At 37.6% G+C, this 144,179-nt stretch overlaps 2 protein-coding genes and 1 non-coding gene across 4 annotated transcripts; 2 read left to right on the forward strand and 1 right to left on the reverse strand.

Moving 5' to 3' along the window:
* Nucleotides 1-367: 367 nt before the first annotated feature.
* On the forward strand, nt 368-63,884 carry MED23 (mediator complex subunit 23). Of its 2 annotated transcripts, XM_049785251.1 has the most exons (30): nt 368-462; nt 575-606; nt 1,401-1,488; nt 13,323-13,447; nt 14,987-15,098; nt 16,982-17,080; nt 19,350-19,451; nt 19,850-19,919; nt 22,181-22,293; nt 24,235-24,330; nt 24,898-24,915; nt 30,181-30,381; nt 32,650-32,793; nt 35,165-35,310; nt 36,489-36,734; nt 38,397-38,539; nt 39,410-39,584; nt 42,330-42,493; nt 43,622-43,746; nt 46,087-46,292; nt 46,389-46,569; nt 47,565-47,735; nt 48,249-48,465; nt 54,525-54,761; nt 55,860-56,025; nt 57,324-57,396; nt 58,743-58,957; nt 60,271-60,391; nt 61,325-61,456; nt 63,685-63,884. In XM_049785251.1, exons 1-30 carry the CDS (start codon nt 424-426, stop codon nt 63,850-63,852), a joined length of 4,125 nt encoding a protein of 1,374 aa, XP_049641208.1. In that variant the 5' UTR covers nt 368-423; the 3' UTR covers nt 63,853-63,884. The 2 variants fall into 2 exon arrangements, with proteins under 2 accessions (XP_049641208.1, XP_049641209.1); XM_049785252.1 differs by lacking the exon at nt 24,898-24,915.
* A 31,616-nt stretch (nt 63,885-95,500) lies between these two features.
* ARG1 (arginase 1) lies at nt 95,501-113,150 on the reverse strand. The gene is made up of 8 exons (XM_049785216.1): nt 113,006-113,150; nt 106,750-106,822; nt 103,949-104,123; nt 101,317-101,476; nt 98,932-99,026; nt 96,921-97,025; nt 96,591-96,727; nt 95,501-95,894 (listed from the first exon to the last, which is right to left on the reverse strand). Exons 1-8 carry the CDS (start codon nt 113,060-113,062, stop codon nt 95,728-95,730), a joined length of 969 nt encoding a protein of 322 aa, XP_049641173.1. The 5' UTR covers nt 113,063-113,150; the 3' UTR covers nt 95,501-95,727.
* LOC126024833 (small nucleolar RNA SNORA51) lies at nt 110,870-111,002 on the forward strand. Its single transcript, XR_007500933.1, has one exon. It is a non-coding gene; the product is annotated as a small nucleolar RNA SNORA51 (small nucleolar RNA).
* Nucleotides 113,151-144,179: the final 31,029 nt, after the last annotated feature.

The following is a 144,179-nucleotide window of genomic DNA, read 5'->3' on the forward strand; positions in this document are numbered from 1 at the left end:
TGACGCTGCCGGAGGGGCCGAAGCACTTGCAGCGGGTTGGCCACGCGTCGGCGCTGCGGGTTACTTTTCCTCCGCGTGTGCACTGGGCCGGCCTGGAAGGGCGGGCGGGCGGCAGCGACTCCTCGCCGCCGCCAGGCGCCGCTGTGCGTGAGTCGCCGGCTCCTGCCGCTCGGGCGGAACCATCGGCTCCGGCTTGGTTTCCGCGGGGATTCAAAAGCAGCCGGCCCGGCCTGCCGCCTTCCGCCCGCCCGGGAGTCGCCGGCCGAGGGTGCGTCGCGTCGCGTCGCGTTGCGTTGCGGGGCGCGGCCGGGCCGGCGCTTCCTGCGGCGTCGCCGCCTCAGTCTTCCCCCTGACCGGAGGAGCCGGAGCCGGGCCGCCAGCGGGACGCAGCCGGACGCCGGCGGGAGGCACGGGCCAGGGCCGATGGAGACCCAGCTGCAGAGCATCTTCGAGGAGGTGGTGGTGAGTGGCGCCGCCGGTCGCCTCTGCCGGAGGCGGCGGACTCGCCCGGTGTCTTTGCGCCCCCCGAGCCTGCGAGGCCCCCGCGTGACCTGCCCCTCTCGCTCTTTTGCAGAAGACGGAGATCATCGAAGAGGCCTTCCCGGGGTACGGACCGGCCCTGAGCCAGGCGCGCGAGCGTGGGATGCTAGCACCTGTCTTTCTTCTTCCTTCCTTGCTCCCTTCCTTCCTTCCTTCCTTCCTTCCTTCCTTCCTTCCTTCCTTCCTTCCTTCCTTCCATCCTTTTTCTTCTCTTTCTTTCTCCTTTCTTTTCTTCCTCCTTTCTTCTTTCTTTCTTCTTTCTTCCTCCTTTCCTTTTTCTTCCTTCCTTTTTCTTCTCCCTCCTTCTTTCTTCTTTTTCTTTTTTCTTTCTTCCTTTCTTCTTCCTTTCTTCTTTCTTTCTTTCTTTCTTTCTTTCTTTCTTTCTTTCTTTCTTTCTTTCTTTCTTTCTCTCCTTTCCTTTCTTTTTCTTTCTTTCTTCCTTCCTTTCTTTTTCTTTCTTCCTTCCTTCCTTTCTTTTTCTTCTTTCTTTCTCTCTCTCTCTCTCTTTCTTTCTTTCTTTCTTTCTTTCTTTCTTTCTTTCTTTCTTTCTTTCTTTCTTTCTCTCTCTTTCTTCTTTTCTTTTTTTTTTTTTCTTTTCTTCTTTCTTTTTTGGGTCACACCCGCCAGCGCTCAGGAGTTCCTCCTGGCTCTATGCTTAGAAATGGCTCCTGGCTGTCTCTATGGGATGCCAGGATTCGAACCGCCGTCCTTTTCATATAAGGCAAATGCCCTTACTCCATGCTATCTCTCTGGCCTGGCATCTTTATTTCTACTTATGTTGACTCACCTTTCCAAAACCAGTGGTAAAGGGTGCAGCTGTTTTTGTTTGTTTGTTTGTTTGTCTATCTGTTTGCTTTTAGCATGTTTATGGACACTCCTGAAGATGAGAAAACGAAGCTGGTTAGCTGTTTGAGCGCCTTCAGACAATTTTGGAGTGGCCTTTCTCAGGTGTGTACTATGGGTGAATAACGTGTCCAGTTTATGGTTTTGACTCCACCCCCCCCCCTTTTTTTTTTGGTTTTTGGGTCATACCTGGCTGTGTTCAGGGTTTCTCCTGGCTCCACGCTCAGAAATCGCCCCTGGCAGGCTCGGGGAACCCGATGGGATCCCGAGATTCGAACCGCTGTCCTTCTGCATGCAAGGCAAACGCTCTACCTTCATGTGATCTCTCCGGCTCCTGACTCCCCCGTTTTTAAATGCATCTACTTAGATCTTGCTGTTTAGGCTTTCTAAAAAGGGAAAGTCAGAGAAGTAAAATCGTCATCCTTTCTTATTTCTCTTCTGGTTTCTATTTGTTTCCATTTGTATATTCCTAGCGAACAACCTGTATTGAGAAGCCAACTGAATGACACTATTGTATGATATTTTGTAAAAAGCTCTTCCCTCCTTTAGGTAAAATAAAATGGTCGATTTGTTTTTGTTTTTGATCTATACCCCGCTGTGTTCAGGATCTACTCCTGGCTCCGTGCTCAGAGGACCATTTCCTAAGTTAAGGATCAGAGACACAATCAGCTGCTTAAGTTAGGCCCTGATTCCTGTGTTCTCTCTCCAGTGCCTTACCATATTTTTATCCTATTCTGACTTACTAGGTACACTTAAATCACAATTAGTCATTAAAATTTCACTTATATACTCAAAGGAACTGACAGCATTTATTAAAAGATATATGATACAATAAAGATATATATATATATATATATATATATATATATGCTGCATAAGAATATAAAGATACTATACCAAGATTAAGGACAGAAAGTGGGGCCGGGTAGGTGGCGCTGGAGGTAAGGTGTCTGCCTTGCAAGCGCTAGCCAAGGAAGGACCACGGTTCGATCCCCCGGCGTCCCATATGGTCCCCCCAAGCCAGGGGCGATTTCTGAGCACATAGCCAGGAGTAACCCCTGAGCGTCAAAAGGGTGTGGCCCAAAAAAAAAAAAAAAAAAAGGACAGAAAGTAAAACAACATCAAAGAACATTTGCCAGGAAAGTGTCCATGAAAAACATGATCTTTAAGTATTTCAAGTTCCAGTAGAATATATTTTCTTCCTGTGTTAATGGATAAGAAAATCAGAACTACTTATAGTTTAGTCATTGCTTATACTTGCTCATCAGATATGGATTCCATAGTGGTGACACATTTTTACAAAGATCTTTTTTAATAACAGGTAATATATGTAATTGTAATGTTCACAATTCAAAAGATACAAAATATGGTCTTTTTTTTTTTTTTTTTTGGTTTTTGGGCCACACCCGGCAGTGCTCAGGGGTTACTCCTGGCTATCTGCTCAGAAATAGCTCCTGGCAGGCACAGGGGACCATATGGGACACCGGGATTCGAACCAACCACCTTTGGTCCTGGATCGGCTGCTTGCAAGGCAAACGCCGCTGTGCTATCTCTCCGGGCCCACAAAATATGGTCTTAATGAATAGTCTACCTTCTCTCACTCCACTACCCCCCCCTTTATTCTGTTACAACCAATATCTATAATTTATGTTTTCTGCAGTGGTACTTTTTTCACATGAATTACTTGTTTTTGGACCATACCCTGCAGTGCTCAGAGCTTACTCCTGCCTCAGGACTCTGGGACCAACCCTGACGGTGCTCAGGGAACCATAGGTGGTGCCAGGTTTCGATTTTGGCTGGGGGAAAGGGAAGTGTTGGCTCCATTCAAGAAAAGCACCTTAAGCCCTAAACTACTATCTTCTTAGCCCGCATATGAGTTTGTTGTTTTGTTTTTTATAATTTTTATCGAGACAATTTTGAATTCCAAGTCTTTCACAGTTGTATTTCAGGTAAATAGTGACAGTGAATTAGGGCTATTCCCACCAATAGTTTGACCTTACTCGCCATAGTTTCCAGCATGCATCCCATGCAACCACCTTTAACCCCCTGGAGTGCTAGTGTCACAGGTCCCTTTTCTGGATAGCTTGTTGTGGTTTGGGTGTCTTGATTCTATTGTGGTTTGGGTATTTAGGTTTGACCATTATTTTTTTTTATTTTATTATCTTTATTTAAGCATCATGATTACAAATATGATTGTAGTTGTATGATTTCAAATGTGTAAAGAGCACCCCCTTCACCAGTGCAACGTTCCCACCACCAATGTCCCAAATCTCCCACCTCCCCCCCCCCCCACCGCCTGTACTCGAGGCAGGCTTTCCACTTCCCTCATTCATTCACATTGCTAGGATAGTTCTCAATGTAGTTATTTCTCTACACAGGGGTCTCGAACTCAATTTAACTGGGGGCTGCAGGAGGCAAAGTTGGGGTGAGGCAAGGGATTTGGCTTATCAAATATTCGCAATAAAATATCACATAGTAAGAAAAAAATCGCATTAAACATAAGCATACCCCGAACCGAACTGCTCGAGGTATGCGAATGTTTAATGCAATTATTTTCTTACTAATGTGATTTTTATTGCGATTATTCAGTAAGCAAATAATCGCGAATACTGCGATATTTGAAGGCCAGCTGCGGGCCACAAAATGTTTTACTGAGGGCCGCAAACGGCCTGCAGGCTGCGAGTTTGAGACCCCTGTTCTAACAGCACTCATTCTTTGTGGTGAGCTTGATGTCCTGTGGTGGACCTTCCAGCCCTCCTCTCTTTTGTCTCTTGAGAATTATTGCAAAAATGTCTTTCATTTTTCTTAAAACCCATAGATGAATGAGACTATTCTCTGTCTATCTCTCTCCCTCTGACTTATTTCACTTAGCATAATAGATTCCATGTACATCCATGTATAGGAAAATTTCATGACTTCATCTCTCCTGATGGCTGCATAATATTCCATTGTATATATGTGTATATGTTTCTTTTTTTTTTTTTTTTTTTTTTTTTTTTTGGTTTTTGGGCCACACCCGTTTGATGCTCAGGGGTTACTCCTGGCTATGTGCTCAGAAATCGCCCCTGGCTTGGGGGGACCATATGGGACGCCGGGGGATCGAACCGAGGTCGTTCCTTGGCTAGCGCTTGCAAGGCAGTCACCTTACCTCCAGCGCCACCTACCCGGCCCCGTGTATATGTTTCTTTTCACTTAATGCTCCTGAGACCACTTGTCCCTTGGGTACCATCCACTTTATTTTTTTTTCTCAGTTTGTAGGAAGACATAGAAATATGAGGCAGAACAAGATGATTTATGTTCTATGGTTCTGTAAAAAAAAGGAGTGGGCAGAAGGTCCCTGTCTAGAAGCTATAAATATAAATAAAATTAAAAGGAAAGAAAGAAAGAAAAAGAAGAAAAATATAAAATAAAAAATTTAAAATGGATGGGCGATGTCGCAAGTTTGGAGTTTTTGTTTGTTTGTTTCCATGGGTGCTGTAAATATTGGGGAAAATGAAAAGAAAATTCCCTTGGCCTAAGCGATACAGAGTGTCTCTACTCTTGAAGCATACTGTCATGAGACCAAATAGAAGCTCCTGACATGTTAGTTGTCAAACCCTAAGAACTTTCTTTTTTTTTTTTTTTTTTTTGGTTTTTGGTTTTTGGGCCACACCCGGCGGTGCTCAGGGGTTACTCCTGGCTGTCTATTCAGAAATAGCTCCTGGCAAGCACAGGGGACCATATGGGACACTGGGATTTGAACCAACCAACTTTGGTCCTGGATCAGCTGCTTGCAAGGCAAACGCCTCTGTGCTATCTCTCCGGGCCCGTAAGAACTTTCTTTATGGTGCCAGGAAATGTTCTGCTCAGACGCAGTTGTCAAAGTCAGTCCTCTGTAATTTCACCAGGTCCTTGGAAGAAGCCTAGAATAGAGTCTTCCTTTATGATCCTAGGAAAAGTTCTGCTCAGTTGTACTTGTTGCAGTCAGTCTTCTGTATTTAGTGATCTTGGTTTTTGCACAGATCCTAGGACTTCTGATTTCATATCACCATGTGATGAGGTAGCGCAACCTGCCCTTAAGTCAAGTTTGTTGCTGTATCTTTGTCATCAGGATGTCATATGAGTTACTTTTATACAACAATCATGAATTATCTATACAATCCTTAGTCTTGCCTTAGCCCCAATATATTCTGAAAATAAGCTATTATTAATCAACTTTTTACTTTTTTTTTTTTTGGTTTTTGGGTCACACCTGGCAGTGCTCAGGGGTTATTCCTGGCTCCAGGCTCAGAAATTGCTCCTGGCAGGCACAAGGGACCATATGGGGCGCCGGGATTCGAACCGATGACCTCCTGCATGAAAGGCAAACGCCTTACCTCCATGCTATCTCTCCGGCCCCTACTTTTTTTTTTCTTATTGCAGAATACTAGTCTGTTTCTTTGAACATTTCTTTTTTTGTGTGTGTGTTTTTTTTGGGTCACACCCGGCAGTGCTCAGGGGTTACTCCTGGCTCCATGCTCAGAAATTGCTCCTGGCAGGCACGGGGGACCATATGGGACGCCGGGATTCGAACCGATGACCTTCTACATGAAAAGCAAACGCCTTACCTCCATGCTATCTCTCCGGCCCGAACATTTCTTTTTTAACAAGTTTTCTACAGACTTACATCTATTGTGTATGGAACACATAAAAAAAGTCCTGGGTAAAATGTTTGTGTCAAAAGGTATAGTTATTTGTAATATTAATAGAAAAAGTCTAATAGCTTTCCAGAAAAGTCACCAATTTTTGCTTCTTTGGGAATATATACCGTACTTTTCATATGATAAGACGCACATTTTCCCCCCAAAAGATGTTAGAAAATGTTTTTGCATCTCATGGAGTGAATGCTGCTTGGAGCTGAAGCCTGAATATTTAAAAAAATTTTTTGTTTTGTTTTGTTTTCTGATGTAAAAAATATGTTAGCTAAATGTGTTTAACCAGCTGTGCGCCAGCGTGTTGTAAATATACTTTGGTCTCTCAGGCTGGTTGTTCCCAGCTACTGTCTCTTGACAACGTCTTGCTTTACACCATTTTCTTTAGAATATTTCTTTTTTTTGTTTGTTTTGGATATTATTTATTTTTTTTATTTAAACAACTTTATTACATACATGATTGTGTTTGGGTTTCAGTCATATAAAGAACGCCACCCATCACCAGTGCAACATTCCTATCACCAATGTCCCAAATCTCCCTCCTCCCCACCCAACCCCTGCCTGTACTCTAGACAGGCTTTCTATTTCCCTTGTACATTCTCTTTATTAGGATAGTTCAAAACGTAGTTATTTCTCTAACTAAACTTATCCCTGTTTGTGGTAAGTTTCATGAGGTGAGCTGTATCTTCCACCTCTTTTCTCTTTTGTGACTGAAAGTTATTGCAAGAATGTCTTTCATTTTTCTTAAAACACATAGATGAGTGAGACCATTCTGTATCTTTCTCTCTCTCTCTGACTTATTTCACTCAGCATAATAGATTCCATGTACATCCATGTATAAGAAAATTTCATGACTTCATCTCTCCTGACAGCTGCATAATATTCCATTGTGTATATGTACCACAGTTTCTTTAGCCATTCATCTGTTGAAGAGTATCTTGGCTGTTCCCAGAGTCTTGCTATGGTAAATAGTGCTGCAATGAATATAGGTGTAAGGAAAGGATTTTTGTATTGTATTTTTGTGTTCCTAGGTATATTCCTTAGGAGTGGTATAGCTGAGTCATATGGGAGCTCGATTTCCAGTTTTTGGAGGAATCTCCATATCGCTTTCCATAAAGGTTGAACTAGACGGCATTCCTACCAGCAGTGAATAAGAGTTCCTTTCTCTCCACATCCCCAACAACACTGCTTGTTCTCATTCTTTGTGAAGTGTGCCAATCTGGGGTGTGAGGTGGTACCTCATAGTTGTTTTGATTTGCATCTTCCTGATGATTAGAGATGTGGAGCATTTTTTCATGTGTCTTTTGGCCATTTGTATTTCTTCTTTGTCAAAGTGTCTGTTCATTTCTTCTCCCCATTTTTTGATGGGATTAGATGATTTTTTCTTGTAAATTTCTGTCAGTGCCTTGTATATTTTGGATATTAGCTCCTTGTCTGATGGGTATTGGGTGAATAGTTTCTCCCACTCAGTGGTGGGCTCTTGTATCCTGGGCGCTATTTCTTTTGAGGTGCAGAAGCTTCTCAGTTTAATATATTTCCATCTGTTAATCTCTGCTTTCACTTGCTTGGAGAGTACAGTTTTCTCTTTGAAGATGCCTTTAGTCTCAATGTCCTGGAGTGTTTTACCTACGTGTTGTTCTATGTATCTTATGGTTTCGGGTATGATATCAAGGTCTTTCATCCATTTGGATTTTACCTTCGTACATGATGTTAGCTGGGGGTCTAAGTTCAATTTTTTGCAAGTGGCTATCCAGTTGTGCCAACACCACTTGTTAAAGAGACTTTCTTTGCTCCATTTAGGATTTCTTGCTCCTTTATCAATAATTAGGTGATTGTATGTCTGGGGAACATTCTCTGAGTAGTCAAGCCTATTCCACTGATCTGAGGGCCTGTCTTTATTCCAATACAATCAGTTTTGATAACTATTGTTTTGTAGTACAGTTTATAGCTGGGGAAAGTAATTCCTCCCATATTCTTTTTCCCAACGATTGCTTTAGCTATTCTAGGGTGCTTATTGTTCCAAATTAATTTCACTTCTATGAAGAATGTCATGGGTATACTTAGAGGGATCGCATTAAATCTGTACAATACTTTGGGGAGTATTGCCATTTTGATGATGTTAATCCTGCCAATCCATGAGCAGGGTATGTGTTTCCATTTCCGTGTTTCCTCTTATTTTTTGGAGCAGAGTTTTATAGTTTTCTTTGTATAAGTCCTTCACGTCTTTATATTTGAGTTTGTGTGGCACTATTGTGAATGGGGTTGTTTTCTTAATGTCCATTTCTTCCTTATTACTATTGGTGTATAGAAAGGCCATTGATTTTTGTGTGTTAATTTTGTAGCCTGCCACCTTGCTATGTGAATCTATTCTTTCTAGAAGATTTTTCATAGAGACTTTGGGGTTTTCTAGGTAGAGTATCGTGTCATCTGCAAACAGCAAGGGCTTGACTTCTTCCTTTCCTATCTGGATTCCCTTGATATCTTTTTCTTGCCTAATCGCTATAGCAAGTACTTCCAGTGCTATGTTGAATAGAAATGGTGAGAGAGGACAGCCTTGTCTTGTGCCAAAATTTAGAGGAAAGGCTTTCAGTTTTTTTCCATTAAGGACAATATTTGCCTCTGGCTTGTGGTAGATGGCCTTAACTATATTGAGAAAGGTCCCTTCCATTCCCATCTTGCTGAGAGTTTTGATCAAGAATGGGTGTTGGACCTTATCAAATGCTTTCTCTGTGTCTATTGATATGATCATGTAATTTTTATTTTTCTCGTTGATGTTGTGTATTATGTTGATAGATTTACGGATGTTAAACCATCCTTGCATTCCTGGGATGAAACCTATTTGATTCTAGTGGATAATCTTCTTAATGAGGCACTGAATCCTATTTGCCAGGATTTTGTTGAGGATCTTTGCATCTGCATTCATCAGCAATATTGGACTGTCATTTTCTTTTTTCGTAGCATCTCTATCTGGTTTATGTATCAAGGTGATGTTGGCTTCATAAAAGCGATTTGGAAGTGTTTCTGTTTGTTCAATTTCATGAAAGAGTCTTGCCAGGATTGGTAGTAGTTCCTCTTGGAAAGTTTGAAAGAATTCATTAGTGAATCCATCTGGGCCTGGGCTTTTGTTTTTGGGCAGACATTTGATTACCATTTTAATTTCATCAATAGTGATGTGGGTGTTTAAATATATTCCATCCTCTTCCTTCAACTGTGGTAGATTATAAGAGTCCAAGAATTTATCCTTTTCTTCCAGGTTCTCATTGTTAGTGGCAGAGTTTCTCAAAGTAGTTTCTGATTACCCTTTGAATCTCTGCCATATCAATAGTGATCTCTCCTTTTTCATTCCTTTTTTTTTTTTTTTTTTTTTTTTGGGTTTTTGGGCCACACCCGGTAACGCTCAGGGGTTACTCCTGGCTATGTGCTCAGAAGTTGCTCCTGGCTTGGGGGACCATATGGGACACCGGGGGATCGAACCGCAGTCCGTCCAAGGCTAGCGCAGGCAAGGCAGGCACCTTACCTTCAGCGCCACCGCCCGGCCCTCCTTTTTCATTCCTAATACGAGTTATCAAGTTTCTCTCTCTCTCTTTCTTTTTTAGTTTTGCCAGTGGTCTATTAATTTTGTTTATTTTTTCAAAGAACCAACTTCTGCTTTCGTTAATCTTTCGGATTGTTTTTTGGGTTTCCACTTCATTGATTTCTGCTCTCAGCTTTGTTATTTCCTACTGTCTCCCTATTTTGGGGTCCTTTTGTTGAGCACTTTCTAATTATGAGCTGCATCATTAAGCTATTCAGGTATGCCCCTTTTTCTTTCCTGATGTGTGCTTGCAAAGCTATAAATTTTCCTCTCAGTACTGCTTTTGCTGTGTCCCATAAGTTCTGATGGTTTGTTTCTTTATTGTCATTTGTTTCCAGGAACCTTTCGATTTCCTCCTTGATTTCGATTCGGACCCACTGGTTATTCAGTATGAGGCTGTTTAACTTCCAGGTGGTAAAGTTTTTCTTCTGTGTCCCTTTAAAATTCACAAATAATTTCAGAGCCTTTTGGTCAGCGAACGTAGCCTGCAATATTTCTATCCTCTTGATATTATGGAGGTATGTTTTATGTGCCAGCATGTAGTCTATCCTGGAGAATGTCCCATGTACATTGGAGAAGAATGTGTATCCAGGTTTCTGGGAATGGAGTGTCCTATATATATTCACTAGGCCTCTTTCTTCCATTTCTCTCCTCAGGTCTAGTATATTCTTGCTAAGTTTCAGTCTGGTTGACCTATCCAGTGTTGACAAAGCTGTGTTGAGGTCCCCCACAATTATTGTGTTGTTATTGATATTATTTTTCAGAATTGTCAACAATTGTATTAAATATTTTGCTGGCCCCTCATTTGGTGCATATATGTTTAGGAGAGTTATTTTTTCCTGCTCTACATATCCCTTGATTAATATAAAATGTCCATCTTTGTCCCTTTCAACCTTCCTGATTATAAAGTTTGCATCATCTGATATTAATATGGCCACTCCAGCTTTTTTATGGGTGTTGTTTGCTTGGATAATTTTCCTCCAGCCTTTTATTTTGAGTCTATGTTCTGACTATTCAGGTGCATTTCTTGTAGGCAGCAGAAGGTTGGATTGAGTTTTTTGATCCATTTAGCCACTCTGTCTCTTAACTGGTGCATTTAGTCCATTGACATTGAGAGAAAGAATTGTCCTGGGATTTAATGCCATCTTTATATCGAAATTTGTTGTGTCTTTTGGTTAGTCCTGTCTTAAATTAGGTCTTTCAGTTTTTCTCTTAAGACTGTTTTTGAGTCTGTAAAGTTTCTGAGCTATTTTTTTGTCTGTGAAACTATGTATTCTTCCGTCAAACCAGAAAGTAAGTATTGCTGGGTACAGTATTCTAGGTGAAGCATTCATTTCATTCAGTCTTGTCACAATATCCCACCACTGCTTTCTGGCCTTGAGTGTTTCTGGTGACAGGTCTGCTGTAAATCTCAAGGATGCTCCCTTGAATGTAATTTCCCTTTTTGATCTTGCTGTTTTCAGAATTCTATCTCTATCTGTGGAATTCGTCATTGTGACTTGGGGTGGTTTTTCTGGGGTCTCTTTTGGTTGGTACTCTTCGAGTATGCAGGATTTGATCACATATATTCTTTAGCTCTGGAAATTTCTCTTTAATGATGTTCTTGACTGTTGTTTCTTCCTGGAGATTTTCTTCCTGGGTCTCTGGGACTCCAATGATTCTTAAGTTGTTTCTGTTCAGCTTATCATAGACTTCTATTTTCATTTGTTCCCATTCTTTGACTAATTTTTCCATTGTCTGTTCATTTGCTTTAAGTTTTTTTTCTAATCTCTCCCGCTGTATGGAATTGTTATTTATCTCCTCTTCCACAGCACCAATTCTATTCTCAGCTTCTCTTACCCTGTCCCAGAGCTTATCTATTTTGTCAATCACTTCGTTTACTGAATTTTTCAGGCCTGTTAGTTGACATGTTATTTCAGTTTGGAATTTTGTGATTTCTGTCTTCATATTTTCTTGGTTCTTGTTAATGTTCTGTTCAACTCGATCCATGGTTTCTTTGAGTTCTTTGAGCATCTTCCATATTGCTTGTCTAAAGTCCTTATCTGAGAGGTTGATTAGTTGGTTGGTCATTATCTGGTCATCAGAATTGTCATCTTCATTCTTTTTTTTGGTTTGTTTTTTGGGCCACACCCGGTAACGCTCAGGGGTTACTCCTGGCTATGCGCTCAGAAGTTGCTCCTGGCTTGGGGGACCATATGGACACCGGGGGATCGAACAGCGGTCTGTCCAAGGCTAGCGCAGGCAAGGCAGGCACCTTACCTTTAGCGCCACCGCCCGGCCCCACATCTTCATTCTTTATGTCTGATGCTAGCCTGCGTTGTTTCCCCATTGTCACACTTGTATTGTGGGTTTTCTGTGTGTTTTGCTGGTATTCATTGGCTAAATGATGTAAGCAGCCACACTCCTCTGGCTCCACCCTATCTGGGTGGTGGTCTTGCCTGCAAGGGAGGGGAGTCCTCCTTAGATGAAGCCTCTCACAGGATCAAATCTTAGGCCCGAGCACACAGCAGAGAAGACAGTCCCGGAGAGAAATGCTGGGCTTCAGTGAACCAGCACAGTTCTTAGTGTGATTTTCCTTCTTGTTGCGATGGTGTTCTTTCCTTAGAAAGAGCACATGGCCGCGTAGTGAAGCGGAGCCTCTTTTTGGCCCACTCTCAAGAGTTTCACGTGACAGGACAGGAGACAGACACACACAGGCAGCACTCACAATTTTTTACAGTCGGGCCCCACTTGGCAGGCGTAGTTTCATAGATTTTCCCAGCCTCAGAATATTTCTTTTCTTCTTTTTGTTATCTAAGAAGTATGCGTGTCTTATGGTCAGTGCATCTTATAGAGTGAAAAATACAGTATTCCATAGAGCCCCACAAAGAAAATTAGGTATAAGCTCAGAAAGAAAGTAGGTTATTTTGAATCAGCATTATATATACAACACTGGAAGTGTGTATGAAGGACAGTGACAGTAGAGGATCATGTTATATAGGCTTTTCTTGAGGGTATCCAAACTTTGATATAGGCACTGCATTTTGGTATTATATTCAAAGTTATGAATGTCAAGAAATTTTATATATCATTGAATTCAAACTTAGATATTTGATTTGCAAGTTTACTGCCTGCAGGATTCATTCCAGCTCTCATGCTATAGTTTCATGAGGCTGATATTGATTTTTTAACCCAATATTGATTTTTTTAACATCGCAGTGACAGGAACACTTATTTCTACTAATAATCCATAGCTTTGTAAACCATGCTACTAAAATAAAGTTTTAAAAATCCATATTAGGATTTTCTCTTAATTGCATCTTTTGTGTTTTGTTCTGTTTTGTATACTTGGGAGTTACATGTAGCACAGTGCTGAAGAACCTGCTGTGCCAGATCAAACCTGGACCTCCTGCATGCCTACTTGAAAAGCATCATTCAGCCCACTGAACTATATTGAGTGGCTAATTGTGAATATATTGACAAAATCTCCTTGTTGTAATACAGTTGGAGGGAGTTTAATTTATAATTGTAAAACTTAAGACTTTAGCATTACTGAAATACTAAGTTGGAATATTTTTGTCTGTTTATTCAAAAATTGTTTTTGATCAATGAATGGATTATCTCATTGTTTCAGTGTATACCCAGGTGTTGTATTGACTATTTGTTAAATACAAAATACAGCTTTAGACTGAACATGGCATGTTCTTCTTTTCCAGGAATCTCATGAACAGTGCATTCAGTGGATTGTTAAGTTCATTCATGGCCAGCATAGTCCTAAAAGGATTTCTTTTCTTTATGATTGTTTAGCAATGGCAGTTGAGACTGGTCTTCTCCCACCTAGGTATGAGCAAAACACGGACTTTGATTTTAATGCATGTTTGGAATTGTTTAATATTTCCATAAATGCGGGTTCAGCGTGATAGCACAATGGTAGGGTATTTGTCTTGCATGCAACCAACACAGGATGGACCCCAGTTCAATTGCCGGCATCCCAGCCTGCCAGGATGATTTCTAAGCATAAAGCCAGGAGTAACCTCTGAGTGCCGCCAGGTGTGACCCAAAATTTAAAAAAAAAAAAAAAAAAAAGGATTGCTATAATGAATATGGAATGAACAAGGAGTTGGGTATAAGTCTTAATTCTTTTAATTTCTAGGTTGCGGTAGTCCTATACAATAGTATACTTAGAGGCTTAGAATCATTCATGCTTTTGCCTTTTAGTCAAGAGGCTACTGTTACCTGTGATCATTAATTAATCTTCGTTGTACACAGTGAATTGCCTGCTTGGTGGCCTGGGTAATCACCATCTTATTAAAAACATTTTTTTGTGGGTAGTTGTCAGACCTGGTAATGCTCGGGGCTTACACCTGACTCTGCTCAGTGATCACCTGGCAGTACTAACAGCACAAGATATGGTGCTGGGGATTAAACCAGGGTGTGCCTGTTGTTCAAAGCAAACACCACTTTGTTCTTTGTACGACCTCTCTGCCCCCCCCCTTTTTTTTTCTCCTCTATGTACTTCATGATTCTGGTGGCTGACTGGGTTTAAAATGCAGGCTTTTTTCTCAGGGTCTCATGAGATAGCCAGAATCTAGGAGGCACTATAATCATCACAAAGACTTCCATTCATTATCTGTTGGCTGAGACCTACAGTTATCTGGAATCTCAGCTGGAGCAATCTGCTGGAATTTCATATGCCCTTTCCATGTAGTTGGACCTTTGCATTTCATAGTAGAGCTTTGGAAATGAGGGCTAGCAGCACCGTTGAGAGTCTGCCTGGAAAGTCTTCTAGAGAGTCTTGGGCTCTAAATCTAGAGTCCTAGATTTAGGAACAGGATGTAGACTCCTCCCATCTCCACGGGGAAAGTACTGCTATCATACTTTGGAAGAGATGTAGGATCAAAAATCTTTTTTGCAACTATCTTAGAAATACAATTTGCCACAAGCTGAGAGATACTGAACATTTTTAAGATTTTTGGGAGGAGTGGCTGGTTTGGGGCACATCTAGAGGTGCTCAGGGCTTACTCCTGGCTCTGCACTCAGGAATTACTGCTGACGGTGCTCTGGGGAAATAATCCAGGTTGGCTAGAACCCTTACTGTACGTTTCTGAGGGAGATGGTAACCTTTTAAATAATAGTGTTTGGTAGATTTCCTTTTCCTAGTAAAAATATAACATAATGAACATTACCTAATTCTACTTTGTGTTTAATCATTAACAGAAGTAAAAATTGTAATACTGTTCACTTTTTAAGTGTGCTCAAGTGATGATTTTTTAATGGAAATTTCTATGGCAAAATATTCCAAAGTATACAGACCTTGTCTATAAAAACTTGCAAAATTCTAAATTGCAAACAATAACCGAATTGTTACCCTTTTTTCTAGGATGGTGTGTGAATCCTTGATAAACTCTGACACTCTTGAATGGGAAAGAACACAGCTTTGGGCCTTAACATTTAAACTAGTACGGAAAATAATTGGGGGAGTGGATTACAAGGTATTATTTTTAAATTTATGAAAAGACATCAACTTCTAGCATGATTAATTTTCTAATATTAGTGTCCTATTTGCAGATGTGAGAAAAAAGAGCAAGCATTCACAAAAAATTGGGTAGTTTCTTTTATTTTATAAAATAAAAAATTGCTCAGTAAGTCCCAGAGTTTCTTTGCTACCCATTCTTAAAAATGCCATGTGGGTAATACATGGGGATTTCACTAAGCAAATTGGGTTCCTTTGTGCCACATACAGAATTTAAAGTGTTGGAGACCATTTAATTGACAGAGCACAGATCAGTGGTGTGTAGAATTGAGAATTAAGTATCAGGATAATGAGAAAAGGCTCTGCTTCATCTCTACCTTTGGACTTGGGTCCTGTTTTTTACTTTTATGTTAGACTCTTTGCTCTTAACCAATGGGAATACTATATATTTTTTGTGTGTCGTTATGCACAAAGCTCATGATCTCCATAGTTGCAAAGGCCATCTTGCTTTAGTCAGTCACTTTTGTTACTGTCTCTTTTGGAAGAATTTTTAAAATGAGTACTAAAGTTATGATTGTGTTTGTCTAATATGACTTTGTTTAGTAGATACTGACCTACAGGATGTGAATAGTGTGTTAACAAAAAATTTAAATATTTTCTGATTATTTTCCATAGATTAATAAAAATTTTACCTCTTGTTGAAAATGTTTTTGTTTTCATACATACTTTTTTGGTTTGGTTTGGTTTTGGTTTCTGGGCTACACCCAGTGATGCTCAGGGGTTACTCCTGGTTATGCACTCAGAAAACGCTCCTGGCTTGGAGGACCATAAGGACCCGGGGATAGAACCTAGGTCCTGGATCAGCCATGTGCAAGACAAGAGCCCTATCACTGCGCTATCGCTCGGGCCCCTGTTTTCATACATACTTTTAGTCTTTTTTTGTTTGTTTTTTTTCTTTTGGGTGGAGAGGGGGCACACCAAGCAGCTCTCAGGCGTTACTCCTGACTTAGGGCTTAAAAATCATTCCTGGCAGGTTTGGAGGACCACTGGGATGCCAGGGATCAAACGTTGGTTGCTGGCATGCAAGGCAAACGCTCTACCTGCTGTTCAATCACTCCAACCCTTAGTCTTTCTTTTTTAAAAGATGGAACACAAAAGTTAGATTAGACATACCAAAGGGAACAGGATGAGGGCATTCTTCTCTAAAGCTTAAGACAGTGTCTTTGTTTTCAGGGTATTTTCAAGTTCTGTTCAAATACTTTTCTATTCATAAGCACAAATTAAAGTACCATAGTTACAAAATTGTTCATTATTGGGTTCAGTCATACAATGTACACCATCCTTCACCAATGCACCAGTGCACTCTTCCTTTTACCAATGTCTTCCGTTTCCTTCCCACCTTTCATCCCCACCTCCTGCCTGTCTCGAGGGTAGAAATTTTGCTTCTCTCTCTGTGTCTCTCCATCTCTATCTCTCTGTCTCTCCTCTCTCTCTCTCTCTCTCTTGGATGCCATTTTCTTCCCTTTCAGCATTGAGTTCTTGTCCAGAGTGATGAGTTCCAACTATTATCCTAGTGGACCCTTCTCTACTCTTAACTACACTCACCACTCTTTGTAGCAAGCTTCCTACACTGGTCTGGACCTCCTGACCCTTATCTCTATTGTCTCTGGATATTATTACCATACTCTTTGTTTTTCTTAAGACATTTTTTTGGATTCCATTTGGAATTGAGAGTTCTCTTGAGCTAAATGTGAGGGACTTACCGCTGATTAAGAAAAAAATAAATGCTGTGAGGTCAGTGTTTTTTCTAAGTATGTGATCTTGAAAATTTTATGTTTTGATTAGCACAGAGAACTTAGTTTTAATCTATTTTGTTGTTTTTGTTGTTATTATTATAATCAGGGTGTTCGAGATCTCTTAAAAGTGATTTTGGAGAAAATTTTGACAATACCCAATACAGTAAGTTCAGCAGTTGTACAGCAGCTTCTGGCAGCAAGAGAGGTAATTTAAACATGTTTATAGTTCACTGTATAAACTCAAAATTGTCTAATTTTAAAGTTCTATGCTTTTATTAATTTATTTATTTTGGGTTTGGGACTATATCTGGCAACCAGGGATTATTCCTGGTTCTGTGTTCAGAAATCTCTCCTGGCATGTTCAGGACACCATACAGATGCCTGGGTCAGCTGCATGCAAGGCAAATGTCGTACTGCTGTACTGTCACCCCAGCCCCCATATAGTTCTGTGTTTTTAAAATTTGTAGAAACCTATAGAATGTTCTATTTTTTTTTGCTTCCACAAAATATCTTCTATGTTAAAAGATACTATTTTATTTTTATACTTATTGTGTTTTAAAAAGAAATTTTAGTCCACGTTTTTAATGACGAGAACAAGATAGATAGTAAAATAGATAGATATTGATGTTTTTGGGTGGTGGAAGAGGGGTGTTTGCCTTTCTTAGGTGTGCTTAAAGCTTGCTCTGGACTCTGCTTTGTTCAAAACTGCTAGTGCTTGGGGGAGCATATCAGTGCCAGGAGTTGAACCAAGGTTAAACCAGACTTAGCCTCATACAAGGGAAGCGCCTCACCCTCTGTATTTTCTACCTCTTCAACCACTAAAGTTTTTCCAACCACTAAACAACACCTATCAACCTATAGGCCTCAAAAGATCATTCTGTTTGTTTACCAGTGTTGTAAGAATTATTAGTCTTTAGTCTTTACTCACCTGTTTATCTCTACTTATTTAAAACAGCATTCTTCAGTCTTTTTTATACCAGCAACTGACTTCACTGCAAAACCAGTCAGAACTAAGGCTATAAGCCAGTACTTTTCAACCTTTCAGTCTTATACCTGCAGGTTAGCTCTGGTCAGCTTCGCTCTGATTTAAAGCATTCTTAAATATTATTTATAGTAGCAATAGCTCATTGTTGTTTTTTTTTTTTTGTAGGGATTCTTCACTTATAAATAATAACTTTATTTTTAAGCCCAGTGAATCATGAAATAGTGATGGTCTGTGTGTGTGTGTGTGTGTGTGTGTGTGTGTGTGTGTGTTTATTTAATTTGGGGGCCAGATTAGCAGTGTTCAAAATTTAATTCATAGCTCTATGCTAAGGGATCACTCCTGGTGATGCTTAGAGACCATCTAGGATGCTGGGAATCAAACTCAGCTTGGCCACATGCAAGGCAATAGTCCTATCCACTGACTGGACTATCCCTCTGACTCCTGGAATACATTTATTTTTGAATATTTTTACTTTTGTATTCTTGATGTATTAAACTTACTGGTTTAAGAATGTATCTCAGGGGCCGGAAAGGTGGCGCTAGAGGTAAGGTGTCTGCCTTGCAAGCGCTAGCCAAGGAAAGGACCACGGTTCGATCCCCGGTGTCCCATATGGTCCCCCCAAGCCAGGGGCAATTTCTGAGCGCGTAGCCAGGAGTAACCCCTGAGCATCTAACGGGTGTGGCCCAAAAAACCAAAAAAAAAAAAAAAAAAAAAAGAATGTATCTCAGCAGCCAATCCAGGACCAAAGGCAGTTGGATCGAATCCTGGTGTCCCATATGGTCCCCCGTGCCTGCCAGGAGCTATTTCTGAGCAGACAGCCAGGAGTAACCCCTGAGCACTGCCGGGTGTGGCCCAAAAAACAAACAAACAAACAAACAAAAAAAGAAAGTATCTCAATAACTAGATAACATTTTGCATGCATGAGACCCTTGGTTTTATTCTCAGTACTCAAAAAAAAAAAAAAAGGAAATAGGGGCCAGGAAGATAGTACAAGGGTGAAGGTGCCCTGACTTGGATTCGATGTTTGTCACCACATAGCCTTCAAGAGCATCATCAGATGCAGTCCTGATGTTCCCCAGCACTGCAGGGGTAGCTTGAGTAATGCCCAGTACCACAGGAACCAAGGAATTTTGTATCCTCAGACCCTAGAAATGAATAGCTTTGGATTGAGTGTCTTTGAGTAGGGCCTTTGGGTTCCTTGAATACTGCTTGGGAGATCTCAAGTTCCCAAATAGAATAAATAAATAGATAAGGAATTTATGTGTGGGTCTAGTCAAGAACAGTAGTGTTGAGGCTAGAGAGATAGGATAAGCAGGTATGTCTCTTACTTTGCATGTAGCCTATAGAATATGTTCTTATGCACTGTACATGGTTCTACAAGCACACCATAGGAGTGATGACATGGTCCAGAGTGAAGTATAAACCCTGAGTACAGTTGGGTGTGACTCAAAAAAAATTATCATAATAACATTGCCTTTTTGTTCCTTAGGTTATAGCATATATTTTGGAAAGAAATGCCTGTTTATTACCGGCCTATTTTGCAGTCACAGAGATCAGGAAATTATATCCTGAGGGGAAGCTTCCACATTGGGTATATATTATATTTTTAAAAGTTGTACATAGAAATTTTGCTTTAAAAAATAGTCATATTAATCATATTTTGAATGGTTGTTTTTAAGGGATCTTATATTTAGATAGTATGTTTTATGTTAGTATGATATATTCTGCTTTCTTGTTGAGACAGTTAACATATATGCATATAAAATTAAATAATAGCTCCATCAAATATCTGAGAATGTGGTAGTATTCGGGACAAATGACTTATAGTAATTGTTTCAAAGCCAACAAAGCTGAACTAACTTTCATATAACTGTTGTGTGCCATGCTTTGTACTAAACTTTCCTATTTATATAAATTGAGCATTACATTCAGAGAAATCTTGATTTTATCTTTTTTCTTAATTTGGCTTTATTTTATGTTTGTTCTCAGCTACTTGGGAACCTGGTATCAGACTTTGTGGATACCTTCAGACCTACAGCAAGGATAAATTCTATTTGTGGTAAGATTATAATGTAGAATATACAAAGCTGTATATAATTTTTTTTGTTATTTCACTGTTGAATTACATTGAAGGATATTTTTTAATGTCATGGTGGCTTGTCATTTTAGTAATTCTTAGTATGTTAGTAATACTTCTTTCTAAGTTATTTTTGCACTGAATGAAAAATGACTGACTGAACTGAATTGGATCTAAGATTTAAATAAAACCACTCTAGAGATGTTTCCTTGTGTTTAGAGGGAACTTGTGCTGACTTACTTTTATTTTTGAAGGAAAAGAGGGTAAGCCGTACCCAACTATGCCCAAAGTTTATTCCTGGCTTTGTGCCCAGGGATCACCCTAGCCAGACTGCTTAAGGGAGTACATATGGTGCCAGGTTGTGGACTAGGTCTACCACGTACATGCAAACAAAGTGCCTTAAACCTGTACTACCTCCCTAGTGCTAGATAAAACTTTAATTTTAGTTATTTTTTTAAATTTTAGGCAGAGTGATTTGCAATATTTTAATGATAGGATTTTATGCATACAGTGTTCTACACCTCTACCAGAGTGTCCTCCCTAGAGGGAACTTTTACTATGGTTCATAAAACATGGAATCTAACAACAAAAGAAAATATCAGTGAACTGTATCTCTCTGGCCATTAATAGACAAACTAACAGCAAGTAGGCTGTTTGCCTTGCATGTGACTGACTGTTTTTTTGGTGGGGAGAGTGTAAAGATTTTCTTTTTGGGCCACACCTACTGATGCTTAGAGTTTACTCCTAGATATGCACTCAGGAATCACTCCTCGCACTGCTGGGTGGGGGGACCATATGGGAAACCAGAGACTGAACTTTGGACAGCCAGGTGCATGCTAAGCACCCTATCTGCTGTACTTTTGCTGTGCTCCCCCCACACACACACACACTCATACAACTCCCCTAGGACCGTTTTGATTCCCAGAATCCTATATGACTGACCCAAGCCCACTAGGATTAATTCCTGAGTGCAGAGCCAGTGATTCTTGAGCACTGCTGAGCATTGTCCCAAAACAAACAAACACCTAAAAATAAACTTGATATTTGGTTATTTTCCTGTGAGTGATTTCTAAAAATCATAGTGACCTCAGAGCTATCTGGAAATAGGGACCATTATTTATGTGCTAAAATACTAAACACTTCCTACGAGCCAGGTGCTGTTCTAGAACAAGCGCATAAAACAGAAGCAGCATTTAGACAGATGCTTTTCTGATAGCCTGTGCAACTAAATAGACATTGGTATCATTCACTGATTTTGGATGTGGTACAGGTTTGAGAAGAATGACAATGATTTCAATTTAAAATATGTGAATGGAAGGCAAATGGGTTGGAAGGGGCATTGGTGAAGAGAAAGTGGACATTGGTAAAGGAATTGATATTGAAACATATACCTGAAATCCAGTCATGAATAATTTGAAATTTTATGGTGACTAAGCAAAAATAATTACATAGACTACATTTTAAAAATACTATGTTTAGCTTAGGCAACAGGAAGATAGTACAGTAGGTAAGACACTGCCTTGCACATGGTCAACCTGGATTTGATTCTCAACACCCTATACGGTCTCCTAACCCCACCAGGATTGATCCCTGAGCACAGAGGTAGGAGTCAGCCCTAAGCACAGATGTGTAGGGCTCAAGTCCTTCCCTCCCCCAAAACATCTATTGTGTGTTTACATATATGTGAGTATATGTATGCACATAGATTTACATATATATATATATATATATACACACATGTATAGCTTAATAGCCAAGTTCTTATATTTGGCTATTGAATATGAATTTGTGATTATATGCTGTGTTTAAGGACTCTAGAAAAATTCTCCAGCAAGTTATATTGACTCTAGACTAGAGAGAGGTCTGTAAACTTTTTCTCTGAAGGACCATAGGCAATGTGAGCCATTCGACTTCTTGCTGCCCTTCCCTATCTCAGGGCAGAGGCTGGGTTGTGTCTGTGATTCTTATAAAGACAGACGTGATCTACATTTGGTCCGTGGATTATTGATTTCTGACCTCTAGTGTACGTAGATGGTTGGATAAAAGCAGTCGGTATTAAGTTATTTCTAACTATCTCATCTAAAACAAATTAAAATGCCCAAACTTCTGACTAAAATATTTTTAAAAATCAGTGCTTGATCAGCATTGGATGTTCATTAAATATTTGCACACTGAATGGACAACCAGGCAATTTTATGCTCAGATTTACTAAAGACAGCTTTTAATTTTTGCAATCCATATAGGCCGCTGCAGTCTTCTGCCAGTCGTAAATAACTCAGGTGCTATATGTAATTCATGGAAGTTGGATCCTGCTACTCTTCGTTTTCCATTGAAAGGCCTTTTGCCATATGATAAGGTATGTTTGAAATACAGTGGAACTTTTTAACAGTCTTTAGCTTAATCTTATAATGTGTTTACTAAATTTTCTCAGCTAAAGAAATAAATATTTTATGAAAGATGGATTATGGTTTACCATGTGATTCCATTATACTCATTGGGCCACATCTGGGCAAAGTACTTGGGAGTTAGAAAGCTGAACCTTTCAATGTGTTCTTCATTTTTTACTCTTCCTTTACAAAGCAAGGCCTAAGGGGCCAGAGCTATAGCGCAGTGGTAGGGTGTTTGCGTTGCATGTGGCTGACCCAGGATGAACCTGGGTTCCAGTCTCAGCATCCTATATGGTCCCCCAAGCCAGGAGCAATTTCTGAGCACATAGCAGGAGTAATCCCTGAACATCACCAGGTGTAGCCCAAACACAAAACAAAACAAAACAAAAAAGCAAGGCCTAATGTGCATTTACAATGCCCTTCATATTTGAAATGTGTTTATCCATTTTGCTCTGTTTTTTAAGTGGAGCTGAAGATTTACTAAAGTGGAGCCAAAGGGTTAGCTTAATGGGTTGAGCATATGCTTTACATATTAGAAGTCTGGGTTGGACTCTAGATGCTCTTGGGCACTACCAGGAATGACTCCCAAGCACTGAAACAGGAATAACAACTTGGCACCACCAGGTGTTGCCCCCAAACCACCTCTCTAACTCACAGAAGAAAGCAAATTTACAAAGGAAAACCACTTCAAACATCAATAAAATGAAATGTCTATTAGATGTAAATCCTCAAGTAAATCAAGTAGATTTGTTTCAAATATCTTGGAGTTTGGAGACTTAGCAGAATATGGGGAAGCCTACATATTTTTCATGTCAAAAAAAAAATAGTTGGGGCTGGAGAGATAGAGGGATACTTGCCTTATACATGGCAGACCTAGGTTCAATCCCTGGCATCCCAGAGTCCACCAAGCATCAGATAGTAAAATTTAGATATGTAAAAAGTAAGCTAAGTGGAATTTTAGTCAGTATGACAGTGATGATTCAAAATGAAGCTTATTGATTTCATGCTGGGCACTATTATAAAACTATTTTGTCTTTATCTCCATTATACAGATGTTGAAATTGAGACATGCAGTGGAATAGTAACTAAGTCCTTGTATTGAGGAAGCAGTAGATAATTGATTCTATAAACTTTTTTTTTTTTTTTTTTTTTTTGGCTTTCTTGGGTCACACACAGCAGCGCTCAGGGGTTACTCCTGATTCTGAGCTCAGAAGTTGCTCCTGGCAGGAGTGGGACCATATGGGATGCCAGGATTCAGACCACCATCTGTTCGAATCAGCTGCGTACTAGGCAAACACCCTACGGCTGTCTATCTCTTCGGTCCTAAATCCTATAGTTTTATAACTTTGTTCTCTTAAGGTTTTTGAGTAGTGTTTATATTTACACTTGTATAAAAGGGCCTGGAAACTCCTTCCTTTCATATTTCTTTGATTATTTGTTTTGTTTGTCACATCTGGCAATGCTCAGAAGTTACTCCTGGCTCCTGATACTCCTGATACTCAGGAATCACTTCTGGCAGGTTTAGGGTCCCATTTGGGATGCGGGGATCAAACCTAGGTCTGCTGCATCTAAGGCAAACACTTTACCCACTATACTATCACTCTAGTCCTGATTACATTTCTGAGCAAAAAAAATTCTTTTCTTGAAATAATGATTAAGTCATTTCTCATTTATCAACTCTGTATGATCTTGGGAAAGTCCTTTCACCTTGGTTATATTGTTTATCAAATGAGGGGTGGGAACGAATTAATTGTAAGCACTAAATTCCTATGATTTTTTTTCCCACTAGATACTGCCTACTTGTGAAGGTAACAGTGCTTTTAGAGGATTGTTTTAATCCCAATTTCAAATGATTTGAATTAGCATTTACTTTGATCTTGAAGCAATAATTTTCTTTATTTTCTTTAAAGGATCTGTTTGAACCACAGACTGCTTTGTTGAGATATGTATTGGAGCAGCCTTATTCCAGGGATATGGTCTGCAATATGCTAGGTTTAAATAAGCAGGTACTGTACTGTGCTGGAAATCTAGTCAATTCCGCATAGAATCTGCACTATTCTCTTCTCTTTCCTTTGCTGTAGCTAATTGAGCAAAACAGTTCAGAACTCTTTGGTGACTTTTTTTTAATGTATGATCAACTTAAACAGTGTATTTCTATCATTGATATATATATTGCTTTAAAATGTTTAAAGAGGAGATATTTAAAAGGTTATTTTGCATTGCTTTTTTTTCTATAAGGCCAGTTTCAAGTTTACCTTTTGCCAGAGAAACCTACACATGACTTAACCATTATTACTACTTTTTTTATTTTTGGGGTCTTTTTTTTAACCCTTAGTATTTTCAGCATGGCTTCCTTGCTGATTTTCTTTTTCCTTTCTTTTCCTTTTTTTTTTTTTTACTTAAAAGGGTTTTTTTTGGTGTATGTTTGATTTCAATGGTTTAACATGTGGGTGGGTTTGTGCTGACTCTGGGTTCCTTGAGGCTGGCCTCATAGTCACTGTTTTGTCTTTTCTTTTTTCTTCCTTTATTTTTGTTCTGTCCTGTCTTGTCCTGCCCATCCTCCAATGCTCTAGACCTTGAACATTGCTCAGGTATGTTCACAACCTTACTGTTGTATTGTGACTAACGATACGCTGGCCGCTTTGTAGCCACTGATTCCATTTAGAGAATACATGTATGGTCGGGGCTTGAAATTGGCAGGACCATGCTGAGACCAAGGCCACTAAAACTGATTTCTTCTTGGGATATGAGAGTTATTTTTGGTGGATTTTTTTGTTTTTTATTTTCGGTGTTTGTTTTTCTATTCTTGAAAAAGCAAAACAAAATGAAAAGACAACACCTAGCACACGCTAAAACCTGTCATGTTTGGATGGGTTTTTTTTCCCTTCCCACTCCATTTTACTCTTTTTCATACTGTGGGCTAATAGTCTAGCCTGGTAGAATTTTCCAAACTGGAAAGATTTGTGGTGGCCCTTATCTTTCCAGACTATTAAAAAAAAAATAACATCATTAAAAATATTTTATGTTGCTTTGCCTTAAAACAGACAAATGAAAAAAACAGAAAGAAAGAGAGAGAGATGAGAGGGAAAAGGCACTTTACTTGAAATATGCTACTTTTAAAGCTGGAGTGGTAAGCTTTGTACAGGGAAGGTATTTTTGGAAACATGGGGATTGACTGAGAAATGTCATACTCTTAGGTGACCCCACGCCTCCTTGACAAACACCCTTCTTTGTGTCCATCTTTGCCAGAAGTATCTCCTCCTGGAGTGAGCCCTCTCAGTTGAAGTTCACTTACACAGTGAGAGTAAAGATGCTCTGGCCACTTTATGAACCAACTCTTACATAGTCCCAAGTCTGTTCAGGACTTTTCACCTTTGAGATTTTAAGCAAAATAATGGTTCCAATTATTTTTATTAAAACAATTTTTAAGCCCATTATTAAAAATAGACCAGTTTTTTGTTGTTGCTGCTATTTTCTTGTTTTTTATTTTTGCTTTTGTTTTTTAATTATAAAAAGATGTTCTTGCCCAGTTAACATAAAATAGCGTTACTGTTTGCAATACCATAGTGAAGGTTGTGCCAGTGCTTCCATTTATAAAGCCCTATTTTTAAGGACATATAGCTTGGCCATAAAACTTGCTCAGTGTTGAAACTTTGCATGCCAGATCTCACCCTAATAGTAGTATCTCTTATTATTTTAAATTCTTCCTTCTGAAAAATTTACCAAATTTCCTTATTTAGACAAACCTCATATGTGAAACAAATTGCTTCACATTTTCAGTATCAGACAGTTACTTCCATAATTTGTCAATTTTACATCTTTGTGCAAACTCATTTATTCTGATCTGCTTCCACTTGAGTTAGAGGTAAGTATCCAATTGAAGGAATGTTTCCTGCTATATCTTAAAACTAATTTTTACAAAACACTTTAAGTCATATGTGACTCCATTTTTTCCCCCTCAGTTTTGTGCTTAGTGATTTGAGCTGCATGCCCCCTCCCCCAGATACCCATAGCTGTTATTTAACTATTTCTTTGGGGGCCCAGCTCTTCTCAAACTAGAAATTGGCCAGAAACTTTTAAAGGAATCTATTTCTGATCTGATCTTTTTAGTAACAAGTTTCAACCTAAAGAAAAGTTTATGACTAAGACATAAATCCATAAAAAATAAAGTTTATAATGGAAATGCTGACAGAACATTATTAGTTTTGGTCCCACTGTAGTGTAAGCATTGTCAAAAAATCACAACTCATCAGTAATTGTTTTGGTAGACAATTTTGTAGTGAATGAACCTGCAGATGGAAAATACATACCGAATTGATTTGAACTTTAATTTTGCCACCTGAAAGCAGAGTAGAAAATGAGAACAGTGAATATGAGAAGCATATAATTAAAAATAGGCAAGTTTTCCTGTCAAAGCTTTTATCACTACAGAACTATCTCCTGCACTATACTTTCTTATCTTTTCTCTAGCAATGCAATAAAGCTTGACCTTTAAGAGCTGTTCATTTTGCTCTTTCCAGTAGGAATTGGGCTACTTTTTACATTAAAAGTAGTTGCATTCATTAGGTCATCAATAACTCAGTTCTGTGACCAGCAAGGGGAGAGTATTCATAGTTTGTGTGTTTACTGAGATTTTATGTTCCTTATACTGAATAAGAGTATTACAGAGCAGATACACTACTCAAGCTCATGTGTAGTGCTGTTTAAAATCTGACAACCCCGAGACACCAAAGTACTGATCACTCAGGTTTTCTTTGAAATATATCATTGAGAATGGTATTAAGTGACATATGGCCCCGTTATTGTTTGCAGAGAATATTATAAGTGATGTACAAGGACATTTTCCTCCAACTTTTCCTGAGTAGGTATTACTTTAAAATTGATTTCTAGTATTGAAATGATGGCTTAAAATTGTCTTAAGTCCACAGAAATACTGATGCTGCAATTTATGTTAGTACTGGAGCTGTTAAATTAAAAATGTCAGGAGCCACTTAACATAGGATGTGTGTGACTAAGACTGGAAAGTATTATTTACCATTTGACATAATAGAGGAAGCAAGCAGGGACTTGCTTACTTACTGTAAATAAAGGCTATTCTTGTGCCATATTTCCAACTTTTAGTAAATGAGGTTCCTTACAATTTAGCTATTGTGGAGAAACTGGAATTAATAAAATAATTTAGATACTCTTGCTAAACAGGTTTTGACTAAGCATGCATATAGATATATGTAAACTAATTCACCCTGTATGCCTGTACTTGAAGTCTTAAACTTGAACAAGTTTTCATAAACTAAGTTGTGAATAATCCCTGATATAGCATCCATTGATTTACACAATTATCATAACCTAGTGCTTGATAATTAACCTCATTCATGCGTCATGAAGCTGCTTTATAAAATATTACTTGTTCTACTATGTAAAATTATGTAATAAAAAGTCTTAATGTGCTTATCTTTCTAGAAATTGCATACAAAAACAAAATTTGCTTTAAAGTAGCTTGTAACACAGATCATGTTATATTTCTGGCTTATTTTTTTTACTGTTAACATTGGAATATAAAGAAAGCAACATGATTAAGTTACCATAAATTTGATTTGAGAAAAATCTGAGTTTAAAACACTGGGAAATATAGAATTGATTCTGGTAAATGTTAGGCTGCCCTCCAACACCAGGCACTAGTAGAATACTTAATAGAAAATTTAGGGTAATCTTGAATCATAATAATTATTGGAAAATAATTAATGTCGATTTTAATTCTTAGTCAAATGTTAAATATTTTGGCTTCCTTCATTAAATCATTAACTGTGTGATAAACGTCACACCTCTCAAAATCTTTAGAGAGATTGCTCAGTAGACTGAATTTATGCTCTGCATGTAGGAGACCTGGGTTTGGTCCTCAGCATTGCACAATTCCCCCTCCCAACAGTCCCAGGGTAACCTCTGAAGTTTCAGAGCTGGGAGTACCTCCCGAGCACTGCTGGGTATGGCCATTCTCCCTCTACTCTCCCGACAAATTTTAAAAACTAATAGCTAATACAGAAAAGGAAACTAGCGTGAATCAGGTGCTAAAAACCAATTTTATTTAGTTTGTTCTTTTTACCTGAAGCATATTGTTGCATCAATATGGATGGAGGAATAGACAACAAATTGGTTAGTTTCTAAACTAGATACATTCCCATCACTCAAAAAAAAAAAAAAAAAAAAGATTCCTACTGGAAATCCTGGCTTTACTTCTTTTCACAAATTTTTCTGACTCTTGTCTACTTTTAATGAACTCACTCTAAATTTGTGTTGTCTGGCACATTCCTTAGGTTGTTGGTGGTTGGCAGAACTAGTGAATTTCAAGCCCTGTACACAGTAGTTTTGCATGCTGATTTAAGAAATAGTTTGTAGTGTTGTCTGTTGCACTTTGCTCTGCTTCATAATGGTAATTACATTTGGAGGAAAAGTACTCTAGTCTCAACTGGTGGTGTTAACATTTGCTATTGTAAACCTGTAATGTGGTTGAACTGTGATCATGGCATTGTGTTCTTTGGGGAAAAATTAAATAACCATTGATGCTTTACTGTTTTGGATAGATGTTTGTTCTTTTTGCATGCATTAAGAAAGTACAGCAATTTTGGAGCTTTACAAGTATGGAGCTGGCAAGAGCATGCAAAAAGGGGGATGCTATTCATTCTGTTTTGTTTTTTTTTTTCCAAACTCGTCCCCATTTTGCACATTCCCTAAATTTAAAGAAATCATATCCCTTTTTCATGGCAAAATACTGACAATCGCATATAAAGACTAGTAGGAAAGCAGATAAATTAGAAATTTGCTAGAAAGGCTTCTAACTGCCTGGCTACTACAGCATATAATATTTTATAAAGGAAACAAAAATGACTTAAATATGGCTTAATGTTTTTTTTTTTTGGAGATAGTCTTGGTTTTGAAATCACTTTAAAAAGTATTAATATTTTTGCCTCTAGAAAGGGAAGCTGCATTTTCATCTTTAGTGTTTAAATTCAATTCTTTTTCTTGTTTTTGATTTTAAAATAGTCTAATTTAAAATTAAAGCTGCATTATGTTTGGCTTCTAAGTGGGGATAACCTAGATTAATGTTGAGATTTTTTTTTTTTGGTGGAGGAATTTTCCACTTCAGTATCAATAGATTAATATCATGTTGCGAAACAGTAATCTGGCAACTATTTGTTTAATACATCTATATATTTATTAATTGTAACCTTGAGAAGTTGATAGCAGCACAAAGAGGTAACATGCTGCTTTATTTTCCCCTACCATGCTTTTGGAATCCTGGAAATCAGGATTTTATATTTTGTTAGATTTTAAAATTCATGCCTGTAATCCTTATTTCACATGCCTTTTGAAATATATTTTTTCCAAGAGATAAATAGCAAAAAAGAGATAAAATAGCAAAATCTCTTCATTGCCCTTTGTCTATCTGAAGCTATGAAATCAGTAGTGAAAATTATCAGTGAATAAGAATTCATGTGATACTGAAATAATTTTTGGGAGGTAGGGGTCACACCCAGCAGCGCTCAGGGGCTACTCCTGGCTCTATGCTCAGAAATCACCCCCGGCAGGCTCGGGGACCATATGGGATGCCAGGATTCAAACCACCATCCTTCTGCATGCAAGGCAAATGCCTTACCTCCATGCTATTTCTACGGCCCCTGAAATAAATTTTTTGTTATAACATGATGGAGCTTTAATTTACTGAATCTAACCTTAACTTTCTAAGTTCAACTTCATTCCATGCTTTTCAGCCTCTTGTTATAATTAATGCCCATTAACTAGTAATTCCTGAAACTAACTGGGAGGCTTTTGGAATACTGTATTTAATCTCTGTCCCACAGCACAAACAGCGCTGTCCTGTGCTGGAGGACCAGCTGGTGGATCTGGTGGTTTACGCCATGGAGCGATCTGAGACCGAAGAAAAATTTGATGATGGGGGAACAAGTCAACTACTGTGGCAGCATCTCTCAAGTCAGCTCATTTTCTTTGTGCTTTTCCAGTTTGCCAGTTTTCCACATATGGTTCTTTCTCTTCATCAGAAGGTATGTGCTTAGTTAGTATGTTTTACACTAGTGTGGACATTACATGGTAATTTTAACCAAAGGATAAAGTCCAAAATTTAATTTTTCCCCTTAATATTTGGTTTCTTAAATTGTAATTCTCCTGTTACTTTCTTATAAAAGTTAAATGTAGTCATTCTTTCCACAAATCATCATGCCAGGAGATATGAGATTACATCAAAATTAGGCACTCGCTAAATACTGTACTAATAGAAGGCTATAAGTATAAATTTGATAATAGCTGAATGATGGAAATGTTTCCTTGCAAACCGGAAAAATAGTACCTGCACAGACATTAGAAATGCTTTATCAGGGCCCGGAGAGATAGCACAGCGGCGTTTGCCTTGCAAGCAGCCGATCCAGGACCAAAGATGGTTGGTTCGAATCCCGGTGTCCCATATGGTCCCCCGTGCCTGCCAGGAGCTATTTCTGAGCAGACAGCCAGGAGTAACCCCTGAGCACCGCCGGGTGTGGCCCAAAAACCAAAACAAACAAACAAACAAACAAAAAAGAAATGCTTTATCAAAGAAATTTTGGAAGTTCCAAAAAGAAAAGATAGAAAAATATTTCCATAGCACTAAGTTCATTTGGAAAAGAATTGAGTTTGTGAGAAATGACTAGAAAAATATGCAGGAGAAACCGAGATGGCAAAATAATGAAGGCTGGAAGGTGGGAGCTTTAAACTGTCCTTTGTTTAAAGTCTTTAGTGGGTGGCTGGAGAGAAAGCATGGAGATAAGGTGTTTGCCATTCATGCAGAAGGTCAGTGGTTCGAATCCTGGCATCCCATATGGTCCCCTGAGCACTGCCGGGTGTGACCCCAAAAACCAAAAAAAAAAAAAAAAAAGTTTGAATAGGAGCTATATACCAAGTGGCTTTTGGGGCTGGCGTGGTGGTGCTAGAGGTAAGGTGTCTGCCTTGCCAGCACGGTTCTATCCTCCGGCGTTCCATATGGTCCCCCAAGCCAGGAGCGACTTCTGAGCGCATAGTCAGGAGTAACCCCTTAGCATTACCGAGTGTGGCCAAAAATAAACCAAAAAAATTAAGTCTTTAGGTTTTCTTTGAGGGGCATATGAGTATGGTAATACATCAGCATTTACAAGCTTGGAAAATTATGGTAATTGCCAGCTTATAGGGTGGTGGAGATAAAGGTGAATGGCTGCCAAATCAGAGGCAAGGAAATTAACAGGGGACATCATGCATATAACCAGGCAAGAGATACTAAAGACCTAACCCAAGACGAAGAAGAGGGGTTAAATACAGGTATAGTGAGAGGACTTGGTAAGAATAGGAAACGGAGAAAGTAATAAAAAGCTAGGATCTTGCACCAGTTTCTGTTTTGGCAGCATATGGGAAGGTAAAGACAATCCAAACGTGCACTGTGAATGCATGTTTGTGGGACGAGTTGGTTTTGAAGATATTGAATGGGAATAAGCTTAATAATATCTTTAGATTAATGAAATTATCAATATCTTTCTAACATCTCTATAATACGGATTTGAGGAAAGATTTCTTTTTATAAAAGTTGTTAAAGATGATACTACGCACCTCCATTATTAGTTTCTGTTATAATCTGCAGGAAATGCCTGAATGTGTTTGATGAGAATCAATTCTTAGGAACCACAAATAACTTAAAAAAATCCCTTAGGTATTGTAAAGCGTTTTTGATGTTTTAATGTACTAATTATCCCATAATGAACTTTCTTGCATAATTGGTAATTTTCCTAATGCTCCAAAACATTTAACTATTAAATGCATAGATTTTCTGGATTTGTTTGTTTGTTTTTATTTGTGTGTGGGGTGATGGGGTCAGACAAAAATACATATATATTGTAAAAAAAATAATATATTTTATTTGCAGGTGGGAAGTGCTCTGGTATTTCTCAGCCCAACAGTGTGGACCTGACAGCTTGATGCCTAGTGGTGCCAAGACCCACTAGGGCCTTCCCAACAGCTCTTGGGGGTTACCAGAGCCAGTAGTACTTGGGAAGGGAGAAGCACTATGAGATACTGTTGATCTTGCCACCTCAGGCACACCAGACATTTTCTCTATCCTTTTGAACTATCCAACACTAAAATAATTTAAAGGATTTTTCATAATGGCTTGAAATGGCTGAGTAATTAAGGCATGCCAAAAGTAGAGGCTAACTTTTTAAGAGGAGAACCTTCCTGTACTTTTTGTTTTACTCCTACTACATGTTTCTCTTTAGAAAGCCAAGTAGATGAGCTTAAAATGTAAACATTTTTTACAGTTAGCTGGGCGAGGACTGATTAAAGGCAGAGATCATCTGATGTGGGTCCTCCTGCAATTTATTTCTGGAAGTATTCAGAAAAATGCACTAGCTGATTTTCTCCCTGTTATGAAGCTCTTTGACCTTCTATATCCAGAAAAAGAAGTAAGTTTTACTAAATAGTTAAGACTTGATGATTCAACTGAGTTTCTTTCTTTGTTAGTGTGATTTTGCAAAACGGACACTAAGTTTGTTTGGAAAGCTGAATGTTTGTCCTAATTCAGTGATTAACCGTGATCATAGGATGAACATTGGATCTCTTGACATGTTTTACTCATATGGAAAATGAAATTAAACTAGATCATAATCCTTATTACAACATCAGTTTGTGGACAGGTGCTGGTCTGCAATATAGAAAGGTCGGAAACCTTGTTAATGCCTTGTTGTTAACTGCTGGTCCATTACCCACTGTATAGGACAGTTGCCAGTCTGCAGGTATTGTTTTGCGTACATCTGACCCACGTTCAATGCCATGTAATATATTCCTTGATCCCCACCAGGAGTGATACCTCGGCAGTCGGATGTGACCCAAAATCTTCAAAAAAAGGTTGAAGAACACTGAATTAGATTTTAGGATTTATCATAAATCATGTCCACATAAATACATAATAAATACATAAATACATGTCCAGTATTAAGTAGACCTTGTCTTATATTCTAAGTAGATGCACTGATGCTATTTTAAAGTACATAAACATCACTGAATGACCAGATAACATCAGTGATTTTTTTTGTTTTGTTTTGTTTTGATTTTTGGAGGGGGCACACCTGGTGATGCTCAGGGGTTCCTCCTGTATCTGTGCTCTGAAATTGCTCCTGGCTTGGAGGACCATAAGGGATTCCAGGGGATCAAACCTTGGTTTGTCCTGGGTGAACCACATGCAAGGCAAATGCCCTAGTGCTGCGCCATCGCTCTGACCTAACATCAGTGTTTTATTCTTTGTTTGCAGTTGAGTTTATTTCAGTTTTTCCTTAACAAGGTTTTTGAATATTGTACTATATATGGGTAATTGCCATTTTATTATATAATTTGTAATTATAATATAATAATTTAAAAATAGAATTTATAATTACAAAAGTATAGGAAAATTAATTATCATGTATCTATCCCAAAGACATATTTTTTATTTCATCTTTCCTCTGATTTCATTTACTATGAGACAGATTTTTCTTACCCTTTGGCTTTTGGGACACACTCAATGGTGCTCAGAACTTTACTCTTTGCTCTGTGCACAGGAATCACTCCTGGCCGAACTTAGGAACCAGATGTGTTGCCAGAGATTGAACGCAGGTTGGCTATGTGTGAGGCAAGCTCTCTAACCCTACCTGCTGCACTATCTGGCTGGCCCTCAATACTGGGCTGTTAAGGCAAATTTCAACAGGCATGCTATTTCACCATCAATATACATGTTTGATGGTATAAATTTAGATGTATTACCAGTAATTTTGTGTTCTTCTAAAGTGTGTTTACAGTATCTTTTCAGAATGATGTATTTGTTTATTTTTGGTTTGGGGCCACATCCTTAACTATTGCAGGGCTTACTCCTGGTTCTGTGCTCAGGAATTACTCCTGGCAGGCTTGGAGGGCCATATAGGATGATGAAAATTGAATCTGGGTCAGCTGTGTGCAAGGTAAATGCCCTATCAACTGTACTATTACTCTAGCCTTGTCATGTGTTAAACTTTTGAAGACTAAAAGTTTAAATTGATCTTTGTTTTCACATGTTCTCTAGTAGTTAACAAAAAGTGGTTAAGACTCTGAGTACCTTCCATTCTTCCTTCCTTCCTTCCTCCTTCCTGCCATTCTTTCTTCTTTCCTTCCTCTCTTTCCTCTTTCCTTTCCTCTTACTACTCCTTTCTTCCTTCATTTTTAGTTCCTCCCTTTTCCTTTCTTCCTCATTTTCTTTCTCCTTTTTTCCCTCCCTCCCTCCTTCTTTCCCTCCCTGGCAGTGCTCAGGGCTTACTTTCTTGCACTCAGGAATTACTCCTGGTGGTGCTCAGAGGACCCTATGAGATGTTCGAACCTAACCCAACTATTGGCCATGTGCAAACCAAGTTCTCTACCCACTGTACTCTCTCTGGCCCCCAATATTATTTTCTTGACAAATAAAACAATTTTGTAATAGTTTGAATTTTTATTGGTGCCACTAATTTATTTTGTTGAATAGCTATTGCAGTTAAACCTAATAGATTATATTTTAAAGAGGTATTAAAAATGAATTACTTGGCCAGAGCGGTGGCACGGAGTGGTAAGGTGTCTGCCTTGCCGGTGCTAGCCTAGGATGGACTGTGGTTCGATCCTGCAGCGTCCCATATGGTCCTCCAAGCCAGGAGTGATTTCTGAGTGCATAGCCAGGAGTAACCTCTGAGCATCACTGGGCATGGCCCCAAAAAAACAAAACAAAACAGAAAAATTACTAAAATGCATTTATACTTAGTTCTTACAATGTCCAAATCATTCTTTTATTTTTTTTAGTTTATCCCAGTTCCAGATATTAACAAACCCCAGTCAACTCATGCATTTGCAATGACATGCATTTGGATTCATCTCAATAGAAAAGCCCAAAATGACAACTCTAAGCTACAGATTCCAATACCCCATTCCCTAAAACTTCACCATGAGTAAGTTATTTCTAACTTGACAGTTAATTTTTTGATATAAGAAATGGTAGTTTATAGTATAATTTAGTCTTGCTTGAATTTAATATTCCCATGTTCTCTAAAGATAGGGTGAGTTATTGAGTATTTTATTTTCTAGTGAAATACTAAGTATTTTATTTTCTACATCAGAAAATAACTGGAAATTAAGTAACTTTGATTATAGGTATGTAAAGATATACAGAGATTATTTGTATGATTTTTAAATCTAATCTTTGCTTTTTCATTTTTCCTCCTAATTTAAGGTTCTGCATTTTTTAAAATATGTAGAACTATTTTCAACTCTCTTAAGCAATTGAGATCTGAGCATGCTCTAAGACCTGTCACTCCTAGAGATGCCAAGATTTGGCTGAGCTCATCTGGTTGGATATTCTTTTATTTCATTTTCAAAGCTGGGATTTCTCAAAGAAGATAACTTTTTTAGATGGGACTGTACTTCCCACCTTGAGCTTCTAAAAAGGGCCACTAAATTTTTTCAAAGGAGACCATAATATAGAAAATCTTCACATTTAATTTGACTTCTTTTTTTTTTTTTTTTTTTTTTTTTGGTTTTTGTTTTTTGGGCCACACCTGGCGGTGCTCAGGGGTTACTCCTGGCTGTCTGCTCAGAAATAGCTCCTGGCAGGCACAGGGGACCATATGGGACACTGGGATTCGAACCAACTACCTTTGGTCCTGGATTGGCTGCTTGCAAGGCAAACATCACTGTGCTATCTCTCCGGGCCCTAATTTGACTTCTTATGAGGCATACCTTGACTGTCTTTTCACAATGTCTTTTATAATAAAGCCATATTATAAATATAAATAAATAATATATATAATATAAATAATCATATAAAGATTAAGTAGAGATACAGTTCATTGGTTTGTAAGTTATTTCATTATCTTAGTTTAGTTCTTTCTATTAAATATATACTTGATTCTTATTCTTAACTTAAAAATTACTTAAGTATCTTAAAAAATGCTGCTTACTTAAACTTTTATGTGTTTCTACTCTTCACCTTAAGCAGCAGCTTAACATCTGTAAAAGTAAAAACATAATAGTCAGTATAGAGTCAAACTTTTAAAAATGAAGCTTCATTTGTAGAAATTATTTCAATTTTTCTATTATTTAAAACTTTTTCTGTTAAATGTAATTTTAGGTTCCTGCAGCAGAGTCTGAGAAATAAAAGTCTACAGATGAATGACTATAAGATAGCCCTGCTTTGTAATGCATACTCGACAAATTCAGAATGTTTTACTTTACCCATGGGAGTTTTGGTAGAAACTATCTATGGAAATGGGATTATGAGGATACCTCTTCCTGGAACTAGCTGTTTAGCTTCAAGCTCTATTACACCCTTACCAATGAACCTCCTGGATTCATTGACAGTTCATGCCAAAATGAGGTAGGTATTAATGATCTAATCTCCTGTCAAGAAATTGGTATCAGTAGAGTACAAACTTGATTTTATACTTATATGATCAGTGCATTTTCAATTGTTTTCAGTTGCAGTCGAGGCAAATGAAATAATTATTAAATGATTAAAATAATGTTAATATTTTTTTTTGGTACAAAGTTACTGCATATTCACTTCTGCCAAAGCATTATAAATCCTCTACCCCACCATTCCTTTCATTTGTTTGTTTGGGTCACACCCAGTTGTTCTCAAACCAGGCATTTCTCAGGACATACTTCAGACTCTGACCAGGGATCACTCCTGTCAGGTTTAGAAGACCATATGAGATCCTGGGGATCAAACTCAGGTTGACTTTGTGCAAGGCAAGCACAGTACTTGCTGTGTGATCACTCCAGGCCCCAATAGTATTTATTTTTGGTATTCTCATATAAAAAAATAATAAACCTAATGAAAAAGTTGCCATAATTTCTTTTATATGGAATTAGCATTGTTTCAGAAAATATATTGAAATTTTTTCTATGTATATGTATAAATATATGAATTTATGGACTTTAATGCCCCCTCCTTAAATAACTCTTACTGTATTGTGATTTTATTAACAACATTTTCATCATAATGTATCAAGAATCTTTTTAGGTTTAGTGTTTTTTAAGGATATTTTTATAATCATATCTTTATGGCTGTCCTTGCATATATCTATAATAAATGTGTTAGATATAAAATTGCTGACTTTTAAGAATATGAAAAATCTTAATCCCTTTATTACATTGCTTACATATTAGTATAAATTTAGAGCTGGGCTCTATTATTTCTAAAATAAAAATAGATGCTGTTGAGTATGATTCTAGAACCTTAAACCCCTCTCCAATCACCCCCCCCAAACCTCTGCTAATGATTCCTAGTGCTCTCTGAAGGGGACTCAATTAATAGTATACATGGAAGTACAGTCTGTGGAAGGTATAGAGACCGGCAGGAACATGCAGAGCTCATCTCTCTGTGCTGAGCTAATTTATTTAGCTGATTTTATTATTGTAAGAATGCATGCGAGTATAATGGATTTTTTTTGAGAAGGGATACACATTCAAGCCCCTATTTCCTGTCATGTTGACTTAATTATTGACAGACTTTAGATGCTGTGTTCACTGTAGAAAATGCATCTAACTGTTCTAAAGTAGGCTGTCCAGGTAATGCATCAATTCTAGGAAAATTACAGTCTATTTCAAAAGGTGAACAATTTGGAAGAGTTCAGTATGTGCTTATCTACATTTGAGACAGGATGGAGGACATCTCCCTTAGAAAATATTATCAGCGACTTATTAAGTGATTTATTGACAAAGGTTATCTGATTTCTCAAATGGTTATAGTTAACTATTTGAAAAAGGAAAATAGGATTAAACTATTCATGCATGTTCTTATGAGCTGTGAAAAACTCCAAAAGAGTTGTTTTCCTGTGAGTAGAATGATCCTGATACACATTGAGAGACCTATGGAAACCAGAATTGATCTCACATTGCACAGTGCCCTGCACAATTTAAATGACTAAAATAAATCTTTTCCCTTCTTTAAGTTTACATGCTTAATTTGCCTATAAGGAATTGGTCTCTAGGATAAGAAATACAATTTTTTTCATTTCTTTCTGTTTTTCCTCAGCCTTATTCATAGCATTGCAACCAGAGTAATAAAACTTGCTCATGCAAAGTCCAGTGTGGCCTTGGCTCCAGCACTGGTGGAAACATACAGCCGTTTATTGGTGTATATGGAAATAGAATCTCTGGGCATCAAAGGATTTATCAGTAAGACAACCTCTGACCTTTATAACCACTAACTCATATTTCAATTCAACAGATACTCTTTTAGATAATAGGGATTCAGTATTATATAGAAGTCTTTGCTATCCAAAAGATAACATATTAATGAGAGAGTCAAAAAAAATAGTAAAGAGATGAAATAGGGTGGTATGTCTTAGAGGGAAAAACAAAGGCAAAAAAAAAAAAAAAACCAGGATAGAAACATCACGGGAGTGAATTACATTTTTTTTTAAGTAAAACATTTAGAAAAGAGTATTGAACAGGTGCTTGGCCAATGGTGAACAAGACAGACCACAGTTCGTGACTTTATGCAGAATTGCATTCTGCTCCCATTCACCTCTATGGTTCTACATCTTGTGCTTGTTTGCCCTTGGCAAGAGTGAGTAAGTACCATGTCTGACTGGCAGTATGAAAGTATCTGGCAGTATCAAAATGGTAGGAACATTGAAAAGTGAGGGCTGTCTATTGTACTGGCATTTTAACTAAAATGTAAATTTTTTCTTAAAATTAAATTAGAGGGCTGAAGTGGTAGTAGAGTAGGGAGGGGAGCTCTTGTACATGGCTGACCTGGGTTTGGTCCCCCACATTTCATATGATCCCGTGAGCCTGCCAGGAGTGATCCTTGCATGCAGAACAAGGAGTAAGCCCTGAGCACTGCTGAAAGTGGCAAACAACAACAAAGAAAAACTAAAGCAGAAAGTATGGGAAATATGTGTGAATGAATGTCTGCACTCATATATTTGTATATTTATGTTAATGATCAAAACATTAAATAGATCTTATACAACTTTTCTTTAAATATTTTTAATGCATAACACTTAGTAATCAGTGCCATAAATTGTCTTGTTCCTCAAGGTCAGCTTCTGCCAACGGTTTTTAAGTCCCATGCCTGGGGGATCTTACACACACTTCTTGAAATGTTCAGCTACCGGATGCACCACATTCAGCCCCATTACAGAGTTCAGCTCCTCAGTCATCTGCACACTTTGGCTGCAGTTGCACAAACCAACCAGAACCAGCTCCATCTCTGGTAATCTTACTAAAGACTATCTTTAAGATTTGTTTTGGAGGTTTATACCTAGGCGATGCTTAGGTTTACTTATGGCTTGGTGCTCAGTAATCACTCAGGGACCATATGTGGTGCCCTGCCCACCAGACTATCGTTTTTGACCTTCAGTCTTTCTTTAAGATTTATCAGAAACAGCTTAGTATAAAATTCTAGAAGAAAAGTCTTGCTTGGGTTAAAACCAGGGCACAGGGATTGTAGAGCCTGCCATTTTTACCCCTTATTGCACCAATATAATATGGCATCATTCATTTTTGCATTGGCACACTAAAGTGGGGAAATTTATTTATAGAAACAAGCTCTTATCTACCAGGGATAAGAACCCATAAATTATTTATTTATTATTTTTTAATACTTTTATATTGAGACCAATGTGAATTACAAGTCTTTCACGGTTATATTTAAGGTACATAGTGACAGTGAATCAGGGCAATTCCCACCATCCCACCACCAATGTTGACCTCCCTCCGCCCCTGTTCCCAGCATGCATCTCATACATCTACCATTAGCCTACTGGACTGCTAGTGTAGCAAGTCCCATTTGTGTATAGCCTGTTGTAGTTTGGATCTCTTGATTCTGTTGTCGCTGACTATGGGTTGGCTATTTAAGTCTGATAATTTTTTTTTATTTGCACTCAATGTTCTGGAGACTGCTTACCCCTGGTACCATCCTTTTTTTTTTTCTTCCTTCCTCTTTTTTTCTCAATTTAAGAGGCAGAACAAATGATTCATGATCTACAATCTGTTACAAAAAGAAAAGAAAAGAGAAGGAACCCCTATCTCAAAGCTCTAAATATGAATTTAAAAAAAGAAAGAAAAAGAAAAGCCCAAACAAAGCAAAACAAAACAAAAACACAAGAAAACAAAACAAAAACAAACCACAGCAATGAAAGGAAGGGGGACTGGTGTGGCAAATTTTGTTTGTTGGTTTATAGTTGTTTTGTTTTGTTGCATAGGCCGAGTAAGAACTAGAGAAATTAGAAAGGAAATTCCCTTGGCCTAAGAGATACAGGGTTTCTCCACTTTTGAAGCATACTGTCATGTGATCAACTACAGGCTCGGGCATGTTCATTGTCGAACCCCCCCCCCCCCCAGTCTTTTTATGGTGCCAGGAAACATTCTGCTCAGTTGTGGTTGTCAAAGTAAATCCTCTATAATTAGAGATTTTTGTTTTTTTGCAGATCCTAGGTCAAAGTCAAGGATAAAGTCTTTCTTTATGATTCATAAGTTTTGCTCAGTCCTGGATGTTATAGTCAGTTTTCTGTAATTAGTGATCTTGGTTTTTGCACAGATCGAAGGACAGAATGTCTTCTGATTTCACCTTACTGTTAGATGATAAGATAGGGCAACCTGCCCTTATATCAGCTTGTTTCTGTTTCCTTTTTGTCAGAATGTCGTATGATCTAGCTTGGTGCAAGTTGGTGCCAGAGCAGTATAGAGACTCCCCCAAGGGGGCGAATTTCTGGTGCTGTTACAGGGGGTTGTGCCAGTTCTAAAAGTTGGGACCTGGGTTTCGTGGATCGATAGTCATGAGTGATCAAGTGAGGTCTAATTCGAGTACCCATGACTTATGTTCTGAGTGGAAGGCACCCCTTTATAATAGAATTTATGGGTTCTTATCCCTAGTAGATAGGAACTTGATTCTATATATAAGATTTCTCCATTTTAGTGTGCCTATGCAAAAGGGAATATATTATATTGTTGGTGCATTTAGGAAGAACCCATAAATTTTATAATACAGGAGCCCCTCACACCTTGAACATTTGTCATGGGAACTCAACTTAGACCTCATGTGTTTGGACATCAACCATCCAATCCTGAACCCCAGATTCTAAGTTTAGAACTGACAGTTCTCTGCAACAGCACCAAGAATCAAACACTCTAGGACCAACTTGCTCCAGGCTAGGTGCATACAATATTCTGACAGAGGAAACAGCAACAACTTGATATTATTCAGTTGTGATGGAACTTTCCTACTAGGGTCTTTTCATTCCAACATTGAAGGATTAGTGTCCATGTTTTCAAAAGCTGTTTATTATGATGGTTGAGTCTGCCTAGGACTCTTCAAGTCTTTTTAAGACTTTTCAAGTTTGTAAAACTGCGCAATAGTTTTTACTATAAAATTTAGCACCTCAAATTTTTAAACCAAATTAAGCAAATCATTTCATTTTTTTGGAATGCTCAGCACTTCCTCCTGTCTCTGTGCTCAGATATCACTCCTGGCTGTGTTTGGGACTGTATATGGTGCCAAGAATTGAATCTGTCTGTCACATGCAAGGCGAATACCCAACTCCCTATACTATCCAGCCCCCAAAGTTTATTTTGAATCAAAAACAGCAGCTCATAGTGTGCCTATTTTTTATTTAATTGTTATTAGTCTTCTGGTTTGTTAAATAAAAAGTATATCAAACATGTGAAGAATGGCCATGATTCAGCTTTAGTAACCCAGACCCTTAGATTTGATATTTTTGATAAATTTTCAAATGCAGGTGAAGCTTCCTCTGTGTACACCTCAATCCCATTTCCCTCCTATGTTTCTAGATAGTGGTGAATGAGCCACATTTGGTCTTAATCATTCTTAATTACACTTTTATGGAATGTTTTTATGTCAATTTTGTTTTATAAACTTTCAAAATACTAAATCTAGTCATTCTAAAATTTTGTATGCAGTTTTCATGTTTTCTTTTGTTTCTTTTGTGTCACCTTTCAGTGTTGAGAGCACTGCTCTCAGGCTTATAACAGCATTAGGTAGCTCGGAAGTGCAGCCACAGTTCACACGCTTTCTTAGTGATCCGAAAACAGTGCTGTCAGCAGAATCTGAAGAACTGAATCGAGCCTTGATATTGACCTTAGCTAGAGCAACTCATGTAACAGGTATGTCATTCTCCACTAACAGGAAAGACAAATGTGTTTAAGTGTGCTGGGTTACTACTGATTAAAGGTGTAACATGTCAAGAAGATACTTTGACATTTTTTAAATATATTTTGATTTCTTTGCCACCTTGTTTAAAATACATTCTTCGCTGTAATATCACTTTTACTGGCTTTACCACCAACCTATATCTAGAGAGATTGAGATGATTGTTAGATCTAAAATAGACAATTTTAGATTTTAAGTTATTTTATACATACCGTATTTGCCAGCGTATAAGACGACTCCCTAATTTTGCAGTTAAAACATAGGTTTAGGCCTATATTCGCTGTATCAGACAGAACGTTCCTGTGCTGCAGCTGTATGTATCACAGTGAGCCAATCACAACAAGCAAAGGTCCAAAGGTTCTGCTGTAATAGACTTCCACTCTGGCTCTGGCCAATCTGAGCAGGCTTTTTACGGTGTAGATTCGGGTCCAAAACATTGTCTAATTTGTGGGCCGGGCGGTGGCGCTAAAGGTAAGGTGCCTGCCTTGCCTGCGCTAGCCTTGGACGGACCGAGGTTCGATCCCCCGGTGTCCCATATGGTCCCCCAAGCCAGGAGCAACTTCTGAGCGCATAGCCAGGAGTAACCCCTGAGCGTTACCGGGTGTGGCCCAAAAACAAAAACAAAAAAAAAACAAAACAAAACCAAAACATTGTCTAATTTGCATGCATAAAAGCCTGCGTGGATTGGCTGAGTCAGAGAGGCGGTCCGAGCAGCCTTGCAGTGATTGGTGAAGGATCAAGTTGGAAATTCTGTTTTGTGGCAATATTCAGACAATTTTCGTTTAGCGGCATATTAAAACATTTTTCGGGATATACTCGGCGTATAAGACGACCCCGATTTTCGGCTGACCTTTTTTTGTTTTAAAAGTCGTCTTATACACCGGAAAATATGGTACTAATAATTACTAACTCATGTTAGCATAACTTGTTTTTATGGAAAATAAATCCTTATTCTCTGATACAAACTTTTAGCAAGTAGTTAGTTACTTTACAAGTTATTCCTCTTTAATCATTGATGTAAAGGAAGATTGCTGAATTTTTTTTTTTGCTCTGCATTTAATATGTTCATCTGTTTTGTTCAGACTTTTTTACAGGCTCTGATTCCATTCAGGGAACTTGGTGTAAAGACATTCTTCAGACCATCATGAGTTTTACTCCTCATAATTGGGCTTCCCACACCCTTAGCTGTTTCCCAGGTCCCCTGCAGGTAATTTGGTATTGAATATGTATGAGAATCTTTCCAATTACTTTGTTAATTGAGTCTATCTTCTCAAACTGGGTCATAATCTTATATGAGATTATATTACTGAATGTTGGGTCATTTTAATATAAATGTATTTATGACTTAATGTAGGCATTTGGTTTGTATACTTATTTTATATCCCTAGGGATTGCATAAAAACATTTCAGGCAAAAGGCATTTGCAAGTGGAAACAATTTAAGGAACCCTGCTCAAGAGTAGTAAGTCTCAGTGTCACCGAGGGACGCAGTTACTTCATGCCATTAGGGGACACTTTTTATTTATTTATTTTTATTAATTAAATAAATGGGGCCGGAGAGATATCATGGAATGTTTGCCTTGGCATGCAGAAGGTCGGTGGTTTGAATCCCGGCATCCCATACGGACCCCTGAGCCTGCCAGGAGCAATTTCTGAGCATATAGCCAGGAGGAACCCCTGAGCTCAGCCGGGTGTGACCCAAAAACCAAAATAATAATAATAATAATTTCTTTATTTAAACTCTGTGATTACAAACATAATTGTAGTTGGGTTTCAGTCGTAACAAGAACACCTCTCTTCACCCGTGCACCCTTCACATCACCAATAACCCCATCTCTTCCCTCCCTACCCACGGCCTGTATTCGAAACAGGCTTTCTACATCCCTCACTTACTAACATTGTTAGAATAGTTCTCAGCTTAGTTATTTCTCTAACTGCTCTCACCACTCTTTGTGGTGAACTTCATATCATGAGCCAGTCTTTCTGGCCCTCATCTCTGGGAATTAATTCAATGTCATTACTTTTTCTTAAAACCCATAGATGAGTGATTTTTTTAACCTGAAAAGGAAATGGTAAACCAAGTAACCTTGCTTGATAACCTCTGCAAGAGTTAGTTTTGGTGTTTTCTGAAATTAGGTTCCTTTTTAATTTTTTTTTTAATTTAGTTTATTCATCTCATCTTTTTTTGTTGTAGTGATTGCTACACAGTTGCCATGTTGGGTCATACATTTACTGTGGTGCCGGGAATCAGTTTGAGTTCATCTGGGGTGGTGTTAAGTCTTGAACTTAGTTTTGCATGCTTGTAAGCAGGCACTTTGCCACTGAACATCACTTTTTTTTTTTAATTATTTTGCTCTTCCTTCTAATTGAACTTGATATATTTCAAGCATTCAATTAAGGCTTCATCTAAATATATACTTTATAGTTTTGAATCTTGTGAGATTTTACACATTCCCTGGAAAAAATACTTTCATCAAACCGAAGTAGAGGAAAATGTAATTTATTGGAATAACAGATTGAGTATATACAAAGACACTGTATTTATCTGATATTTTTTAATTTACAGAGAAAAACTATACTCTTGGCTTACAATATTGAAAAACTATTTGTCTTTTAGACAAATTTTAGGCATAATAGCATCTGTCTTATCTGTCTTGTCTGATTTTTTTTTCTATCTTTCTTTCTGGCTCACACCCAGCAGTTCTTTGAGCTTACTCCTGACTCTGTGTCAGCTGTGAGTAAGGCAGATGCCATATTCTATACTGTTGTTTTAGCTCCTGTCTTCTAGAACTTCTAATGGGGTTAGAGTAGCAGTGCTCAAACGAGTGGTGTTTTAGTTACAAGGTCTTGCAAGGCCCCAGTAGCAGTTGCTTCAGTAAGTCAGGAATAGTTCCTAGAATTTTCCTTCCTTCATGGGTGCCAGGTGATTTTGATGCTCCTAGTTTTAGGTCTATAATCTGAAAGCCATTGAGCTAGTATAACAGAGCTTCTTTGTGCAGATGCTAAAGTATACATATATGCCTCTATCTCTTTATTTTCTCTCCACATGAATAAAAGTGTCAACAAATGATTATGCTCAAGGCTTACTTCTGTTTCTATGATCAGGGCTTGTGGTCATATAAACTACAGAGTATTGAATCCAGATCAGCCACGTACAAGTTAGCACCTTACTATCCCTCTGCCCCTAACTTGGGATTTCTATTTAAGAAATCTAGAGAAGGAATCAGAGACATATTAAAGTCAATTTGAATATTTTCCAAACTGAGAAATTCAGGTCTTGATTACTGAGATGCTTGAACTCTCGAGCAGAGATTTTCAATCTTTTTATTACATAAGAACCTGGCACCTGTTTGCAGATTGACCATTGTCATTTAAGGGGCAGTAGCTTTTTTGCAGTCCAACAAGACATTTCTTAGACCATCTCTGAAGCTTTAGTTCCTTAAGTGCTTTAGTGACATAGTTAAATATAGAACTAGTTTTGTAAGTCTAATACCAGTGTTCTTTTAATTACAACCATCAAAATTTACTTTTTTTTTTTTCAATTTTAGGCTTTCTTTAGACAAAATAATGTACCTCAGGAAAGTCGTTTCAATCTGAAAAAGAATGTGGAAGAAGAGTACAGGAAGTGGAAATCAATGACTGTTGAAAATGATATTATTACCCACTTTTCTACACAACGTTCTCCTCCTCTCTTTCTCTGTCTTCTCTGGAAAATGCTCTTGGAAACAGATCATATTAATCAGATTGGCTATAGGTAAGCCAAAAGCTAGATTTGTGTTTCATTAAGCAAATCTTTATGTCCATAGAGCACTCAAATAACAACATTTATTTTTTAAATTCTGCATTTTAGAGTATTAGAGAGAATTGGAGCAAGAGCCTTGGTAGCTCATGTGAGAACATTTGCAGATTTTCTGGTGTATGAGTTTTCAACATCAGCCGGGGGTCAACAACTCAACAAATGCATTGAAATTCTTAATGACATGGTATGGAAATACAATATTGTTACATTGGACAGACTAATTCTCTGCCTGGTAAGAATATTATATAACATAATAATAAGAATATTTTATAACATAATACGTATAACATTTTGTAATATAACTTCAAATTCTTTTTTGTTTAGCTCAAACTTGTATTTTATAAATCTTTAATATTGACCTTTTAATCTTTAATATTGTCCTAATGATTAACTGAAGGTATACTATCCTTAAGCATTTTGTTGCTTTTCTTAAAGAACTAGATATGTTCCAATTTATTTATACATTTAAGGATATATTGAATATCTGCCATGTTCTCTGTACTGCTGTTGGTAAAGAAACAAAAAAGACATGACTGTTCCCTTGTGGTACTCAAAGTACGACCCATTCTCAAAGTTTTCTGTAATGGCAGGGAGTAGTAAAAAGTTAATGCATTACAGAGTGCTGATTATTTCTGTAACTCGGATAGTCACAGCTGAAACTGAATTTTTGGATATTGGCAATATCCAATATTGCCCAAGTATATCTTTTTCCTGACTTTAATGTTTGCTTCCAGAAAAAAATTTAGAAAAGATACTGAAGTAGGCTAGAAAAATGCTGTCTTTCAAAAATAATATACTAATGATATTTGAGGTTCCTTAGTTTAAATTAATATTAGCTATGGAGCATAGATATAAAGGTGTTTGAAACAAATAGGAAAAATAAGGTAAATCTTTATATTAATTAAAAGAATAAAATAGCGCAGAAAAATATTGACAGGTAACAATTAGAGATGATATTACATGATGATGAATTGTGAAGGATGACTTAAATTTCAGAAAGTGGAGATGACTTTTCTTAAGTTAGTAGGAATGGTGAGCCAACATTAGCAAGAAGAGTCAGACATGTATGAAATTCTGAACTGCTGCTTTAAGGCAGACAAGACATATTTGGAAACTCATAAGTTAATATTTTACTATATAAAAATCTAGGCTTTCAAGTTATAAAGCCATGCTTTTGCAAAATTGAATAATTTCATTTAATTTTTGTTTGTTTTTGCTTGTACAAAGGCTATGCGTAGCCATGAAGGAAATGAAGCCCAGGTTTGTTACTTCATAATTCAGTTGCTGTTACTCAAACCAAATGACTTTAGAAATCGAGTTAGTGACTTTGTAAAGGAAAATTCCCCAGAACACTGGCTACAGAACGACTGGCACACCAAGCATATGAATTACCACAAGGTACTTTGAAAGCTTTGTATTTAGCTAATTAATTTGACTATTTTTCTATGATTCTACTGTTTTTCTCTTCAATCTGTAAAGAAGTCGATTAGTTCTCTGAACGCCTTTAAAGTTCTAGGATAGCTAAAACGATTTAGTAGTTTGGATTCTTACAATTTAAAATGATGTTATTAATAATATATTTTTGGCTACTATTTTCATCGAATTGTAAACTAGATTTCATTGCATGGTTTTATGTTCTTCTAAAAATGATTTTTATATAGTTATTATTTATGTAAAATTAAGAGATACTCTTGTGCTGGAGCGGGGGCGCAGCAGTAGGGCATTTGCCTTGCACGTGGCTGACCTAGGATAGACCGTGGTTTGGTCTCCCGGCATCCCGTATGGTCCTCCAAGCCAGGAACAATTTCTGGGTGCAGAGCCAAGAGTAACCCGTGAGCATCACCGGGTGTGGCTCAAACCCCCCCCCCTAAAGATATATTCTAAATATTTACCATATCCTCACTTCCACAGAAATATCCAGAGAAGCTTTATTTTGAAGGCCTGGCAGAACAGGTTGAACCTCCTGTGCCAATCCAATCCCCCTATCTACCCATCTACTTTGGAAATGTATGTCTTCGATTCCTTCCTGTATTTGATATAGTTATACACAGATTTTTAGAGTTGCTTCCAGTATCCAAATCATTGGAAACTCTACTAGATCATCTCGGAGGCTTATATAAATTTCATGGTGAGTTTCTCTTTCAAATTTTAATAACATTTAATAACTACTGAATAACAAAAGTAAGCTGAGTATGACTATAGTAGTGGTGATGGTTATAAAAGTTGTATTATAGATGTTTAAAGGGAGGTGCTCAGGGATTATGCCACGAAGTATAAAATCAGTTTTAAAAACTAGGAATAGGCAGATCATAACAGGTATATTAAGAGTGAAAGATGTCATCACAGCAGCTACTTCATTTAATACACAGTTGTGATTGAGTTTGAAATGAATACAAAGGAGAAAGGTATAAGGCCAGAATAGACTAATTCTCTTACAAATGAATTCTCTTACAAATGGAATCATTTGATGGGTTTCATGGATGGGTAGGATTTGAATTACATTGTACGGTATTTGCATAAACAGGAAGAAGGCATACTAAAATGAGGCCTTCCTTTGGTAAATTTGGGAGGAATTAAAAACAAGGTATTTGAAAAACAATTATCTCGTTGGAATAAATTGAGAATATATATTTTTATCTGATGTTCAGAACATATTGATCATTGATTAAAAAGTTTTGATTTTACAACTGACATAATGAAGAATCAGAAGTTCATTAATGTCAGTGTGGAAAAGCATTATTTTAGAAATATGGATTCAGCTGTACTTGAGAATGTGTTCGATGGAAGAAGCTATTTCATAGATTGGTGACCAAAAGTTCTAATATTTGATTTGTATTGTGACATTGGAAATTAAGAAGTGGCACATAGGGAGTAGGAAGAAAGATTTATTTAGCTGGTTAAGGGGAAAGTACTGAAAGAAAAATTAAAAGCAACTGATCTAAGATGTCTTTCTCCAAAGCCAAGATCTACTTGCATTGTACACTTTAGAATGAGTAAGGTATCAGTGTGAGTATTCTCTTAAAAACATTTTTTATGCAAGATTACGTAAGATATTCAGGTAAGACTATGGAATCACTGTTCTTCAGTTTCTATTTCTTTTTCTGTAGGCAACCATTCTTTTAAGTTTCTGTTCTATCCTTCTCTAGATATATTTAATGTATTCTGATTATTTCTCTGTGAAAACATAATCTTTTATATTATAAGATAATATATTTATATAATATCTTAATAATAATATAATATGTTATAATATATTAATATCTTATATTATAAAATATTGATGTATAATATGATATAATTATTTTATATTTATATATAATAATATTAAATTATTATAAATTATTGTTTGTATTATAAATTTAATGAATATCATATTATATATTTACATATATTTATATATGAATATTTAAGATATTATTTTGTATAAACTCAAATAGTAATCTCATATGGACTATGATTTCTTTAGCTATTTCTTTGCTTTTGATCATTTTTAAAAATAATATCTTTATTTAAGCACCATGATTACAAACATGATTGTTGGGTTTCAGTCATAAAAAGAACAACCCCTACCCCAGGCTTTCCCCAACCTCCACCCTGCTCAAGAGGGAGGGTCTGGGGGGTGGTATTTTCTTCTCCTGAGAGCCGGGAGCTTTTGCCAGCATGGGGAATGGCAGACCTCCATACCAAAAGCCTTTTTACTAAGTTTAGGGGGACTTCAGGGCTTGGGCCACCCCAGCAGCCTTCCATCTTTTTTCTTCCAGATTCCAGGGCTATCCCTGGATGCACATACCCAGGGGGCCATCGAGGTAGGTTCCAGGGAGGAGTTTAAAAGAGACCCTGGGTTTTCCCCAACCCTCACACAGCACAAGAGGGGCTGGCTTCGGGAAGTCTCAGACAACTTTTCTTACCACCAGGGTCCATTCTGAAACCAAGCAGTTGTTGTTGCTGAGTCGTATGGATGTTAAGAGAACTTTCTTTGGAGTAAGTCAATGCCAGGGTAGCGATAGGGTCTTCCCTGGTAGAGGTTTGCTTTCTGGTAATGTTATAGACATCACCAGTGTCCATTCTGAAAAGTATAGATAATTAATTAGGATATCATTGGGTTTAATCTGTTTGCCATATACTGAACTTCTATGCTGGGCTGGAGAGATAGAATGGAGGAAGGCATTTGCCTTGCATGCAGAAGGACGGTGGTTCGAATCCCAGCATCCCATATGGTCCCTCGAGCCTGCCAGGAGCGATTTCTGAGTGTAGAGCTAGGAGTAACCCCTGAGTGCTTCCAGGTGTGAGCCCAAAACCAAAAAAAAAAAAAAAAAAGAAACCAGAATGTCTATGCTGTACACTTTCCTTATCCAATCTTGGCTCACCACCCAGAAGCTTACTTTTAGTCCTTTACTTCCTCACCCTCACCGCCTATCATCCCACATTTAACCATTTATACCCTCAGTTCTTGGCTCCTCACAAAGTATAGTATTATCCCCACTCAAGACAGCTTCAAACCAGCTCTCAAAGTGAAAGAATAGACTCTCAGCCTGAGAAGAAACCAATATTCTGTTCCTATTTATCTGCTCTCAGTGGCCTCCTGTTCTCCACCTTCCTTCACTGTGTAACTGTGGTTGTTTCCATACTATGTTTATGAGAAGTCCCCACTCAGACATTCCTGATATGGGACTGCTGAGAGTCGTTTTGCAAACTCTAGAAGGCCAAATCACAGACCAAAGTGGTGTCCTGAATTCAACACCCTCCCCCAACTATTTCTAATGATATAAAAAGGTCATGTTTAGCTCCTTTGAATATCTTAGATGTATTCCCTTAACCTCTATAACTCTTATTGAATATCATCTTCTACAGTGACAATTTTGCCCACTGTTTTTTTTTTTTTTCCTTTGTGATCTGTCTGATGGGTATTGGGTGAATAATTTCTCCCATTGTGTGGGTGGCTTTGAATCCTTCTCTCTATTTCCTTTGAGGTACAGAAACTTCTCAGCTTGATATACACCCCTCTGTTTCTCTCTGCTTCCACCTGTTTGAAGAGTGAGTTTCCTCCTTGAAGATGTCTTTAGTCTCAATGTCATGGAGTGTTTTACCTACATGTTGTTCTATATGCCATATGATTTTGGGTCTGATATCAACGTCTTTAATCCATATGGATTTGACCTTTGTGCATGGTGTTAGTTGGAGGTTGCTCTTTTGCATGTAGCTGACCAGTTGTCCCAACACTTGTTGAAGAGGTTTTCCTTACTCCATTTTGCATTTATTGCCCCATTATCAAAGATTAATTGATTGTATGGGGGAACATTCTCTGACCTGAGGGTCTGTCTTTATTCCAATTCAATGCTGTTTTAATGACCACTGCTTTGTAATACAATTTAAGTTGGGGAAAGTGATGCCTCCCATATTCTTTTTCCTAAGGGTTTCTCAAGTTATTCATGGGTGTTTATTGTTTCAAATGAATTTCAGGAGAGTTTGATCCACTTCTTTGAAGAATAAGCATGGGAATCTTTATAGGGATTGCATTAAATCTGTAAAATGCTTTGGGGAGTATTGCCATTTTAATGATGTTAATCCTACCAATCCATGAGCAGGGTATGAGTTTCCATTTTCTTGTGTCCTCTTTTATTTCTTGAAGCAGTTTTGTAGTTTTCTTTACCCTCTTTAGTTAATTTAATTCCAAGGTATTTGAGTTTGTGTGACAACTAATGTGGATGGGATTGTTTTTTTAATGTCCATTTCTTCTCTGTCATCATTGGTGTATAAGAAGGTCATTGATTTTTGCGTGTTAATTTTGTAGCCTTCCTCTTTGCTATATGAATTTTTTGTTTTCAAGAAGCTTTTGGGTAGAGTCTTCAGGGTTTTTCTAAGTGTACTATATTATGTGCAAAATAGTGAGAGCTTGATTTCTTCCTTTCCTTTCTGGATGCCCTTGATAGCTTTTTCTTGCTTAATCGCTATCCAATAACTCCAGCACTATGTTGAATAGGAGTGGTGAAAGGGGGGCAGATTTGTGTTGTACCAGATTTTAGAGGAAAGGCTTTTAGTTTATCTCCATTGAGAATAATATTTGTCATCGGTAGATGGCCTTGACTATATTGAAAAAAGTTCCTTCAATTCCTATCTTGATGAGAGTTTTTATCAGAAAGGGATGTTGGCCTTATCAAATGCTTTCTCTGCATCTATTGACATGATCATATGGCTTTTATTTTTCTTTTTTGTGTATATGGTGTACTATGTTGATTGATTTGTATATGTTAAACATCCTTGCATTCCTGGGAATGAAACTTACTTGGCTGTGGTGTATCCTGTTTGCCAGGATTTTGTTGAGGATCTTTGCATTTGTATTTATCAGGGATATTGGTCTGTAGTTTTCTTTTTTCTTTTCTTTTTTTTTTTTTTGCCAGCATCTCTGCTGGTATTGGGTATCAAAGTGAATGTTAACTTCCATGGAAAACTATGTATTGTTCTTTTTCTGCAATTTCATGAAAGGATTGTAGTATTCCTCTTGAACAGGTTGGAAAGGCTGGGCTGTTGTTTTGGGAGGCCCTTTTTGACTACCATTTTAATTTCTTCATGGAGATGATGGTTCTGTTTAGATATGCTAGATCATCCTGGAATACCATGGGATATTATAAGAGTCCAAGTATTTATCCATTTCTTCCAGGTTCTCATGTTTCTGACATAGAATTTTTCAAAGTAGTCTCTAATTGCCCTTTGAATTTCTGTAGTACCTGTAGTAATCTTCCTCTTTTCATTTCTAATCCAGTATATTAAGTTTCTCTCCTTTTCTTTTTGAGTTTTGCCTATGTTTTATTAATCTTGTTTATTTTTTCCAAGAACCATCTTTTGCTTTCATTGATCTTTCAGATTGTTTTTTGGATTTCCACTTCATTGAATTCTGCTCTTCGCTTTGTTATTTCCTCCTACCTAACATTTTATAAGCTGTGTCAATAAGATATTTATGTAGGCCCCTTCTTCCTTCCTGAAGTATGCTTGCAAAGCTACAAATTTTTTTCTTAGTACTGTTTTTGCTGTGTCCCACAAATTCTGATAATTTTTGTCTCCATTGGCATTTGTTTCCAGGAATATTTTGATTTCTTCTTTGATTTTATCGCTGACATTTTATCTCTGTTATTCAGTAGTGAGCTGTTTAATTTTCAGGTGTTGAAGTTTTTATTTTGTGTTCCTTTGTAGTTCACTTCTAATTTCAGTACATTGTGATCTGAGAAGGTTGTCTTTACAATTTGTATTATCTTTATTTTATGGAGATAAGTTTTTTGGGCTAGCATGTGGTCCATCCTGGAAAATACCATGTGCATTGGAGAAGACTGTGTATCCAGTTTACTGGGGATGGAGTGCCCTATAGATATCTACTAGGCCACTTTCTTTCATTTCTCTTTTCAAGATAGTATATTCTTGTTGGGTTTAAGTCTCATTGACCTATCAAGGGGTGATAAGGCAGTTTATGATGTTGCTATTGATGTCTTCTTTCAGGTTTGTCAACAATTGTATTAAATATTTTGCTGTTCCCTCATTGTGTGCGTATATGTTTAGGAGTGTAATTTCTTCCTGTTGTACATATCTTGATTATTACTAAATGTCTATCTTTGTCCCATATAACTTTTCTGAGTCTAAACTTTGTGTCATCTGATATTACTATGGCCACTCCAGCTTTTTTAATGGAGTTGTTTGCTTGGATTGTTTTCCTCCAACCTGTTTTTTGACCATTTTGTCTGTTTTAATAATTTACTAATGTAAACTGAACTTTAGTGTTATTCCTTGCACTTAATATCACTTTGCGGGGGAGGAGTGATGAAGACATTTAGCTGCACTCAAGGATTACTTCTGGTAATATTTGAGGTAATATTTGAGATCAAACTGTGGTTGACCACATGCAAAGCAAATACCTCACCTGCATGCTCTTCTTCAGTACTGATACTTTTGCAGCACTGATACAGATATCTTTCCAGAAATGAAATTTGCTAGTTCGGTGTACAATAAATACCTTTAATACAAACTGTACGTGTTATAAGTTGACTTCTGCCTTATCCTAAAAAAATCATTGTATGCTGTTTCTTAAATGTGAAATACTTTCAAAATCATCTATGCTTTTTAACTGTAATCTTGAAACCAGAGGTTACTTTTTTCAGCTATAACTAACCGTAAACACCTTCGCTTTCTTTTTCTTGGTAGATCGTCCAGTGACTTATTTATACAATACTCTGCACTATTATGAATTGCACCTCAGAGAACGTAATTTTCTCAAACGTAAACTTGTCCATGCAATCATTGGCTCACTCAAAGATAACCGACCACAAGGCTGGTGTCTAAGTGACACTTACTTGAAGAATGCTATGAATGCACGAGAAGATAATCCTTGGATCCCAGAGGATTCCTACTATTGCAGATTGATTGGCAGACTAGTAGATAATATCCTTTTTTTATTTTGGTGATATCAGGCACCAAAAATAACTCTGTATTGATCTATAAGAATGTATTTTCTCCCTCTGAAAGATAATATTTTTCAGAAATCATTTTTACTTTTCTTTGTAAAGATTTTGAAATCTTAAATATAATTCAAACTAGATAGACTGAAATTTATTTAAGGGGCCGGAGCGGTGGCGCAGGGGTATGGTGTTTGCCTTGTACACAGCTGTCCTACTACAGACTGCAGTTCGATCTTGGGTGTCCCATATGGTCCCCCAAGCCAGGGGTGATTTCTAAGCACATAGCCAGGAGTAACCCCTGAGCGTCACAGGATGTGGCCAAAAACCAAAAAAAATGATATATATACATATATTTATAAAGACTTGGCTTGAGGCCCTAAGTTCTATTTCTTAACACTGCAAAAAAATAAATAAAACAAACTTGATCAAGACCTATTTTAGAGGAAAAAATTTATCTTTTTATATAAGTGCATACTACATATTGCATACCATAAATCACCTAACTACTGTAAAAACATAGTATTTATTAATTTAAATATGCATAGTTTAACATTGCAAAACTATTCTGTTGATATATTTAGTTCTTCATTTTGACTGTATGTTTTATCAAAATAGTATATTTAATATGTCTGTATACTATATTCAGTTTTATATTTATAGACTAGTTTTCCTAAATAAACGTGGCATATTTTCTTGTAACAAAATATTACTTATTATAAGATAATTTTTATTAGTAATTTTATTTTATAAGAAATTAAGTGGCTGGATGATGAAACCTAGAGATTTGTAATAGCATCTATTGCCCTCACACTGTAGGTATGAGTCAGTCTTGTTCGAACAGTCAGAGAGGCTCGTTTGTTATTGACCACGATCCTAATCGATTCATTTTAGTCACATCTAATTTATTTGTGTGGGTTTGTATTATTTTAATCTCTCTGATCACTTTGGTAGTTCTTAATCAATTAGGTTGATTAACAGCTAAGATGCTAGCATGTGAAACTTCTTTAATTGTAAGGCACTATACAGTTGTGAGCTATTAATCTCAAAATAATTAAATTGTTATTCCTTTAACCATTTGTACCTATTGCTGGTAAATCTCCTAGTCCATTCCCAAACTGTGACTGGAGATTCAATGAGTTTCCCAACCCAGCTGCCCATGCGTTGCATGTTACTTGTGTGGAGCTTATGGCCTTATCTGTTTCAGGCAATGATGTTGGAAATGCTCTTCTAAATGTTGTCCTGAAAAGGTATGTCACCTATATCATGCATTGTGATAATTTGGAGGGAAAGGGTTCCCAGGCAGTGTTGGGATATTTGAGGGCTACTTCCACAAGTACTCAGCCAGTCAGGCTGGATGGTTCAGCGTCAGGGCCTGGTGGTGCTCAGGCCTGATTAGGACTGATTCCTGAGCACAGAGCCAGGTGAAAGCCCCAAGTATTGTGAAGTATAGCCTAAACTCACCACTGTTCAGGCCCAGTGGCGCTGAGAGCCATCAAAGCCATACTTTGGTGTTGTTTTGGAGCCTGTTAGTCTTGAAGATTGAATTCGGGGCTATGCACCTTCAAGACACTCCCTTTGGACCCTGAGCTAATGCCACAGCCCAAGATTTACTTTTTAATATTTTAGTACTTTAATATATAAAGAAAATAGCACTTAAAAATTATTTGTTTTTTGGGCCACATCCAAAAGGGCTTATTCTTGAGTCTGCGCTCGGGGATCACTGCTGGGTAGGCTCAGGGGACTCTGGTGTTCCAGGGATTGAACCATGGTTGACTATCAAAGCAAGCATCTTATCTGCTGTACTCTTACTCTGACCCTGAAAATGATTTTTTTTTTTTTATAGTTGTTATATAGACCTGTTTTACGCAGGATTAGTGGATGGACATTTAATCGTAACAATCTTTTGATTCCAGGTGTAGTTTTCAATATCAGTGTAATAGAATGAGTCTCGAATAGGGTCAGAAAACTTGAATTGGGGGCTGGAGCAGTGGTGCAAGCAGTAGTGTGTCTGCCTTGCACACATTAACCTAGGACTGACTGTGGTTCAATCCCCCAGCGTCCTATATGGTCCCCTGAGCCAGGAGCAATTTATGAGCTCATAACCAGGAGTTCCCCCCTGAGTGTTACTGGGTGTGGCCCAAACCCCTTCAAAGAAAATTGAATTGGTTCCCACTTTGAATTATTTGTTTGCTTGACATTTAATTTAGGAATATTAGCATGTCACTAGTACAATCTGTCAGAATTTTTTGTCAGCACAAAGTAGGGGATAATGATTGAGGAAGTGTAAGGAAATGGAAATAAAATTTCAACTAAGGAGCTATTTAAGGAAACCACTACCTCCAACTATCCCCAAAAGATAAAGCGAGAGCTATAGAAAGATAGATACAGATATTTCATTTTAACCTGGTAAAAACCTATTGTATTTTTATTGGAGTAGATGTTATCAATATTAAATGACATGTTGATAAAAAATAAGATTCCCTTAACAGCAGTAAAAATAATTCTGTAACTTAACATTTTTATTCTTTTCTACCCCCACTTGCAGTCAGCCTTTAGTGCCAAGAGAGAACATTACCGCATGGATGAATGCAATTGGGCTCATAATTACTGCTCTACCAGTGAGTTGATGATGGTTATTTATGCTTAATAAGGGAATGCATCAGTTTCTCTGATAGCCCAAAATAGGGTGTAGATAGATCCTACTACCAGGACATTTTGCAGTGTTTAATACATTTTGTTAATTTAATAGGTTTTATGTTAATTTAATATGCTTTGCATTAATATGTTTTATGTTAATTGTTTCAAAAATCTACCATGACTAATGATTGCCTTCTGCATCACATTTAAATGAATTTTGTTGGCTTGTAGGCCTTCATATCCCTTGATCTGACCTTACTTATTGAACCTTTTACCTCAGAATCTGCCCTATTTCTCATTGCTTAGCATGTATCTAGAGCCTTTTTGTTCATGTGCTTTGGCAAGGAAAAAGGTCTGTCAGCAGAGTTGAAGCCACACTTTTCAAAATCAGGGCTTCCTCCTGAGTCTGTGCTTAGGGATCAGTCCTGACACTGCGACCAAGTGTAGTGCCAGAGCCAGTGCATGAGAAGCATGTACATTGTCCACTATACTGTCTCTCCACCACATCGAGGCTTTTAGAGACAGAATCTTTTGAATAGATTAGGGACTATGACTCTGCCAGAATCTTCCATCAGAATCTTGACAGTCTGCTCATTATTGGCCAACTTAGGCCCTACCCTTCCCTGACATCTTGGTTCGTGACATCTTTATTTTGTGTCTTCACGTGCGTCTAGTTACGACATACTTTGTAATAATTTTGAATGTTGTTGATAGTTTGTCTGACTTTGATTGTGTCCTCTGAATTTGATTCACCTCTATGAATCATTTCTTTACCTACTTGGTGAGTATAATATATATTATACATATTGTCTATATTGTTTTTCCTTTCTTGTTTTTTGGCCATCACACTCAGCTTAGACCTGGCTCTTACTCGGAGATCACTTGGCTTAGAGGACCACATGTGATGTCAGGGATCAAACCCAAATTAGCTGTTTGCAAGACAGACTTATTACTTGCTATCCTCTCTCTCCAGTCTGAAATATATTTCTGATTTATATAGGTGTTTATATACAGTGTTATCTGTATAATGAACGTTAATGAAGTTAATATGTTGCCCAGCAAAATGTTAGGTACTAAATAAACTGGGTTGTGTAGAGTTCTTTAGTTTTGAAGTTTATTCCCGGGTTACTACTGAAAATTTGACTCAATAAACTTATTCAGCTGTGTTTGAAAAAAAAATAATTCTCATTCTGTAAAACATAAATTGGACAAGTCAAAAATTTAAAGAATGAAGAAATGCTATTATTTTGGACTCTATAGAAAACTGGTATTGGGTGGAATACTGGATGACCTACATTTCTTAGACTTTCCTCTGTTTTTTTTTAAGGAGCCATATTGGATTGTCCTTCATGATCGAATTGTGAGTGTTATCAGCAGCCCCAGCCTGACTACTGAGACAGAGTGGGTTGGTTATCCTTTCCGCCTCTTTGATTTCACTGCTTGTCATCAATCCTACTCTGAAATGAGCTGTAGCTATACATTAGCTCTAGCTCATGCTGTTTGGCATCATTCTAGCATTGGGCAACTTTCACTCATTCCCAAGTAAGTATTGTGATTTTGAAAGAACGTTTACTTTTTAAAACATTCTAGTTTCATTTATATTGAGCTATATGTCTCATTTCATAGAATGTCTTGTAAAGTAAGAATTTTAATTGAGAAGGAATTCAGACACCTTTACTTTTTTATTTTATTTTTTTGCTTTTGTGCAGCACACCCAGGTGCTCAGGGTTTATTCATGGTTTGAGTCCAGTCATTACCCTTGACAGTTCTTGCAGCACCTTTGGGATACTGGAGATCCAACTCAGATCAGCCTCACTCATTTAGCCTTTTCTGCTAAATTATCACTCCAACTCCTCAGAGGCTTTTTTCCTTTAAGGAATTGTTTGAAAAACAGTCATTTGTGCAAATAATAATCTAAAGTCTAGTTTTCCTTTTTACAGTTTCATATCCATTATTTTTTCAGAAAATATTTCTAAAATTGCCTTTTGAATAAAATAACTGATATTTTCTTTTTTTTGTTTGTTTTATTTTGTTTTGTTTGAGGGCCTCACTCAGCAGTACCCAGGACTGACTTCTGGCTTTGTACTCAGAGGTCATTCTTGGCAGGTGTTGTGGGGTCCATATAGGGTACAGGGGATTGAACCCAGGTCAGGTGAATGCAAGGTAATTATTATTGCCTCTGTATTATTGTTCCAACCCAATACTATTTTCTTCTTATTTTCTATGATGACAAAGTTGGTATTAACTGGGTTCAGATTTCTGGAGAATTACATTAGTTTAATAATCTTCTATATCTCACCTTCTATTATTCAAAAAGAATGACTCCTAAATCTAAAGCAATTTGTTTCCATAATGAAATGAAGATAAGATCCAGTGAGAGATATACAATTAATTAGAAATTTATCAAAATTGGAGCTGGAACGATAGCACAGCAGTAGGCCATTTGCTTTGCACACAGACAACCTAGGACAGACCCGGGTTCAATCCATGGCATCCCCTATAGTACCCTGAGCCTGCCAGGAGTGATTTCTGAGTGCAGAGCTGGGAGTAATCCCTGAGCGCCACCGGGTGTGGCCCCAAAACCAAAACAAAGGAAAGAAAATTTATCAAAATTAGCAAGACTGATACACTGGTGAAGGAGGGTGTTCTTTTTATGACTGAAACCCAACTACAAACATAAAGTTTGTAATCATGGTGCTTAAATAAGTTTTTTAAAAAAAGAAATTTATCAAAATTAAAAGGACCTCGCAGATTATAATTTTTACAAGTACTTTATTAGACTGTGATGACAAAGTTTTGACAATTCAGCTGATTTGAAGTCACAAGAGATTTTTATTTTTATTTTCAAATTTTAGATTTCTTACTGAAGCACTTCTTCCTATAGTAAAAACTGAATTTCAGTTGCTTTATGTGTACCATCTTGTGGGACCCTTTTTGCAAAGATTTCAACAAGAGAGAACTCGATGCATGATAGAGGTAAAATATAATCTGATTTTTTTGGATAATACTACTTTTTAAAAGCTCTATGTTTCTTTCCCAGTGATTTTCAAGCCCTGTCTTAACCATTAGCAGCAAAAGTCAGTTAAGTCAGATCTAAGAAATATTTTAGAAGATTCAGTTTGCTCATAATTAAGTTTGCCTATAAGGAGTTTAATGTGGAATATGTTGAATTAGATAGAGTTTTATGGAAAAGTACCTCTGTCAAGACTGAGATAAAATTTAGGATAGTATATTTTTAAAAAGGTACTATAGGTGGCAGTGAAATAGTACAGCAGGGAGGGCATTTGGCTTGCCCATGGCAACCCCAAGTTCTATCCCTGGCATCCCAAATGATCCCTCGAGCCTGTCAGGTTAACTTCTGAGCACAGAGCCAGGTATAACCCCTCAATGCCACTGGATGTCACCACAAAAAAAAAAAAAAAAAACCTTATGCAGAGAAATTAAAAGTCTGAACTTGCAAATGCAACTAAGAAGATATAACCAAAAGAATCCTGAAACTGAGAGATACTTTCTGCAAAAGGGATTGTACACCTCTAATTTTTTTTTATTTTTAAATTACCTTATTAAAAACTGGTTACAAGGTTGTTCATATACATTTAGGTTGTTTTGTTTCGTTTTTGTGGTTACAAAGTTGTTTATGATCGAGTTTCAGTCATACAGTGTTAATCTCTTACTTTGAAGAAAGACTACTCCTAATTGGCTTTATTTAGTAATATGAGGGTTCCACTCTAAGTACAGGTTAAACCTTCTCTCCCAGGCTCCTGGAGTTTTGTCTGATCACCAGTGTGGTCCTTTGACAGTCATGTTATTCCTCTGTGCTATTCTTGTAACAAAGTCCAACTGTTTGATGCTGAATTATAATTGAAACTTCTGTGATAATATATTTCTTTCATATTATCTGTTAAATAGATTGGTGTAGCATTCTACGACATGCTGCTGAATGTAGACCAGTGTAGCACCCACTTAAACTACATGGATTCAATCTGTGACTTCCTGTATCATATGAAATATATGTTTACTGGTGACAGTGTAAAAGAACAAGTAAGTTAACATAATTTTTAAATGATGTTTACTTTGCATATGTTGATAGACATGCTTTGGTAAGAAATGCTAACTTTATTGTTTTGAGAAATGTCAACTTTATTGAATCAAGTCTATATGAGAATACTATTTTTCTTTTCTTTTTTTTTTTTTTTTTTTTTTGAGAATACTGTTTTTCAAATGTATTATTAAAAGCATGTTTTAGTTCCTCATAGTTTTTCCCTTGATAGGACATCTGAAAAAGGAATGGGGAATCAATTTAGTAATTAACATCATTAGAACAGTATAGTGATGTTACTGAAAAGGAGGTATTGTGAGTAGAGAACATACTTTTGCTCACTAATTATAGATTAGAAGGGCAAGTTGGACAAGTTGCAACATAGATGACTGAAAGTAAAAAAGAATAACTGGGTTATTCTATTTGAAGGAACTGCATATACTTAATTTGAACATTTTATGTTCATGTCTGTAGTTGTTGAAGTATTGTCTGTTGCAATGGGTATTAAGAGTTTTTGTGTCATTTTGTCCTTTAAATGACATCAACTTTGATGACATTAATGCATCAAAAGCCACTTCCCAATATCCCCAAAAGTTGGAAGACTCTCCTGAGGCATAATTATGCTTGCTGTCTATAAGAAACAAAAGTTTCAGCTGTGGTAGAAGGAAGGTGGGAGGGCAGATAGGTAGAATGATATGGTCTTTATCTGTACTTTAATGTTATTTCTTTTTATATTTTTTTGGTGGGTTTTTTTATTTGTTTGTTTTTTTTTTTTTATTTTTTTTTTTTTTTTTATTTTTGTTTGTTTTGGGGCCACACGGACAGTGCTCAAAGATAACCCTGGCTCTATACTCAGAAATCACCTCTGATAGGATTGGGAGTCTCTCCGGATTTGTCCTGAAGTTGGCCACATGAAAACACCCCACTGCTGTGCTAGCACTCTGGCCTCTATTTCTATAAGTTAAAGGAAATGAAATGATTAATATACTAGGTCTTTTGCATAGAGCTAGGGACACAGGGTACATTGGACTTTCTTCTTAATAGGATTTTCAAAGAGTTGAGTGTGGAAAAATATTTTCTTCAGCATGTATATCATATTTTTCTAAGAAATTAACACTAAAAGAAAAAATTATTAATGAACAGATAGATTTCTTTTTCAGGAGAAATGAAACTTTATTATTAATAAGTCCCAACCACCATGTGTCTATCTTACATGGCTTCTACACTAACCTTTTAAGCAGCCTCCCAAGTTGCCTTGCATTTGATCCTGACTCTGCTCTCTCCATACTGCCTACTTCTTGTCAACAGATAGATTTTTGCTGGTCAAGTAAAAAAGCATTTAAGTAAAATCGAGTAAGCTATGAAATTGCCTAACATTTTTCTTTAACACATTGACTCCTGTGCTACAGTATGTTTTAATTAAACCACATTCAAGTGGTCCAATCCATTGTCAGCATGTTTTTTTAAGTATCTTAAATAGAAGTAGAGTTACTATATTTTTGAACCATAAATATGAATCAAAACAAAAAAGTTACTTTTGTAAGGAAATATTATAAATATTCTGAGGTCTGCAAAATATAATTATATAGTGTGTGGGTATGTGTGTGTGTGTGTGTGTGAGAGAGAGAGAGAGAGAAAGAGAGAGAGAGAAAAAACAGTTTTTTTTTTCCTCATGAAGCAAAATAATGGTATATGCTTTTGTTAAAACATAAAACCATGTAAAAATCATTTAGCAGCTGTGGAGGCCAGAGCATTAGCATTTACAAGGTCATTTACCTTGCACGCAGCTGACCTGGTTCAGTCCCCAGCATCCCATGTGGTCCCCAGAGCCTGCCAGGAGTAATTTCAAAGTGCAGGGCCAGAAATAACTCCTGAGCATCACCAGGTGTGGCCCCAAAACAAAAAAATCTCGACTGTCTTATTGTACATCCTAGTCTGTTGTCATGGCATGTGTGTAAATTACTTTTTAAAAAGTGAAAGGTGGTATTCTCTGGTTAAAATGTTTTTTTTTGTTTTTGTTTTGTTTTGTTTTGTTTTGGTTTGGTTTTTGGGCCACACCCGTTTGACGCTCCTGGCTTTGTGCTCAGAAATCGCCCCTGGCTTGGGGGGACCATATGGGACGCTGGGGGATCGAATCGCGATCCTTCCTTGGCTAGCGCTTGCAAGGCAGACACCTTACCTCCAGCGCCACCTACCCGGCCCCTAAAATGTTTTTTAATCCATTTTTTAGGTTGAGAAGATTATCTGTAATTTGAAACCAGCTTTAAAACTTCGCCTTCGATTCATCACACACATCAGTAAGATGGAACCAGCATCAGTGCCTCCACAATCCATAAATAATGGGTCTCCAGCACCTCAATCTAATCAGGTTCCAGTGTCCTTACCAGTAACTCAGTGAAGTCGGGGTGTACAGCAGTGAAAATGGAAACATGTCCTTTTGGAAAGTACACTCAACTTGTTAAATCTGAACATAATCATGTAGAAGTGTTCAGATTGGCTAATTTTGATTCAAATGATGAATCTTCTAGTACCTTATACTCCTCTCTCCCTGTTTTGTATTGGTCTCTGTGAGATAAGTAATTTACGTGGTTTTTTTTTAATCTATAACAATTTGTTAAAACTACCGAGGGATATAAAATCTTTGTTTAGATGACTATACTGGACAGTATTCACAGTCTTTTCTAGCCTTTGATGTTTTGCTTTTTGGGTTTTTTTATTGACATTTTCAATCTCCAGAAAAATTGTTTTAAAGGCTCTGTACATGTAAAATAATTTCTATGAATCCTTTCTCTCTTTTGGCATGTCTTTGGTCTAAGGTATTTTTGTTAAGTGGACCACTCTAGAATGCATTGTGGGAGCAAGTGCAGTTGATGTATATTTTTTAAATAGCTTACACTTTGATCATTGATTACTAAGAAAACGGGATAATATTTCTTATCAAGGTAGAATGAGAAGTGTTTTGCCTTTGCTGGCTCATAAACTTCTATGAAATAATTTGGGAAGCCATGTAAGAAGAAAAGCCAGAAATATATAAACTGTATAAATTGTGTTTGTGATTCTCTAATTTGTTTTTAAATAAGAATTGATTGCTTTTTCAGGTTGATATTCTCACCTGAGAGACAATGTGATTCTTAAAATACTTGTCATCTTGAATTTTTTAAATATATGTAATTAAATACAGTATACATTTTGGCTCTTAAGGATTTTATTGGAATTTTGAAGGACTAGCTGTTTATTTGGGAAGGAATGACATTAAAATTGTAAAAACCAGAATAATAATTGGTAAAATCTGTTGAATAAACTTATTCATTACTCAGTTTGAATGAATATTGTATGCCAGTCAGTCTGCTGTGAGATTTATTATAAAGAACTGGGATACCGGCCGGAGAGATAGCATGGAGGTAAGGCCTTTCATGCAGAAGGACAGTGGTTCAAATTCCAGCATCCCATATGGTCCCCCAAGCCTGCTGGGGGCGATTTCTGAGCGTAGAGTCAGGAATAACCCCTGAATGCTGCTGGGTGTGACCCAAAATCCAAACCCCCCCCCCAAAAAAAATCTTTTGGGGCCAGCACAGTGGCCCTAGAGGTAAGGTGTCTGCCTTGCCAGCGCTAGCCTAGGATGTAGCCTAGGATGGACTGAGGTTCGATCCCCCCCTCCCCCCTCCCCCCCCTCTCCCCCGCATCCCATATGGTTCCCCCAAGCCAGGAGCAACTTCTGAGTGCATAGCCAGGAGTAACCCCTGAGTGTCACTGGGTGTGGCCCAAAAACCAGGAAGGAAAAAAAAAAAAAAGAACTGGGATACCTCCATGGATTATATACTAGAACTGTTGTTTGACATTGATCTGGGAATTAAGAATTATTAAAGGCCAGAGCTATAGCACAGCCTTAAGTCATGACAGCTGACCCAGGATGGACCCAGGTTTGATCCCTGGCATCCCGTATTGACCCCCAAGCCTGCCAGGAGTGATATGTGAGCACAGAGCCAGGAATAATCCCGAGCACCACTGGGTGTGGCCAAAAAAACAAAAAAAGTATTGAAATAGTTTTTAAGATAGTGAAATTTAGCCAACTATACCTACTTTAAATATCTATTTCAAAAATTTTATTTACATTCATAGTTTTATAATCAGTAAATCTTTATTTGCCACATTTTTTTTATTTTGCCAGCAAAGTCCAGTATAAAGTTATATCATCATATACTTAAAATGCTTCAGAAAAGTTATGCTAGAAAATGATTTCAAGTATTTTATTTTTTCTTAACATAATCTCAATGCAGTCTGACTGCCACGAAGAGTGTGAAGCTATTAAATCCTAGGAGTGGACTAGTTATGGCACTTGTATTATTATGTAAGTAAAATAAAGTCAAATCTGTTATCACTTTTTCCAATCATAGACAAAGTACTTGTAGGAATGCTTTAATATAATATTCCTAGAGAGGAAATTCCATTTTTCCTAATAAAAAATTGATTTTCCCCCAAGGAGGTGTTTCATTTCTTTTTCTAAGAAAAACAGTTAACTCATCAGAAACAGTTGAGAGAACACAAACTCTATTTTTTCATGTGCAGCCTCCTGGGGCCTTCCTTGATGGGGGAGGGGGTGGATGGCTTGCCCGCCCAACCGCCCCATCGGTTGCCTTGCGGAGGGCCGCAGAGTGCTGGTGCTGCGGGTGGGTTGGTCTTGTGTGAGACCCGCTGCTTAGCAACCTGGACCGTGGGGACTGAGGGAACAGGACTTGATGCAGTGTTAGAAATGTCCTATGTGCGAGTCGCAGTGAGAGCACAGCGGGGGAGTTCCTGGCACCTGGCGACCCAGGACGAACGTGGGTTTGATTCCGGCATCCCCTATTGTGCCCTCATCCTGCCAGCAGTGATTTCCGAGTGCAGAGCCAGGATCTGATCACCTCTGGATGTGGCCCAAACGCCAAAAAAAAAAAATGTTTTGTATGCCATAGGTACCATGTCTGTTGAAAAATGGGTTTGTGAGACTAACATTTTCATTTTATTGACTTTCATTATTTAAATATGTATGGTTACTAAAGTAAGGATTTTTAGAGCCCTTCATCTTAATTGTCATTGTGTAAAGAGTAATCTTTAAGATACCTCACCAAGTGCATAGCGTCAATAGATTTAAAATTCTGGGTTGTGTGAGATAAGATAATGCAGATGGTGAGGCTCTTTTGCACGCCATTGTTATAGGATAAGAACAAAATCCTTTCATTGAGCCTGCCTTTTTACAGATGCCACTGGTTCATTATTTGTAAGTTGGGAGAAGGGAACACCTTGGCTTCTCTTTCGATTTTAGTTTACTTTTTTAAATAAAAAAAACTTAACTAATTGGTTTCTGGGCCACACCCTGCAGTGCTCTGGGTCACTCCTGGCTCTGCACTCAGAGCCCCTGGCAGGCTGGACCATATGGGATGCCAGAAATTGAACCAGGTCCCTCCTGGGCATGCAAGGCAAATGTCCCACCACAGTGCTATCTCTCTGGCTCTTTAGTTTACTTTTTTTTTAAATAATTGTTTTATTTAAACATTGGATTACAATATTGTTCATAATGCAGTTTCTTTTTTTTCACAGTTACAAATTTGTTCATCATTGAATTCCATTTATATACTGTACAACATCCTAAACCAGTGCATATTTCCCGCCACCAATGTCCCAACTTCCTCTCCTACCCTTCTCCCCTGCCCTCTCGTCTAAAGTCTCTGTGGTACACATTTTCCTTCTCTCTCTCCCCCCTTTTTATTCCTTTTAGACACTGGTTTGCAATAGTGTTACTGAAGGGGTTCTCATCTCCTAGTAAACACCCAACTCTTATCCAGTGATATTTTTCAACTACCATTCTCATAGTGTTCCCTTCTGTACCCTAAATGCTCTCCCCCACTATTTGTGGCAAGCTTTCTACCATGGACTGATTCTCCTGGCCTTTGTCTCTATTGTTTTACTGTCTTATGTTGTCTTATAGTAATACATTATTTACTATCTTATTTTTATATTAAAAAATGAGTGCAAACATTCTACATCTATCCATCTCTCTCCTAACTCATCTCACTCAGCATAATACTCCCCATATCCATCCATATATAAGCAAAAGTCATGAGTTTATTTTTATAACAGTTGCATAATATTCCATTGTGTAGATGTGTTTCTTAATCCACTTATCTGTTCTCGGGTACTTGGGTTGTTTCTAGATTCTGGCTATTCTGAATAGTGCTGAGATGAACATAGGAATGCAGAGGACATTTTTGTTTTGTGTTTTTGTTTCCTAGTGTATATCCCTGGAAATGGTTTTGCTGAATCATATGGAAGCTCAATTTCTAGTTTGTTGAGAAATACCCATATTGTTTTCTAAAATGGCTGAACCAATTGAGTGAGAGTCAATGAGAGTCAGTGAATGTTAGTCCCTTTCTTTCCACATCCACTCCAGCATTGGTTGCTCTTGTTCTTAGTGACATGTGCCAGTCTCTGGTGTGAGATGCGTTGTTTTGATTTATGTCTCCCTGATTATTAATAATGTAGAACATTTTTTCAAATGCATTTGGTCATCTATATTTCATCTTTGATGAAGTGTCTTTTCTTTTTCTCCCTATTTTTGGATCAGGTGAGTTGTATTTGTCTAGTTAAGCTCAGCTAGTGCCTTATATATCTTAAAGATATTAACCATTTATCAGTTGGGTATTGGCTGAAAAGTTTCTCCCATTCTGTAAGTGGCCTTTGTATCTTACTGTTTCCTTCAAGGTGTAGAAGCTTTTTAGTTGAATCTACTCCCATTTGTTTATCTTTGCTTCCTCTTGTTTGGCCAGTGGTGTTTCATCCTTGAAGATGCCTTTAGTTTCAGTGTCATGTAGTGTTCTACCTACGCTTTTCTTTTTTGTTTTGTTTTTTTTTTCTACGCTTTTCTTTATTTAACTTATGGTTTCAGGCAGGTCTGATAGCAAGATCTTTAATCTTTTGTTGTTGTTGTTTCATTTTGGGGGGCCACACCTGGCAGTGTTCAGGGGATTATTTCTTATCTCTAGCTCAGGAATCACTCTTGGCAGGCTTGGAGGACCACATTGAACTCAGGTCAGCTGCATGCAAGGCAAACATTCTCCCCACTTTGCTATCATTTCAGCCCATCTGCCTGCATGCTTTTAACTCATTTTGTTGGTCATTTTCCATTTCTTAAGCTGTGTCATTAAGTTATTTATGTGGGCACTTTCTTCCTGCTGAGTGTTTAAAAAGGTTACAAATTTTCCTCTTAATACAGCTTTTACTGTTTCCCACAAATTCTGATAATTCATGTCTTCATTCTCATTTCTTTCCAAAGAATAATGATTTTTCTATCTGATCCAGATTGTTCACTAGTGAGTTGTAATTTAATTTCCAGGTATTAAAGTTATTTCTCTGCTTCTGTTTGTAATTTACTCTTGTTTTCAGTGCCTCATGGTCTGAGAAGATAGTCCATACTATTTCTATTCTTAATTGTATGGAGGTATGTTTTGTGACCTAGCATGTGGTCTGACTTGGAGTGTAACCTATGTGCATTGATAAGGAAGTGTATTCAGCTTTGGGGGGATGAAAATTTCTATACTTATCTACTACACTTCTCTCTTTCATTTCTTCCTTCCAAGCCAGTATAACCTTGTTGAATTTTAGCCCAATTGAACTATCTAGGGTGACAGAGTAGTATTTAAGTCTTCAACTACTACTATGTTGCTTCAATATCTTTTTTCAAATCTATTAGCAGTTGTTTTAAGTATTTTAAATATTTTGCTGACCCCTCATTGGATGCATATATGTCAAGGAGTGTGATGTCTTCTAAATGTATATATGCCTTGATTATTAAGAAATAATTGTCTATGTTGCTCCCTGCATTTTTGATCCTGCTCCTTTCAGTATTCTATCTCTGTCTATGCTTTTCATCAGTGTGACTTGGATGTGCCACAAGGTGCTTTAATTTTTTGTTTTGTTTTGTTTTTATGTTTTTGGGTCATACTAGCAGCACTCAGAGGTTACTCCTGGCTCTAAGCTCAGAAATCACTCCTGGCAGGCTCGGGGGATCATATGGGATTCAGGATTCAAGCCTGAATTCTGCATGCAAGGCAAACACCTTACCACCATGCTATCTCTCCAGCCTCACAAGGTGCCTTTTTTTTTGCTTTTTTTATTTTTAATTTTTTTTAACAAGGTGCTTTTATTTGAGTCTCTTAACTGGAACTCTTTGGGTGTTCAGGCTGAGGGTGCATGCACTCTTCAGTTCAGAAGTATTCAGCAATGATATGTTTAACTGTTGATTCTTCATATAGTTCTTTTTCTCCTGGTTCTCTGGGACCCCAGTGATTCTTACGTTATTTCTGTCGAGTTTATCCCACAGTTCTATTGTCATCTGTTCGTTTATTTTGAGGACTTTTTTCATCATGTGTTCATTTATTTTAAGACAATTTCTGTCTATGCTGTTGTCTGGAGATGTTTTTTAGCTCATCTTTGACTTTACTAAATCTGTTCATACAACTGTTACACTGCTAATGAGGCCTTCCGTGGATTTTACATTTCGCCTACCAAGCTTTTTAGTTCTGTCATTTCTATTTGAAGTTTTTTCATTTCTTTTTCATATCCTTTAGAGTTTTATTTGGGCTGTCCATTCTGTAGTTTCTTCAAGTTCCTTGAACAGCTTAAAAATTTTCTCTCTAAAGTCTTTCAGAGAGGCTTTATAGGTGTCTGATAGTAGTTTGGTCTTCAGGACTAACATCTTCATTCACTAAGCATGGTGGAGTTCTTCTTTACTCTTCATCATGGCCTTTGCAGTGTGGAGGTATTTTTGTATTGCAGTGGGGCTAGTTGACTAGAAGAATGTGTAGCTGCTGAGTGAAGCAGAGTGGTGCTTTGCTCTTCTTGGGGCGCAGTGACTTCAGATGAAAATGGCTTTGTAAGTCCAATAGGACCTTGCTTCTGGTCTGTATGTCTCCCTCCATTTCTTTTTTTTTTTTAATATTTTTAATCATATTTAAACACCATGATTACAAACATTATTGTAGTTGGGTTTCAGTCATAAAAAGAACACCCCCCTTCACCAGTGCAACATTTCCACCTACCGCCAATGTCCTCTTTTGATTTTCTTTTTTTATAGAATCTTTATTTAAACACCATGATTACAAGCATGATTGTAGTTGGGTTTCAGTTATAAGCAGAACACCCCGCTTCACCAATGCAACATTCCTAACAGGACTTGTATAGAAAAATTTGCTAGGAACTGACATTATGACTTTCTCCATATTTCCCTTTGAAGCAAATTTCTACCCACTGTTCCCTCTAGAGGAAGCTGGAAATTAAGTAAAAATTACGGAAATAAACAGAGTCAGAAAATTAGAGGGCACTTAGTCAATTTGGAGCTTTCTTGGTAATAATCATTAATGAGACAAGATTCCCAGCCACATTTTTTGAATGTTTTCTTTATTCTTTTTTAAAAGCAGTTTATTGATTGATTGATTGGTTGGTTGATTGATTGATTGATTGATTGATTGGTCTTTGGGCCAAACCTGGTGATGCTCAGGGATTACTCCTGGCTCTGTGTTCAGAAATTGCTCCTGCAAGCTCTGTGGACCATATGGGATGCTTGGAATCTAACCCAGTCTGTCCAGGGTCCACCGCATGCAAGTCAAATGCCCCACCACTGTGCTATCTCTTTAGCCCCCCTTTTTTTTTTAATTATCTTACAGAGCATCATGGGATTAATCAGATACTCCCATTCAATATACGCTTTATTATTCATTGGTTGGAAACATCTTTGAATGTAGTACCTTGGATTGGTGGTTAGACTGCTTGATCTCCACCCCAGGGTATGGTTTGAGTCTCCTAGTAAATATCCCAGGTCTCAGGAAACCACTCTCTTGTGTTTCTCGGTTCCCCCACCGAGCTGCCTGCTTCTTAGGAGTGGAAGGCTCCTAAATTGTAACTCCTGAACCTATTTCTCCCTCGTTAGTGTGCATGGATTATTTCCTGCCTTAACATTTGTTTCCAGACCTGCATCTCTTAAAAGCTGTTTGGAAGTGTTCCTGTTTTTTCAATTTCATGAAAGACTCTGCTAGGATAGGTATTAGTTCCCTTGAAAGATTTTTAAGAATTCATTAGTAAATCCATCTGGGCCTGGGCTTTTCTTTTGGGACAGACATTTGATTACCGTTTTAATTTTCTCAATAGTGATGGGGGTGTTTAGATATGCTACATCCTCTTTACTCAACCATGGAAGATTATAAGAGTTCAAGAATTTGTCCATTTCTTCCAGGTTCTCATGTTTAGTAGCATAGAGTTTCTCAAAGTAGTTTCTGATTATCCTTTGGATTTCTGCAATATCTTTAGTGATCTCCCCTTTTCATATATAATACGGATTATCTAGTTTCTCTCTTTCTTTTTGAGTTTTGCCAATGTTCTATCAATCTTGTTTATTTTTTTTAAAAAACCACTTCTATTTTGATGATCTTTTGGATTGTTTTTTGGGTTTTCACTTCATTGATTTCTGCTCTCAGCTTTGTTATTTCCTTCTGTCTCCCTATTTTTAGTTCCTTTTGTTGATCATTTTCTGATTTTATAAGCTTCGTCATTAAGTTGTTCAGGTATGCCCCTTCTTCCTTCCTGATGTGTGCTTGCAAAGCTATAAATTTTCCTCTTGGGACCGTTTTTGCTGTGTCCAATTGATTCTGATAGTTTGTCTTCATTGTCATTTGTTTCAGGAAAGTTTTGATTTCCTCTTTGATTTCATCTCAGACCCACTGGTTGTTCAATAGTAGGCTGTTTAATTTCTAGTTTCTTCTGTGTCCCTTTGTAGTTCACATTTAATTTCAGAGCATTTTGCTCAGCAAAGTTAGCCTGCAAATTTCTATCCTCTTTTATGAAGACAACATCACCTTGATACCAAAATCAGACAGAGATGCTGCCAAATAAGAAAATTACAATATCCCTGATGAATACAGATGCAAAGTCCCTCAACAAAATCCTGGCAAATAGGATCCAATGCCTCATCAAGAAAATCATTCACTACGATCAAGTAGGTGTTATCCCAGGAAAGCAAGGATAGTTTAACATCCGTACATCTATCAACATAATACACAGCATCAACAACAAGAAAAATAAAAATCACATAATCATATCAATAGAAGGCAGAGAAAGCATTTGATAACATCCAACACCCGTTCTTTTTTTTTTTAATTTTTTATTTTTAAGAACAATGATGCAAAGAAAGAGGACAAAGGTAAAGTTACAGTGGAAGGATAATCACCCATAAACAGATTTCTCAGAAGAAATCCCCATGCTGACGCCTAAATTTTGAACTTACAGTCAAAGAATATTAAGAAAAATAAAACAGATGTACAATTACTTTGTCCACAAGTCCCCAGATTATTGTACATTATAACATTACTTGGCAGTACACAAAGCAATCTAAAGCCAACACCCATTTTTGATAAAAAAACTCTCAGCAAGATGGGAATGAAAGGAACCTTTATCAATATAGTTAAGGCCATCTACCACAAGCCAATGGTAAATATTATCCTCAATGGAGAAAAACTAAAAGCCTTCCCTCTAAATTCTGGTACAAGACAAGGCTGTCTGCTCTCACCACTCCTATTCAACATAGTACTAGAAGTACTTGCTATAGCAATTAGGCAAGAAAAAGATATCAAGGGAATCAAGATAGGAAAGGAAGAAGTCAAGCTCTCATATTTGCAGATGACATGATACTCTACTTAGAAAACCCTAAAGAATCTACCAAAAAGCTTCTAGAAACAATAGATTCATATAGCAATGTGGCAGGCTACAAAATTAACACACAAAAATCAATGGCCTTTTTATATACCAATAATGATAGGGAAGAAATGGACATCAAGAAAACAACCCCATTCATATTAGTGCCACATAAACTCAAATATCTTGGAGTGAACTTGACCAAAGACATGAAGGACCTATACAAAGAAAACTATAAAGCCCTGCTCCAAGAAATAAGAGAGGACACACAGAAATGGAAACACATACCCTGCTCATGGATTGGCAGGACTAACATTATTAAAATGGCAATACTCCCCAGAGCATTATACAGATTTAATGAGATCCCTCTAAAGATATCCATGACATTCTTCAAAGAAGTGGATCAAACATTTTTTGAAATTTATTTGGAACAATAAACACCCTCGAATAGCTAAAGCAATCCTTGGGAAATGGAATGTGGGAGGCCTTACTTTCCCCAACTTTAAACTGTATAACAAAGCAACAGTTATCAAAACAGCATGGTATTGGAATAAAGACAGACCCTCATATCAGTGGAATAATCTTGAGTACTCAGAGAATATTCCCCAGACATGCAGTCACCTAATTTTTTATAAAGGAGCAGACCTGCATCTCCAGTGTCCTTGCTTTGGAGCTGGAGGCTTGGTTTAACAGAGTATGTTTGATTGACTTGGCAACACGCCAGTAGTACTCAGAGGGGCTACACACTCAGGGATTATTTCTAGTGCTCAAGAGACTTGAGTCAGAGTCAGAAGAATAAGTCAGAAGACTTGGGAGACTGAGTTAGAGCCCAGGCTCCAGCATGCACAGTTTTGCTCTAGCCCTTTGAACTGGCCCTTCAACTTGAGAGTTTTCAAAAAGACGGTGATTAGGGTGCTTTGCTTTGCTAGAGAGATGGTACAGTGAGTAGGATGCTTTGCATGCATGCAATCAACCTGAATTGATCCCAGGCATCCCACATGGTTCCCTGATCACTGCCAGATAATGATTGAGGTCTGAGCCAGTAATAATTCCTGAGCATCAACCCAAACACAATCATGTATGTAATCAAGGTGTTTAAATAAAATATAAAAAAAAAAATAATTCCTGAGCATCACCAGATGTGCCCCCCTCATTTTTTTCCTTTGAAACTTTTTTATTGTGGTCAAAGTGAATTACAGTTCTCTCACAGTAATATTTGAGGCACATAGTGACAATTAGTACTGTTTTGCAAATAATTTCTCTTGGCCTCTGGAAACAAATATTTCCTGGAGTCTTGGTGCCATCTCGACAGCAAACCGAGTATTTGCAAATACTTAGTACTAAAACTGATGGAGAAATAGGTATTTTCAGACTATAGAATACATAATGACAATTAGTGAGGGGCATTCCCACCACTAGTGTTGTCCTCCCTCACTCCTGTTCCCAGCATGCATCCCACATCTCCCTCCTTTACCCCTGTAATGCTAGTGCAACTGCCCCCCCCCCTTGTACAGCTTGTTGTAGATTGGGTATCAATTCTGTTGTTGATTTTAGATTTGGTATTCATGTCTGATCAGTTTTTATTTCCACCAAATGAATATTCAACTGTCTGGCCTTGGTATCATCTGGGGGAAGAAGGGAAAAAAAGAAAAAAAAAGGCAAACAAAAAAAGAGAAAAACTAGGAGGTGTTCGTCTAGAACTAGGTGTTATAAATATTCATTTAGAAGAATGAAGGGAAAAAAGAAAAACGTAGTAAAACAAGAAAAACTAGAAACAAAAAACAATAAGGGAGTATCAACAAGATTACAAAAAGAATAAACACAGAATAACCCAAAAACCAAAACCATCAGCTACGGAAAAAGAAAAAAAGAAAAGAAAATAATAAAAAAGAGGGAAAAAAAAAACAACCCAGCAACTTCTTAAAAAAGGGGGGGGGTTGTATTTCTTTTTGTTTGTTATTGTTTTTGTTGATTTTGTTTGTTTGTTTCTGCATAGGCATGGTAAATATAGGGAAATTACAGAGGGAATTTTCTTGGCCTAAGAGGTACAGGGTTTCTCCGCCCTTGAAACATACTGCCATGGGAACAACTACCAGCTCCATGCTCACTCACTTGCACACCACAAGGTCTTTCTATGGTGCCAGCAAATTTTCCACTCAGATGTGTTTGATTATACCCCACCTCTGTAGCTGGAGATCTTGTTATTTGTGTAGGTAATAAGGTGAAGTCTAGGAGAGAGTTTTCCATTATGGTTCTAGTAGTTCTGTTCCATCTCTGTTGTTGTAATCAGTCTTCTGTAATTAGTGGTCTTGGTTTTTTTCATAAACCTAAAACAGAGCCTAGGGTATAGTCTTCGAGCATAGTTCCAGAAGTTCTGCTCAGTTGCAGTTATCAAAGTTAGACCACTGGAATTAGAGATCTTAGTTTTTGTACAAATCCTAGGCCGAGGCCTAGGCTAGGAATTTCCTCATTTGTCCCTTGATAAGTTCTGTCTAGTGGATATTTGTCAAAGTTGGTCTTCTGTAGATAGCAATTTTGGTGTTTGCTTAGGGCAAAGGATGATATGTCTCCTGGTTGTATCATACCGTTAGGTGCTGAGATGGGGCAACCCTCTCTTAGCTCAAGTTTCTGCTGTTTCCTCATATCAGGATGTCATGTTAAAACTGGTGCAAATTTGTGCCAGGATGGCATTCTGAGTTTCCCCGGGAGGAGTTTGGTTCCTGGTACTGTTGCTGGGACCTGTGTCCATTTCACATCTGGAATCTGGGGTTCTGGCTGGACTTTCTCTGTCCAGTCACGTGGAGTCTAAGTTGGGTCTACATGACACATGATTATGTTTGAAGGCGACCCTGCATTTTTTAAAAATATGGGTTCTAGAGACTGGATTTCATTACTGTTCCTGCCGGTGATCCTGCCCGCTTCAGAGCTGCCTGAGACTGGATTTCATCAGCGTTCCTGCTGGTGATCCTGACTGCTTCAGAGCTGCCTGAGATTGGATTTCAGCTGCGTTCCTGCTGGCCATCCTGCCTGCTTCAAAGGTGGGTCGGGACATACACACACTGATTCCTTCTGGTTTCTGCCAGGACTCAGAAGGGTGCAGAAGCCATCTTGGGTCATGCTGTTTTCAGCTGCCTGAGACTGGATTTCATCAGCGTTCCTGCCGGTGAACCTGCCTGCTTCAGAGGTGAATGTCAATTTTCTGGGTGACCCTGAAGACCACAGTGAATGTTTGGAGGCTTCAAACTCTTTCACCTTTGTCAGTAAGAGGATGGGAAGCCCCAACCATCTGAGGGGATTACCCATTTCAGACTAGAATTAAAGTTCTAAAGAATTTCTGGGAACTCAGATGCCAGCACCCCTATCTGCCTGTCTTCTCTGCTGTGCTGCATTTTTGGCCTGATTTCATCCTGTGTGTGGCTCATCTGTGGATGGCTCACCTTTCCAGGAGCCTTCCCTGAAGGTGAGTTTACACGCCCAGAAAGGAAGGAGCCAGAGGAGCGTGGCCGCTCCGCTTCACAGCTGTGCATGTCATTTAGCCAATGAATAAAACCACAACACATAGAAAAACCCACAATACAAGTGTAACAATGGGGAAAAATGCAGGCCAGCGCCAGACATAGAGAATGACGATGGCAACTCTGATGACTTGAACATGATCAACCAACTAGTAAGTCTCTCAGATAAGGAGTTTAGAGTCACAACATGGAAGATGTTCAAAGAACTCAAAGAAAGTATAGAAGAGACACTAATAAAAATCAAGAGAATATGAACATAGAAATCAGAAAACTCCAAACTGAAATTTCAGGTCAAATATTAGTCTGAAAAACTCAGTAGATGTATTAAAGAAAAACATGGTTGAGCTTTCCCACGGGTTAACAGCAGCTGAGGATAGATTTAGTACACTGGAAGATGAGATGAATAACAATTCCATACAGCAGAAGAAATTGGAACAAAGTCTTAAAGCAAATAATCAAACAATGGAAAAATTACTCAAAGAATGAAAACAGATGAAAATAGAAGTCTATGATAAGCTCAACAGAAACAACTTAAGAATCATTGGAGTCCCAGAGACCCAGGAAGAAAATCTCCAGGAAGAATGAATGCTCAAGAACATCATTAAAGAGAAACTACCAGAGCCAAAGAATACATGCGATCAAATCCTGCATGTCTGAAGAGTACCAACTAAAAGAGACTCCTGAAAAAACACCCCAAGACACATCCTCATCACAATGATGAATCCCACAGACAGAGACAGAATTCTGAAAGCAGCAAGATCAAAAAGAGAGATTACATTCAAGGGAACATCCTCAAGATTAACTGCAGACCTGTCACTGGGAACACTCAAGGCCAGAAGGCAGTGGTGAGACATAGTGACAAAACTCAATAAAATAAATGCTTCGCCTAGAATACTGCACCCAGCAAAACTAACTTTCAAGTTTGAATGAACAACACATGGTTTCACAGGCAAACAACAGCTCAGAAACTTTACAGATTCAAAACCATTCTTAAAAAAAAAACTGAAAGGCCTACTTTAAGACGAGACTGACCAAAAGACACACCAAACTTCAATATAAAGATGGCACTAACTCCCAGGACAATTCTTTCTCTGAATGTCAATGGACTAAATGCACCAGTTAAGAGACACAAAGTAGCTAAATGGATCAAAAAACTCAATCTAACATTCTGCTGCCTCCAAGAAACACATCTGAATAGTCAGAACAAACATAGACTCAAAAGGCTAGAGGAAAATCATCCAAGCAAACAATACCCATAAAAAAGCTGGAGTGGCTATACTAATATCAGATGATGCAAACTTTATACTTAGGAAAGTTGTAAGGGACAAAGATGGACATTTTGTATTAATTAAGGGATACGTACAGCAGGAAGAAATCACTCCCTAAACATATATGCACCGAATGAAGGGCCAGCAAAATATTTAATAAAATTGTTGAAAAATCTGAAAAATAATATCAATAACAACACAATAAATGTGGGAGATCTCAACAAGGCATTGTCAACACTTGACAGGTCAACCAGACTGAAACCCAACAAGAATATACAAGACCTGAAAAGAGAAATGGAAGAAAGAAGCCTAGTAGATATATACAGGACACTCAACCCCCAGAAGCCTGGATACACATTCTTCTCTAATGTACATGGGACATTCTCCAGGATAGACTACATGCTAGCACATAAAAAATACCTCCATAATATCAAGAGGATAGAAATTTTGCAGGCTACCTTCACTGACCACTAGGCCTTGAATTTATATGTGAACTACAAACATACACAGAAGAAAAACTTTAATACCAGGAAGATAAACAGCCTCATACTGAATAACAAGTGGGTCTGAGATGAAATCAAAAAGAAAATCAAAACCTTCCTGAAAATAAATGACAACGGAGACACAAACTTTCAGAGCCTATGGGACACAGCAAAAGTGGTATTGAGAGGAAAATTTATAGTTTTGCAAGCACACATCAGGAAAGAAGAAGGGGCATACCTGAATAGCTTAATGACGCAGCTCATAATTAGAAAGTACTCAACAAAAGGAACCAAAAATAGGGAGAAAGAAGGAAATAACAAAGCTGAGAACAGAAATCAATGAAGTGAAAACCCAAAAAAACAATCCAAAAGATCAACGAAAGCAGAACTTGGTTCTTTGAAAAAATAAACAAGATTGATAAACCACTGGCAAAAGTAAAAAAGAAAGAGAGAGAGAGAAACTTGATAACGCATATTAGGAATGAAAAAGGAGAGATCACTACTGAAATGATAGAGATTCAAAGGGTAATCACAAACTACTTTGAGAAACTCTACGCCAGTAAAAATGAGAACCTGTAAGAAATGGATAAATTCTTGGACTCTTATAATCTTCCATGGTTGAAGGAAGAGGATGTAGCATATATAAACACCCCCATCACCATTGATGACATTAAAACGGTAATCAAATGTCTGCCCAAAAACAAAAGCCCAGGCCCAGATGGATTCACTAATGAATGCTTTCAAGCTTTCCAAGAAGAACTACTACCAATCCTGGCAAGACTCTTTCATAAAATTGAACAAACGGAAACACTTCCAAATAGCTTTTATGAAGCCAACATCACCTTGATACAAAAACCAGACAGAGATGCTACCAAAAAAGAAAATTACAAACCAATATCGCTGATGAATGCAGATGCAAAGATCCTCAACAAAATCATGACAAACAGAATTCAATGCCTCATTAAGAAGATCATCCACTATGATCAAGTAGGTTTCATCCCAGGAATGCAAGGATGGTTTAACATCCATAAATCTATCAACATAATACACAACATCAACAACAAGAAAAATAAAAACCACATATATCAATAGATGCGGAGAAAGCATTTGATAAGTTCTAACACCCATTCTTAATCAAAACTCTCAGCAAGGTGGGAATGTAAGGAACTTTTCTCAATATAGTTAAGGCCATCTACCACAAGCCAGTGGAAAATATCCTCAATGGAGAAAAACTGAAAGCCTTTTCTCTAAATTCTGGTTCAAGACAAGGCTGTCCTCTCTCATCACTCCTATTCTACATAAAACTGGAAGTCCTTGCTATAGCGATTAGGCAAGAAAAAGATACCAAGGGTATCCAGATAGGAAAGGAAGAAGTCAAGCTCTCACTGTTTGCAGATGACATGATACTCTACTTCTAAAACCCTAAAGACTCTACCAAAAAGCTTCTAGAAACAATGGACTCATACAGCAAGGTGGCAGGCTACAAAATTAACACACAAAAATCAATGGCCTTTCTATACACGAATAGTAATAAGGAAGAAATGAACATTAAGAAAATAACCCCATTCACAATAGTGCCACACAAACTCAAATATCTTGGAATCAACTTGACTAAAAATGTGAAGGACCTATACAAAGAAAACTATAAAACTCTGCTCCAAAAAATAAGAGAGGACACGCGGAAATGGAAACGCACACCCTGCTCATGGATTGGCAGGATTAACATCATCAAAGTGGCAATACTCCCCAAGGATTTATACAGATTTAATGCTATCCCTCTAAAGATACCCATGACATTCTTCAAAGAAGTGGATCAGGCACTTTTGAAATTCATTTGGAACAATAAACACCCTCGAATAGCTAAAGCAATCGTTGGGAAAAAGAATATGGGAGCAATTACTTTCCCCAACTTTAAACTTTACTACAAAGCAATAGTTATCAAAACAGCATGGTATTGGAATAAGGAGAGGCCCTCAGATCAGTGGAATAGCCTTGAATACTCAGAAAATGTTCCCCAGACATATAATCACCTAATTTTTGATAAAGGAGCAGGAAATCCTAAATGGAGCAGGGAAAGCCTCTTCAACAAGTGGTGTTGGCACAACTGGATAGCCACTTGCAAAAAATTGAACTTAGACCCCCAGCTAACATCATGTACAAAGGTAAAATCCAAATGGATTAAAGGCCTCGATATCAAACCCAAAACCATAAGATATATAGAACAACACATAGGCAAAACACTCCAGGACATTGAGACTACAGGCATCTTCAAGGAGGAAACAGCACTCTCCAAGCAAGTGAAAGCAGAGATTAACAGATGGGAATATATTAAGCTGAGAAGCTTCTGCACCTCAAAGGAAATAGTGTCCAGGAGACAAGAGCCACCCACTGAGTGGGAGAAACTATTCACCCAATACCCATCAGATAAGAGGCTAATCTCCAAAGTATACAAGGCACTGACAGTACTTTACAAGAAAAAAAAATCTAATCCCATCAATGATGGGGAGAAGAAATGAACAGACACTTTGACAAAGAAGAAATGCAAATGGCCAAAAGACACATGAAAAAAATGCTCCACATCACTAATCATGAGGAAGATACAAATCAAAACAATGATGAGATACCACCTCACACCACAGAGAATGCCACACATCACAAAGAATGAGAATAAACAGTGTTGGCGGGGATGTGGAGAGAAAGGAACTTTTATCCACTGCTGGTGGGAATGCTGTCTAGTTCAACCTTTATTGAAAGTGATATAGAGATTCCTCCAAAAACTGGAAATCGAGCTCCCATACGATCCAGCTATACCACTCCTAGGAATATACCCGAGGAACACAAAAATGCAATACAAAAACCCCTTCCTTACACCTATATTCATTGTAGCACTATTTACCAAAGCAAGACTCTGGAAACAACCCAGATGCCCTTCAACAGACGAATGGCTAAAGAAACTGTGTTACATATACACAATGGAATATTATGCAGCTGTCAGGAGAGATGAAGTCATGAAATTTTTCTGTACATGGATGTACACGGAATCTATTATGCTGAGTGAAAGAAGTCAGAGAGAGAGAGAAAAACACAGAATGGTCTCACTCATCTATGGGTTTTAAGAAAAATGAAAGACATTCTTGCAATAATAATTTTCAGACACAAAAGAAAAGAGCTGGAAGTTCCAGCTCACCTCAGGAAGCTCACCAAAAGAGTGATGAGTTTAGTTAGAGAAATAACTACATAATGAGAATGTATCAGGGAAATGGAGAGCCTGTTTAGAGTACAGGCGGGGGTCAGGTGGGGAGGAGGGAGACTTGGGACATTGGTGATGGGAATGTTGCACTGGTGATGGAGGATGTTCTTTACATGACTGAAACTCAAACACAATCATGTATGTAATCAAGGTGTTTAAATAAAATAAAATAAAAATAAAAAGGAGGGGCCGGGCGCTGGCGCTAAAGGTAAGGTGCCTGCCTTGCCTGCGCTAGCCTTGGACGGACCGCGGTTCGATCCCCCGGTGTCCCATATGGTCCCCCAAGCCAGGAGCAACTTCTGAGTGCATAGCCAGGAGTAACCCCTGAGCGTTACCGGGTGTGGCCCAAAAACCAAAAAAAAATAAAATTAAAAAGGAGAGATCACTACTGATATGATAGAGATTCAAAGGTTAATCAGAAACTACTTTGATAAACTCTATGCCACTAAAAATGAAAACCTGGAAAAAATGGATAAATTTTTGGACTCTTATAATCTTCCATGGTTGAATGAAGAGGTAGTAGCATATCTAAATACACTCATCACTATTAAGGAAATTAAGACAGTAATCAAATGTCTGCCCAAAAACAAAAGTCCAGGCCCAGATGGATTTACTAATGAATTCTTTCAAACCTTTCAAGAGGAACTTCTACCAATCCTGGCAAGACTCTTTCATGAAATCGAAAAAACAGGAACACTTCCAAATAGCTTTTATGAAGCCAACATCACTTTGATACCTAAACCAAACAGAGATACTACCAAAAAAGAAAATTACAGACCAATATCGCTGATGAATACAGATGCAAAGATCCTCAACAAAATCCTGGCAAATAGGATTCAATGCCTCATTAAGAAGATCATCCACTATGATCAAGTAGGTTTCATCCCAGGAATGCAAGGATGGTTTAACATCTGTAAATCTATCAACATAATACACAACATCAACAACAAGAAAAATAGAAACCACATATCATATCAATAGATGCGGAAAAAGTATTTGATAAGGTCCAACACCCATTCTTAATCAAAACTCTCAGCAAGATGGGAATGGAAGGAATCTTTCTCAATATAATTAAGGCCATCTACCACAAACCATAGGCAAATATTGTCCTCAATGGAGAAAAACTGAAAGCCTTTTCTCTAAATTCTGGTTCAAGACAAGGCTGTCCTCTCTCATCACTCCTATTCTACATACAACTGGAAGTCCTTGCTATTGCGATTAGGCAAGAAAAAGATATCAAGGGTATCCAGATAGGAAAGGAAGAAGTCAAGCTCTCGCTGTTTGCAGATGACATGATACTCTACTTAGAAAACCCTAAAGTCTCTACAAAAAAAGCTTCTAGAAACAATAGACTCATATAGCAAGTGGCAGGCTACAAAATTAACACACAAAAATCAATGGCCTTTCTATACACGAATAGTAATAAGGAAGAAATGGACATTAAGAAAACAACCCTATTCACAATAGTGCCACACAAACTCAAATATCTGGGAATCAACTTGACTAAAAATGTGAAGGGCCTATACAAAGAAAACTATAAAACTCTGCTCCAAGAAATAAGAGAGGACACGCGGAAATGGAAACGCATACCCTGCTCATGGATTGGCAGGATTAACATCATCAAAATGGCAATCCTCCCCCAAAGCATTGTAACAGATTTAATGCTATCCCCCTAAAGATACCCATGACATTCTTCAAAGAAGTGGATCAGGCACTTTTGAAATTCGTTTGGAACAATAAACTCCCTCGAATAGCTAAAGCAATCATTGGGAGTAAGAATACGGGAGGAATTACTTTCCCCAACTTTAAACTGTACTACAAAGCAATAGTTATCAAAACAGCATGGTATTGGAATAAAGACAGCCCCTCAGATCACTGGAATAGGCTTGAATACCAAGAGAATGTTTCCCAGACAATCACCTAATTTTTGATAAAGGAGCAAGAAATCCTAAGTGGAGCAGGGAAAGCCTCTTCAACAAGTGGTGTTGACACAACTGGATAGCCACTTGCAAAAAATTGAACTTAGACCCCCAGCCAACATCATGTACGAAGGTTAAATCCAATTGGATTAAAGACCTCGATATCAGACCCGAAACCATAAATATATAGAAAAACACGTAGGTAAAACACTCCAGGACATTGAGACTAAAGGCATCTTCAAAGAGGAAACTGCACTTTCCAAACAAGTGAAAGCAGAGATTAACAGATGGGAATATATTAAACTGAGAAGCTTCTGCACCTCAAAAGAAATAGCGCCCAGGATACAAGAGCCCCCCACAGAGTGGGAGAAACTATTCACCCAATACCCATCAGATAAGGGGCTAATCTCTAAAATATACAAGGCACTAACAGAACTTTAGAAGAAAAAAAATCTAATCCCATCAAAAAATGGGGATAAGAAATGGACAGACACTTTGACAAAGAAGAAATACAAATGGCCAAAAGACACATGAAAAAATGCTCCACATCACTAATCATCAGGGAGATGCAAATCAAAACAACTATTTGGTGCCACCTCACACCCCAGAGATTGGCACACATCACAAAGAATGAGAACAAGCAGTGTTGGTGGGGATATGGAGAGAAAGGAACTCTTATCCACTGCTGGTGGGAATGCTGTCTAGTTTAACTTTTATGGAAAGCAATATGTAGATTCCTCCAAAAACTGGAAATCGAGCTCCCATACGACCCATGTATACCAGTCCTAGAAATATACCCTAGGAACACAAAAATACAATACAAAAATCCCTTCCTTACACCTATATTCATTGCAGTACTATTTACCATAGCAAGACTCTGGAAACAGCCAAGATACCCTTCAACAGATGAATGGCTAAAGAAATTGTGGTACATATACACAATGGAATATTATGTCAGGAGAGATGAAGTCATGAAATTTTCCTATACATGGGTGTGCATGGAATCTCTTATGCTGAGTGAAATAAGTCAGAGAGAGAGATGCAGAATGGTCTCACTCATCTATGGGTTTTAAGAAAAATGAAAGACGTTCTTTCAATAATAACTTTCATATATGAAAGAGAACATGAAGTTACAGCTCACCTCATGAAGCTTACCACAAACAGGGATGAGTTTAGTTAGAGAAATAGCTATGTTTTGAACTATCCTAATAATGAGAATGTACGAGAGATATAGAAATCCTGTCTTGAGTACAGGCCGGGTTGGGTAGGGAGGAGGGAGATTTTGGACATTGGTGATGGGAATTTTGCACTGGTGATGCGTGGTGTTCTTTACATGACTAAAACCTAAACACAATCATTTATGTAATAAAGTTGTTTAAATAAAAAAAGAATTCAAAATAAATAAATAAAAATATGGGTTCCTGTTCCTAATAGATAAGAGCTTGTTTTGTGCATAATATTTCCCTTTATTTAGAATGCCTATGTAAAAGGTTATGGTGACATTATATTTCTCATGGATTTGGAGGTAAGAATGATAGTCTGCACTATCTCTGTGCCCTGGTTTTGATCTGAACTTTTATCCCAGGCAAGACTTTTCTTGTAGGTTTTTATATCAGGCAGAACCAAAACAGGTAAGGTTGTAGAAAGAAAGAGAGAGAAGAAAAGAATTATATCTATATCTGTATAGTTATATAAGAAAAAAATAAACATACATTTTAAAATAGGCATTAAAGAAAATTGCTGTTTATGAGGCTGACTCTTTTGGGAAAAAACAGAATAGGAGATATTATAATAGAGGTATTAAACACATAAAAGGGGGGTCTGGGGAGGTGGTGGTAGAGGTATTATGTCTGCCTTGCAAGCACTAGCCAAGGATCAGGACCGCGATTCAATCCCCCGATGTCCCATATGTTCCCCCCAAGCCAGGAGCAATTTCTGAGCACTTAGCCAGGAATAACTCCTGAGCACCAAACGGGTGTGGCCTGAAAAGACAAAAAAAAAAAAAAACATATAAAAGGAATCTAGGCTTCCCCATGGAGTCTTTTGAGATGTTCTTGTTGTGGGTGGAGTCCAGACATTTTTTTTTTATCACACATAGTGTCTTGTTGATTTTGCGAAATTATTGTACTCATGAGGGAAGTTTCCTTGGACTGGGGTCCTTCTGGGGCTGAGCATGCAACTGTCCATGATTAGGAAGGTGAGAAGAATAGCCAGGAAGCATGAATCAGCAGGTGTATTGGTTGTACTTACTTGCCAAGCATGTGATGTGGGGTTGGGAGGGTGTCCTTTCAGCTTGGGAGCTTGGTGGTGGTTTTTTGGAGCAGTTGGTTGGTCCCGGTACCTACTGGGCTAGTACCTGAGAGTTAAGAGAGTTAAATAAGGAAGGTTAATGGGTCAGGATTCAGAGATGAGAGGCTACAAGGATTTCTGAAGGAGGGGAGAAGAGTAATATATTAGAGGGACTATACACAATTTTGGCATGGCTTGTTTAGAATATAGGTTTGGCAATCAGAGAGGAGTCCACTGTCTACCAACTCATGCCGACATAAAAAACAGACATTAGTGTTCTATTTTTAGGTTGACCCTTATAGGCTGGGTCTGAGCTCTTAAGATATGATCGGTTAAGGAGAGAAAGGAGGGGTTAAGATATGATTGGTTAAGGAGAGAAAGGAGGGGAAAACAAAAGATAAGAAAGAGGAAAAAAGAAGCATTAAATACAGTGCAATAGATTGAATGGATGAAGAAGAGTAAAGGATGGAGGGGAGAAGTAGAGGCTGTAACCCTACCCCTATTCTTTGTGTAACCTTACCTACAAGAAAGACCCTCCCATTTTTCTGGGAGGGGTGTTGGGGAGGTTATAAAAGATTAGGCCTGAGGGGCCAGGGGAGATTTGCCTGGATAGAGAATGGAGAAGGAAGCATGGGAAGGAGATGGCTGAGGAATAAGGTACAATGCAGGACTGAACAAGTATCCAGCATAAATGGTTATGATAGGCCACACATGTTGGCCAGGGCAAATAAAAATGTTATCTCTCTGGAAGCCTGACTGCAAGTGAGTTTTATACCTGCCGCTCCTGAACCCAGATACCCTTCGGTTGGAGAAGGTGGAGCCACGTGGTCCTGAATTGAAGGAGAAAGGCCTCCATCATCATCCACCACCATTCAAGCTCATCCAATGGGTCTTCTTTATTATTTTATTCGAAAAATGGCACTCTAAACTTGATGTGAACCCTGGACCCAAGAGGACAGCAATCATGGTGAGATTCCTCATCTTGTGTGTGATTTTGGCTCTTTTCAGATGGAGTGAGCCCAAAGCTATGGGTCACCACATGGAGCCATTTTCAAAGATGGCAGAGACCCCTTCTGGGGGCAGAAGGGCCAGTGAAACAGGAGAGGTGAAAACTTGTATCACCCCCATCCGAGGCCCAGGACTGAAACTTTGTTACAGAAAATCCCTTTTCCAAAAACCTCGGCCTCCTAAAGCACTAATGGAAGGACTTGATTGGAAATGGACCAGAAAGAAAAAGTTTATCTAAATGGACTGATGCACTGAAAATGACCTACAGCCTAAAAATGAATTTCAACTTTGGAAATTTTGAACTGGACTCTAAGCTTAAATCACTTTGAACCCTAAACATCCAGGCATGCCCTGTGAAGAAGCTGTGGAAAAGTTGTGGCAGCTGCGGTAGCGGAGCTGGCTTCCAAAGTGCTGCCTGGAGAAAAAGGCAGCTGCAATCAGCAGAGAACACCTGTCCTGCAGCAGATAAGTGGTGGAAAAATTGAGGAGAAGAAGCTAGCGGCAACAAAAAGCAGTGCAAATATTGCTCCATTCCTCTGTTTTGTTTTTGTTTTTGTTTTGCTTTTTTTTTTGTTTTTTTTTTTTGTTTGTTTTTTTGGGGTTTTTTGGGGTTTTTTTGTTTGTTTGTTTGTTTGTTTGTTTGGTTTTTGGATAACACCTAGCAACACTCAGGAGTTACTCCTGGCTCTATGCTCAGAAATCACTCCTGGCAGGCTTGAGGAACCATATGGGATGCCGGGATTCGAACCACTGTCCTTCTGCATGAAAGGCAAACGCCTTACCTTTATGCTATCTCTCTGGCTGCTCCATCCCTCTTAATGCAGCCGCTTCAGTCCAGGTCCTGCCATACGGTGCAGCAAAAAAACGGAGAATAACTTGCAAATGGCCAGAGGTGGCAGGCGCGTGCTCGACCCAGACTCAGAGCAGCTGTGGGGGCTGAAACCCCTTGGAACTCCATGCCACATGGAAGATGCCCAGCATCTGGACAAATGGTTTTAGGTAAAGGGATTAAGTGGGTAGCCACATTTTACATGTCTGAACAATTGGTGTTGGTAATGGGATAAAAGTACAGTGAATTCACTTTTGGACAATAGGTAGTGGTATAAAATTAAAAAAAATAGAAAGGGGGAGAAAACAGCATAGCCCAACTAAAGAATCTAATTTATTTCAAATTTTTTTGTTTTTGTTTTGTTTTTTTGTTTTTCGGACCACACCCATTTGATGCTCAGGGGCTACTCCTGGATAAGCACTCAGAAATTGCCCCTGGATTGGGGGGACCATATGGGACGCTGGGGGATCGAACTGCGGTTGTGATCTTTCCTTGGCTAGCGCTTGCAAGGCAGACATCTTACCTCTAACGCCACCTCGCTGGCCCCTAAAATAATCTAATTTATAACCGCCTGCATCTAACTTTGTTTCAGGTGTATCTCTTCATTCAGTCATGTTCTTGCCAATTTAAGTGTGTTTTATTGTTTTTCATAGTTAATATTTTCAATTGCAAAATGTTTTACTGTGTATTTTAATGTATTATTCTGTTTTCAAAATGTATGTTCTGTATAAATCTTCTTGTGCTTATGTGTTTCAGTAAGGATATAGGAACATGAAAGTTCCAGGATAAAATGCTTGATTTTAAATAGCATTAAAAGGTATAGGAACTAGAAAGTTCCAGGATAGTGCTTGGTAAAAAGCATTGAAAAAAAAAACTTTTAAGTTGCAGGTACATGGTGTATTCTGCAAAAAAGTTATGTTTATGAAAAGGATAATATGTTAATTTCTCACTGTATACATTGTTGCTTTGGAAATATTACCCACCTTTGACTAAAGGAAGAAGCTGAAAAAACAAAGGATAACAAAGGATAACTCTTTTGTTTTTATGTAAAAAGAAGGGGGGAGATGTAACACTACCCCTATTCTTTGTGAAACTTTTCCAACAAGAAAGACCCTCCCATTTCTGGGAGGGGTGTTGGGGTTATAAAGGTTATAAAGGTTATAAAAGGTTTGGCCTGAGAGGCCAGGGGGGATTTGCCTGCATGGAGAATGGAGAAGGAAGCAAGGGAAGGAGATGGCTGAGGAATAAGGTACAATACAGGGCTGAATAAGTATCCAGCATAAATGGTTATGATAGGCCACACATGTTGGCCAGGGCAAATAAAAATGTTATCTCTCTGGAAGCCTGACTGCAAGTGAGTTTTATACCTGCCGCTCCTGAACCCAGATACCCTTCGGTTGGAGAAGGTGGAGCCACGTGGTCCTGAATTGAAGGAGAAAGGCCTCCATCATCATCCACCACCTTTCAAGCTCATTTAAAGGGCCTTCTTTATTATTTTATTCAACAGAGGGAAGAAGAGAGAAAAAAGAAAGAAAGAAAGAAAGAAAGAAAGAAAGAAAGAAAGAAGGAAGGAAGGAAGAAAGAAAGAAAGAAAGAAAGAAAGAAAGAAAAAAGAAAGAAGAAATATAAGAAAGAGAAAGAAAGAAGAAAGGAGGAAAGAAGAAAGAGAGAGAAGAAAGAAAAGAAAGAAAAAAGGAAGGAAATAAAGAAGGAAGGAAAGAAAGAAGGAAAAAAGAAGAAAGAAAGAAAGAAAAAAGAAAGAAAGAAGAAAGGAAAAGAAAAAAGAGAGAGAAAAAAGAAAGAGAAAAGACGTAGTGATTTGCCAAAAGTGCATTCCATGAGTGGGACCTGTAGCATAGGTCTGTGGTGCACCATTGACAGTTCTAGTGGTCTGAATGACCATATGCTTTGGATCCTAATTGAAGATATAAACAAAAGGAAGTGGGTTAATTAGAGTATTTTATGAAGACATTGACATAATAGGCAGTATATGGTATACAGCATGATTGACCACCAACGTTAAAAATTAAGGTGTCCACCCTTTGTTTCCAAGGCTGCCTGTGGACAGAGAAGTGGAAGTGTTATTTTATAGATGGTAAAATTAAGGCATTAAAGGATATTGTTAGTAGTCACTGCAGGGGGAGACCAGGCTTCCAATCATATTCTGAACCTTGTTCTGTGGAAAAATACATTAGGACATTATTATAGACCTTTCTGGTTAGAGGTTGATTGCATACTTATACACTCAAAAACTGTTGCCTCCGTTGTTGGTGGATTCTTTAGGCAATAATGGGTATTCGTGTCTTTGTGTTGCCACTCTTCCCCTTCATTTGGACACATCACCACATTATATAGTAGCACCTATGGTGTTTGGAGATGTTACCCTTTAACCCTTGTATTTGTTCATGGATTACTATATGTTAATGTGGCGTATGTTCTGAATACCTCAAAGAAGTGCTATCATTCTGTATTTATCTTTCTTCTTCTGGCTTACTTTATTTAACATAATACTTTGGAGATCCATCCATGTTGCTGCAAAATCTATGGTAGTGTCATTTCTAACTGCTATGTAGTATTCCATTGTGTATGAATACCACATCTTCATGATCCATTCATCCATTGTTGGGCATAGAGGTTGGTTCCAGTTCTTGGCTATTATGCTGAGTGCTGTGATGAATAGTGGAGTGCATACATACTTCGGTATGAATATTCTTTCATCTTGGGAGTAGGTACCCAGGAGTGCAACTGCTGGATCATATGGCAGCTCAATTCTGAGCTTAGTAAGCACCCTCCATATTGTTTTCTATAGGGATTGGACCAGGCAGCATTCCTGCCAGCAATGGACCCTTTTTTTTTTTTTTGGTTTTTGGGTCACACTCGCCAGCGCTCAGCAGTTACTCCTGGCAGGCTCAGGGGACCATATGGGATGCCAGGATTTGATCCACCAACCTTCTGCATGCAAGGTAAATGCCCTACCTCCATGCTATCACTCTGGCCCCATGGACCCATTATTTTTGATGTGTGCCATCCTCACTGGTGTTAGGTGGTACCTCATTGTCTTAATTTGGATTTCTCTAATGATGAGTTATGGTGAACATGTTTTCACGTGTTTCTTTGCCATCTGTCAGTATTCCTTGGAGAAGCATCTATTCATTTCTTCTCCCCTTTTTTCTATGGCTTTATTGGGTTTTGTAGGCTCACCTTTCTAATTGCTTTGTATATCCTAGATATCAGTCCTCTATCTAATGTGTCGAGTGTAAAAATGTTTTCCAGGGGCCGGGAAGGTGGCGCTAGAGGTAAGGTGTCTGCCTTGCAAGCGCTAGCATAGGACGGACCACGGTTCGATCCCCCGGCATCCCATATGGTCCCCCCAAGCCAGGGCTGATTTCTGAGCGCATAGCCAGGAGTAACCCCTGAGCATCAAATGGGTGTGGCCCAAAAAAAACAAAAAAAAAATGTTTTCCCATTCTGTTAGCTGTCTTTTAGTTTTAGCCAGTGTTTCTTTCATCATACTGAAACTCTTATGTAGTCCCATTTGTTTACATTTGATGTTACTACTCTTGCCATTGACATTCCATCATCAAAGACTTTTTTGAGGTATAAGTCTTGTAGTGTTCTCAATCAACTTTATAGTTTTGGGTCTGATTTCCAGGTCTTTAATCCATTTTGAGTTGATTTTTGTGTAGGGGGTGAAATATGGATCAACCTTGTGTTTCTTACAGGTAGTTATCCAGTTGTTCCAACACCATTTGTTAAAGAGACTGTCTTTGTTCTATTTCAGGTTCTTGGATCCTTTGTCAAATAGCAGTTAACCATATATTTGTGGGTATGTCACTGGATATTCTGTTCTAATTCACTGGTCTGATACTCTGTATTTGTTCCAGTACTATGCTGGAAAAAAAAGATAGTTTTTTTAACTTTGAAAGTAGTAGGATTCAATCTGGGGACTAGTGGAAAAAGTAATTGTACATGGGTTCTGCCTTATTTTCTTAATTTTTTTAACTATAAATATTTAGGCGTCAGCAAGGGGATTTCTTCTGAGAACACTGTTTATGGGCGATTGTTCTTTCACTGTAACTTTACCTTGTCCTCTTTGCATCATTGTTCTCATAATTAAAATAAAATAAATTAAAAAAATAAAGTAGTAGGATTTTATTCAAATGTCTTAGAACAGTGTTGGAAGATCTTAACATCTTATATTCTAAGACCAACACAAGCGATATAAATGAGCTATTCTTGAGTCTAGTTGACATATATGAGAGAAAAAGTTGACATCATATCTAACATGCTTATCAGTAAGAAGACTGGTACTATTTAGAGGCTGAACTTTGACATATTAATATCATTATCTTTTACCTCATGATTCATTTACAACCACATCAAGGCTGAAGTTCTTAAATCTTAAATGAAATAAGCTATTCATCACCTAGTTTTAGTCATGTCAACATATCTACATTTGTATGCCAAGCATCCCACAAATGCATCTTGTTTTCTCAACTCTCTTGGGCTTTCTCTAAGCAACAAATACCAAGAAAAACAGATCTCCCATGTATCAAAAATTAAAATCAGGGGCCGGGAAGGTGGCGCTAGAGGTAAGGTGTCTGCCTTACAAGCGCTAGCGTAGGACGGACCGCGGTTCGATCCCCCGGCGTCCCATATGGTCTCCCCAAGCCAGGGGCGATTTCTGAGCTCATAGCCAGGAGTAACCCCTGAGCGTCAAACAGGTGTGGCCCAAAAACCAAAAAAAAAAAAAAAAAATTAAAATCAGAACATTGAAACACTCTTTCTAGAAGATTCACCAGCCAAATCTTGCCAGAGTCCATCTGTATTGCCACAAGCTGACTTCTCAAAATTACAGTATCTTTCCCCCAAAAAAAGCCTTTTAAAGTTACAGTAATTTGCTAGTCCCTGCCACAAGTAATGTTTTGATTTCCCTTTCACCTTGTCAGCACAAAGGCTTGTACCTCCAAGATAGCTCTTCCAGGTCTGACAATGCCAGCAAGGATTTTGTATCTGCAGAATCTAGATCAGCAAAATTATTTTCTCTGAGTTGGAAGACTCAGCAGAAGGAATACATGGGGTTTTCTTATTCCACAAATTACTGGGAACAGAAGAATTTACTTTGTTGCCCACCAACGTGCACATAATAAAATTCACAGATTCAATGGTGGCTTTTGGCCAGTGATGAAGAGGCACTTTGGGAAGCTCTTGTACAGAGAGAACTAGCAGACACTTGTGTTGTCTTAATGGAGCATCTTACGTTGGGTTATTTGTATTTTTTTCTTCCATAGGCCTTTATTTTGGGTTTTTGGACAGACCTCAGTGGTGTTCAAGACTTACTCCCGGCTCTGCACTCACTCAAGAGATCATTCCTGGAGGGTTAGGGGGACATTATGGAGTGCCAGGGATGGAACTGGTCACATGCAAGGCAAGTGCCCTCCCTCAGGTTCTTCCATGGATCTTTACCTACTTTTCATGTAATAGTTTTAGTTACAATGAACACATGTCTTAAAGCAACTGGAGGGGTCACAGTTGTGTCATCCTGAGTGTCACCAGAATATTCCAAAGGAAACATAGGTGAAAGTCACATTAATGGTGGTGTGGTCACATAATGATAAAAAAAAAAAAAGGACCATGGTGAGCAGGGAGCAGGAAAGTACATGAGCTTTGAATGGGCCAGTCAGAAAAAGTGAGAAACGGGCTTAAGTCAGATGCTACTTAGTACTTCTGAGTATCAACAAGGGCAAAAGAACTTTAAATTAGGACTAAGTAAAAATGCATTGTTGGATCTTTAGCAACATTTACCTTCATATTCATGTCAAAAGCACACTCAGGATCAGACTACTAAATTTGAGGGGACTCGGGGAAGTCTTTATTTTGGTGCAGTGGAGGGCATGATCATAAAAGCTGGGTTCATGATGAGTGAAGAGACCATGAGTGCAGATAGACTATGGCAAAATGCTTCCATGAAGGAAATCTTTTGCTGACTATAATTTTGAAGCTTTTTCACATGATATCTCAAGAAAATAGCCAAAACGTGTATTTTCCCCCAAAGTGGCCATTCAAAAATACTGAACTGCATTTTTTTGTTTACTAAAACATTAATGTGCCCATGGCCATCTGAAGCAATCTGAAATTTGGTCTAAGTGAAGGACAAGAACCAAAAGGGTTTATTGGAAAGCCAGTTCCTAAAATAATAATAATTTGCTGGTGGGGCTGGGGCAGTGGTGCTAGAGGTAAGGTGTCTGCCTTGCCAGCGCTAGCCTAGGACGGACCATGGTTCAAACCCCCCCCCCCCCCGGCGTCCCATATGGTCCCCCAAGCCAGGAGCAACAAAATGACAAAACGTTTTCTCTTTTATGACAATCCATTAAAGATCAAACCACCAAACCACTGAGTCCTCCCTCCCTCCCTCCCAAGCTGGGAAACAATGGTGTTGAGGTTCAGAAAGGGGAACCAATGGATTACAAGATTACAGCTAGCCGGAGAGATAGCACAGCGGTAAGGCATTTGCCTTGCATACGGAAGGTCGCTGGTTCGAATTACGACATCCCATATTGTCCCCCGAGCCTGCCGGGGGCGATTCTGAGCATAGAGCCAGGAATAACCCCTGATCATTGCCGGTTGATTTTTATGGCATGTTGAGTCCTTTACATTTTCCAGTGAAATCATGTGAGCCTCCCTCCAGTTCTAATTTTTTGTTCACTATAAGATTATGTTTAGGATTTTAACTAATAAGACTATGCCAGTTATAAGGAGCAAAATGGTTTTGAGTTTGTTTTGTTTGCTTTAGTACACTTGAGAAACACTCAGGCGTTACTTCTGGCTATGCACTCAGGAATTACTCCTGGTGTTTCTCAGGGGACCATATGGAATACCTTCTGGATTGAATCCAGGTTGGCTTCGTGCAAGCAAAACACACTATGGTACGGTATTTGAAAGCCACAAATAACTTTAGGTAAAATCTTTATTTTAATTATCTGAGTTTAGAAACAAATTAGCAGTATGATTTATTTCCTTTGTCTTTCAGGGAATGCAGCCATATTTAAAATATAACCAAAGGTAGAGATTCAAAACAGTTCACTATAAACTATAGCTATTTAATGTTAATGAATTTGGAGAGTAAACAAGTTTTATATTACCCAATTTTAGTTGAAGTATCAGTGTTAGAGTTTAAATAATTTCACAAGGTCTGTAGCTTACACCCAGCTAATCTAAACACACAGAGTTCACCTAATCTGATTGGCTGAGGCACATTATAAGTATCCCACAATCACATAAAATAGAGTTAACTTCTGAAGTTGCTCGCGGAGGGTTAGAATCTGTAAGTGCTAAGCTGTCCAATCATGAACTTGTTGGGGATCTGCCATCCCGACATCATCTACAAGGTCTTGGAACATTTAAAGAATAATGATTTCATCTTATTTTTCAGTTTTTTAGTAGATTTAGAATGTGTGTTCCATGTATTTAGAAACACAGATCTTGTATAAAGAGCTTATTATAAAAATCATGTATTTTGAACAGCAAGGAATAACTTTTAGGAGGGTAGCTTTTTTTGTTGATGTTAGGAATCCCACTCTAGGATCTAAAATAAGTATATGTTTATCATTCATGTAAGCAAATTTTATTTGCAAATTACTCTATACTTGTATTTCTAAGGATAAAAATGGGAACAGAAGATTTTTTTTAATATTTTTATTTAAACAGCTTGCTTACAAACATGATTGTGGTTGGTTTCAGTCATGTAAAGAACATGTAAAGAACCCCCCTTCACCAGTGCAACATTTCAGAAGATTTTTAATTTTACAAAAGTTTGAATTTCTATATCTTGACATTTTCATCAAGAGGGAATAGATAAAGTTTATACTGATCATACTAATATTTAACAAGGTAAGATATTTTTCTGGAAGTTTTTGAAGAATAGCTATATTTAGGTAAGTTAGATGTGCTTACTTAGCTCATTGGCTATAAGATTTTTCTATGTTATTTCCACATTTACTTAGGTGGACTAAGATAGTCTATAGGCTTATGGTTACCCTCCCTTGCAACTCCAAAACATGACAAGGTTATTGCTATTGCTGTATTCACCGTCCGAGTTACTTCTTCAGGTGTCTTCCCAAGAGATGGGTTCACTTCCATGATATCTAATCCTGAGAGTAACCCTATGAGAGCAAATAGAAGTAATGCACTTTATTAAATAGATAACACTTATTTGTTTGGGGACCCTACCCAGCTGTACTCAAGTGTTACTGCACTGCACTCAGGAATTACATCTAGAAGTTTTAGGAGAAGTACAGGGAGATGACAGGGTCCTGTATAGGATTCTGGATCTAACCCTGGGTGGCCACATACAAGGCAAATGCCCTCCCTGTTGTACTAGAACTCTGGCCCCAACAGTTGACATTTTAAAATGCATACAAATTAAATTGAATATCCAGGAGTATAAGAAGATAGTTAACAAAAATACTTCAGTGCCTTATTTGGTGGACATTCTAGAATTGTCCATTGTGCCTTGACTTTCAGATCAGGGTGGTATAAATATATGTAGGCTAAGTGTATGTTGATTTATTTAACCACTCAGTGTTTTTGTTTGTTTCACTTTATTTATTTCTTTATTTTGGCACTCCGGGATTATCCTGGCTCTGTGCTCAGAAATCGCTTCTGGCAGACACAGAGTACCATATGGGATGCTGGGATTTGAACCACCAACCATCCTGGATCTGCTCATGCAAGGCAAATGTCCTACCGCTGTGCTATCTCTCTGGCCCTGTTTGTTTTACTTTTTAAATATTTTATTTAATCACTGAATTGCAAAGTTATTTATGATTGGATTTCAGACCACTCTGATGATTACCTACCTGTTTTGCAAATTTCTTCTGTGATATAGAGACCTTCTCTGTATGTTAGACCTCCTGGAACTGGAGTACCAGTAGCCGGTGTGAAAAATGGATCCAGTCCATCAACATCAAAGCTCAGATGAATTGGCCTTTTCTTTCTTTTAAGAGATGTAAAAGTAATTCATTTTAAAGCTGGTGATTTAACATTTAGAGGATAAATAAAGTTCATGTTTTATAAAAGGTATCAGCCCAATCAAGTTCTATGACTTTACTGGAAGCTTTAATAGTAACTTGTCAGTTGTAAGTATTTTAAGTAATATTCACATGCACATAAATAACACAAGTACATACCTTCCCAGTAGATAACTGAGTGTTTCTTCCATCACTTTGCCAATTCCCAGTCTATCCACTTCAGTCATTGAAAAGAATTTAATACCAAAAGTTTTCAAAATATAGCTACAAAAGAAAAGATAAAATAATCTATAATTAGTAAGATGGCAGCTTCTGTACCCTTTTGATTTCTTTTAAGAAAGATCAGCATATACCACTCCTAGGGATACCTTAGGAACTCAAAAACGCAATACAAAAACTCCTTCCTCATACCTATATTCATTGCAGCACTATTTACAACTGCCAGACCCTGGAAACAACCAAGATGTCCTTCAACAGATGAATGGCTAAAGAAACTGTGGTACATATATACAATAGAATATTATGCAGCTGTCAGGAGTGATGAAGTCATAAAATTTTCCTATACATGGATGTACATGAAATCTATTATGCTGAGTGAAATAAGTCAGAGGGATAGAGAGACACACAGAATAGTCTCACTTATCTATGGGCTTTAAAACTAATAAAAGAAATTATTGAAATAATTCCCAGAGATGAGAGCTGGAAGGACTGGCTCACCATATGAAGCTCACCACAAAAGTGGTGAGTGCAGTTAGAGAAATAATTGCACTGAGGACTATCATAACAATGTCAATATGTGAGGGAAGTAGAAGACCTGTCTCGAATACAGGCAGGGGCGGGGAGGGACATGGGGGCATTGGTGATGGGAATGTTGCACTGGTGAAGGGGGTATTCTTTTTATGACTGAAACCCAGCTACAAACATGTTTGTAAATATTGTATTTAAAAATATTAAAAAAGAAAAGAAGGGGCCGGGCGGTGGCGCTGGAGGTAAGGTGCCTGCCTTGCCTGCGCTAGCCTAGGACGGACCGCGGTTCGATCCCCCGGCGTCCCATATGGTCCCCTAAGAAGCCAGGAGCAACTTCTGAGCACATAGCCAGGAGTAACCCCTGAGCGTCACAGGGTGTGGCCCAAAGACAAACAAAAAAAATTAAAAAAGAAAAGAAAGATTAGCATGAGGGCCAGAGTAATAGCACAGCATTAGGGCATTTGCTTTGCACGTTGCAGACCTGGAAAGGACCCAGGTTTGACCCCCAGCTTCCCATATCATCTCCTGAGCCTGCCAGAATGTATTTCTGAGCTCAGAGCCAGGTGTGCCAGATGTGGCCCAAAAACCAAAAAGCCAAAAAAATTAGTGTGGATGAAATATATAGGTTCTCTGAACAATATATGTTTGTATTTATAATAGAAAGTCAATTGAGATTTTTAAAAATACAATTCAGGGCTAGAGAGATAATATGAAAGTAGGGCATTTTTGTGTGTGGATGACCCAGGTCAGTCACCAACATCCCAAATGATCCCCCAGTCAACTAGGAGTAATTACTGAGTGCCCCTCTCAAAAAAACAAACAAAAAAAAAACCAATAAAAATATATTATTCAGGAACTAAGATAATAGGCCAAAGGGTTGTAGTACATTTCTAGCATGCTTAACGTTGCATGTTGGCTCCCTGGCTCCAAAATGCCCTGTTCCGGCACCATTAGTTATGGCCATGGTGGCCCTCATCCAACACTGCCAGGCCTAAGCAGCACAGAATTTCAGTGATCTGAGCACTGAACCTTCAGGCCTATACATACTTTATGTTTGCACTGTTTGGAAATTTATCTTATTTTCTTATATGTATTAGATAGTGTTAAATATCATTTTAAAATCTGGTGCTTAAATATGTTCTCTCATCTATATGTCTCACATAGCCAGTTTAACACTAAAAAGAATAAAAATGAATGTAAACCGGGGCCGGGCGGTGGCGCTGGAGGTAAGGTGCCTGCCTTGCCTGCGCTAGCCTAGGACGGACCGCGGTTCGATCCCCCGGCGTCCCATATGGTCCCCCAAGAAGCCAGGAGCAACTTCTGAGCACATAGCCAGGAGTAACCCCTGAGCGTCACAGGGTGTGGCCCAAAAACCAAAAAAAAAAAAAAAAATGAATGTAAACCACATTATAGATACACTTACTGTTCCCCAGGGTCCACGTCTCTCAGGCCAATATAAACAATATCTTTGGCAGATATGCAGGGAGTCACCCAAGAGAATCCTGGTATATCGGGAATCTAAAATTGCAATATTTTCATTTGGTTATATATGTTTCTCTTAAGAAAATCTCTTTTTTTCTTTTTTTCTCCAGGTTATTACTTTTCTCTTCTTCAAACAAAACCACATAACTTGAACTATCTAGTCCCACCTCCCAATTGGGGGGGGGAATAAGGGAGGTACCAAGACCAAATAGGTGTAAGACCACTAAGTAGTAAGCTAGGCACAGAGGGGACCACTTATTCTAGCAGCCCCGGGGGTAAGGGAAGAGAATATGGGAAGGACAGGAATGGAGATGGAGGGAGGACAATTCGGTGATGGGAATTCCCCTGATTTTATGTTAATATGTACCTAAAATATTATTGTCAATGATATGTAAGCCACTATAATTAAAATAAAAATTATATTTAATAAAAAAAGAAAATCTATTGAAAGTCAAGGTTATTGGTTAAACTTATATCTTATATTTAGAGTATAAATTTTGAAGAAATTGTTAAAATTGGACAAAAATTAGGATGTGAATGTCTGCCCCCCACCTGTACTACTTCCCTGTATCTTTAATTGTTTTGGTCTTATCTGACCCCACCCTGTAATCAGATCCAATATTAGTGGTTTGTCAGTATTTACCTGCTCTGTACTCTACTTTTACTTGGGCCCTGCCTTCTCAAAGCTCTTTTATAAGAAAGAAAGAAAAAAGAAAGAAAGAAAAAGAAAGAAAGAAAGAAAGAAAGAAGGAAGGAAGAAAGAAAGAAGAAAGAAAGAAAAAAGAAAGAAAGAAAGAAAGAGAAAGAAATGAAGGAAAGAGAAAGAGAAGGAGGAAGGGAGGAAGGAAAGAACAGAAAGAAAGAAAGAAAGAAAGAAAGAAAGAAAGAAAGAAAGAAAGAAAGAAAGAAAGAAAGAAAGAAAGAAAGAAAGAAAGAAAGAGAGAAAGAAAGAAAGAAAAAGACAAGAAAGAAAGAGAGAAAGAAAGAAAGAAAGAAAGAAAGAAAGAAAGAAAGAAAGAAAGAAAGAAAGAAAAAAGAAAGAAAAAGAAAGAAAGAAAGAAAGAAAGAAAGAAAGAAAGAAAGAAAGAGAAAGAAAGAAAGAAAGAAAAAGAAAGAAAGAGAAAGAAAGAAAGAAAGAAAGAAAGAAAGAAAGAAAGAAAGAAAGAAAGAAAGAAAGAAAGAAAGAAAGAAAGAAAGAAAGAAAAAGATAGGAAAGAAAGAAAGAAAGGAAGGAAGAAAGGAAGGAAGAAAGGAAGGAAAGAGGGAGGGAAGGAAGGAAGAAGGAATGAGAAAGGAGGGAGAGAGAGAAAGGAGGGAGGGAGGAAGGAAAGAAAGAAGAAAGAGAAAGAGAGAAAGAAGAAAGAGAAAGAATAAAAAAGAAAGATGAAAGAATGAAAGAAGAAGAAGGGAGAGAAAGAAAGGAATGAAGAAAAAGAAAGAAGAAAGAGAAAGAAAGAAAGAAAGAAAGAAAGAACAAAAGAGAGAAAGAAAGAAAAAGAAAGGAAAAAAGAAAAGAAAGAAGGCAGGAAGGAAATGAACAAAGAAAAAAGAAAGAAAAGAAAGGAAGGAAGGGAACAAAGAAAGAAGAAAGAAAAGGAAGGAGGAAGGAAGGAAAGAAGGAAGGAAGGAGGAAGGAAAGGAACAAAGAAAGAAGAAATACAAACAAAAAAAGTTATGTGGCACAAGACTATATGGGATACTGGGGATAAACCTTGCCAGCCAAATGCAACGCAAATGCCTTACCTGGTGTACTCTCTCTCTGCCCCATCCCAAAATTCTTTCAATCCTAGAATTAACTAATACACAAAATGCTATCTTCAATCATAAGTCTCACCTGTTCTTGACATTGTCTAAACCTCCATTGTAAATATGTTATTAGATATGAAGTAGGTTTTTGTGAAAACTGACTTCATACCCGCTGTAGTTCTTGTATTCATAAAACATAATTATTTTGAAAAATGAAGATGAAGATATCTACAGTCAATTAGCAAACTAGTAAGGAGGAATAGTGCTTCCACATTTATCGTAAAACCCTTTGATTTTTGGATGCAGAGGAATTATTGAAGATTACATCAGTACTTCCAAATAAGATGGAAGTTTTTGTTTTGGGGGAGGCTGCCCAGCAATATTAAGGACAAATAGGGCTACACCAATTGGTTCTCTAGAAGCCATGGGGCACTGGGAATTAAAACCAGGGCCTTTTGCATGCTAAGCATGTGCCCTCACCTCTGAATTATCACAACACAAGCACAAGGTTTCTTACTTTCCTTCCACTTCCTTAATATCTGTTGTTATTAATTCAGTAGAATAGTAACCAGCGCTTTACCTTGCCCTTTAATTCCTTCAGGAGGAAAGACACAGGTTGGCCATGCAAGTTCCCACTTGAAGTTGTCTGTGGAGTGTTGATATCTGTGTGAGCATCTACCCAAATTACACAGAGATCCGAGTGAATCTTGGCATGGCCAGAGATGCTTCCAATTGCCAAACTTTGGGGGATAAAAATATGTACAGCCATCAGATTTGCAGGACTACATTCATTAGATTAACACCTTTAATTTTCATTTGTGTCAAAGTGACCAATATTTCTCATAAGGTTAAATTAGGTATGTAAAGAAAACAATTTTAACAAAGAGAAATTACAGTTTATACTTAACATTAATAATGTGTACTTCCATAGTTATTATCATTACTGAAATGATAAGATTGGTTTAGGTTTCTAAACTAATAAAATCAGTAAGTTATAAAGTCATAGTTTAATCAACAATAAATATGTATTGGAGCACCAATCGCAGAGGAAATTCCTTAGCATAAGACACGATTCGAATTTCAGGCTTAATTTGGCTGTTTTTTTTATGTTCTCATCTCCCTGTGAAAATAATTCTAGTAAGTGAATTCTGACTTTTCTTCCATTGTTTTTAAGCATCACTCAGGAGCACTTATGGCCACCTTAGCCAGTGTAGCCCAAGCACTCACCCTCTCTTGCGTTCACTCACTCAGAACCACCCCTTCAATTTTGTTCTACTGCTATGCAGTAGAAAACTCACTCGCTCAATCCAGGCCTTCAAAGTTCATTCTAAAATCTCCATGCTGCAGAACATTTGCCAGAATGGAACATCTATAGAATACCTTATCAATGAAAAAGATCGTCCACTCACCACTGTTTGAGTGTTATAAGCTTTTAGATTCTCAGAGTAAAGATAATTGTGCCATGATGTTCCAGTGTTGATTAAACTCCATGTTTGTTTTTCCTTCAGGTTTCTTACATTTTGCTGTTACTCCCCAAACTGCCAATTGCGATATTTTCTACTTAAAAAGAAAGCAGGCCTGTTTCTCACTTGCAATTTGGCTATAGGTGCCTTGCAAATTGTTTTTAGAAGAGAAAACTCAAGGTATAGAAGAAAATCAAGTTAACTCTAAGAACCAAATAAACTTAAGAATGTCCTTATTTTTTTATTTATTTATAAATATCAGGCTGGTGTTTATAATTTTTGGAAGCAAATTCTGGAAAATTATCTCAAAAGCTTGAGAGTAAATATTAAAATAAAGCCAATGCAAGCCAGTGTAAAACTGTTTTCTTTATTATGTGAAATGATGAAAAGAAATGGAATGGGAGAGTCATTGTCCAGTCTGCCAGTGCTCAGACGCTACTCCTGGCTCTGCGCTCAAGAGTCTCTCCTGGCTGTGCTCTGGGGACTATATGTCTGGAAAATTAAATCAAAATCAGCCTCATGCTGTCAACACTTTCAATCCGGTCTAGAACTAATGAAAATTAGAAAGTTACTTAAATATTCGACAATATAGATGCACAGTAACATAACCTTGATTAAAAAATGTATGCAATTTCTGGGGTTACATCTGGCTATGCGCAAGCTTATTCTTGGTTCTGTATTCAGGGCACTACTGGCAAGTTTGGGAGACCACACCCAGGGCAGAAATCAGGTTAGTTATGTGGAAGGCAAGTATCCTCCCTGCTATAGTACCACTCTGGTCCCTTTGTGCTTTGGTTTTTGTTTTGAAGCCACACCCAGAAGTGCTCTGGGATTACTCCTGGTAGAGTTTGGAGTCCACTTGGGTGTCAGGGATTGAGCCCAGATCAGCCCAGTGCAAGGCTGTGCTATTATTCCAACTCCAAGTTTGTGCAACATTAAAAATTATGCTTGGGTCAGAGCAATAGCAGAGTGGGTAGGATGTTTACCTTTCATGGGGCTGACCCAGGTTCGGTCTCTGGCATCTCATATGGTCACAGGAATATGACAGAAATGGTCACTGCCAGGAATAACTTCTGACAACAAAGCCAGGGATAGTCCCGAGTGCCACTGGGTTTGGCCCCCAAACCAAAAATTAAGAAATAAAATTACAGTTATATGTAACACTAATGAAATAATAAAATTCATACTGTAGATTAAGAACAAAACCTGATAATGCAAAATGGTTTAACAAAATCATACACAAGGAATCTATGATGGGAAGAAATTAGCCAGATTTGCCATTCTTGCTCTGATGATTATTAGGAAACGATTACTTTTTTTCTTATATATATGTATGTTGTATGTGTGTATACTATTGTCAGAAATTAAAGCAAAATAAGCTAAAATATTCTCATTTCCTATTTATTTAGGAACATTGGCTTTTGGAAGATATTTTACTAAAATTTATTCATATTTGGTCATTTCATATGGAAAAAACTGATATTGTGAGACTTTAGGACTAAGTGAATGCTTTTTTGTTGTTGCTTTGTTGTTGTTTTGTTTTATTTTTTGGTGGGGGCTCACACCCAGTAGCGCTCAGGGGTTCCTCCTCCTGGCAGGCCCTGGGGACCCTATGAGATGCCGGGATTCGATCTACCGTCCTTCTACATGCAAGGCAAACGCCCTCCCTCCATGCTCTCTCCGGCCCCTTCGTGGGACTTCTATGTTACCACTTGTGATGGCATCTCCGAGAAAAACCATTCAGCCAACCTGTGGTCTCCTCCCAGCACAAGACTGATTCTTCCGTTCTTCTTGACATCGGCCACCACACCAGCTAGCTGCTCATTGGCTTTTCCCACAGCTCTTGGATTCTTCACGATTTGAAAAGGAGTGTCATTAGGAACATCCGCAAAGGGCAGGTTCCCATAATCTTTCACATCACACTCTGTAATTAGAATTAGAGTATCAGGTTACTAATCACATAATATGTCTACTTGCATTATGAAGCCATCGAGTTCTCTTTACAAACTGCACTTTCCAAAACGTGAGCAAGGAAAGTGCAGAAGACTGCCATGACGGTGGAAGCCATGTCTACTTTTCCCTCAGACCTTCTGCTCATGCTTGCTTACTGCCACTGCCACCTGTATACCAGACTCTCAAAAAACATTTCCTAATGGATGCAGTTAATCTAGATACTTAATACAACCAGGGAATCATTCCATTTGGAACTAATGAGTAATGTAACTGTCCATTTCTTTTCCTATGTGCTTTTTACTTTTCTATAATAAACATGTTTTAAACATATCATAAATAGTTAAAATTAAAAAAGAATTTGTATGCTAATAACCCTAGGAAAATGCACCCATATTTTTTTCATTTTCTTTGTACTCTGAGTTCTTGGTTTCAGACCACTTTGTGTTTTTTCTGTCCACTGTACTAGGCTCAGAATGGTATTGTCAGAATAAGTGCATACATGTAGATTGAGCATGACACCTGATAACTAAGAAAATAGAAACTTTATTATACTTTTATAATAAGAAATTTGGGTAACCCAAAATTCCTAAGTGTTTCATAAAAAGTATTAGATTAGTTTAAGGTTATGAACAAACTAGTCACTGAGCATTGTATGCGTTAAATGTCTTTGTATTTCCATAATTCACTGACATCTTTAAGACATTTAAATAAGGACCAGTGATGTGGCACTTTCTATTTCATATTCGGACCTTATGAAGTAATTCTTACTTGTTAAAATTCACTTATTGTAAATATATAGGTCAATAGATTTTAAAAAATGTCTCGTTTTGGCTCCAGAGCAAGGTAGAGCACTTGCCTGGCACATAGCTGACAAGACTTGATCACCAACATTCCATATGGCCTCTGTGCACTGCCAGGAATAATCTCTGACTTCAGAGCAAGGAGTAAATCCTGGCTTCAGAGCCAGGAGCAACTCCTGAGCATCACCGGGTGTGGCCCCAAAAGAAAAATAAATTATTATTATTATTATATTACTATTTATCATTCCTATTATTTTAGCTAGCATCATGATTAAGGTTTAGACCAAGTCCATAGACTCCCAAATTCCCTGTGCCTCTTTGCAAGCACCACCTCCACCAGGCATTTGCTGATTTGACTTGTTATTATGTTTGTGTCTTTCTAGATAAAATGTGTGGTCTTTTTTGTTGTTTTGAAGTCATCCCTGTTTTTACCTGTGTCTCTTTTTTATTGTTAAAGTCTGCTCATTGTACACGAATGTTTCTTTTTACTTATCCATTCACTATTTAGTAGACATTTATAATTTTCTCTTTTTTTGTTATTAAAAATATTGCTAGGAACATTCAAATATACATCTGTAGATTAATGTTTTTACTTCTTGGGGGTAAATATCTATCACTGTATTTTCTGGGTCAATGGGAAATGTATGTAATTTTTACTCTTTTTTTCATATTGATATTATTGTGTGCATATATTCTATATATCCATAATATCCATCTTGTATTGGGACCTTGATACTGCCCTACAAAGCTCATTTCTAATATTTTACTGCCTCAGTCCCAACCCTTATTTCCCCCCATCCTCCCATGTAGGTGCAGCTAATGACATGAAGCTCACCACATAGAGTGATAAGTGCAGTTAGAGAAATAACTACACTGAAAACTATCATAACAATGTGAATGAATGAGGGAAAAAGAAAGCCTGTCTCGAGTACAGGTGTGGGTGGGGTGGGGAGTAGGTAGATCTGGGAAATTGGTGTTAGGAATCCTGCACTGGTGAAGGGGGTGTTCTTTACATGACTGTAATCATACAAGTACAATTATATTTGTAATCAGGTGTTTAAATAAAGATAATTTAAAAAAAAGAAGCTATAAATAAGATTTACAGAGTGTGGGTATATTGTACTTTTCCTCCAGAAATATATAAAGATTAATCCATGCCCAGGTTAAAATTTTACTAAACTTTATATACATAAAAATTATGTTAAACTATAATTTTTCATTTGCATGATCATGTATTTGTGTATATTTATATACACATAAACATACTATATAAAAATGAAACACTATTATTATTTTACTTATTTCCTTTAACATAATAGTCTTCTTGCAAAAGGTGTTCTCTTCTGCCACTTTTAGCTTTCAATGTCCCAGCTCCCCTTCTACCCTAGTTCTTGAACACAAGAATTCTCATACTTAATAATCTGGCCAGAATAAAATATATCTAAGTAAATTATATCATCTAATTATATTTATTGACTATTCTTTATTATTTCATTTCTCTCTGATAGAGTATGCTGTGTAATTAATGTCAAGCCAGATATACCTCATCTTATCAGTAGCCTGCTTCTGCAATGGTAGAAAGAAATTCAGTGGACATTATATAATCTAACAAAAATTACCTAGATCTTGGAGCTGGACAGATAACACAGCAAGCAGGGCACTTGCCTTGCATATGACCAACCCAAGTTCAATCTTCAGTTTCCTATATGTCCTTAAAGCCCCAACAGTGAATGCATAACTAGGAATTAAGCTAGAGCACATCTGTGTGTGACCCCCACACAAAATAAAACAAATTACCTAGATCTTTAAGTTTCTCAAGCAACCCAGCCCTTCTTAATGCTGCAGGGCCTTCTTCCACTCCTCCTCGTGGCTGAACAATTAGAAATAAAGTAAGTCAGTCATTATCACGACCAGCAAGCATCCACAATAGCAATCTTTTCAGTACTTTATTATTTGAAAAGTAATACTCCTATTTTTTTTAGTTTCTACAGAGTAAGGAATTTGCACTCTCTCATTTAATCACAAGAAGATCCATTGGATTGTCCATATGTCAAATGGAGGATCAGGAATGAGAAAATCTGTAAACAACCAAGATGCCCTTCAACAGATAAATGACTAAAGAAACTGGTACATATACACAATAAAATACTATGCAACCACCAAGAGAGATTAAGTCGTGAAATTTTCCTATACTTTGGATGAAAATAGAAACTATTATGCTGAGTGAAATAAGTCAGAGGGAAAGAGATAAACAGAATAGTCTCACTTATCTTTGGATTTTAAGAAAAATAAATGATGGGCCAGAGCAATAGCACAATGGTAGGGCCTTGCTCGTGGCTGATCCAGGAAGGACCTAGGTTCAATCCCCGGCATCCCATAGGGTCTTCTGAGCCAGGAGAGTGCAGAGCCAAGAATAATTCCTGAGCACCACCGAGTGTGATCCAAAAATAAAAAAAATGACATTATTATAATACTTCCCAGAGACAATGGAGTTGGGGACTAGAAGGACCAGCTCACAATATGAAGCTCACCACAAAGGGCCAAGTGTGCAGTTAGAGAAATAACTATACTAACAACTATCATGACAATGTTGATAAGTGGGAGAAGTGAATGCCTGTCTCAGATACAGGCAGGGGGTGGGTGGGAGAGAGTAGGGGCCATTAGTGGCGGGAATGTTGCAATGTTACACTGGTGAAGGGGAATGTTTTTTTAATGACTAAAACCCAGCTACAAACATGTTTGTAATCATGGTGCTTAAATAAAGATATTTTTAAAAATAATTTTTACTTTGACCAAAGTGGATTACAAATCTTTCGCATTTTAGGAACATTTTAGGAATTCATATTTTAGGAACATAGTGACATTGAACCAGGGACATTCCCACCACCAGATTGTCCTCCCTCCACCCATGTTCCCAGCATGCATCCCATATCCCCCTCCTTTGACCCACGAGCTGCTAGGATAGGTGGTCTCCTCTGTGCCTAGCTTGCTGTAGATGGGTTTTTTGTTTTTTTTTTTTGTTTTTTTTTTTAAAGAATAGTTGTATAGTTGTCCCTCAGGAATCTAGCCAACAAGTAGCAGAGTCAGGTCACCTCTTGGTTCTTGAAATTTACAAATGCAGATCTTTTGTTCCCATACCGCCAAACATTTAGTATTGCAAGCACATATTTTTTTATACAAGCAAACTATGAAAGATGAGGTTCAAACATTTAAAAAGAGAGAGATTTTTGTCTTGGATCAATTCAGAAGCTCATAAAATACTTGGATATTTAACTCCAGTTACAGTACAGAGATTTGCTTCAATACAGGCACACTAGGTAATAACAAAGAAGATTCTCATCACTCTGCTGATGGTAGTGTGTCATGGAAGGCTGCATGAGAGTGTATCTGTGAGCTAGCTGAGTCTTGTAGCGTAGAGAGGTACTTAGAAAAACAAATGGAGTGAATAAAACCAGCAAACCACAGCATCAGTTTGAATAAAAAGCACAAGAAACAGAGTGTGACACGAGCGATACCGACAGGTCCTCTCCATAAGTTAAACTCAGGGAAATTCACCTGGGAGCTGAACCACAAAGACCATCTCTGTATTTCAAGGAGTCATTTGATTAAACGTGCAGTTGACATGATTTCCACCCTTGCTGTTTTTATACCAGGGAAGCAGACCTCTTCCTTGAAGTAGGTTAATTTCAACCTCTTGGCAGCTTAGAGATCTTAAAAAAATTATTTTATTTATTTATGTATTGGTTTTGGGGTCACACCCAGTGATGCTCAGTAGTTACTCCTGGCTATGTACTCAGATATCGTTCCTGGCTTGGGGGACCATACGGGACGCTGGGGGATCGAACTGCAGTCAGCCTCCACGTGCAAGGCAAACGCCCTACAGCTGCACCACTTCTAGGCCCAAAACCCAATTATTTTATGTATTTTTTGATTCAACTGTTTTAGCTAGTCTTGTAGAAAAAGCATGTCTTTTTCTAAAATTGAGTCTGTGCACCAAACCAGGAAGTATTTCTTTCCAATTCAAATATCCAAATGACTGTCAGACCATTCATGCAGCAGGTAAGGCATTTGCCTTGCACACAGCTATTCTGGGTTTGATCTTCAGATCCCATATGGTCCCCTAAGCCTGCCAGGGTTGATTCCTGAGCACAGAATCAGGATTAAGCCTTGAACACCACCAGATATGGCCTCAAAACAAACAAAATAAAACAATATGAATATTCAAATGACTATCTCTGGTATCAGTGCTGGATTTCAGATTCCCAATACTGGTAGCTAGGGATCCATATGTTTGCTCCAACACATTTAAGTCCTGTTATTCTATCACCCTTCTGCATTCTCCCTACTCGTCATCAAGTACATTCAATAATTCCTTTAAAGCTTCATTAAAAGGCGTCTTGGCTTATATTTTCTTGTCTTTTCTCCATTATTTGATTTTGTTGCTACATCTTCTAAAGGCATGATTGTATATTTTGAAGTGCAGAACTGACAGTCGTTCACAATTTGTTAACTTAACAAAACTTCTGTACAGGATGTTAACTGGAGGTCTAAGTTCACTTCTTTACACGTGGCTAGCCAGTTGTGCCAACACCACTTATTGAAGAGGCCTTCCCTGTTTCATTTAGGAACAGGGTAAGATCCAAATGGATTAAAGACCTAGATATCAGACCTGAAACCATAAAGTATATAGAACAACATGTAGGTCAAACACTCCATGACATAGAGACTAAGGGTATCTTTAAAGAGGAAGCAGTACTCTCCAAACAAGTGAAAGCAGAAATAAATAGATGGGACTATATTAAGCTGAGAAGCTTAATTTTCTCAAAGAAAATAGTGCCCAGAATACAAGAGCCACCCACCGAGTGGGAGAAACTATTCACCCAATACCCATCAGATAAGGGCCTAATCTTCAAAATATACAAGGCACTGACAGAACTGTACAAGAAAAAAACATCTAACCCCATCAAAAAATGGGGAGAAGAAATGAACAGACACTTTGACAAAAAAGAAATACAAATGGCTAAAAGGCACAGGAAAAAATGCTCCACATCACTAATCATCAGGGAGATGCAAATTAAAACAACTATGAGGTACCATCTCACACCACAAAGATTGGCACACATCACAAAGAATGAGAACAAGCAGTGCTGATGGGGATGTGGAGAGAAAGGAACTCTTATTCACTGCTGGTGGGAATGCTGTCTGGTCCAACCTTTGTGGAAAGCGATATGGAGATTTCTCCAAAAGCTGGAAGTTGAGCTCCCATACAATCCAACTATACCACTCCTAGGGATGTATCCTAGGAACACAAAAATACAATACAAAAATCCCTTTCTCACACCTATATTCATTGCAGCATTGTTTACAATAGAGAGACTCTGGAAACAGCCTAGATGCCCCTCAATAGATGAATGATTAAAGAAACTATGGTACATATACACAATGGAATATTATGCAGCCATCAGAAAAGATGAAGTCATAAAATTTTTCTATACATGGATGTATATGGAATTTATTATGCTGAGTTAAATAAGTCAGAGGGAGAGAGATAAACACAGAATGGTCTCACTCATCCATGGGTTTTGAGAAAAATGAAAAACATTTGTGTAATGATTCTCAAAGACAAAATAGAGGAGGACTGGAAGGTCCAGTTCCTGACATGAAGCTCACCACAGGGATCGTTTAGTGCAGTCAAAGAGATGATTACACTGATTACTATCATGACAAAATGTGACTGAATGAGGGAAGTAGAAAGCTTGTCTAGAGCACAGGCTTGTGTGGGGTGGGGAGGAAGGAAGGACACTTTGGATATTGGTCATGGGAATGTTGCACTGGTGAAGGATTATATTATCTTTACTTTTCTTTTATATATATAAATATATATATATTTATATATATATAAGAAAAGTAAAGATAAGGCCTCCCAATTCTTACCACAGGCTGTCTTCTTTACACTGACTGTATAGAAAGAGAAGGTACAGTAAATGCTCCCCATATACACCTCAACCCAGGCCCTTTGCCTGATCTGTATTGTGAATTGGGGGACAAAAAAAAAACTTCATGGTCTTTATTTTATTTATCTCATTGAAACTTTATAGCAAATTTTATAGACTCTTGAATAAACTCTATATGTTTTCTAATACACTCTTTAAAATTTCCAGAGTGACTTCTCTCTCTCTCCCCCCCCCCCGCCTCCGTGCATGTTCCAGTCTCTGTCCCTGTCTCTGTCTCTCTCACGCTTCCCAATACTAGTCATTACTTAGAATTTGGGTTATTTACCACCTTGGAAATAAGTTTGTTAGCACCATTTTACTTTGGAACTGAGTCCCAATCCCCTGTGCTCTCAAGTGTAAGATTGGGTACCAATCTACAAAAGACATCAATTCAGATCATGGGCAAATTATTTGGGATCAAAAATTTGGTCTTGGTTCACAATTTTTTTGTCCTTAAAATTGACCAAACAAATGTCCTTAAACTAAAGATAGTTAAGTGTCTTGGTTAACTATAAACCAAATATTCTACTCTCAACTATTTTGCCATCACTTTCTTCCCATTGCCTCCAGTGGTGTAGAGGGTGAAGCAGAGAGGAGTCCTTTCCCAACTTCCTAGCCAACTGCCCTTTAAGCCTCTCCTTTGACAGTGTCAGATTTTTATTTCCTTTAGTTGAAGACTTTGTGTACTGCTTCTCCGTTGACCTCTTCTCCTCAACCCTCTACACTGCGATTTACTGTAGAAAAATCTCTTACGTAAAAAAATACGCTTTACTCTCATGGGGCCATGCTTTAATTGGGGAAGTGTTGGAGGGGCAGTAATATGGGGAATTGAGGAATTGCTGAGAACAGAAAAATCTTTAGGTTATATTTCAAACTGTTCTCCTTCAAAGGGCTATTATCAGCATATCCTGTCGAGATTTTTCTTCCTTTCTTCCTTGTTTTCTTCATTTCTTCTTCTTTTTTTGTCTTTCTTCCCTTTTTGATTTCTATCTCTCTTTTTCATTTTTATATATAGGGTTCTTATTTTAATTTTATCTTTGTTAGACTCTATCCTCAATATAGGTGGATGTGCCATGAATTCAACATAAAAAGAAACTCTCTATGTCAGTAAATTGTCCCTGTGTCTGGAAGCAACCTTTGAAGTATATTTCTGCTGTAATTCTGAGAGTAGACATTCAGATCAGGTTTCCAACTTTAGACTTTATTCAATTGCAAAGCAATATTCAAAACTAACATATAGCCAAGATAGACAAGGGGAATTCTGAGAAACCTGAAAAATATTCCATTTTATGCAATGATAAAATCTTGTCCTTTTAGTCTGTACCCAGCACAGGCATGCTGAAGTCTAGAATGTTTGTAATTATATTTTCCAGAGTGAGTGTGTCCAGGCAGAAAAAAATATTATATTTAAATGTTGTTGGCATGTCTTGACAGCTGCGAGTTTTATAAATTAGTCCTTTCAGTGTTACCTGTAAGCAATCAGATTCTTCCATTTTTGCTTTTTCCTCCCCCTCAAGATGAGGTACACAAAGGATTTGATCTAGTTCATGAACTAACACATCTACAGAATCATTAAAACTTAAATAATATGTATCATTAACAAAATTACATAAAGTAATAAAATTTAGTTCATTAAAATTAAAAGTAAAAGCTGAAGAATGTTTCCAATGTCTGAAAAGTTCTAGGTATTATTTATATAACTAAACAAATACGTTTTCTTAAAAATTCTCACTTTATTTACACACAGTGACACCAAAAATAGGGTGAGCAAAATAACTCTAAATGAATAGCTACAATACAGAAATGTTAATTTACATGCAAATAAAAATATATCCTCTTAAAAATTTGAGGTAAATACTAGATGCAAATAAAATATGGCTGGTTAGGAGTCAGGATTGTGTGTACTTGTGAATTATATTGAAAATGTCTAGAAGATCTTAAAATATATAGCATATTTATATATTCCAGGGATCTAGTTAAGAATACATTAATACCTTACTAATTATAAATCTGGAATTTTTAAGTAAGTTCCAGGTATATAAAGCTCAACTTTTACTCACTTGTCCCTTTGAGAAAGGAGCTCCAACGATTCCTATGGATTTTGATTTGGAACTCATATTCTGACACTTCTTGTCTCTGTACCTGTGTTCTCCAGTCAGTTCCACTTTCGGCAGCCCACAGAAACAGAGAACACATTTTTTTCCACTTATAATTGAGTTGAACCTGTTTATCCAATGAGGAAGATTGGCTCCACCTACTGAACTAAAGTATGACAGTCAACTAGAAGTCTTGCAATTTCTGTATATGTGAAATAATCAGAAAAAGTCTTCTCAGTCTAGTCTCTAATTATGTGCTCCAAGTTCAGACAACAGATGACATAAATCCTTAATTGCAACATTGATTTTTCAACCTAGTATTTTGTGGTCAATCTCAATTAATCAAAATTATATATGCAGGTCCAACGTTGGGACTGTGCAAACTCAGGGCAGAGCACTTACCTCCTTCACATTTTTAGGTCCTTCTATGTTACACTGGGCTGGGTCTGGAAAGATGATCTTTCATCTCCCTTCTAATCCTACAACTGGGTGTTTAGGTTTAGCAAACTAGGATTAATGGTTAATCCATGAGACATACCTCTTACATCTCTAAGGAATATATATATATTTACTTATGAATACTTCATATATAAATACATATACACAAAGCTTATTTTTATGATTATTACTTAAAGTAAAAAAATCCATGATTTTTAACACATCTATGAGTATTACTAGACTAATTTTGAAATATGCCATGTAGGAAAATAACTTTTTGTATCATAGTAATTAAGATATAGAAGTAAAATTAGCCAACACCAGATGGGTTTTATTGTTGTTTAGTTGGTTTGGAGGCTATACTCAAGAGTACTAAAGGCTCATTTTTGGCTCCATGCTCATGACTAAACCCTTACAGAGGTCAAGGATGCCTTGTGATGTCTGAAATTTGAATCAAGGTTGCAGCTGATAATGCCACATGCAAAGAATTGCCTTATTGTTGATATGTTATCTCTCACCCCAACACTGAATTTCCATTATGTACCAGATTTTTGTTCTTAAATATTATTGATAATATTTATTATTCTGTGGAAAGTTTTTTGAACCACACATAGTGGTGCTCAGGGATCACTCCTGGCTATGCCTGAGGGGCTGTATGTCAAACCAGGCATTAAATCTGGTTAGCCTTATGCAAGGCAAGCATTGCAATTCAAATGCTACCCAGCTCTAATAATATTCATTACTATATCAATTATACTTCATTTTATCTTGAATGTCATTTCAGTAATGAAGACACACAATGGCAGGGAGATTGCCAAATGTCATACAAAGGTTGTAAAACAATCATGATTCAATCCAAGGTATTCCTGATCGACCTAGCCTCTAGAATTTTTAAAGTAAATATGGCAACTTTCAAAACAAACGGGGCAAAATGTATGCCTCTCAGACCACACAGGTGCTTGGGAAGTTGTCATGTTAAAACATAGATTTAGGAAAAATGCACCATAAAAATTCTTCCATATTAAGCAATATGAATGAAATTTTAGATGTGGCACACCAGGGTTTACTCCTGGCTTTGTACTCAGAGGTCACTCCTGGTTACCTTAGTGGACCTTATGGAGTGCCAGAGATCCATCCCAGGTAAGCTGCTGTGTGCAAGGCAAGAGCCATCACAACAGTACTATCTGGCCACATGAGTTAAATTTAAAAAGAATTTTTCTTAGCAGTAACTAATTTATTTTCCCTTTTGATGGAGAGGACATTGTGGAAAATTTAAATTTCACAGGGGTAGGGCATTTTGTCTGTTGTATTCCCATGATGGCTCGAATAGTGCAATAAACACAAAATATTTTTGAATCTGTGAGGAAATCAAGGTCTTACAGATCCATTTTACTACCACTATTTTCCAGAGGCATCTTATCTTTCACTTATAGATTTGTTTATATATCTTACATATTTGTCTACTTAGGTAGTTCATATAGCATTGACATGCCAATAACTTTCCCATTCTGTCACTTTCATTTACACAGTCTTAAATTACTTAATAATTATTTTTTATAATGAATTAATGTGTCTATTTCTTTTTTTTAGTTGCTTGGACATATAAGGTTAATTCTTTTGTTTTGTTTTGTTTTTTTGCAGTTTTTTTTAATATTTTTTTTAAACACCTTGATTGCATACATGATTGTGTTTGGGTTTCAGTCATGTAAAAAACACCACCCATTACCAGTGCAACATTCCCATCACCAATGTCCCAAATCTCCCTCCTCCCCACCCGACCCCTGCCTGTACTCTAGACAGGCTTTCCATTTCTCTCATACATTCTCATTATTAGGACAGTTCAAAATGTAGTTATTTCTCTAACTAAACTCATCACTCTTTGTGGTGAGCTTTCTGAGGTGAGCTTCTTTGTGTTTTAGAAGTTTTGTGTAAGTCCTCCTTACTCCAAAATTACAAACATCTATTTTTGTGTTTCTTCTATGTCTTTTACAGTTTTTAATGCCTATTTAGTCCATCAACTCATTTTATCTTTGTATACTGTACAAGTTTTCTAGCTACAATTTCCCCATTATAATCCATCACTGACACCTATTGATCAGTCCATTATTTTCATATTGACCTAAGTGATTCATAATTGTATATTATTTACCCTAAATATATGCTGAGTTCTTTTCTGTTTGATAAACTTTTTTTTCCTTTGACTGCATCAGATCCACAGTTTTATTACCATAAATTTAGGGCAAAAGTAGCCATTTTTAAAAGAATAGCAACATTTTTGCTCTCCCTTCTAAAAATTCAATTAGCTGTACAGCAGGTAGAACAGCTTCCTTGCATGCTGCAGACATGGGTCCCATTCCTGGCATCTCTTATGGCCCCGTGATCACTTACCAGGAGTGATATGTGAGTGCAGAGACAGGAATAACCCTGAGCACTGCCAGCTGTGCCCAAAAACAATGAACAAAAAATAGTTATCTATAAGAATCTATTCTGGAAATTGAGTGCAGTTTCAAATCTCTTTAAGCGGTTGTTACTATACCATACATGCTATCACAGTCCAGTGGATTCCTTTTGAACTTTCACCCTTCCTACATTGGTAATCACAATTCTGTGATCAGAATCGAAGGGTTTGCCTTGGTTTTACATTGTGCGTTCTCTTGCTGTAGTTTTTTTACATTCCACATATGAGTGAAGCTATTTTTTTCTTTCTGACCTATTTGATTTAGCATAATATGTTTTTGGTTTCAACTATACTACTACAAATGAGAAGACTTTAATTTTTCTTGTAAATGAATAGTATGATATTATGCTTATGTACCATATTTTTTAGACTTCTTTATTGTTCTCATAGTGGTTCTTTCTCTTACCTAACCACTTTCCTGATATTGTGGCAGGCTTTCTAAAGGACCAGTCCTCCTGGCCTTTGTTTTTATTTGTTTGGGTATTTTTCTCTTATGATGTTTCTTTATATTTCCAAATGCAATCATTCTATATCTTTCCCTCTCCCTCTTAGTCATTTTACTCATTGTAATTCTACCCATGTCCAACCCTGTAACAGCAAATTTTATGAATTTATTTTTCTAATGACTACATAGTATTCCATTGTATAGTTATAACATTTCTTTCTTTTTTTGTTTTATTTTTGTTTGTTTGTTTGTTTTATTGTTTTGGTACCACACTTGGTGGAGCTCAGGGATCACTCTTGGCTCTATACTCAGGAATTACTCCTTGTGGTGCATGGCAAACAATGTGGGATGACGGGGATCCAACCCAGATTAGTAGCCTGCAAGACCAAAGCCTACCTGCAGTACTATAGCTCTACACTGAAATATCCCTTTTTATCCATTTGTTTGTTTGGGGGCACTTGGATTGTTTCTATATTTGGGCTATTTTGAATTATCCTTCAATAAATAGAGGAGTGCCAATACCTTTTCTGCATTGTGTTTTAAGGCTGTTAGATTTTGTTCCTGGGAGCAGAAATGCTGGGTTGCATAAAAGCTAAATTCTTAGTTTTTTGCTGAATATCAATACTGTTTTCCAAACAGACTGGACCAATTGGCATTCCCACCAACAGTAAATGAGGGCCCCTTTTCTATGCATACTTGCCAACATTAGTTGTTTTTGTTCTTTGTGACGAGTGCCAGTTCTTTTTGTGGTGTGAGATGTATACCACATTTCTTTTATTCAATCATTCATATTTGGGCATTATGGTGTTTTCTATTTTGTGTGTATTTAAACAGAGCCACGGTGACATAGGAATTTTGAACTAGAGCTTTTATTTTAATAAATACGTAGCTCTTTGAACAAACAACTAGAAATGGAATTTCTGAATCATATGATCTATATATTAGGGTGTGGTATTCTCAAGGATACTCACTGCATCCAGTAGTCACTCCCTGAATGCTTGACTCACCAGGTCTGTGGTTTAGTACTAAGGTTTGAGGAAGAGTTGTTGAGTGTCAAGATTACAGACAGCCTTGAACTTGGTGCTGGCAGTCAGAGCAGGTGGAGTGTTAATACCTCTACTATAATATACCTATTATTAGTCTTTGGAAAAACTTTTGTACTATTTCCCTTGCTGGATTAGTTTGCACTCCTACCAACAGGGCATGAGAGGTCCTTTTTCTCTACCCTCTTAACAGCATTTGTTTCTGGTCTTTCTATTATAGGCCATTTTCATAGGTGATATCTCCTTATTGTTTTGCTTTGTATTTTCCTGATAATGACTCTCCTCCTATTCCCATAACAGTATTAGGAATTAGTATTTCCCAGTAGAGAAGTTATAAGTTGTAATTAAAAGAATAAATTTGTAATATATTGTGGAACCAAAAAGTAAGGAAGTACTGAATAAAGTTCACATTTTTAGGGATATATTTTGTTTTGTCCTATCCAGCAGTGCTCATAGATTATTCCTATCTCTGTATAACCTATCTTTGTACTCAGTAACTATTCCTACTTGGTTCAAGAGCCCATATTGGTTACTGGGGATTAAACCTGAGCTAGTCATGTGCAAAACAAATGCCCTACCCCATTGTACTATTTCTTTGGTACCTCAATTTACACTTTTGCTTCTTCAACAGACTGTCATAATGCTTTATGAACTTTTTATAAATATTCTTTATAAGTACCACATAATATTCACATGTTATTAAGGAATATAGGTAAACTATTGCTTTTTATTTTGTTTCCTTGGGAGCACACCCAGCTATGCTCAAGGCATACTTCTGCTTCTATGCTTACTGTTCACTTCTGGCAGGATTTGGGGGACTATCTGTGGTTCTGGAGATTAAATTTAGTTCCCTTATGTGCCAAGTGCCCTTTTTAACTATACTATTTTTCCTGTCTATGTAGTGATTTTCTTTCTTTCATGTTTAAAAATATCCTTTTAAAGTTAGACCATGACACACTTCTAACTACTTTATTTGACGTTAACAATTAAGGGATAATTGTGAAATGTATAAATAAGCATTGAGCAATTTATGCTGTAAGTACTGGTTCAAGTAGCCTTGTACATTAACAAAACTGCAGAAGCCAACATATGCCAGTGTGGCAAAGAGCTTAGTAATATATAATATGATCCATGCTGTGCATAGTTGCATTTGGAAAACACTTGAGAAGATATTCTTGAGTAGATAAAATATCTGAACTCATCAAATCTCATTATCGTTTTGTTTTATTTTGTTTTGAGGCCACACCCAATAATGTTCAAAGCTTACTCTTGGTTAAATGCTCAGAGATCACTTGGTGTAACTTGAGTAATAATATGGGATGCCAGATATTGAATCTGGGTTGTCCATATTGTTTTGCTATTTTGAGATGGTTTCTAAAACTGCCCACGAAGCAATCACTTCCAACAGACTTGAGACATGCAGAACAATTATGGTCAGGAACAATCTTTGTTTTACATCATATAATAACACAGTTCTAGTTTGTAATCTTACCTTCTCTACACAAGAAGACATTGTTTCTTTTCTTTTTTTAAAAAAAATTTTTGATTGCCCCATCAAGAGTCTTGCTTGAAGCCAACCAAGTTCGATCCCCAGCTTCCCAGATCCCCCAAGCCTCGCCAGGAGTGAAGAACCATGGGTAATTCCTGAGTATTTATGGATGTGTCTCCCAAACAAACAAAAACTATACCAAATAAAAACAAACAAACAGGGGATATCACAATACCACAGCAGTTAAGTGCCTTGCATGCAGCTGACTCGAGTTAAATCCCTGGCATCCCATATGGTCCCCTGAGCCTGCCAGGAGCGATTTCTGTGTGCAGAGCCAGGTATAACCTCGAGCTCAGCTTGGTGTGGTTCAAAAACTAAACAAAGCAAACAAACAAGCAAAAAGACAGTGTTAGATAGTACAGGGGTTAATGTACTTACCTAATATGAGACCCACCCATTCAATTTTCTGAACCACATAGTCCTTTAAGCATTGGAAGGTCCTCTCTGGAGACCCCTGTGCAGTTCCAGTGGAGTACCATGAGGCCCTAAACCATCAAGTAACCTAGGTAATACCTAACACCACAGTACTAAAACAGCGTCATATCATTAGGTCCTCCTATTGAAGCACTAGCCTGGTTGACTAAGAATCCCTGAGAAGATCATCCCTTCACCCTAGGACCTCCAGGAACCACTAAAGAGACCCTTCAAAAACACGTGATTTACAGTTAATACATACATATCAAACTGAACTGTTAATACATTTTAAGAAAATTATTAGGGTTATAGTCATAAATTTGTATAAGTTAACACAAATTTAAATATTTATTTATAAAATGTTAGGGTTGGGGACATAGTTCAAGAGATAAAGCACATGTCTAGCATATGTGGAATTCTGGATTTGATTCTTAGCAGCACATAGCCTCCAGAACAATACTTGTATAGCCCTTATTTTAAAAATGTTAACAAATGCTATAGGAATCTTAAACATCTGCATGGCATTTTTAAATGTATGGCATACTTTCATATCATTTAAATCATTTAGTTGGTATTTGATCTTTGGTCCTAGTGGGAAGAAAGCTCAACTATGTTGGCTAACTAGCCCACAGCCTCATTATAACTTGTGAAACTGACTTTGAATGGCCTTATTTTTAGTTTAAATGTTATTGTTTCATTGTATAATTTAAAAATCTTTGTCCCAAAGATACAGAATTATTTTACTCATATGTGAGATATAAAGAAACATAGTAGGAAGATAACTAAAGCCCAAAGGCGATAGAAACAAAGAACAGGAGAAATGGTCATTAGTAGGAAGTTTACCAGTATGTGGGTGGAAGGGAGGAAAGGTTATCACTGCTAAGGACAGTGATAGAGGTAAGTGGTTACTTTGGACTAGTTACTTAAATGAGGTAAAATGTTTTGCATGATATTCTATCAGTAACAGTATTGTAAACTACAGTGTCTAAAAAGTGGGTAGAGGAAGGAATAAAAGTCACCTGCCATAGAAGCAGGGTCAGGAAATGGGAAGGAAACTGGACATTGGTGAAGAGAAGCAGACATTGATTGGTGGTGGAACATTATATGCATGAACTGAATGAATAAATTTTACAGTGATTCAGTAAAATTAAAAAATATATTTGTCCCATTTGATTGCGTTTTGATTTAAACAGTATTTTAAAATAGTTTATTCTGAAAGTAATTTCGAAATTGCTTGCACTGAGCTAATTTTGTTTACAGGTACTGCTGTCAGTCAGCTTAAACTGGCTCATTAAGATGAATTGATTATTTAGTCCTTAATTTCTTTAAAGAAGACCAATACCAACTATGTGGTATTTGGTTAGACTCTCCTTCAATCAATGACTCTTAAGATCCATATCTACTTATAGATCTCCTCTATTCATAACTTCGGTAAACCATCCATTCTAATTTTTCAAATATGTGTTTTATTCAGGGTTTAAATCAAAATACAGAAAGACAACAATATCTTTTGACATTGCTTTAATTAATGTATACCTTGGGTTTACATTTTAGAATCCTAAATTTGATCTTTTGGTGGTAAATATAGCAAGAAACAGTGTAATAAAACCTGTATTTGCAGTGGGTACCAGTGAAGTCTTAATGTACCAACTCTTCGATAATAATAATAATAACAACAGTAAAGTGGCCGCACTCAGCAGTGTTCAGGGCTTACTTCTGACTTTGCACTCAGAAATCACTCCTGATGGATTTGAGGGAACCTTATGGAATATTGAGATAAAATTCAGGTCAGAGCATACAAGGAAAATGCCTTATTTATTTTACAATAGCTCTGGACCACACAATGTACCATCTCTTTTGTGTTACTTACTTGGAGTCTTCTGAGTAATTTCTATCAGAGTTTAACAAAATAAAATATTTTTTGCCCCCAGAAATTTAAAGTTTTCTTCTCCTGAACAATAAATACTATAAACTAACTTTCTTTGGAGCTATATTTTTCAGGATACTCTCAGCCAAATTTTTCTTTAATCTGCAGTCAGTTGTATTTTGTTACTTTCTAAGTATTATGTATGTTTTCTTCACTTTTACCTTATATGAGTCTCATTTTTATTTATTTTTAATTTTAGTCACCATGATTTATAATACTGTTATAATATTGTTTTATGCATAGAACATTCCAGCATCATGCTCTCCATCAGAATACCGATTTCCTTACTCACTGTCCCTGATCCGCCACTTGCAGGCTCCAATCTTTGAAAAGCTTGATTCTATAGACCAGTATTCAGATGATGTTACCTTTGATCATTTGTTTTTCTTTCACTTGTTTTTCCCTTATTATGTGATAGAGAAAGCATTCTATATCTATCTGCCGCTCTCCTTCTGACATACTTCATCATTAATCCTCTAGTTCTAACCATTTGGCAGGAAATTACATTATTTTATCTTTTTTAAAGTTAAATAGTATTCCACTGCATTTATATAACACTATATAAACCATTTATAAGCTTATATCTACAAGCCATCTGTTTTTGGACACTCAAGTTGTTTCCCGATATTGATTAATGTGAGTAGTGTTATAATGAACAAGGAAACACATGAGTCTACTTGAAATGGTATTGTTGGATCCATGGGATAGTTTCTCAGAAGTAGAATTTCTATGTCTTCCTACAAATTAAGGGGAAAAAAAAAGTAGATGGTACCAAGGGCAAAGCAGTCTCATGAGCACTGAGTGGACATTAAAAAAATTATCAGACCTAAATACCCAACCAAAGTCAACGACAATAGAATCAAGAGACCCCAAACTACAAGAAGGTAGACACAAAAGGGACCTATTACACTAGCAGTCCAGGCAGCTTAGGGTGGAGGTATGGGATGCATGCTGGGAACAGGGGTGGAGGAGGTCAACACTGGTGGTAGGAATCTCCCTAATTCTCTGTCACTGTGTACCTTAAATATAACTGTGGAAAACGTGTCATTCACATTGGTCTCAATAAAAAATTATAAAGATTTTTAAAAATTAAAAAAGGGGGGGCTGGAGTGGTGGTGCTAGAGGCAAGGTGTCTGCCTTGCAAGCGCTAGGCTAGGACAGATCACGGTTCGATCCCCCAGAGTCCCATATGGTCGCCTAAGCCAGGAGTGATTTCTGAGCACATAGCCAGGAGTAACCCCTGAGCGTCAACGGGTGTGGCCCAAAAACAAAACAAAAATTTTTTTTTTTTTGGTTTTTGGGCCACACCCAGTAACGCTCAGGGGTTACTCCTGGCTATGTGCTCAGAAGTTGCTCCTGGCTTGGGGGACCATATGGGACACCGGGGGATCGAACCGCGGTCCGTCCAAGGTTAGCGCAGGCAAGGCAGGCACCTTACCTTTAGCGCCACCGCCCGGCCCACAAAACAAAATTTTTAAAAATAATAAGTAGAATTGCTGAGTCTTATAGAATATAAATCCTTAGTGTTTTGTGAAGTATTTACATTGTTTTCCGAGGAGGCCTTCCAGTTGACATTCCCCTCAACAGCATGAGTCTCCACACATCTCCTTGTCTCCACACATCCAACACTGGTTGCTTGTGTTCTTTTCTAGTATGTTTTGGCATCACTGATGTGACATCCCTGATGTGAGGTGATATATTACTGTAATTTTGATTTGCATTTCTTTAATGATAAGTGCTTATAAAGGAGAACGTTTTTATATAACTATTGGCCATCCAATGCCTTCTTTAATCATTACCTCTTCATCACTTTCTCCCATATTTTTATGGGATTGTCTACTTGTTGTTTAGTTTTACAAGTGTTTTTATAAATTTTGATACTAATTCTTGGTCAGATGAGTATTGAGCAAATATTTTCTCACAGCTTATGGGGACTCTTTTTATAATCTAGTCATTTCTTTCGTAGCACAGAACCATCTTTTTTTTCCTTTGGTTGTTGGGCCATATTTAGCTGTTATCAAAGTTTACTCCTAGCACTGCACTCAATGATCACTCTTGGCAGAGCCCAGGGAACCACATAAGGTGTCAGGGATTGAATCTGGCTGGTTGAATGCAAGGCAAGTGTTCTATCTGCTCTAGCCTCAATAAACTTGTTAATTTGATGTTCAATCTGTTTAATTTTCTTCCATCTACTTGCACCATGGCCTTGCATTATTGTTACGAATTTACATTTTTAAATTGAGTTTTCATTATTTTTTACCTTAATAGTTCATAGTCTCAAATCATAGATAAAATATCAAGTAAATAGTAAACTTGATTTTTTAATTTTATTTTATTGACACCATTGTGATTTACAAAACCTTTATATTTGGGTCTCAAATAGTATATTTTAAATGTGTGATATACCCCTCCTGAAATACCATATGTTAATTAGTTATAAATATTATTTGTGAGAGTTAGTGGTAAATACAGATGGAAAGGCAATCAAAAATTAACATTTTTCAAAGTAAAAATGATTTCACAATTGGGAGGATATTAACAAACATGAAAAAAACTAGTGAACACCCAAGAATTTTTGTGACTAACAGAGCTTCTACTCAAGGTTTGCTGCTTTCTTTTCTGTGTTGACAGAAAAAAAAGCCATCCCCTCATTAAAATGAACACAGTTTTACGGGGCCAGAGCGATGGTGTAAGCAGTAAAGCATCTGCCTTGCCGATGCCAGGAGTGATTTCTGAGTGCATAGTGAGGAGTAACCCCTGAGAGTCACTGGGTGTGTCCCAAAAACCAAAAAAAAAAAAAAAATACACCCAGTTTTAGTATTAGCAGAATTCATATTGTCACTATAAGCAAATTAAAGTTAACTCCCCTAAGGAAGGTTAGCAAACTAGGATTAAACTATTTGTAAGATAAGTGCTTATAAACATACCTCTTGGTTAATTTTTTAAATAGAGTCTAAATGCCAGAGCAATAGTACAGTGGGTAATAGGATGCTTGCCTTACAAGTGAACAACTCAGGTTCTATCCCAGTCATCACATGTGGTTCCCTCACACACACCCCACCCCACCCACACACAACACACACCAGGAGAGATTCCTAAATGCAGAGCTAGGATTAAGTCCTGAGCACTTCCAGGTATGGATCCTAAACAGAAACTACAACAGAAAAAAATCCAAAGCAGTAATATAAAAACAAAGTGGACAAATGGTGACTCTCCTCATTATAATCTGAGGAAACATATCCTACTCATTCATCAAATTTAACAACTATTTATCAAAAATGTGCTGTGTAACAGACAGCTTCTTCTCTACTTCTAGCATTAAAAAAGGATATATGCGAACTGATCAATTTTTAGACTCAAAGTCGAAAGAAGACATTAGCAACCTGTGCTCTTCTTTAAAACATTCTTAAAAGTTTTACAACCAAACATAAATACCTTTAATGAATGTGATGTGATACATTATCATTTCAATTAGGTAGCTCAGTCATTCTTTCAATGATTTGTCAGTTTTCTGTTGAGCCAAGTAAAGATTTGACAAATCTTTTCTGTTCTTATTAGACAACACATTCTTCAGAACCTAAGTAGATTGTTTCTTGCTTAAACACTTTTATTAGTTATTTTTTCTTATCAAAGAAAGATGGTTATTTTTAGAAAAGCATTTTACTGACATTTAATACAGTAGTTGTTGAAAGGGTTAATCTATATTAAGGCTCTCAATTAACTTCTCAAAAATATAATATAAAATAAGAGTATCATGCAACTTAAAAAAAAGTAATTCGAACTGGAAAGATAGCATGGAGGTAAGGCATTTGCCTTCCATGTAAAAGGATGGTGGTTCAAATTCCGCCATCCCATATGGTCCCCTGTGCCTGCTAGGGGTGATTTCTGAGCTTGGAGCCAGGAGTAACCCCTGAGCACTGCTGGGTGTGACCCCCCCCCCAAAAAAAGTAATTCTTCTTATTGTTGTTGTTGGTTTTGGGGGGTCACACCCAGTGACGCTCAGGAGTTACTCCTGGCTATGTGCTCAGAAGTCACGCCTGGCTTGGGGGACCCTATGGGTCACTGGGGGATTGGACCGCGGTCTGTCCTAGGCAAGCGCACACAAGGCAGACACCTTACTGCTCCGCGCCACTGTTCCAGCCTCCAAAAAGAGGTAATTCTGATAAGATTATTATACAAGATGATAAACATAATGTAGCTATATCTCACATTTTTATTTTTAAAGATCTCTCTACCCCCACAAGCAACTATTTATTATTATTATTTTAATTACTATTATTTTTGGTTTTTAGGTTACAATCTGTGATGATCAGGGATTACTCCTGGATCTGAACTTGGAATCATTTCTGGAAGGATGGGGACCTATGGGATGCTGGGATCAAACTTGGGTAGGCCTCATACAAGGCAAGCATCTTACCTGCTCTACTATTGCTCTGACCCAACACACACTCCCCTCACATATTTTAATTTTACCTGCAAGAGGAGTTCTGTCGTATGCATCTTTCTTTGTGCAATTTATGAAGCACAATGTGTATAATAAAATAATATGAAACATAAGGGAAGAGAGAGAACTATGGTGAACAGTTCATAGATCCCACAATTAGCACAATCTGGGTTCAAATCCTGAATCAATGCCCTTGAAAACCTGCATTAAAACAGGAATGACAACAATTTTAAACAATTCTCATAAAGAAAAATTTTATGTTTATGATATAATCAATGTAAGCCCAAGGGGAATAAATACTTAAAAAATGTAGTAAACTGTTGTGTTAATTTATATATTTTTTATAGTTACATGCAATTATTTAATAAAAATCACCTTACTGGGAAAAGGGTTGCCTTTTATTTGACTTTAGTGATTCCAGAGGGCAGTGACTTGCAAAAATGCTGAAAGCCTAGAAACTCTTCAAAGCAAAGATTTCCCCATTTATTGTGAAATAGCTGCCTTAACAGAAATTGTTAGCGAAGTAGCTGATGAGTAACAAAAATTGATTTCTTTGTCACTAAGGACAGCAATTGGAAGTTAAAAGCCTCCACCCACGAATAGATTTCCTATCTTTTAGTTTCATACAGAAAACTCAAAGATAATACCTTATCTTTTCCATTAAAATAAAAATACTAAAAGAGAAATTATGTTTATAGCACAATTGGGAGTTTTCACATAGAAATATTAAATTTGGGGGTGATGTGAATAAATAAAGGCATTAAATAGCTTTTAGAGTGACTTCATAATTAAAGTATAGCAACCTACTCACAAGATCCTTTAAAAACCTCAGCCTCTGCTCTTATTTTTTTCTGTCTTCTTTTCTTTCAAATTTATTTATATTTATAGCTCCTAGGTTCTGCCTTTTTGTTTGTTTGGGCTTTTGTTGTTATTTACCTTTTTTTTTCTACAAAACCATAGAGCATGAATCATCTGGTTCTTCTTCCCATTTATATGTCTCCCTACAAACTGAGAAAAGGGGGAAAAAAGTGAATGGGACCCAGGGGCCAAAAGGTCCCAGGAGCATAGAGTGGCAATAAAAAGTAGTCAAACCTAAATACCCAAACCAATGTCAGCAACAGCAGAATCAAGAGACCCAAACTCTAACAAGCTATACACAAGATTGACCCATTACTCTAGCAGTTTAGGGGGCAAAGGGTGGATGTCTGGGATGTATGTGGGGAACTATGGTGGAGGGAGATTAACACTGGTTGTAAGAACAGCCCTAATTCACTGTCACTTTATGCCTGAAATACAACTGTGAAAAATTGTAAAAAAAAAAAAATAAAAAGACAAAACAAAACAATTTTTTTAAATTTCAGCCTCTAGCTCTACATGCATGCTGAGAGTATAGAAGCACAGAGGTGGCAATAGTGACCTTCCTGCCTTTGGAAACTAAAAATGTTTAATAGGAACCATAAAATACATTTCCAGCACATAGGCCAATTCTCAGCAATGCTTACATATAAGAATTCCTCTAAAATTTAAAAAACACAAACTTTGGCCTCTTACACCAAAGGGAATAAATTATAGCCTCTGAGAAGAAGCCTGAGTGTTGCCATATTTGCATTTAGGTCAGTGGATCTCAACATTTTTAATTTAAAAAAAAATTGGCTTTTGAGCCGTACCTGTTGATGTTCAGGAATTATTTCTGGCCCTGCTTTTAGAAATCACTTCTAGAGGTAACTGTGGGAGACCATATGAATGCCAGGGATTGAACCTTGGTTAACCACATGCAAGGCAAATGGCCTACCTGTTGAGCTATATTGCTCTGGCCCTAATTCCAAATTTTAGTATTTGTCAGATGTCAAATGAAGTGTTTGTTTAACACATATAGCTACTGCAAAACCTAAAAAACCTTTAACAAAATACAGAGCTCTAAAAACATGCTATGTAAATAGTGCCATATTCATATTTCAAAGGCAATAAAAGCCAAAACAAGAGTAATTAGCTGGTTTTTGTGAATGTTCTTGGGCTCCTAGGATAATCTAAAATATTTCATAGGCATGTGAATACCTGCATTCAGTAGACAATATACCATTTTACCAGATTCTTAAGACAAACACATCACCAAGAAATGCTAAAAGCCACTCTTCCTGTTTTTTTCCCTTGAAGTTTAAACCTCATAAACAGAGACATCCTCTTTAAAATTAGTACAAAAAATGTGTTTCTGGGTAAAATATGGACAAGCACTAACAGAATTTCATCTTGCTTAAATTAATGTGTCATCTACTAGATAAACTAACAGCACATCTAATATCTTTGCTCGTCATTAGAGAAATTCAACTATGATTCTTTGTTGGAGAGAAGCGATCACATCTGGTGATGTTCAGGGATTACTCCTGTTTCTGAACTCAAAAATTTCCTGTCAACAGTGCTATGAATCAAAAATCCCCCAAGGGAGTTCCTAATACCACTCTGGCACCAACCTGCGCCAGGTTAAAAATGACATACTGACAATGTAGAAACAGCAAAAACTTGATCCAAGAGCAGGTTGCCCTATCTCATCACCTAGTGGTAAGATGAAATCAGAAGACACGCTGTTTTTGACCTGTGCAAAGACCAAGATCACTAATTATAGAAAACAGACTTTGACAACCGTGACTGGGCAGAATTTTTCCTGGGACCAATAAGAAAGATCCTAGTCTAAGCTTTGCCCTAGGATTTGTACAAAAACCAAGACCTCTAATCCCAGGGGTCTGACTTTGACAACCGTGACTGATGTGACTGAGCAGAACTTCTAGAGCCATCAGTAAAGACTCTACCCAAGGCTTTGACCTAGGATCTGAGCAAAAACCAAGATCACTAATTACATAAGACTGATTACAACAAATGTGAAGGAACAGATCTTCTAGAACCATAGTGAGAGACTCTACTCTAGACTTTGTCCTATAACCCGTAGAAATATCAAAATCTCTAGCTACAGGACAGATTTTGTCATCCACAACTGAGCAGAACGTTTCCTGGCAACCATAAAAAGACTCTGGAATTCTATAATGAACTTGTATAGAGCCTGTAGTTGCTCCCATGACAGTATACTTCAAGGGCAGAGAAACTATGGTCTAGGCCAAGGGAATTCCCTTTCTAATTTCCCCAATACTTATTGTGCCTATGAAAAACAAAACAAAACAAACCACAAAGCCTTGCCACATCAGTCCTTCATATTTTTTTCCTTCCTTTTCTTTCTTGTGGTTGGTCTTTTGGTGATGATTTCTTTGTTGCTGCTTTTGTGTTTTTTGTCATTGCTTGTTTTTCTCTTTGTTTGTTTGTTTGTTTGTTTTTTCTTCCTTCTTTTGAATTGATATTTGTAGCCTATAAACAGATTCCTCCCAGCTTTTTTTTTTTTTTTTGCCTTTTTTCTTCTTTCTTTTCTTTTTCCAACAGAACTACAGACTTGAATCATCTTGTTCTCCCGCATAAACAGACTTGAATCATCTTGTTCTCCCGCATAAATTGAGGGGAGGGAGGGAAATAGATGGTACCAGGAGCAACCAGTTGTATGAACATTGAGTGGAAATAAAAAATAATCAGACTTAAGCACCAAACCCAAAATCAATGACACCAGAATCAATACCCAACCTACAACAAGCTATACACAAAGGAGACCTCTTACACTAGTAGTCCATGGATGGGGCAAAGGGGGTAGGTAGTATGGGATGCATGCTCGGAACAGGGGTGAAGGGAGAACAACACTGGTGTGGGAAAGTCCCTAATTCATTGTCTCTATGTATCTTAAATATTACTGTGAAAGACTTGTAATTCACATTGATCACAATAAAAATTATTTAAAAAAATAAACAAAAATTTCCTGGCAAACTGGGGAGTTCATGTGGGATGACAGAGATTGAACCAGGTTGGCTGTGTGCAAGACAAGCACACTACTTGCTATACCTGCTCTGTTCCCTCATCTATGGTGTTTTGTTTTGTTTGGTTTGGTTTATTATATCTGGCTGTGCTGTGGACTTATGCCTGGCTCTATGCTCAGGAATCACTCCTGGCAGGAATTGGGGTGAGGGGAATATATGGATTATGAGGTTCAAACTCAGGTAGAACACATGTACAAGGCAACCACGCTACCCACTGTACTATCTCTGCAGTTCTGCACTGATAATACATTTGTTTCAAATAACATGTGTTGCAGAGTGAAAAAATAAAGAGAAATTGTTGTCTCTCTAGGGCAGAGAACTTATGAAACATGTTTATCAACTTTGTCCTCCCAGGGCTTTTCTAGGAGAGGCACATAATGAATTTTGAAAGTGAACTGATACTGTTGAATCACATTACTCAATACAGTAAAAGCACACAAGAATATCAATTATTGTGCTTTGTCCTTGGGAATTGGAAACATTTTCTAAGATTTACCTTCTTTAAGAGAAAAAATTGTACAAAATATATTACCTTCAACAACTGATATTTAAATATTAAGTTTTGTTTTTATGATGTGGGTCTCATATAATTTAATCCTCATTTAACACATCTTATTAATTTAGTATTCAATAGAATAATAAACATTATAATTACATCATGAGTCTCAGGAGTGGAGCTTCCCAAGCATTTGCCATCATCCCCCATTCAGCTATTTCTCAAATTAATATACAACTCTTAATTTTTTAAAAGTTACCTCAAATATGTTCTATTTCATTAGAGGGTGCCATGGCAACTCATGATTAGTATTGACTCAAGGGTAATTGTTCACCGTGGTTTAAGATCTAAGGTAGAAACCTACACTACTGTACCTCTTACAGCTCAAAAAAATAAGTATAAATAAGTAGATATATATAATCTTTTTAAAAAATATATCCATAACGTTTCTGTGTTAATATTTGCCCTTTTAAAATAGCTGCAGAATATTTCATTGTATGACTAAGTGATAGTTTTGTTTGTGTTTTGGAGCTACACCCAAAGGTTCTCAGGACTCATTCTTGGCTCTGTACACCTGTTCTGGCAGTGCTCAGAACACCATATTTGATGCCAGGTAATAAGCGGGTTGTCCATGTGCAAAGCAAATGCCCCTCTCTTTGTTCTATCAGTCCCATTTTTAATTGTTTCTAAGTTTTCCCTATCATACACATACCAATGAAAATTAATGTAGAGCATGGTTTTATGCCTTGTCTTTCATGGATGTTAGTGTACCTACAGGTTGTGGTTCTTACAGATTGTGTTCTTTCCTTTCAGAAATCAAAAGTATGTATTAATTATAATAATTATCAAAGATATTAACTATCCTTGTTTGTCTTCTAAGAGCTATAGAAAATTGTGGAAATTAGTTAAAATTAAATTATTTTTATTTTTCAAAATAGAAACATCAATCAGTATTCTGACTGGTTGATACAGAAAAAACAGTAGAATTCAATATGTTTTGAAAACTCATTATTCTGTCAGCTTCTTGTATTCAATTATAATTCACTCTATGTATAATCTTGCTTCATAATGCCCAATTATATTTTATACATTCAGTATTTAATTAACATTTCTAAAGTTGTGGCCAAAGTATCACCTGCCACACTTGACAATCGTCACCTGGCACACTGTGATAATGGGAGATTCCTGGAATCCTCTTCTCCTCCTCCACTCCAGTGAAAAAGAATTTATGTGTAGGGTCTTGAATGTATCAGTAAAGAAGTCTTGGATTCTGACTCTTCTCAATCCTCCCAAATGATGCTGAGTCAAACAAATACTGGGTTAGGCTGGCACTGAATACTAGATGTCTAGTATTCATTTAAATGTACATGGTGGGGCCGGGTAGGTGGCGCTGGAGGTAAGGTGTCTGCCTTGCAAGCGCTAGCCAAGGAAGGACTGCGGCTCGATCCCCCGGCGTCCCATATGGTCCCCCGTGCCTGCCAGGAGCTATTTCTGAGCAGACAGCCAGGAGTAACCCCTGAGCACCGCCGGATGTGGCCCAAAAACCAAAAAAAAAAAAAAATGTACATGGTAGGAGAAGGCAACACTACTTCTTGGGTAGAGAAAATGTGGTTTCAATACAGGAGAATATCTCTACATATCTTAATGACTTGAATCCACCAGAGGCCTTAGAGAGAGATCTCAGATGGGTGCACTGGCCAGAAAGACAGGAAATTCTTGCAAATCAGCCTTCCAAGAAGGGCATCAGCTTTCTTAATCAAGTTTTAAGTGTCTACGGATGTCTAGTTTGGCTGAATAAAATATTACCTGTCATGTCTGCTAACATTTAGTCACCACTAAATGTGGGTTGTGCAAAAGTCCCTGTGGAAATAGGAAACTAGGCCAGTTCATTCTGGATAATAAGGACCATAAATAATGCTCAGAGAAAACAGTTTCTTTTAATGTTGTTCTTACTATGCTAATATTTATGTTCACTTTGTAAAGCAGAAAATGCAAGGTAAACAAGAGGGGAACATCTTGAAAATTTCAACTCTGGCATGCTTAACAATTCAAGCATTACTTTCTCATACAGTATGGTTTATATTACATCAGTGATAAGACAGACTATTCTCTGAAGATCAGGCAAAGAACAGTTCTCATTCATAGAACTTTCTTGGTGTCAAAAGCTGAGTTTTGTTTTACATATGTATTATGAAAAACATATGTTACATTATAGTTATCAAAATAATGTAAGTTTTTAATGAAATGAAATGTAAAAAGTCAGAAAAACATGAACCTGCCCTGAAGATATGAAGCCAGAAGTCCTGATTTGTTCTAAAGGTTATTAGCTTCAGTGTCCATGATGTCATTTGCTAGAAAACTTTACTGAACAAGGTTATGGCTTGGTGAGCCACCTGGTGAAGCTGCCTAGAGAATGCATGTTAGTCCTCTTGGGAAAGAAAAACAAACACATTTGGAACATCTAGTGCTGTTTGATATTTTCACCTTGACACTGCATGCAATCCAATCAGAAATTAGGTGAACAGACATCTGCTGGTTAACATTCGAAAATCCTCTGCTCTCATAATACATAATACATAATCTCACCACCACCCCCATCTCAAATCTTTGTTTCTGTAATCTTTGAAGGGTGAAAGAGGAGAAATCCCTCTATTTTTATTTTTATGTTATGTTATCTTATTTTGGGTTTTGGGCCACACTTGGTGATGCTCAAGGGTTACTCTTGGCTATTCACTCAGAAATCGCTCCTGGCTTGGGGGATCATATTGGACGCCAGGGGATCGAACCGTGGTCCGTCCTAGGCTAGTGCTTGCAAGGCAGATGCCTTACCTCTTGCACCACTGCTCCAGCCCTCCATATTTTTTTTATCAGAAAACATGTATGCCAACCACCAAAAACTTTCTGAGTCCTAGGTAGAAACCAAAAGATAAAAAGTAAAGAGGGACTGGAGTGATAGTACAGCAGGTAGGGCATTTGCCGTTCATGTAGCCAACCTTGGTTTGATCCACAGCAGCCCGTGCGGTTCCCATATTAGTTCAGAAGAGATCCTTGAGTATAGAGTCCGGAGTAAGCCCTGAGCATTGCCAAATGTGCCACCCCCCCCCAAAAAAAAAAAAGACAAAAAGGGGGGGGGGAAATGGGCCAAGGGAGCCATTGTAAGGCCATGTCTTTGAAATGTTAAACTTAAAGAAAGGCTACACAGGAAGCACCTAAGACAGAATATTCTCAAATTTACTTACCTGCTGCCCTCTTTACAAAAAAAAAAAATTACTCATAGTTCCCCTAGGAATCTACCTTCTTTAAGCCAACAAAGAAGAAAACCACTCCACTCAACTGCACCGGAGACTCCAATACACACACACACACACACACACACACACACACACACACACACACACACACACACACACACACAGAGCTCAATGATTCCAGTGTACCTGAAGAATGTGAATATTGTCCACTGTTATATATGAAAACATTTCCATAAGATTATTATCTTATGATCCTACCCTAATCAATTATTGTACCCACCCTAGGGTGTGACCTGGTTGGATTATTTCTTACTTGGTATTCTGCTCCCACCCTAGGGTGGAACCTGATTCTTGTCTATAAAAGCAAGGGTCTGAGGAAGGCTGGGGGTCATTCTGGGATAAATTCTTCAGCCTTATCCCTGAATAAAGCTGATATCTCCTGAAGCCTGACTGCCTGTGAGTTTTCAACCCACTGCTATCCTGAACCCTCAGATTCGCTGGCTGAACAGGGTGGCAGACAAGTGGTCTGAGCTGGAGGAGAAACACATCATCCTCCATCCCATCTCCTTCCAGTACCATCAAGGGCTGATATGCAACAGTCCACTTTGAGAGATGCTAATATAATTTTTTGGTAGTGAAGAGGACAAGAGAAATAAGTATATAAAGTCCTTGGTCACTGGTCTTATGTAGGTCACATTATCCTTTACTCAGATATTTTTCTTTTCTATTTTTTGTAATTTCATATTTATATTTTATTTAAACTATTGTGATTTACAAAGTACTTCATAAAAATACAATGAATCAGAGCCATTTCACCACCAGTGTTGCCCTCCCTCCATCCATGTTCCTCAAGTGTATCCTATACCACTCTGCCTGTCCTGGCTCTGCCAGTATAATAGGCCCATTTTAAGTTTAGATTGTTAAAGTTTGGGTTTCTTGATTCCATTCTTTATGCTTTTTGCACTCAGATCTTTTTCTAAAGACATTGGACATGTGTGAAAAGCCAAGTCTTCTCTCTTCACCACCAAGAACCTTAATTCCCTCTTCCTGAAACTGTGCAGTATATATATGCTAGTTATATGTGCAAAATATATAGATATATAATTATGTAACTCTGATTTATAAAGGGAAGTGGTACAAATAAATGACAGCAACAATAAAAAAAAATTTCTTCACCAATGTCCACATCACCAGAAAGAATAGTTACTAATGGCAATCACTTATGCTCAGACACCCATCATTCATCTGCTATGGAGTTAATATCAAAGATTTTAGGCAGTGGTAGAACTTTACAAGGAAAAAATACAACCTTATAAAAACTGGGACGAAGAGTTAAATAGAAACTTTCTTAAAGACGAAATACAAATGACCAAAAAAGCACATCGAAAAAATAATTCACATCACTAATAATCAGGGAAATGCAAATAAAAATGAGATATTATGTCACACCACAGAGACTGGCACTCATCAGAAAGAATAAAAACAATTAGTGTTGGTACAAATATGGGGGGAAAGGGACTCTTCATTTACTGCTGGTGACAATGTTGACCCAATTTTCATTGGTCACTATATTGCTGGTTAAACTGTGTTTTATCTGTATGGATCTTATTGTTTTGTTCTAAGCCCCCCTGAAAACAGAAAATTTTGTAACTAATGTTAGTGTTTTAATATTTGTTTGCACAATTCTGGAAAATGCATGTCAGAGTTTTGAAAGTTCTTAGGTTTTCTAGTGAATGTTTCCCAATTGCTAGGATGTTATATTGTGTATCTTATGTAGCAGCTTATTTTCAAACTGTATTATCAGCAGAAATGTTCTTGTAATTTTGTTTAGAGAAGCTTGTAAAAAAAAAAGTGGATGTTCTAGCTTTATCAATAGAGCTTGTACTGTAATAATACAAAAACGATGGAGAATGTGGGTATCCCCTCCCCCAATTTCTTGTTCATCCCACTTGAATGATCATAACCGCCCACACCTGAAATGGGTGAGTAGAGGAGTTTGCCTGGGGGTGAGAAGACAGGGGATAAGGAAAGTTAGAATTAGTAAAGAGTAAGTCAGTCAGCAGAGTCAGTTAGCAAAGGAAGTCTGGAGAGCAGGTGAAAGGGAGACAGGCAGAGAGAGTCAGAGAAGGAGCAAAAAAGTGGCTGCTTGGAAAAGGCTTAGCCTAGAGGCCATGTAAGGAGATGTACATGGCTGTTGGGACTGTGGAATAAAGCTGGCTGACTCCTGCAACTTCATCTGACTGCTTTGTGAATTTCTCCACTGTCACCCTGAAATCTTCAAACCTGCCAGGCTGTAGGGACTGCAAAAGCCAGGCCGAGCAGAGAATGGCCTCACCATCTTCCTACCAACACATGTGAACTGTCTCCTTATATTAAAATAACAATGGAGGAAAGTGTCTAACCAGGAGGAGGACTTGGCTGTGATAAATGTTATGTATAAAGCACTATCAGCAGCTGTACTGTAAACCATAGTGCAAATATATACATATACATGTGTGTGTATACATATAAACATGTAAATTTTAAAAGTGTCCCTACTGGAAGCAGACTTGTGGATGGGAGGCAATAAAAGAGGTGGGAGATGGTGGAGGAAAGTGGACACTGGTAAAAGAATTGGTGTTGAAAGATTGATAGACCACTGGCAAACCAAACAAAGAAAGAGAGAGAGAGAAACTTGATAACTCGTATTAGGAATGAAAAAGGAGAGATCACTACTGATATGACAGAGATTCAAAGGGTAATCAGAAACTACTTTGAAAAACTCTATGCCACTAAAAATGAGAACCTGGAAGAAATGGATAAATTCTTAGACTCTTATAATCTTCCACGGTTGAAGGAAGAGGATGTAGCATATCTAAACACCCCCATCACCATTGATGAAATAAAAATGGTAATCAAAAGTCTGCCCAAAAACAAAAGCCCAGGCCCAGATAGATTCACTAATGAATTCTTTCAAACTTTCCAAGAGGAACTATTACCAATCCTGGCAAAACTCTTTCATGAAATTGAACAAACGGAAACACTCCCAAATAGCTTTTATGAAGCCAACATCACCCTGATACCTAAACCAGACAGAGATGCTACGAAAAAAGAAAATTACAGACCAATATCGCTGATGAATGCAGATGCAAAGATCCTCAACAAAATCCTGGCAAATAGGATTCAATACCTCATTAAGAAGATCATCCACTACGATCAAAATAGGTTTCACCCCAGGAATGCAAGGATGGTTTAACATCCATAAGTCTATCAACATAATACACAACATCAACAACAAGAAAAATAAAAACCACATGATCATATATATAGATACAGAGAAAGCGTTTGATAAGGTCCAACACCCATTCTTGATCAAAACTCTCAGCAAGATGAGAATGGAAGGAACCTTTCTCAATATAGTTAAGGCCATCTACCACAAGCCAGTGGCAAATATTATCCTCAATGGAGAAAAACTAAAAGCCTTCCCTCTAAATTCTGGCACAAGACAAGGCTGTCCTCTCTCACCACTCCTATTCAACATAGCACTGGAAGTACTTGCTATAGTGATTAGGCAAGAAAAAGTTATCAAGGGAATCCAGATAGGAAAGGAAGAAGTCAAGCTCTCACTGTTTGCAGATGACATGATGCTCTACTTAGAAAACCCTAAAGACTCTACCAAAAAGCTTCTAGAAACAATAGACTCATATAGCAAGGTGGCAGGCTACAAAATTAACACACAAAAATCAATGGCCTTTCTATACACCAATAGTAATAAGGATGAAATAGTCACTAAGAAAACAACCCCATCACAATAGTGCCACACAAACTCAAATATCTTGGAATCAACTTGACTAAAAATGTGAAGGACCTATACAAAGAAAACTATAAAACTCTGCTCCAAGAAATAAGAGAGGACACGCGGAAATGGAAACACATACCCTGCTCATGGATTGGCAGGATTAACATCATCAAAATGGCAATACTCCCCAAGGCATTATACAGATTCAACGCTATCCCTCTAAAGATACCCATGACATTCTTCAAAGAACTGGATCAGGCACTTTTGAAATTTGTTTGGAACAATAAACACCCTAGAATAGCTAAAGCAATCATTGGGAAAAAGAATATGGGAGGAATTACTTTCCCTAACTTTAAACTTTACTACAAAGCAATAGTTATCAAAACAGCATGGTATTGGAATAAGGACAGACCCTCAGATCAGTGGAATAGGCTTGAATACTCAGAAAATGTTCCCCAGACATACAATCACCTAATTTTTGATAAAGGAGCAGGAAATCCTAAATGGAGCAAGGAAAGCCTCTTCAACAAGTGGTGTTGGCACAACTGGCTAGCCACTTGCAAAAAATTAAACTTAGACCCCCAGCTAACATCATGTACGAAGGTAAAATCCAAATGGATTAAAGACCTCGATATCAGACCCCAAACCATAAGATATATAGAACAACACATAGGCAAAACTCTCCAGGACATTGAGACTACAGGCATCTTCAAGGAGGAAACTGCACTTTCCAAGCAAGTGAAAGCAGAGATTAACAGATGGGAATAGATTAACTTGAGAAGCTTCTGCACCTCAAAGGAAATAGTGCCCAGGATACAAGAGCCAACCACTGAGTGGGAAAAACTATTCACCCAATACCCATCAGATAAGGGGCTAATCTCTAAAATATACAAGGCACTGACAGACTTTACAAGAAAAAAACATCTAATCCCATCAAAAAATGGGGAGAAGAAATGAACAGACACTTTGACAAAGAAGAAATACAAATGGCCAAAAGACACATGAAGAAATGCTCCACATCACTAATCATCAGGGAGATGCAAATCAAAACAACAATGAGATACCACCTCACACCACAGAGAATGGCACACATCACAAAGAATGAGAACAAACAGTGCTGGCGGGTATGTGGAGAGAAAGAAATCCTTATCCACTGCTGGTGGGAATGCCGTCTAGTTCAACCTTTATGGAAAGCAATATGGAGATTCCTCCAAAAACTGGAAATCGAGCTCCCATATGATCCAGCTATACCACTCCTAGGAATATACCCTAAGAACACAAAAATACAATACAAAAATTCCTTCCTTACACCTATATTCATTGCAGCACTATTTACCATAGCAAGACTCTGGAAACAACCAAGATGCCCTTCAACAGACGAATGGCTAAAGAAACTGTGGTACATATACACAATGGAATATTATGCAGCTGTCAGGAGAGATGAAGTCATGAAATTTTCCTATACATGGATGTACACGGAATCTATTATGCTGAGTGAAATAAGTCAGAGAGAGAGAGAGAAAAACGCAGAATGGTCTCACTCATCTATGGGTTTTAAGAAAAATTAAAGACATTCTTGCAATAATAAATTTCAGACACAAAAGAGAAAAGAGCTGGAAGTTCCAGCTCACCTCAGGAAGCTCACCACAAAGAGTGATGAGTTTAGTTAGAGAAATAACTACATTTTGAACTGTCCTAATATTGAGAATGTATGAGGGAAATGCAGAGCCTGTTTAGAGTACAGGCGGGGGTCGGGTGGGGAGGAGGGAGATTTGGGACATGGGTGATGGGAATGTTGCACTGGTGATGGGTGGTGTTCCTTTTATTACTGAAACCCAAACACAATCATGTATGTAATCAAGGTGTTTAAATAAAAAAAAGAATTGGTGTTGAAATATTTTATTCCTGAAACCCAATTATGAAAAACATCAATTTCATGGTAATTAAAATTTTAATAAATTACCCAAGCAATAAAATATTTCATTTGTCTGAGTAGAAATATTTGATTAAAGTGTCTATATTCATGCCCAGATTATAGTAAGATGGAGCATGCAATTAATTTGTTCTGTGTTAATCAGGGTTCTAACAAAAAACACAATTCTATTCAAATTGAATACATCAAGAACAATTAAGTGAAGAGGTAATTTACAAAGGTGAGGGTAGGGATTCTAGGGTGAAGAGATCAGCATTTCAGAGGAGACTCAGCTGGCAGAAGATGCTATCTTCACTTGGGAAGTCAAAAAGCAGACACTAAAGGTGCACATAGTGGACACCCAATCCAGTAACCATATGGAGTTCTCATCATAGGAACTAAGTTCTTCAAAGAGAGATGCAGATACTCCAGGGTGGACTGTCAAGGAAATGACTGGGAAAAAAGTGCCCTATCTGTGGGCTTCATTAATACTTCAATAGATGACTGTCGCCATCTTTTGGCTGAACTCAACCAAAGGCAAAAGTGGGGTCATAATTAATCATTATAGTCCTGTGTACAGAGTAAACTTGTGTAGATCTAGTGAATCTAAAGGAATATTTACTCTGATTGCCTGAAATTTAAAGTTAAAAGAGTAATTTTTAATATAAATGTGAGGTAATAACAGACAGCATGACTGAGTGCTTAAATAACAGAGTCCCTCTGTCTTTTGTCTGTTTGGAGGCCACACATAGCGGGTTGTCCAGGGCTTACTCCTGGCTCTGCACTCAGAGAGCTTTTTTTGGTTCATTTAATATTTCTTGCTCCTTTATCAAAGACTAGTTGATCTTATAATTGGAGAGAAGTCCAGAATATTCAAGTCTATTCTATTGATTTGAGGGTTTGTATTTATTCCAATTCCATGCTGTTTTAATAACTATTGCATTATAGTACAGTTTAATGTTGGGAAAGTGATGGCTCCCCCCTTCTTTTCCCCAAGGATTCCTTTATTATTTGAGGATATTTATCATTTCGTTTGAATTTCAAGCATGTTTGATTCACTTCTTTGAAAAATGTCATGGGTATTGTACGCCATAGGGATTGTATGAATCTGCACAGTTTTTTTTGGATATATTACCATTTTAGTGGAGTTGATTCTCACAATCTGTGAACAGGGTATGTGTTTTGAAGTTTTCTTTGTTTTCTCTCTTTAATTGACTCTGAGGTACTTGATTGTCTGAGACAGAAATGTGATGGGCTTTTTAAAATTCCTTTCTTCTCTTTCATTATTGAATATAATAAAACCAAAATTTTTGCATATTAATTTTATAATCTGTCACTTTACTGTACAATTCTATTGTATCTAGGAGCTTTTCATAAAGTCTCTAGTACTTTCTATTTTTATTTAAACAACTTTATTACATACATGATTGTGTTTGGGTTTCAGTTATGTCAAGAACACCACCCATCACCAGTGCAACATTCCCATCACCAATGTCTAAATCTCCCTCCTTCCCACCCAACCCCCGCCTGTACTCTAGACAGGCTTTCTATTTACCTTGTACATTCTCTTTATTAGGATAGTTCAAAACGTAGTTATTTCTCTAACTAAACTAATCCCTGTTTGTGGTGAGCTTCATGAGGTGAGCTGTAACTTCCAGTTCTTTTCTCTTTTGTGTCTGAAAGTTATTTTTGCAAGAATGTCTTTCATTTTTCTTAAAACCCATAGATGAGTGAGACCATTCTGCGTCTTTCAATCTCTCTCTGACTTATTTCACTCAGCATAATAGATTCCATGTACATCCATGTATAGGAAAATTTCATGACTTCATCTCTCCTGATGGCTGCATAATATTCCATTGTGTATATGTATCACAGTTTCTTTAGCCATTAATCTGTTGTAGGGTAACTTGGCTGTTTCCAGAGTCTTGCTATGGTAAATAGTGCTGCAATGAATATAGGTGTAAGGAAGGGGCTTTTGTATTGTATTTTTGTGTTCCTAGGGTATATTCCTAGGAGTGGTATAGCTGGGTCGTATGGGAGCTTGATTTCCCGTTTTTGGAGGAATCTCCTTATTGCTTTCCATAAAGGTTGAACTAGACGGCATTCCCACCAGCAGTGGATAAGAGTTCCTTTCTCTCCACATCCCTACCAACACTGCTTGTTCTCATTCTTTGTGATGTGTGCCAATCTCTGGGGTGTGAGGTAGTACCTCATAGTTGTTTTGATTTGCATCTCCCTGATGATTAGTGATACGGAACATTTTTTCATGTGTCTTTTGGCCATTTGTATTTCTTCTTTGTCAAAGTGTCTGTCGATTTCTTCTCCCCATTTTTTGATGGGATTAGATGTTTTTTTCTTGTAAAGTTCTGTCAGTGCCTTGTATATTTGGAGATTAGCCCCTTGTCTGATGGCTATTGGGTGAATAGTTTCTCCCACTCAGTGGGGGGCTCTTGTATCCTGGGTGCTATTTCTTTTGAGGTGCAGAAGCTTCTCAGTTTAATGTATTCCCATCTGTTAATCTCTGCTTTCACTTCCTTGGAGAGTGCAGTTTCCTCTTTGAAGATGCCTTTAGTCTCAAGTCCTGGAGTGTTTTACCTACGTGTTGTTCTATATATCTTATGGTTTCGAAATTGTTATCAAGGTCTTTCATCCATTTGGATTTAACCTTCATACATGATGTTAGCTGGGGGTCTAAATTCAATTTTTTGCAAGTGGCTTGCCAGTTGTGCCAACACCACTTGTTGAAGAGGCTCTCTTTGCTCCATTTAGGATTTCTTGCTCATTTATCAAAGATTAAGTGATTGTATGTCTGGGGAACATTCTCTGAGTATTCAAGCCCATCCCAGTGATCTGAGGGGCTGTTTTTATTCCAATACCATGCTGTTTTGATAACTATTGCTTTTTAGTACAGTTTAAAGTTGGGGAAAGTAATTCCTCCCATATTCTTTTTCCCAATGATTGCTTTGGCTATTCTAGGGTGTTTATTGTTCCAAATGAATTTCAAAAGTGCCTGATACACTTCTTTGAAAAATGTCATGGATATCTTTAGAGGGATTGCATTAAATCTGTATAATGCCTTGGGGAATATTGCCATTTTGATTATGTTAATCCTGCCAATCCAGGAGCAGGGTATGTGCTTCCATTTCCGCGTGTCCTCTCTTATTTCTTGGAGCAGAGTTTTATAGTTTTCTTTGTATAGGTCCTTCACATTTTTAGTCAAGTTGATTCCAAGATATTTGAGTTTGTGTGGCACTATTGTGAATGGGGTTGTTTTCTTAATGTCCATTTCTTCCTTATTACTACTGGTGTGTAGAAAGGCCATTGATTTTTGTGTGTTAATTTCGTAGCCTGCCACCTTGCTATATGAGTCTATTGTTTCTAGAAGCTTTTTCATAGAGACTTTAGAGTTTTCTAGGTAGAGTATCATGTCATCTGCAAACAGCAAGAGCTTGACTTCTTCCTTTCCTATCTGTATTCCCTTGATATCTTTTTCTTGCCTAATCGCTATAGCAAGTACTTCCAGTGGTATGTTGTATAGGAGTGGTGAGAGTGGACATCCTTGACTTGTGCCAGAATTTAGAGGAAAGGCTTTCAGTTTTTCTCCATTGAGGACAATATTTGCTTCTGGCTTGTGGTAGATGACCTTAACTATATTGAGAAAGGTTCCTTCCATTCCCATCTTGCTGAGAGTTTTGATCAAGAATGGGTGTTGGACCTTATCAAACACTTTCTCCGCATCTATTGATATGATCATGTGATTTTTATTTTTCTTGTTGTTGATGTTGTGTATTATGTTGATAGATTTACGAATGTTAAATCATCCTTGCATTCCTGAGATAAAACCTACTTGATTGTAGTGGATAATCTTCTTAATGAGGCACTGAATCCTATTTGCCAGGATTTTGTTGAGGATCTTTGCATCTGCATTCATCAGCGATATTGGTCTGTAATTTTCTTTTTTCGTAGCATCTCTGTGTGGTTTAGGTATCAAGTTGATGTTGGCTTCATAAAAGCTATTTGGAAGTGTTTCCGTTTGTTTAATTTTATGAAAGAATCTTGCCAGGATTGGTAGTAGTTCCTCTTGGAAAGTGAAAGAATTCATTAGTGAATCCATCTGGGCCTGGTCTTTTGTTTTTGGGCTGACATTTGATTACCGTTTTAATTTCATCAATAGTGATGGGAGTATTTAAATATGCTACATCCTCTTCCTTCAACCGTGGAAGATTATGAGTCCAAGAATTTATCTATTTCTTTCAGGTTCTCATTTTTAGTGATGTAGAGTTTCTCAAAGTAGTTTCTGATTACCCTTTGAATATTTATCATATCAGTAGTGATCTCTCCTTTTTCATTCCTAATATGAGTTATCAAGTTTCTCTCTCTCCTCTCTCTCTCTTTCTCTCTCTCTCTCTCTCTCTCTCTCTCTCTCTCTTTCTCTTTTTGTTAGTTTTGCCAGTGGTCTATCAATTTTGTTTATTTTTTCAAAGATCCAACTTCTGCTTTTGTTGATCTTTCAGATTGTTTTTTGGGTTTCCACTTCGTTGATTTCTGCTCTCAGCTTTGTTATTTCCTTCTGTCTCCCTATTTTTGGGACCTTTTGTTGAGTACTTTCTAATTCTATTAACTGCGTCATTAAGCTACTCAGGTAAGCTCCTTCTTCCTTCCTGATGTGTGCTTGCAAAGCTATAAATTTTTCTCTCAGTACTGCTTTTGCTGTGTCCCATAAGTTCTGATAGTTTGTGTCTTTATTGTCATTTGTTTCCAGGAACCTTTTGATTTCCTCCTTGATTTCATCTCAGACCCACTGGTTATTCAGTATGAGGCTGTTTAACTTCCAGGTGTTAATGTTTTTCTTCTGTGTCCCTTTGGAATTCACAAATAATTTCAGAGCCTTGTGGTCAGCGAACGTAGCCTGCAATATTTCTATCCTCTTGATGTTATGGTGGTATGTTTTATGTGCCAGCATGTAGTCTATCCTGGAGAATGTCCCATGTACATTGGAGAAGAATGTGTATCCAGGTTTCTGAGGATGGAGTGTCCTATATATATCCACTAGAATTCTCTCTTCCATTTCTCTCCTC

Source organism: Suncus etruscus, chromosome 12 (genome assembly GCF_024139225.1).
Source record: "Suncus etruscus isolate mSunEtr1 chromosome 12, mSunEtr1.pri.cur, whole genome shotgun sequence".
NCBI classification, from domain to species: domain Eukaryota; kingdom Metazoa; phylum Chordata; class Mammalia; order Eulipotyphla; family Soricidae; genus Suncus; species Suncus etruscus.

Coding starts and splice junctions, on each gene's coding strand:
- ARG1 (XM_049785216.1), bottom strand. CDS start 113,062: ATGAGTTCCAAATCAAAATCCATAGGAATCGTTGGAGCTCCTTTCTCA. Junction 106,823..113,005: donor CTCCTTTCTCAAAGGGACAA/GTGAGTAAAAGT, acceptor CTAATTGTTCAG/CCACGAGGAGGAGTGGAAGA. Junction 96,728..96,920: donor CTCAGTTATCTACTGGGAAG/GTATGTACTTGT, acceptor ATCTCTTAAAAG/AAAGAAAAGGCCAATTCATC.
- MED23 (XM_049785251.1), top strand. CDS start 424: ATGGAGACCCAGCTGCAGAGCATCTTCGAGGAGGTGGTG. Junction 22,294..24,234: donor GCCTTTTGCCATATGATAAG/GTATGTTTGAAA, acceptor TTTTCTTTAAAG/GATCTGTTTGAACCACAGAC. Junction 57,397..58,742: donor TCATAATTACTGCTCTACCA/GTGAGTTGATGA, acceptor TTTTTTTTTAAG/GAGCCATATTGGATTGTCCT.